At 41.3% G+C, this 108,572-nt stretch overlaps 7 protein-coding genes and 1 long non-coding RNA gene across 14 annotated transcripts in view; 3 read left to right on the top strand and 5 right to left on the bottom strand.

Moving 5' to 3' along the window:
- Positions 1–2,043, bottom strand: part of LOC106591747 (uncharacterized) — a 3,075-nt gene extending 1,032 nt beyond the window's left edge. Inside the window, exons 1-2 of the long non-coding RNA XR_001325481.2 lie at positions 1,647–2,043; positions 1,035–1,133 (exon numbers count right to left, since the gene is read on the bottom strand). This is a non-coding gene — a long non-coding RNA (uncharacterized lncRNA). The remainder of the gene's footprint in view (positions 1–1,034; positions 1,134–1,646) is intronic.
- Positions 2,044–36,599: 34,556 nt separating this feature from the next.
- LOC106591729 (phosphatidylinositol 4-kinase type 2-alpha) lies at positions 36,600–45,629 on the bottom strand. Its single transcript, XM_014182943.2, has 9 exons — positions 45,109–45,629; positions 40,055–40,255; positions 39,706–39,837; positions 39,145–39,298; positions 38,950–39,008; positions 38,625–38,724; positions 38,308–38,441; positions 38,157–38,216; positions 36,600–37,648 (listed from the first exon to the last, which is right to left on the bottom strand). The coding sequence occupies exons 1-9, from the start codon at positions 45,445–45,447 to the stop codon at positions 37,487–37,489; spliced, it is 1,341 nt and encodes a 446-aa protein (XP_014038418.1). The 5' UTR covers positions 45,448–45,629; the 3' UTR covers positions 36,600–37,486.
- A 2,361-nt stretch (positions 45,630–47,990) lies between these two features.
- On the top strand, positions 47,991–55,340 carry LOC123723933 (M-phase inducer phosphatase 1). 3 transcript variants are annotated; one of them, XM_045709375.1, is made up of 12 exons: positions 47,991–48,451; positions 48,668–48,844; positions 49,057–49,178; positions 49,564–49,603; positions 49,889–49,922; positions 50,063–50,221; positions 50,407–50,514; positions 50,683–50,745; positions 51,065–51,163; positions 53,716–54,008; positions 54,246–54,363; positions 55,023–55,340. In XM_045709375.1, the coding sequence occupies exons 2-12, from the start codon at positions 48,678–48,680 to the stop codon at positions 55,146–55,148; spliced, it is 1,329 nt and encodes a 442-aa protein (XP_045565331.1). In that variant the 5' UTR covers positions 47,991–48,451; positions 48,668–48,677; the 3' UTR covers positions 55,149–55,340. The 3 variants fall into 3 exon arrangements, with proteins under 3 accessions (XP_045565331.1, XP_045565325.1, XP_045565326.1); XM_045709369.1 differs by having other exon boundaries at positions 48,663–48,844; positions 55,023–55,339; XM_045709370.1 differs by having other exon boundaries at positions 48,663–48,844; positions 50,428–50,514; positions 55,023–55,338.
- A 196-nt stretch (positions 55,341–55,536) lies between these two features.
- Positions 55,537–58,485, top strand: LOC123723769 (phosphoglycerate mutase 1). Of its 3 annotated transcripts, XM_045709403.1 has the most exons (5): positions 55,537–55,707; positions 55,816–55,985; positions 56,587–56,861; positions 57,089–57,269; positions 57,529–58,485. In XM_045709403.1, the coding sequence occupies exons 2-5, from the start codon at positions 55,847–55,849 to the stop codon at positions 57,696–57,698; spliced, it is 765 nt and encodes a 254-aa protein (XP_045565359.1). In that variant the 5' UTR covers positions 55,537–55,707; positions 55,816–55,846; the 3' UTR covers positions 57,699–58,485. The 3 variants fall into 3 exon arrangements, with proteins under 3 accessions (XP_045565359.1, XP_045565369.1, XP_045565348.1); XM_045709413.1 differs by lacking the exon at positions 57,529–58,485 and adding an exon at positions 57,429–57,490 and having other exon boundaries at positions 55,644–55,985; XM_045709392.1 differs by having other exon boundaries at positions 55,645–55,985.
- A 1,143-nt stretch (positions 58,486–59,628) lies between these two features.
- exosc1 (exosome component 1) lies at positions 59,629–68,350 on the top strand. 3 transcript variants are annotated; one of them, XM_045709424.1, is made up of 8 exons: positions 59,630–59,759; positions 60,792–60,907; positions 62,091–62,165; positions 62,397–62,485; positions 62,992–63,025; positions 64,281–64,331; positions 64,616–64,700; positions 67,159–68,350. In XM_045709424.1, the coding sequence occupies exons 1-8, from the start codon at positions 59,732–59,734 to the stop codon at positions 67,263–67,265; spliced, it is 585 nt and encodes a 194-aa protein (XP_045565380.1). In that variant the 5' UTR covers positions 59,630–59,731; the 3' UTR covers positions 67,266–68,350. The 3 variants fall into 3 exon arrangements, with proteins under 3 accessions (XP_045565381.1, XP_045565380.1, XP_045565385.1); XM_045709429.1 differs by lacking the exon at positions 59,630–59,759 and adding an exon at positions 60,176–60,287; XM_045709425.1 differs by lacking the exon at positions 62,091–62,165 and having other exon boundaries at positions 59,629–59,759.
- A 1,210-nt stretch (positions 68,351–69,560) lies between these two features.
- On the bottom strand, positions 69,561–77,357 carry LOC106595916 (lysine-rich nucleolar protein 1). Its single transcript, XM_014182942.2, has 6 exons — positions 77,263–77,357; positions 76,948–77,016; positions 75,480–76,679; positions 74,942–75,010; positions 70,268–70,339; positions 69,561–70,152 (listed from the first exon to the last, which is right to left on the bottom strand). The coding sequence occupies exons 3-6, from the start codon at positions 76,677–76,679 to the stop codon at positions 69,838–69,840; spliced, it is 1,656 nt and encodes a 551-aa protein (XP_014038417.2). The 5' UTR covers positions 76,948–77,016; positions 77,263–77,357; the 3' UTR covers positions 69,561–69,837.
- A 4,239-nt stretch (positions 77,358–81,596) lies between these two features.
- Positions 81,597–86,967, bottom strand: LOC106595904 (G-protein coupled receptor family C group 5 member B). Its single transcript, XM_045709422.1, has 4 exons — positions 85,619–86,967; positions 83,771–84,884; positions 83,475–83,587; positions 81,597–82,728 (listed from the first exon to the last, which is right to left on the bottom strand). Exons 2-4 carry the CDS (start codon positions 84,882–84,884, stop codon positions 82,684–82,686), a joined length of 1,272 nt encoding a protein of 423 aa, XP_045565378.1. The 5' UTR covers positions 85,619–86,967; the 3' UTR covers positions 81,597–82,683.
- A 4,845-nt stretch (positions 86,968–91,812) lies between these two features.
- On the bottom strand, positions 91,813–103,872 carry LOC106591717 (lipopolysaccharide-induced tumor necrosis factor-alpha factor homolog). Its single transcript, XM_014182937.2, has 5 exons — positions 103,732–103,872; positions 98,423–98,682; positions 97,823–97,897; positions 92,846–92,993; positions 91,813–92,706 (listed from the first exon to the last, which is right to left on the bottom strand). Exons 2-5 carry the CDS (start codon positions 98,655–98,657, stop codon positions 92,601–92,603), a joined length of 564 nt encoding a protein of 187 aa, XP_014038412.2. The 5' UTR covers positions 98,658–98,682; positions 103,732–103,872; the 3' UTR covers positions 91,813–92,600.
- Between the last annotated feature and the right edge of the window lie 4,700 nt (positions 103,873–108,572).

Below are 108,572 nucleotides of genomic sequence, written 5' to 3' on the forward strand. Positions count from 1 at the left end.
TTAGGCAAAATTGTGAGTGAACCCACTCCCTTGGCTGAGAATCAACCCCACACATGAATGGTCTCAGGATGCTTTACTGTTGGCATGACACAGGACTGATGGTAGCGCTCACCTTGTCTTGTCCGGACAAGATTTTTTCCGGATGCCCCAAACAATCGGAAAGGGGATTCATCTGAAAAAATGACTTTACTCCAGTCCTCAGCAGTTCAATCCCTGCACCTTTTGCAGAATATCAGTCTGTCCCTGATGTTTTTCCTGAAGAGAAGTGGCTTCTTTGCTGCCCTTCTTGACACCAGGCCATCCTCCAAAAGTCTTCGCCTCACTGTGCGTGTAGATGCACTCACACCTGCCTAATGCCCTTCCTGAGCAAGCTCTGTACTGGTGGTGCCCCGATCCCGCAGCTGAATCAACTTTAGGAGACGGTCCTGGCGCTTGCTGGACTTTCTTGGGCGCCCTGAAGCCTTCTTCACAACAATTGAACCGCTCTCCTTGAAGTTCTTGATGATCCAATAAATGGTTGATTTAGGTGCAATCTTACTGGCAGCAATATCCTTGCCTGTGAAGCCCTTTTTGTGCAAAGCAATGATGACGGCACTTGTTTCCTTGCAGTTAATCATGATTGATAAAAGAAGAACAATGATTCCAAGCACCACCCTCCTTTTGAAGCTTCCAGTCTGTTATTCAAACTCAATCAGCATGACAGAGTGGTCTCCAGCCTTGTCCTCATCAACACTCACACCTGTGTTAACGATAGAATCACTGACATGATGTCAGCTGGTCCTTTTGTGGCAGGGCTGAAATGCAGTGGAAATGTTTTTTTGGGGATTCAGTTCATTTGCATGGCAAAGAGGGACTTTGCAATTAATTGCAATTCATCTGATCACACTCTTCATAACATTCTGGAGTATATGCAAATTGCCATCATACAAACTGAGGCAGCAGACTTTGTAAAAATTTATATTTGTGTCATTCTCAAAATGACACAAATATCATATCATAGCATACATGTTTAGGTTTGTGCTCTTAAGTTGTACCTGAAGGACCCTGCTCTTAGTCTGACTCTGTACTGACCACCATCTCCAGTTCTGCAGGAGCACCTGAAGCTCTAGTGCTGCTGCTGCTTTCTTCTCCACCTTTACAAAGAAAATACTCTATTATCATACTATCATTAGTGTATCAGTAGGCTACATTAATACAGCTCTGGAAATAATTAAGAGTGGTCTCTTAATTTTTCACAGAGCTGTATATTATTGTAGTAACTTGTAATGATGGTACTAATGGCGCTAATGATCTTTGTCATTGCCTGTGCTGTGTCACACAGGCTACTGTGTTACGTTCATGGTTACGTTACTGTAGCTTGTTTCGCTGTACAGTGTATGTGCACTTTCCCTAGCTTTTGTGGCATGAGTCATGATCCAATGCTGGCAAGTCCATAGTCCGGGTTTAACATTTTTTACTAGTTGAAACATATTGCCTTCAATGTCATATTATGATCGCTATGTTGCACTCATTGCTATGATATAACTCCTCCACGAAGACGTGCAAACTGTTTAGCCTACCGGCCGTTGTGTCACTATTATTAGCTAGGCTACTTAGCTAACTATGCTGGGTGTGTGTGTGTGTTTTAGCTAGTGTTTTTGACTGACCTGGTCCCTTACAGGCGAACATGTTGCTTATTTTGCAGCGTCTGTGGCATGGGCCTTTCTCTTTTTTATTCTCTCCCTCTCTGCTCCACCTTTCCTTTTCTGACCGTCCATTTCGCCGTGCGACTTGTCTAAAATGTTTTTGGTAGAGAAGCAGGTAGACCGTTGCTATGTGCGTCGCGGAGAGACCTGATGTCATTTTTGGCGCGCGCATCCTCGCGCGGGGACACTGCAGAGAGAGAGTCTCGATGAGTGGATTCTCTGTCAACTCATTCCTGCTTGCTGTATTATGGCTGGTCAAGTTGACTATTCACGGCAGGCCAAAACGACCCTCAGGCCACCGGGAAATTTCCCGGTGCTCCCGACGGCGTAAACCTACTTTTAGCCGTTCTTATATGATTTCAGGCGCTGTTTCCTGAGTGATTCAAAGCTGTTTCCTGAGTGATTCAAAGCAGATGGTTTTAACTAACTATTAGCCGTTCTTATATGATATCAGGCGTAGTTTCCTGGGTGAATTATCACATGACAGTGATGATGGTCTATTCTGAAATGAAGTATGCCTAACTTGGTGTTTGAGGGTTACATAAAAATATCACATGTCCTTGAGACAATATGTTGTGGGCATCGGCAGACGTTGCAATGCCATCTGTAGGTAAAAACTTTCATTGAGAAATTAGGATGTAATTTTAAAAAGTATATTTTGCGCTCCCTCACCTAAAAACATAGCACTACACCACTGTAATTGAAGGAAAGGTAGCAGGTGCACAGTGCACTGTTCGGATGGTGGGATTATATTGCACTTGAACGTGTGAATGTAACCTACTTTTTTAAGTGATTTGTTTGACAATCAGATTGTGTTCGTGCCACATTAAAAGGGAATACATTTTTACAGTTAAATTACACTCAAGAGTTCACATATAGGAGGTCCTGTGGAACCAAGTTTCCCCCAATGGAAATCAAATGCCCATCCAACTGATTAGTTCTGGCCCTGTATGATTAGACAGAGATCATATCACAGGAGTCCAGGAAGTGTCCATAGGAGACAGGTGTTCCAATCATTTGATTCAGTTCCATTGTGATCAAGTTCCAATCATTTGATTCAGTTCCATTGTGACCCATTTCCAATCATTTGATTCAGTTTCATTGTGATCAAGTTCCAATCATTTGATTCAGTTCCATTGTGTGTTCCTGTGTACCTCCAGGTTTGAGGAGCAGTTATAGCTGCAGTGTGTGTGATGTCACTCTGAATTCAATACAACAGTACTATGCACATCTCCAGGGCTCCAGACACCAAAACAAGTGAGTGAGTCTGTCTATCTGTCAGTCAGTTGGTCGGTCTATACCTCTATCTTTACCTGTAATCCTGACATCTAACCCCCACCCCCTAATCTAATCAACCTCAGCCAATTCCTCTCTCCTTTCTCTTTGTAACCACACTGGTATTGTGCCCTAAATGGCATGGCACCCTATTCCCTATATAGTGCACTACATTAGACCAAAGCCCTATAAGCCCTGGTCAAAAGAAGTGCACTATATAGGGAATAGTGTGCCATTTAGGGTGCATTTTGTCCCGATTCCTCAGTCAATCTCTCTCTCTGTAATGACACAGGGCCTAATGAATTATAGGCGTTGGGTCTGTATGTTTTATTAATATAAATATTATGTGATTAAGGCCACTGTTCTGTTTACCTCTCTTCATCTCCTCCTCTTCGACCTCCTCCTCCTCCGTCTTTATGTTGGTATTGATATCTTGTATTATGTCTTCTTGTTGTTGCATTGTCCAGAAGTAACCTGCCAGTAAGCATTTAGTTGGACGGTGTATACCATGTGCATCCTGTACATACGACTAATAAAACTTGAAATTTGAAACACTGCTGCCTCCTCAATACACAAAGCGCTAATGGAACTCTCCCCCTCCTCTCCTCCTCCAATCTTCCTCAATACACACAGTGTTTATGAACTCTCCTCCTCCTCTCCTCTCCTCCTTTCCTCCACATCCTCTCCTCCTCAATAAACACAGTGCTAATGGAACTCTCCTCTCCTTCTCTCTCTGCTCTGCTCTCCTCTCCTTCTCCCCTCCTACTCCTCCTCTCCTTCTCCCCTACTCCTCCTCCTCTCCTCAATAATCACAGCACTATTGGAATTGAGTCCTAGAAACTAACTGTGTGTGTGCGTGTGTGCATGCGTGTGGGACTATTTCTCTTTCCATCAGAGTTTGGTTGGTAACAACAGTCCATGACAACACATGCAGTAACACTAATCAAATATAATTACAGAAATGTAAAGAAAAGTAGTGCACTATATAGGAAATAGGGTGCCATTGGGGGAATAGGGTGCCATTGGGGATGCTAACCAAGTTGAGAGCAAATTGTAGTTGTTATTGTTATTAATCTTATGAATCGTGAAAAATGTAATAAGTAAATGTTATTGATCCAATTAGAAGGCTTGGTTAACGAGCTGCTTATTTCTCAATTTCTGACTTTAATCAGATCATTAATTCTTTTTTAAAGCAGAACATTGTTAGTTTCTCTCCCTCTTCTCTCTCTCCTCTCTCTCATGTCTCTCTCTCTTTTGTCTCTCCAAGTCATACTTACATGTATCTCTCTCTGGGGGTGTAATTGAAGGATTCTTAGTGTAATAGAATGATTCTTAGTGTAATAGAATGATTCTTAGTGTAATAGAATGATTCTTAGTGTAATAGAATAATTCTTAGTGTAATATAATGATTCTTAGTGTAATATAATGATTATTAGTGTAATTGCATAGTTCTTAATGTAATAGAATGGTTCTTAGTGTAATATAATGATTCTTAGTGTAATAGTGTTATAGAATGGTTCTTAGTGTAATATAATGATTCTTAGTGTAATAGAATGATTCTTAGTGTAATAGAATGATTCTTAGTGTAATAGAATGATTCTTAGTGTTATATAATGATTCTTAGTGCAATATAATGGTTCTTAGTGTAATATAATGGTTCTTAGTGTAATATAATAATTATTGGTGTAATAGAATGATTCTTAGTGTAATAGTGTAATATAATGATTCTTAGTGTAATAGAATGATTCTTAGTGTAATTGAATGGTTGTTAGTGTAATTGAATGGTTCTTAGTGTAATTGAATGGTTCTTAGTGTAATAGAATGATTCTTAGTGTAATAGAATGATTCTTAGTGTAATAGAATGATTCTTAGTGTAATAGAATGATTCTTAGTGTAATGTAATGATTCTTAGTGTAATATAATAATTATTGGTGTAATAGAATGATTCTTAGTGTAATAATGTAATAGAATAATTATTTGTGTAATGTAATGATTCTTAGTGTAATAGAATAATTATTGGTGTAATAGAATGGTTCTTAGTGTAATAGAATGATTCTTAGTGTAATAGAATGATTCTTAGTGCAATATAATGGTTCTTAGTGTAATATAATGGTTCTTAGTGTAATAGAATAATTATTGGTGTAATATAATGATTCTTAGTGTAATAGTGTAATAGAATGGTTCTTAGTGTAATAGAATGATTCTTAGTGTAATAGAATGATTCTTAGTGTAATAGAATAATTATTGGTGTAATAGAATGATTCTTAGTGTAATAGTGTAATATAACGATTCTTAGTGTAATAGAATAATTATTGGTGTAATAGAATGATTCTTAGTGTAATAGTGTAATATAATGATTCTTAGTGTAATAGAATAATTATTGGTGTAATAGAATGATTCTTAGTGTAATAGTGTAATATAATGATTCTTAGTGTAATAGAATGATTCTTAGTGTAATAGTGTAATATAATGATTCTTAGTGCAATATAATGATTCTTAGTGTAATATAATGGTTGTTAGTGTAATAGAATAATTATTGGTGTAATAGAATGATTCTTAGTGTAATAGTGTAATAGAATGATTCTTAGTGTAATAGAATGATTCTTACTGTAATAGAATGATTCTTAGTGTAATAGAATGGTTCTTAGTGTAATAGAATGGTTCTTAGTGTAAAGAGAATGATTCTTCATGTAATAGTGTAATATAATGATTCTTAGTGTAATAGAATGGTTCTTAGTGTAATAGAATGATTCTTAGGGTTATTGAATGATTCATCGTATAATATAATGATTCTTAGTGTTATATAATGATTCTTAGTGTTATATAATGATTCTTAGTGTTATAGGGTGGTTCTTAGTGTTATAGGATGGTTCTTAGTGTTATAGGATGGTTCTTAGTGTAATTAAATGGTTATTAGTGTAATAGAATGGTGATTAGTGTAATAGAATGGGTATTAGTGTAATAGAATGGTTATTAGTGTAATAGGATGATTCTTAGTGTTATAGGATGATTCTTAGTGTTATAGAATGATTCTTAGTGTTATAGAATGGTTCTTAGTGTAACAGAATGATTCTTAGTGTAATATAATAATTCTTAGTGTAATAGAATGATTCTTAGTGTAATAGAATAATTATTGTTAGTGTAATAGAATGATTCTTACTGTAATTGAATTGTTCTTAGTGTAATTGAATGGTTCTTAGTGTAATAGAATGTATCTTAGTGTAATAGAATGATTCTTAGTGTAATAGAATGATTCTTGGTGTAATACAATGATTCTTAGTGTAATTTAATGGTTCTTAGTTGAATGATTCTTAGTGTAATAGAATGATTCTTAGTGTAATAGAATGATTCTTAGTGTTATAGAATGATTCTTAGTGTTATAGAATGGTTCTTAGTGTAACAGAATGATTCTTAGTGTAACAGAATGATTCTTAGTGTAATAGAATGATTCTTAGTGTAATAGAATGATTCTTAGTGTAATAGAATAATTATTGGTGTAATAGAATGATTCTTAGTGTAATAGTGTAATATAATGGTTCTTAGTGTAACAGAATGATTCTTAGTTTAATAGAATGATTCTTAGTGTAATAGAATGATTCTTAGTGTAATAGAATAATTATTGGTGTAATAGAATGATTCTTAGTGTAATAGTGTAATATAATGATTCTTAGTGTAATATAATGATTCTTAGTGTTATAGAATGATTCTTAGTGTTATAGAATGGTTCTTAGTGTAACAGAATGATTCTTAGTTTAATAGAATGATTCTTAGTGTAATAGAATGATTCTTAGTGTAATAGAATAATTATTGGTGTAATAGAATGATTCTTAGTGTAATAGTGTAATATAATGATTCTTAGTGTAATAGAATAATTATTGGTGTAATAGAATGATTCTTAGTGTAATAGTGTAATATAATGATTCTTAGTGTAATAGAATGATTCTTAGTGTAATAGTGTAATATAATGATTCTTAGTGCAATATAATGATTCTTAGTGTAATATAATGGTTCTTAGTGTAATAGAATAATTATTGGTGTAATAGAATGATTCTTAGTGTAATAGTGTAATAGAATGATTCTTAGTGTAATAGAATGATTCTTACTGTAATAGAATGATTCTTAGTGTAATAGAATGGTTCTTAGTGTCATAGAATGATTCTTAGTGTAATAGAATGATTCTTAGGGTTATTGAATGATTCATCGTATAATATAATGATTCTTAGTGTTATATAATGATTTTTAGTGTTATATAATGATTCTTAGTGTTATAGGATGGTTCTTAGTGTTATAGGATGGTTCTTAGTGTTATAGGATGGTTCTTAGTGTTATAGGATGGTTCTTAGTGTAATTAAATGGTTATTAGTGTAATAGAATGGTTATTAGTGTAATAGAATGGTTATTAGTGTAATAGGATGATTCTTAGTGTAATAGAATGATTCTTAGTGTAATAGAATGATTCTTAGTGTTATAGAATGATTCTTAGTGTAATAGAATGATTCTTAGTGTAATTGAATTGTTCTTAGTGTAATTGAATGGTTCTTAGTGTAATAGAATGTATCTTAGTGTAATAGAATGATTCTTAGTGTAATAGAATGATTCTTGTTGTAATTGAATGATTCTTAGTGTAATTGAATGGTTCTTAGTGTAATAGAATGTATCTTAGTGTAATAGAATGGTTCTTAGTGTAATTAAATGGTTATTAGTGTAATAGAATGGTTATTAGTGTAATAGAATGGTTATTAGTGTAATAGGATGATTCTTAGTGTAATAGAATGATTCTTAGTGTAATAGAATGATTCTTAGTGTTATAGAATGATTCTTAGTGTAATAGAATGATTCTTAGTGTAATTGAATTGTTCTTAGTGTAATTGAATGGTTCTTAGTGTAATAGAATGTATCTTAGTGTAATAGAATGATTCTTAGTGTAATAGAATGATTCTTGGTGTAATAGAATGATTCTTAGTGTAATAGAATGGTTCTTAGTGTAATAGAATGATTCTTAGTGTTATAGAATGATTCTTAGTGTAATAGAATGATTCTTAGTGTAATAGAATAATTCTTAGTGTTATAGAATGATTCTTAGTGTAATAATAAATGATTCTTAGTGTAATAGAATGATTCTTACTGTAATTGAATGGTTCTTAGTGTAATTGAATGGTTCTTAGTGTAATAGAATGATTCTTAGTGTAATAGAATGATTCTTAGTGTAATAGAATGATTCTTAGTGTAATATAATGATTCTTAGTGTAATACAATGATTCTTAGTGTAATATAATGGTTCTTAGTGTAATGTAATGATTCTTAGTGTAATATAATAATTATTGGTGTAATAGAATGATTCTTAGTGTAATAGAATAATTCTTAGTGTAATAGAATGGTTCTTAGTGTAATAGAATGGTTCTTAGTGTAACAGAATGATTCTTAGTGTAACAGAATGATTCTTAGTGTAATAGAATGATTCTTAGTGTAATAGAATGATTCTTAGTGTAATAGAATAATTATTGGTGTAATAGAATGATTCTTAGTGTAATAGTGTAATATAATGATTCTTAGTGTAATATAATGATTCTTAGTGTTATAGAATGATTCTTAGTGTTATAGAATGGTTCTTAGTGTAACAGAATGATTCTTAGTTTAATAGAATGATTCTTAGTGTAATATAATGATTCTTAGTGTAATAGAATAACTATTGGTGTAATAGAATGATTCTTAGTGTAATAGTGTAATATAATGATTCTTAGTGTAATAGAATAATTATTGGTGTAATAGAATGATTCTTAGTGTAATAGTGTAATATAATGATTCTTAGTGTAATAGAATGATTCTTAGTGTAATAGTGTAATATAATGATTCTTAGTGTAATAGAATAATTATTGGTGTAATAGAATGATTCTTAGTGTAATAGTGTAATAGAATGATTCTTAGTGTAATAGAATGATTCTTACTGTAATAGAATGATTCTTAGTGTAATAGAATGATTCTTAGTGTAATATAATGGTTCTTAGTGTAATAGAATGGTTCTTAGTGTAATAGAATGGTTCTTAGTGTAAAGAGAATGATTCTTCATGTAATAGTGTAATATAATGATTCTTAGTGTAATAGAATGGTTCTTAGTGTAATAGAATGATTCTTAGTGTAATAGAATGATTCTTAGGGTTATTGAATGATTCATCGTATAATATAATGATTCTTAGTGTTATATAATGATTCTTAGTGTTATATAATGATTCTTAGTGTTATAGGATGGTTCTTAGTGTTATAGGATGGTTCTTAGTGTTATAGGATGGTTCTTAGTGTTATAGGATGGTTCTTAGTGTAATTAAATGGTTATTAGTGTAATAGGATGATTCTTAGTGTAATAGAATGATTCTTAGTGTAATAGAATGATTCTTAGTGTTATAGAATGATTCTTAGTGTAATAGAATGATTCTTAGTGTAATTGAATTGTTCTTAGTGTAATTGAATGGTTCTTAGTGTAATAGAATGTATCTTAGTGTAATAGAATGATTCTTAGTGTAATAGAATGATTCTTGGTGTAATTGAATGATTCTTAGTGTAATTGAATGGTTCTTAGTGTAATAGAATGTATCTTAGTGTAATAGAATGATTCTTAGTGTTATAGAATGATTCTTAGTGTTATAGAATGGTTGTTAGTGTAACAGAATGATTCTTAGTGTAATAGAATGATTCTTAGTGTAATAGAATAATTATTGGTGTAATAGAATGATTCTTAGTGTAATAGTGTAATATAATGATTCTTAGTGTAATAGAATGATTCTTACTGTAATTGAATGGTTCTTAGTGTAATTGAATGGTTCTTAGTCTAATAGAATGATTCTTAGTGTAATAGAATGATTCTTAGTGTAATAGAATGATTCTTAGTGTAATATAATGATTCTTAGTGTAATACAATGATTCTTAGTGTAATATAATGGTTCTTAGTGTAATGTAATGATTCTTAGTGTAATATAATAATTATTGGTGTAATAGAATGATTCTTAGTGTAATAGAATAATTCTTAGTGTAATAGAATGGTTCTTAGTGTAATAGAATGGTTCTTAGTGTAACAGAATGATTCTTAGTGTAACAGAATGATTCTTAGTGTAATAGAATGATTCTTAGTGTAATAGAATGATTCTTAGTGTAATAGAATAATTATTGGTGTAATAGAATGATTCTTAGTGTAATAGTGTAATATAATGGTTCTTAGTGTAACAGAATGATTCTTAGTTTAATAGAATGATTCTTAGTGTAATAGAATGATTCTTAGTGTTATAGAATGATTATTGGTGTAATAGAATGGTTCTTAGTGTAATAGTGTAATATAATGATTCTTAGTGTAATATAATGATTCTTAGTGTTATAGAATGATTCTTAGTGTTATAGAATGGTTCTTAGTGTAACAGAATGATTCTTAGTTTAATAGAATGATTCTTAGTGTAATAGAATGATTCTTAGTGTAATAGAATAATTATTGGTGTAATAGAATGATTCTTAGTGTAATAGTGTAATATAATGATTCTTAGTGTAATAGAATAATTCTTGGTGTAATAGAATGATTCTTAGTGTAATAGTGTAATATAATGATTCTTAGTGTAATAGAATGATTCTTAGTGTAATAGTAATATAATGATTCTTAGTGCAATATAATGATTCTTAGTGTAATATAATGATTCTTAGTGTAATAGAATAATTATTGGTGTAATAGAATGATTCTTAGTGTAATAGTGTAATAGAATGATTCTTAGTGTAATAGAATGATTCTTAGTGTAATAGTGTAAATAATGATTCTTAGTGCAATAGAATGATTCTTAGTGTAATATAATGGTTCTTAGTGTAATAGAATAATTCTTGGTGTAATAGAATGATTCTTAGTGTAATAGGTAGAATGATTCTTCGTGTAATAGCTGTAATATAATGATTCTTAGTGTAATAGAATGGTTCTTAGTGTAATAGAATGATTCTTAGTGTAATAGAATGATTCTTAGGGTTATTGAATGATTCATCGTATAATATAATGATTCTTAGTGTTATATAATGATTCTTAGTGTTATATAATGATTCTTAGTGTTATAGGATGGTTCTTAGTGTTATAGGATGGTTCTTAGTGTTATAGGATGGTTCTTAGTGTTATAGGATGGTTCTTAGTGTAATTAAATGGTTATTAGTGTAATAGAATGGTTATTAGTGTAATAGAATGGTTATTAGTGTAATAGGATGATTCTTAGTGTAATAGAATGATTCTTAGTGTAATAGAATGATTCTTAGTGTTATAGAATGATTCTTAGTGTAATAGAATGATTCTTAGTGTAATTGAATTGTTCTTAGTGTAATTGAATGGTTCTTAGTGTAATAGAATGTATCTTAGTGTAATAGAATGATTCTTAGTGTAATAGAATGATTCTTGTTGTAATTGAATGATTCTTAGTGTAATTGAATGGTTCTTAGTGTAATAGAATGTATCTTAGTGTAATAGAATGATTCTTAGTGTTATTAAATGGTTCTTAGTGTTATAGAATGGTTATTAGTGTAACAGAATGGTTCTTAGTGTAATAGGATGATTCTTAGTGTAATAGAATGATTCTTGGTGTAATAGAATGATTCTTAGTGTTATAGTGTAATGATTCTTAGTGTAATAGAATGATTCTTACTGTAATTGAATGGTTCTTAGTGTAATTGAATGGTTCTTAGTGTAATAGAATGAATCTTAGTGTAATAGAATGATTCTTAGTGTAATAGAATGATTCTTGGTGTAATTGAATGATTCTTAGTGTAATTCAATGGTTCTTAGTGTAATATAATGGTTCTTAGTGTAATGTAATGATTCTTAGTGTAATATAATAATTATTGGTGTAATAGAATGATTCTTAGTGTAATAGAATAATTCTTAGTGTAATAGAATGATTCTTAGTGTAATAGAATGGTTCTTAGTGTAACAGAATGATTCTTAGTGTAACAGAATGATTCTTAGTGTAATAGAATGATTCTTAGTGTAATAGAATGATTCTTAGTGTAATAGAATAATTATTGGTGTAATAGAATGATTCTTAGTGTAATTGAATAAATGGTTCTTAGTGTAATAGAATGATTCTTAGTGTAATAGAATGATTCTTAGTGTAATAGAATGATTCTTAGTGTAATAGAATGATTCTTAGTGTAATAGAATGATTCTTGGTGTAATAGAATGATTCTTAGTGTAATAGGTATATAATGATTCTTAGTGTAATATAATGATTCTTAGTGTAATAGAATGATTATTAGTGTAATAGAATGATTCTTAGTGTAATAGAATGATTCTTAGTGTAATAGAATGATTCTTAGTGTAATAGAATGATTCTTAGTGTAACAGAATGATTCTTAGTGTAATAGAATGATTCTTAGTGTAATAGAATGATTCTTAGTGTAATAGAATGATTCTTAGTGTAATAGAATAATTATTGGTGTAATAGAATGATTCTTAGTGTAATAGAAATGATTCTTAGTGTAATAGAATGATTCTTAGTTTAATAGAATGATTCTTAGTGTAATAGAATGATTCTTAGTGTAATAGAATGATTCTTAGTGTAATAGAATGATCTTAGTGTAATATAATGATTCTTAGTGTAATATAATGATTCTTAGTGTTATAGAATGATTCTTAGTGTTATAGAATGGTTCTTAGTGTAACAGAATGATTCTTAGTTTAATAGAATGATTCTTAGTGTAATATAATGATTCTTAGTGTAATAGAATAATTATTGGTGTAATAGAATGATTCTTAGTGTAATATATAATGATTCTTAGTGTAATAGAATAATTATTGGTGTAATAGAATGATTCTTAGTGTAATAGTGTAATATAATGATTCTTAGTGTAATAGAATGATTCTTAGTGTAATAGTGTAATATAATGATTCTTAGTGCAATATAATGATTCTTAGTGTAATATAATGGTTCTTAGTGTAATAGAATAATTATTGGTGTAATAGAATGATTCTTAGTGTAATAGTGTAATAGAATGATTCTTAGTGTAATAGAATGATTCTTACTGTAATAGAATGATTCTTAGTGTAATAGAATGATTCTTAGTGTAATATAATGGTTCTTAGTGTAATAGAATGGTTCTTAGTGTAATAGAATGGTTCTTAGTGTAAAGAGAATGATTCTTCATGTAATAGTGTAATATAATGATTCTTAGTGTAATAGAATGGTTCTTAGTGTAATAGAATGATTCTTAGTGTAATAGAATGATTGTTAGGGTTATTGAATGATTCATCGTATAATATAATGATTCTTAGTGTTATATAATGATTCTTAGTGTTATATAATGATTCTTAGTGTTATAGGATGGTTCTTAGTGTTATAGGATGGTTCTTAGTGTTATAGGATGGTTCTTAGTGTTATAGGATGGTTCTTAGTGTAATTAAATGGTTATTAGTGTAATAGGATGATTCTTAGTGTAATAGAATGATTCTTAGTGTAATAGAATGATTCTTAGTGTTATAGAATGATTCTTAGTGTAATAGAACGATTCTTAGTGTAATTGAATTGTTCTTAGTGTAATTGAATGGTTCTTAGTGTAATAGAATGTATCTTAGTGTAATAGAATGATTCTTAGTGTAATAGAATGATTCTTGGTGTAATTGAATGATTCTTAGTGTAATTGAATGGTTCTTAGTGTAATAGAATGTATCTTAGTGTAATAGAATGATTCTTAGTGTTATAGAATGATTCTTAGTGTTATAGAATGGTTGTTAGTGTAACAGAATGATTCTTAGTGTAATAGAATGATTCTTAGTGTAATAGAATAATTATTGGTGTAATAGAATGATTCTTAGTGTAATAGTGTAATATAATGATTCTTAGTGTAATAGAATGATTCTTACTGTAATTGAATGGTTCTTAGTGTAATTGAATGGTTCTTAGTCTAATAGAATGATTCTTAGTGTAATAGAATGATTCTTAGTGTAATAGAATGATTCTTAGTGTAATATAATGATTCTTAGTGTAATACAATGATTCTTAGTGTAATATAATGGTTCTTAGTGTAATGTAATGATTCTTAGTGTAATATAATAATTATTGGTGTAATAGAATGATTCTTAGTGTAATAGAATAATTCTTAGTGTAATAGAATGGTTCTTAGTGTAATAGAATGGTTCTTAGTGTAACAGAATGATTCTTAGTGTAACAGAATGATTCTTAGTGTAATAGAATGATTCTTAGTGTAATAGAATGATTCTTAGTGTAATAGAATAATTATTGGTGTAATAGAATGATTCTTAGTGTAATAGTGTAATATAATGGTTCTTAGTGTAACAGAATGATTCTTAGTTTAATAGAATGATTCTTAGTGTAATAGAATGATTCTTAGTGTTATAGGATGGTTCTTAGTGTTATAGGATGGTTCTTAGTGTTATAGGATGGTTCTTAGTGTTATAGGATGGTTCTTAGTGTAATTAAATGGTTATTAGTGTAATAGAATGGTTATTAGTGTAATAGAATGGTTATTAGTGTAATAGGATGATTCTTAGTGTAATAGAATGATTCTTAGTGTAATAGAATGATTCTTAGTGTTATATAATGATTCTTAGTGTTATAGGATGGTTCTTAGTGTTATAGGATGGTTCTTAGTGTTATAGGATGGTTCTTAGTGTTATAGGATGGTTCTTAGTGTAATTAAATGGTTATTAGTGTAATAGAATGGTTATTAGTGTAATAGAATGGTTATTAGTGTAATAGGATGATTCTTAGTGTAATAGAATGATTCTTAGTGTAATAGAATGATTCTTAGTGTTATAGAATGATTCTTAGTGTAATAGAATGATTCTTAGTGTAATTGAATTGTTCTTAGTGTAATTGAATGGTTCTTAGTGTAATAGAATGTATCTTAGTGTAATAGAATGATTCTTAGTGTAATAGAATGATTCTTGGTGTAATTGAATGATTCTTAGTGTAATTGAATGGTTCTTAGTGTAATAGAATGTATCTTAGTGTAATAGAATGATTCTTAGTGTTATAGAATGATTCTTAGTGTTATAGAATGGTTGTTAGTGTAACAGAATGATTCTTAGTGTAATAGAATGATTCTTAGTGTAATAGAATAATTATTGGTGTAATAGAATGATTCTTAGTGTAATAGTGTAATATAATGATTCTTAGTGTAATAGAATGATTCTTACTGTAATTGAATGGTTCTTAGTGTAATTGAATGGTTCTTAGTGTAATAGAATGATTCTTAGTGTAATAGAATGATTCTTAGTGTAATAGAATGATTCTTAGTGTAATATAATGATTCTTAGTGTAATACAATGATTCTTAGTGTAATATAATGGTTCTTAGTGTAATGTAATGATTCTTAGTGTAATATAATAATTATTGGTGTAATAGAATGATTCTTAGTGTAATAGAATAATTCTTAGTGTAATAGAATGGTTCTTAGTGTAATAGAATGGTTCTTAGTGTAACAGAATGATTCTTAGTGTAACAGAATGATTCTTAGTGTAATAGAATGATTCTTAGTGTAATAGAATGATTCTTAGTGTAATAGAATAATTATTGGTGTAATAGAATGATTCTTAGTGTAATAGTGTAATATAATGGTTCTTAGTGTAACAGAATGATTCTTAGTGTAACAGAATGATTCTTAGTGTAATAGAATGATTCTTAGTGTAATAGAATAATTATTGGTGTAATAGAATGATTCTTAGTGTAATAGTGTAATATAATGATTCTTAGTGTAATATAATGATTCTTAGTGTTATAGAATGATTCTTAGTGTTATAGAATGGTTCTTAGTGTAACAGAATGATTCTTAGTTTAATAGAATGATTCTTAGTGTAATATAATGATTCTTAGTGTAATAGAATAATTATTGGTGTAATAGAATGATTCTTAGTGTAATAGTGTAATATAATGATTCTTAGTGTAATAGAATAATTATTGGTGTAATAGAATGATTCTTAGTGTAATAGTGTAATATAATGATTCTTAGTGTAATAGAATGATTCTTAGTGTAATAGTGTAATATAATGATTCTTAGTGCAATATAATGATTCTTAGTGTAATATAATGGTTCTTAGTGTAATAGAATAATTATTGGTGTAATAGAATGATTCTTAGTGTAATAGTGTAATAGAATGATTCTTAGTGTAACAGAATGATTCTTACTGTAATAGAATGATTCTTAGTGTAATAGAATGATTCTTAGTGTAATAGAATGGTTCTTAGTGTAATAGAATGGTTCTTAGTGTAATAGAATGGTTCTTAGTGTAAAGAGAATGATTCTTCTGTAATAGTGTAATATAATGATTCTTAGTGTAATAGAATGGTTCTTAGTGTAATAGAATGATTCTTAGTGTAATAGAATGATTGTTAGGGTTATTGAATGATTCATCGTATAATATAATGATTCTTAGTGTTATATAATGATTCTTAGTGTTATATAATGATTCTTAGTGTTATAGGATGGTTCTTAGTGTTATAGGATGGTTCTTAGTGTTATAGGATGGTTCTTAGTGTTATAGGATGGTTCTTAGTGTAATTAAATGGTTATTAGTGTAATAGGATGATTCTTAGTGTAATAGAATGATTCTTAGTGTAATAGAATGATTCTTAGTGTTATAGAATGATTCTTAGTGTAATAGAATGATTCTTAGTGTAATTGAATTGTTCTTAGTGTAATTGAATGGTTCTTAGTGTAATAGAATGTATCTTAGTGTAATAGAATGATTCTTAGTGTAATAGAATGATTCTTGGTGTAATTGAATGATTCTTAGTGTAATTGAATGGTTCTTAGTGTAATAGAATGTATCTTAGTGTAATAGAATGATTCTTAGTGTTATAGAATGATTCTTAGTGTTATAGAATGGTTGTTAGTGTAACAGAATGATTCTTAGTGTAATAGAATGATTCTTAGTGTAATAGAATAATTATTGGTGTAATAGAATGATTCTTAGTGTAATAGTGTAATATAATGATTCTTAGTGTAATAGAATGATTCTTACTGTAATTGAATGGTTCTTAGTGTAATTGAATGGTTCTTAGTCTAATAGAATGATTCTTAGTGTAATAGAATGATTCTTAGTGTAATAGAATGATTCTTAGTGTAATATAATGATTCTTAGTGTAATACAATGATTCTTAGTGTAATATAATGGTTCTTAGTGTAATGTAATGATTCTTAGTGTAATATAATAATTATTGGTGTAATAGAATGATTCTTAGTGTAATAGAATAATTCTTAGTGTAATAGAATGGTTCTTAGTGTAATAGAATGGTTCTTAGTGTAACAGAATGATTCTTAGTGTAACAGAATGATTCTTAGTGTAATAGAATGATTCTTAGTGTAATAGAATGATTCTTAGTGTAATAGAATAATTATTGGTGTAATAGAATGATTCTTAGTGTAATAGTGTAATATAATGGTTCTTAGTGTAACAGAATGATTCTTAGTTTAATAGAATGATTCTTAGTGTAATAGAATGATTCTTAGTGTAATAGAATAATTATTGGTGTAATAGAATGATTCTTAGTGTAATAGTGTAATATAATGATTCTTAGTGTAATATAATGATTCTTAGTGTTATAGAATGATTCTTAGTGTTATAGAATGGTTCTTAGTGTAACAGAATGATTCTTAGTTTAATAGAATGATTCTTAGTGTAATATAATGATTCTTAGTGTAATAGAATAATTATTGGTGTAATAGAATGATTCTTAGTGTAATAGTGTAATATAATGATTCTTAGTGTAATAGAATAATTATTGGTGTAATAGAATGATTCTTAGTGTAATAGTGTAATATAATGATTCTTAGTGTAATAGAATGATTCTTAGTGTAATAGTGTAATATAATGATTCTTAGTGCAATATAATGATTCTTAGTGTAATATAATGGTTCTTAGTGTAATAGAATAATTATTGGTGTAATAGAATGATTCTTAGTGTAATAGTGTAATAGAATGATTCTTAGTGTAATAGAATGATTCTTACTGTAATAGAATGATTCTTAGTGTAATAGAATGATTCTTAGTGTAATATAATGGTTCTTAGTGTAATAGAATGGTTCTTAGTGTAATAGAATGGTTCTTAGTGTAAAGAGAATGATTCTTCATGTAATAGTGTAATATAATGATTCTTAGTGTAATAGAATGATTCTTAGTGTAATAGAATGATTGTTAGGGTTATTGAATGATTCATCGTATAATATAATGATTCTTAGTGTTATATAATGATTCTTAGTGTTATATAATGATTCTTAGTGTTATAGGATGGTTCTTAGTGTTATAGGATGGTTCTTAGTGTTATAGGATGGTTCTTAGTGTTATAGGATGGTTCTTAGTGTAATTAAATGGTTATTAGTGTAATAGAATGGTTATTAGTGTAATAGAATGGTTATTAGTGTAATAGGATGATTCTTAGTGTAATAGAATGATTCTTAGTGTAATAGAATGATTCTTAGTGTTATAGAATGATTATTAGTGTTATAGAATGGTTCTTAGTGTTATAGAATGATTCTTAGTGTTATTGAGTGATTCATCGTGTAATAGAATGATTCTTAGTGTTATATAATGATTCTTAGTGTTATATAATGATTCTTAGTGTTATAGGATGGTTCTTAGTGTTATAGGATGGTTCTTAGTGTTATAGGATGGTTCTTAGTGTAATAGAATGGTTATTAGTGTAATAGAATGGTTATTAGTGTAATAGGATGATTCTTAGTGTTATAGGATGATTCTTAGTGTAATAGAATGATTCTTAGTGTTATAGAATGATTCTTAGTGTTATAGAATGGTTCTTAGTGTAACAGAATGATTCTTAGTGTAATATAATGATTCTTAGTGTAATAGAATGATTCTTAGTGTAATAGAATAATTACTGGTGTAATAGAATGATTCTTAGTGTAATTGAATTGTTCTTAGTGTAATTGAATGGTTCTTAGTATAATAGAATGTATCTTAGTGTAATAGAATGATTCTTAGTGTAATAGAATGATTCTTAGTGTAATAGAATGATTCTTGGTGTAATTGAATGATTCTTAGTGTAATTGAATGGTTCTTAGTGTAATAGAATGTATCTTAGTGTAATAGAATGATTCTTAGTGTTATAGAATGATTCTTAGTGTTATAGAATGGTTCTTAGTGTAACAGAATGATTCTTAGTGTAATAGAATGATTCTTAGTGTAATAGAATAATTATTGGTGTAATAGAATGATTCTTAGTGTAATAGTGTAATATAATGATTCTTAGTGTAATAGAATGATTCTTAGTGTAATTGAATGGTTCTTAGTGTAATTGAATGGTTCTTAGTGTAATAGAATGATTCTTAGTGTAATAGAATGATTCTTAGTGTAATAGAATGATTCTTAGTGTAATAGAATGATTCTTAGTGTAATATAATGATTCTTAGTGTAATACAATGATTCTTAGTGTAATAGAATGGTTCTTAGTGTAATGTAATGATTCTTAGTGTAATATAATAATTATTGGTGTAATAGAATGATTCTTAGTGTAATAGAATGGTTCTTAGTGTAACAGAATGATTCTTAGTGTAACAGAATGATTCTTAGTGTAATAGAATGATTCTTAGTGTAATAGAATGATTCTTAGTGTAATAGAATGGTTATTAGTGTAATAGTGTAATGATTCTTTGAGTAATGTAATGATTCTTAGTGTAATAGAATAATTATTGGTGTAATAGAATGATTCTTAGTGTAATAGTGTAATAGAATGATTCTTAGTGTAATAGAATGATTCTTAGTGTAATAGAATGGTTCTTAGTGTAATAGAATGGTTCTTAGTGTAACAGAATGATTCTTAGTGTAACAGAATGATTCTTAGTGTAATAGAATGGTTATTAGTGTAATAGAATGGTTATTAGTGTAATAGAATGATTCTTAGTGTTATAGAATGGTTCTTAGTGTAACAGAATGATTCTTAGTGTAATAGAATGATTCTTAGTGTAATAGAATGGTTCTTAGTGTAATAGAATGGTTCTTAGTGTAATAGAATGGTTCTTAGTGTAATAGAATGATTCTTAGTGTAATAGAATAATTATTGGTGTAATAGAATGATTCTTAGTGTAATAGTGTAATATAATGATTCTTAGTGTAATAGACTGATTCTTAGTGTAATAGAATAATTATTGGTGTAATAGAATGATTCTTAGTGTAATAGTGTAATATAATGATTCTTAGTGTAATAGAATGATTCTTAGTGTAATAGAATGATTCTTAGTGTAATAGTGTAATATAATGATTCTTAGTGCAATATAATGATTCTTAGTGTAATATAATGGTTCTTAGTGTAATAGAATGATTCTTCGTGTCATAAAATGATTCTTCGTGTCATAAAATGATTCTTTGCTGCCAGCTCTGTCCTCATGAGTCAGTGGAATGTTGCCGGTATGTCATCACCCCACTCTTGCCCTACTCTCCTTCTCTTCCTCCTCCTCATCCTCCTATCTTTTTCTCTCTCCCTCATCTCTCTCTTTCTCTCTCTCATTTATTCTGTCTGTTGTTTACACCTGTCTCTCGTCTGTTTCAGTTTGAAGCAGCACCAGAGATGTGTTGAGCCGGCCGGTCTGTGACTTCTTCCCCCCACTGGATAGATGACCAGAGAGAAGAAGCAGCCAGAGAGAGACAGACTGGAATTGTGAAGTCATCGTGTGCCGTTTGTGACGTCACACTGCAGAGAAGGAGATGTGACTGGTTGGACTAAAACAGAAACAGAAAGAAAAGAAAGAAAGATAAAGGTCAGACACAGCGATGATGTCACATGCACAAACTTTTTCTGCAAAGAGAGTTCAATGATGTCAGTCACCCACAGAAATTGACAAGAACACTTCTCACACTGTCATCTGACACACACACACACACCACACACACACACACACACACACACACACACACACACACACACACACACACACACACACACACACACACACACACACACACACTGGTGCCAGATAGCTCTGTGGAAGCCAAGGAACCGTTACTATGGTAATCCTGCCCGTATCAAAATAGATGTTTTCAAATCCTAAAAACATTCATTCAGGAAATGGGGGTCTTGTCAGAAAGTGCTTCAGCTTTGAGTTGATTCATGTCATTAAAGCACTTTGAAACATATTTCTTTGTTGCGATTAGATGCATGTTGGATCCTTACCAGACACATGGGCATCCATCCATGTGTGTGAGAAAGAGAGAGAGAGAGACAGCAAGAGAACGAGAGAGACAGCAAGAGAAAGAGAGAGAGAGACAGCAAGAGAGTTTATTATCTACTTCACTTGCTTTGGCAAGGTTAACATATGTTTCCCATGCCAATAAAGCCCTTAAATTTAATTGCGAGAGCGAGGGGGAGAGAGCGAGGGGGAGAGAGAGAGAGATGTATTATTTTGGAACTTCTGTGAGTGTAATGTTTACTGTTAATCAGGGACGTCGCTAGGCCTATTTTTAGGGGGACTATACCCCCCCTAAAATATTCATTAGCACCCCCTAAATATATGTGGTATTGTTTTTTCGTTACGTGTGTGACGCTTCAGGCTGGTTTTGCGCCGGGTATTGTTATAACCCGTGGGTTAACGTTTGACATGCTTCTAAGTACGGTAATGGAACATTTTGACTTTTCGTCTCTGGTACCGCGCTCGCGCGTTATGCCTTTGGATAGTGCTCTGAACGCACGAACAAAATGGAGGTATTTGGACATAAATATGTATTAGTTCGAACAAAAACAACATTTCTTGTGGAAGTAGCAGTCCTGGGAGTGCATTCTGACGAAGATCAGCAAAGGTAAGAGAATATTTCTAATACTAATTCTGAGTTTAGGTTGCCCCGAACTTGGCGGGTGTCTGAATAGCTCGCTGTGATGGCTGAGCTATGTACTCAGAATATTGAAAAATGTGCTTTCTCCGTAAAGCTATTTTAAAATCTGACAAAGCGGCATCCAGGAGTAGTCTATCTATAATTCTTTAAATAATTGTTATATATTTTGTCAACGTTTATGATGAGTATTTTTGTAAACTGATGCACATTTTGTGAACTGTGCACATTCACCAGGAGTTTTGGTGGGAATACATTTTCTGAACATCACGCGCCCATGTAAAATGCTGTTTTTGGATATAAATATGAACTTTATCGAGCAAAACATACATGTATTGTGTAACATAATGTCCTAGGAGTGTCATCTGATGAAGATTGTTAGTGCTTCATTTAGCTGTGTTTTGGGTTTTATTGACACATGTCCTTGCTTGGAAAATGGCTGTGTGATTATTTTTGTCTATGTACTCTTCTAACATAATCTAATGTTTTTCTTTCGCTGTAAAGCCTTTTTGAAATCGGACAATGTGGTTACATCAAGGAGAAGTGTATCTTTAAAATGGTGTAAAATAGTTGTATGTTTGAGAAAGTTGAATTATGACATTTTGTTGTTTTTGAATGTGCCGCCCTGATATTTCACTGGCTGTGTCCCGCAGGTGGGACGCTAGCATCCCACGTAGCCCATTGAAGTTAAATGAGTATAAATAAATAACTATTTCACCGTTTGTTGCAGAAACATCAAACTTGGTATGATTTATTATATAAATGTCTAGCATACTTTTACAACCTTCGATTTGAATACAAATTTGAGCTTTGATTTTATAGAAATACATCAAATCTTTAAAATGCCAATTTAAATTGTATAAATCATTAATTAATTTACCGTTTGTCACAGAATCATCAAACTAGGTATGAGTTATTCTATAAATGTCTAGTATACTTTTACAACCTTTGTTTTCAGTAAAAATTCAAGTTTTGATTTGATTGAAATACAAAAAAATCTATAAGATGCCCTTTAAAGCGGTATAAATCAATAACTAATTCACCGTTTGTCACAGCAACATGAAACAAGGTATAAATAAATAACTATTTCACCGTTTGTTGCAGAAACATCAAACTTGGTATGATTTATTATATAAATGTCTAGCATACTTTTACAAACTTTTGTTTTGAGTAAACATTACAGTTTTGATTTGATAGAAATACATAAAATCTATAAGACGCACATTAAAGCGGTATAAATCAATAACTAATTTATCGCTTGTCACAGAAACATCAAACTAGGTATGATTTTTTCTATAAATGTCTAGCATACTTTTACAACCTTCTGTTTTAAGTATAAATTCTAGTTTTGATTTAATAGAAATACATAAAATCTATAAAATAATTAAAAGTGGTATAAATCAATAACTATTTCACTGTTTGTCACAGAAACATCAAACTACATATGAGTAATTCTATATATGAGTAGTATACTTTTACAACCTTTGTTTTTAGTAAAAATTCCAGTTTTGATTTGATAGAAATACATAAAATCTATGACGCCCTTTAAAGCGGTATAAATCAATAACTAATTAACCGCTTGTCACAGAAACATCAAACTAGGTATGATTTATTCTATAAATGTCTAGCATACTTTTACAACCTTCTGTTTTGAGTAGAAATTCTAGTTTTGTATTGCTAGAAATACATAAAATCCATAAAATGCCATTAAAAGTGTGTATAAATCAATAACTAATTCACCGTTTGTCACAGAAACATCAAACTATGTATGAATTATTCTATAAATGTCTAGCATACTTTTACAACCTTCTGTTTTTGCAGAAATTCTAGTTTTGATTTGATAGAAATACATAAAATCTATAACATACCCTTTAAAGCGGTATAAATCAATAACTAATTCACCGTTAGTCACAGAATCATCAAACTAGCTATGAGTTATTCTATAAATGTCTAGTATAGTTTCACAACCTTTGTTTTCAGTAAAAACTCCAGTTTTGATTTGATAGAAATACATAAAACCTATAAGATGCCCTTAAAAGCGGTATAAATCAATAACTAATTAACCGTTTGTTCCAGAGTCATCAAACTACATATTAGTAATTCTATATATGTCTAGTATGCTTTTACAACCTTTGTTTTGAGTAAAAAATCCCGTTTTGATTTGATAGAAATACATATAATCTGTAAGATGCCCTTTAAAGCTGTATAAATCAATAACTAATTCACCATTTGTCATAGAAACATGAAACTAGGTATGATTTATTCTATAAATGTCTAGAATACTTTTTCAACCTTTGTTTTGAGTAGAATATCTAGTTTTGATTTGATAGAAATACATAAAATCTATAAAATGCAGTTAAAAATTGTATAAATCAATATCTATTTCACCGTTTGTCACAGAAACATCAAACTATGTATGACGTATTCTATAAATGTCAAGCATACTTTTACATCCTTTTGTTTTGAGTAAAAATTTCAGTTTTGATTTAATAGATATACATAAAATCTATAAGATGCCCTTTAAAGCGGTATAAATCAATAACTAATTCACCGTATGTCCCAGAGTCATCAAACTACATATGAGTAATTCTAAATATGTCTAGTATACTTTTACAACCTTTGTTTTGAGTAAACATTCTAGTTTTGATATGATAGATATACATAAAATGTATAAGAAGCCCTTTAAAGTGGAATAAATCAATAACTAATTCACCATTTGTCACAGAATCATCAAACTAGGTTTTAGTTATTCTATAAATATCTAGCCTACTTTTACAACCTTTTGTTTTGAGTAAACATTCCAGTTTTGATTTGATAGAAATACATAAAATCTCAAATATTGCATTTAAAGATGAAGAAATCATTAACTAATTCAGTGTATTGTCGCAGAATTTTTTTTAATATGCATTTATTTGCAATAACTTTAAGAAATGTTCATTTCAAGTGCAATTTGTTCTATGTGAAGTTGGACAATGTTTGCAATCTTAAATTGTTTGCCAAATCAATCAGTTCCAAATCAGTCCCACATTTTAAAGTAGTTAGAAGACACAACTATCATTTACGTCTCTAATTTAACAGAAAAGAGGACCCTTCAAATAATTTTCTATTTTTGGCTTTGTTGAAGTCCTTCTTTGTCATCCACAGACAATGAATGGGAGTAGTGCACAGCGTTGTACGAGATCTTCAGTTTCTTGACAATTTCACGTGTTCATCCTCTTGATCCATCCACCTGTCTTCTTTGTTAGTCAGGTCTGACCCCTTTATCCCTTAGTTTTTACCTGTAGTCTAATTTAATATACCAGGCCCTTTCTAATAGTGTATAACAGACTCGTTAGAACTTTGACCACACGCCCTCTAGACGGACTACATGCCCTCTATCAAATCAAAACTGGAATTTTTCCTCAAAACAAAAATTGTAAAAGTATGCTAGACATTTATAGAATAAATCATACCTAGTTTGATATTTCTGTGACAAACGGTGAATTAGTTATTGGTTTATAGTTCTTTAAATTGCATGTTATAGATTTCTATCAAATCAAAACTGGAATGTTTACTCAAAACAAAAGGTTGTTAAAGTATACTAGACATTTATAGAATAAATCACATACCTAGTTAGATTTTTCTGTCATAATCTGTGAAAACGTTATTGATTTATGTGGCTTTAAATCATAACGATGTGCGCTGAGAGTCGGGAAGCAAGTTCAGGGAGTGAGTGTTTTAATAAAATAAATGGAACATAATGCAAAACAAGAACCTCGAACAACGCACTGAGACGAAACAGAAACAATGACGCCTGGGGAAGGATCCAAAGGGAGTGACATATATAGGGCAGGTAATCAAGGAAGTGATGGAGTCCAGGTGAGTCTGACAACATGCAGGTGCGCGTAACGATGGTGACAGGTGTGCGCCATAACGAGCAGCCTGGTGATCTAGAGGCCGGAGAGGGAGCACACGTGACAGAAATTGAATTTTAGAGATGTTATGTATTTCTATCAAGTCAGACCTTGAATGTTTACTCAAAGCAAAGCTTGTAAAAGTATACTAGACATTTTTAGAATAAATCATACCTATTTTGATGATTCTGCAACAAACTGTGAATTAGTTATTGATTTATACCGCTTTAAAATGCTTTTGGCAAATGTCTGTTGAATGTTTGATGAATGTCTGTTGAATATCTGAATGTGTGAATATAAAACCAACTTTACCTCGGTTTCCTTGTTTGGGTGTGTCTTCACTTTCTTGTTTGGCCGTAGATGGCTATTTGAAGAGATCCAGAAAGGCTTCTCAATAAATGTATTTTGAGTCCATGCGAGCATACTAGTTCGGTTCGCCTAACTGACATCGGCTAGACGCCAGCCGAACTGAAGCATGCGGACGCATTTACCCTGTCTTACACAATTTATTACACACCGTTATGATGATTGTAGATAAGTCTGTGGAGGAGGAACGGCACATGGATTAATTACACTCCTGATGGTTTCTTCCCCTCTGCTTTGAGCAGGGTTGCCAGGTTCAGATGAAATGACAATGACCTCTCAAAACCCTCCCACAGGGTCTGAAAACTAGGTCAACATTTCTGTTGCAGCAAGAGATGATTTGCCACATTTCTACAATAAACCCTTTCCCATAACGTTACCTAGCGAATTAAGAAGGAATATCGACGTAATTTGTAACGACAGAAGAAAAGTTTTCCATTAAAATGATTATTATTGCGACCTTAATAATATGTCCCAAGGTAAAATATGATTTGCCCTTATTAAACTCTCCACAACAATGGATGTCTGACTTGTTTGACTACAATGATTAAGCAATAAGGCCCGAGGAGGCTTGGTAGGTTAAATGGCCAATATACCAAGGCTAAGGGCTGTTCTTATTAAGGCACTTGACAGCCCGCTTGGAGTTTGCCAAAAGGCACCTAAAGGACTTTCAGACCATGAAAAACAAGATTCTCTGGTGTGATGAAACCAAGATTGAAGTTTTTGGCCTGAATGCCAAGTGTCACATCTGGAGGACCTGGCACCAAAACCTGCTCTAGCCTGTTGGGGATCTTATCCTGGTATTGTCTTTGTCATAGCTTGATAATTGTGTAGTTTAGTAATTACCGAGGTTAGCCAGCCATCGAGGTAAGCTAGCCAGCTATTTCCGTCCCCCGCAACACCATTTTTCCTAACCCAGCAAAATATTACCGACGAGTAGCATTGTAGAAACTAAATACATTACTAGGAACGTCTTGATTAGTGTTATGTTAGCTAGCTAGCTACAAAGTTGCTTTATATCATGACAAGGTGTAGTACTGAAACTATCGAGGTTACCTAGCCAGCTACACGTTCAAAGTCTACAACGCAGCCACTGCTAGCTAGCCTACTCCACCAGCCAGCAGTACTGTATCATTTTCGTCATTTTAGTCAATAAGATTTTTGCAACGTAAGCTTAACTTTCTGAACATTCGAGACGTGTAGTCCACTTGTCATTCCAATCTCCTCTGCATTAGCGTAGCCTCTTCTGTAGCTTGTCTACTATGTGTCTGTCTATCCCTGTTCTCTCCTCTCTGCACAGGCCATACAAACGCTCCACACCGCATTGCCGCTGCCACTCTAACCTGGTGGTCCCAGCGCGCACGACCCACGTGGAGTTCCAGGTCTCCGGCAGCCTCTGGAACTGCCGGTCTGCGGCCAACAAGGCTGAGTTCATCTCAGCCTATGCTACCCTCCAGTCCCTAGACTTCCTGGCGCTGACGGAAACATGGATTACCACAGATAACACTGCTACTCCTACTGCTCTCTCCTCGTCTGCCTACGTGTTCTCGTATACCCCTAGAGCATCGAGCCAGCGGGGTGGTGGCACTGGAATCCGCATCTCTCCCAAGTGGACATTCTCTCTTTCTCCCCTGACCCATCTGTCTATCTCCTCATTTGAATTCCATGCTGTCACAGTTACCAGCCCTTTCAAGCTTAACATCCTTATCATTTATCGCCCTCCAGGTTCCCTTGGAGAGTTCATCAATGAGCTTGACGCCTTGATAAGTTCCTTTCCTGAGGATGGCTCACCTCTCACAGTTCTGGGTGACTTTAACCTCCCCACGTCTACCTTTGACTCATTCCTCTCTGCCTCCTTCTTTCCACTCCTCTCCTCTTTTGACCTCACCCTCTCAGCCTCCCCCCCTACTCACAAGGCAGGCAATACGCTTGACCTCATCTTTACTAGATGCTGTTCTTCCACTAATCTCATTGCAACTCCCCTCCAAGTCTCCGACCACTACCTTGTATCCTTTTCCCTCTCGCTCTCATCCAACACTTCTCACTCTGCCCCTACTCGGATGGTATTGCGCCGTCCCAACCTTCGCTCTCTCTCTCCCGCTACTCTCTCCTCTTCCATCCTATCATCTCTTCCCTCTGCTCGAACCTTCTCCAACCTATCTCCTGATTCTGCCTCCTCAACCCTCCTCTCTTCCCTCTCTGCATCCTTTGATTTCCTCTGTCCCCTATCCTCCAGGCCGGCTCGGTCCTCCCCTCCTGCTCCGTGGCTCGACGACTCACTGCGAGCTCACAGAACAGGGCTCCGGGCAGCCGAGCGGAAATGGAGGAAAACTCGCCTCCCCTGCGGACCTGGCATCCTTTCACTCCCTCCTCTCTACATTTTCCTCTTCTGTCTCTGCTGCTAAAGCCACTTTCTACCACTCTAAACTCCAAGCATCTGCCTCTAACCCTAGGAAGCTCTTTGCTACCTTCTCCTCCCTCCTGAATACTCCTCCCCCCCTCCCTCTCTGCGGATGACTTCGTCAACCATTTTGAAAAGAAGGTTGACGACATCCGATCCTCGTTGCTAAGTCAAACGACACCGCTGGTCCTGCTCACACTGCCCTACCCTGTGCTTTGACCTCTTTCTCCCCTCTCTCTCCAGATGAAATCTCGCGTCTTGTGACGGCCGGCCGCCCAACAACCTGCCCACTTGACCTTATCCCCTCCTCTCTTCTCCAGACCATTTCCGGAGACCTTCTCCCCTACCTCACCTCGCTCATCAACTCATCCTTGACCGCTGGCTACGTCCCTTCCGTCTTCAAGAGAGCGAGAGTTGCACCCCTTCTGAAAAAACCTACACTCGATCCCTCCGATGTCAACAACTACAGACCAGTATCCCTTCTTTCTTTCCTCTCCAAAACTCTTCAGCGTGCCGTCCTTGGCCAGCTCTCTTGCTATCTCTCTCAGAATGACCTTCTTGATCCTAATCAGTCAGGTTTCAAGACTGGGCATTCAACTGAGACTGCTCTTCTCTGTGTCACGGAGGCTCTCCGCACTGCTAAAGCTAACTCTCTCTCCTCTGCTCTCATCCTTCTAGACCTATCTGCTGCCTTTGATACTGTGAACCATCAGATCCTCCTCTCCACCCTCTCCGAGCTGGGCATCTCCGGCGCGGCCCACGCCTGGATTGCGTCCTACCTGACAGGTCGCTCCTACCAGGTGGCATGGCGAGAATCTGTCTCCGCACCATGTGCTCTCACCACTGGTGTCCCCCAGGGCTCTGTTCTAGGCCCTCTCCTATTCTCGCTATACACCAAGTCACTTGGCTCTGTCATATCCTCACATGGTCTCTCATATCATTGCTATGCAGATGACACACAATTAATCTTCTCCTTTCCCCCTTCTGACAACCAGGTGGCGAATCGCATCTCTGCATGTCTGGCAGACATATCAGTGTGGATGACGGATCACCACCTCAAGCTGAACCTCGGCAAGACGGAGCTGCTCTTCCTCCCGGGGAAGGACTGCCCGTTCCATGATCTCGCCATCACGGTTGACAACTCCCTTGTGTCCTCCTCCCAGAGTGCTAAGAGCCTCGGCGTGACCCTGGACAACACCCTGTCGTTCTCCACTAACATCATGGCGGTGACCCGATCCTGTAGGTTCATGCTCTACAACATTCGCAGAGTACGACCCTGCCTCACACAGGAAGCGGCGCAGGTCCTAATCCAGGCACTTGTCATCTCCCGTCTGGATTACTGCAACTCGTTGTTGGCTGGGCTCCCTGCCTGTGCCATTAAACCCCTACAACTCATCCAGAACGCCGCAGCCCGTCTGGTGTTCAACCTTCCCAAGTTCTCTCACGTCACCCCGCTCCTCCGCTCTCTCCACTGGCTTCCAGTCGAAGCTCGCATCCGCTACAAGACCATGGTGCTTGCCTACGGAGCTGTGAGGGGAACGGCACCTCCATACCTTCAGGCTCTGATCAGGCCCTACACCCAAACAAGGGCACTGCGTTCATCCACCTCTGGCCTGCTCGCCTCCCTACCTCTGAGGAAGCACAGTTCCCGCTCAGCCCAGTCAAAACTGTTCACCGCTCTGGCACCCCAATGGTGGAACAAGCTCCCTCACGACGCCAGGACAGCGGAGTCAATCACCACCTTCCGGAGACACCTGAAACCCCACCTCTTTAAGGAATACCTGGGATAGGATAAAGTAATCCTTCTAACCCCCCCTTAAAATATTTAGATGCACTATTGTAAGTGGTTGTTCCACTGGATATTATAAGGTGAATGCACCAATTTGTAAGTCGCTCTGGATAAGAGCGTCTGCTAAATGACTTAAATGTAAATGTAAATGTATTGTCAAGAGACCATGGCAGGAAATTCAAAACTGCAAGAATCTAATCATTTCAATTTCTCAAACAATCAACTATTTTTCACCATTTGAAAGATAAACATCTCCTAAATCCAACCACATTGTCCGATTTCAAAGAGGCTTTACGGCGAAAGCATAAAGTTAGGTTATGTTAGGAGAGTACATTGAAAATAGCTGTGTGTAATGTTTTGTCAATTCAAAGACAGGCGTCACCAAAAGCAGATAACCAGCTAAAATTATGCACTAACCTTTGACAATCTTCCTCAGATGACACTCCTAGGACATTGTGTTATACAATACATGCATTTTTTGTTCCATCAAGTTCATATTTATATCCAAAAACAGCATTTTACAGTAGCGGTGAAATTCAGAATTATTTTCCCCTCAAATGCTTCCGGTGAATCAACGTTACAATTTACAAAATTACTATTCGAAAACATTGGTAAATTATAATATTGTCATTCAAAGAATTATAGGTTAACATTTCGTAAATGCTACTGCATTGCCAGATTTCAAAATAACTTTACTGGAAAATCACACTTTGCAATAAACGGGGTGCTGTGCTAAGAACAATAGGCTAGGATATACATGTTAGCACCATCTTGTAACCATCTAATATCAATAATACTATTGTCAATAATCCCTTACCTTTGATTATCTTCATCCATTGGCACTTCCAGGAATCCCAGGTCCACAACAAATGTGGTTTCTTTCGACAAAGTTCATAATTTATGTCCAAATAACTCCAAGTTGTTCCATGTTGTTAGCGCTTTGGTAGGCTACTCAAAAGTAGGGCAGGGGGGGGGTCACGACGAAAAGTAAAAAAAAGAATCTATTTACGTTCGTTCAAACATGTCAAACGTTGTTTAGCATCAATCTTTAGTGCCGTTTTTAACGTGAAACATCTGTAATGTTTCAACCCGACCTCTCCTGTGTCTTGAAAAACGTTTTTGAAAAATGTCTCGCCTCACATGAACTCACATGAATGCGCAGGTGCGTGCAATAATGAAGTGAAGACATCCCAGGGACGTCAACTTCTCTTCCTTGTCATCCGGTCTCTGTTCATCATAGATGCTTCAAACAACTTTATAAAGATCGTTGACATCTAGTGGAAGCCGTAGGAAGTGCGAAATGAATCCTTTGTCACTGTGTGATCTCTTAGCAATGACTCGAAAATAGTACAGCCACAGAATTCTCATTTCCTGGTTGTATTTTTCTCAGGTTTTTGCCTGCCATATGAGTTTTGTTATACTTAAAGACACCATTCAAACAGTTTTAGAAAATTCAGAGTGTTTTCTATCCAAATCTGTTAATAATATGCATATCCTAGCTTCTGAGTTGGTGTAGGAGGCAGTTAAAAATGGGCAAATATTTTTTTCAAAATTCTCAATACTGCCCCCTAGCCCCAACAGGCTAGAGTGCACAGGACCTCAGACTGGGGTGAAGGTTCACCTTCCAACAGGACAGCGCCCTAACCACACAGCCAAGACAACACAGGAGTGGCTTTGGGACAAGTCTCTGAATGTCCTTGAGTGGTCCAGCCAGAACCAGATCAAACAACCTGACAGAGCTTGAGAGGATCTGCAAAGAAGAATGGGAGAAACTCCCCAAATACAGGTGTGTGAAGCTTGTAATATCATACCCATGAAGACTCCAGGCTGTAATCGCTGCTTCAGTAAAGTACTGAATACTTCTGTAAATGTGATATTTCCGGAGGGTTTTTAATACATTTGCAAAAATTTCAATACGTGTTTTTGCTTTGTCATTGTGTGTAGACTGATTTAATATAATTAATTTTAGAATACCGCTGTAGTATAACAAAATGTGGAAAAAGTCAAGGGGTCTGAATACTTTTTGAATGCACTGTAGATGTCTCCATAATGACAATCTAAATAGCCTACCTACAACATGTAAAAAGTTGTCAAGGAGTGTGCTGCTCTGTCTCCATAAATCAACTGCAGCGCTCTCTCAACACACACACACACACACACACACACACACACACACACACACACACACACACACACACACACACACACACACACACACCCCTCTTCCGGCCCCAATTCCCTCCCCACCACTCTGTCACTCACTCACTTCAATTCAAGGGGTTTTATTAGCATGGGAAACAAATGTTTACATTGCCAAAGCAAGTGAAATAGATAATAAACAAAAGTGAAATAAACAATCAAAAATGAACACACTCAGTAACAGCCTGCTCACTGCCTGATAGTCAGCAGCAGGTCCCAGTGAAATATATATAAAACAATATCATACAAAATAAAGAGTAATGCCATGGCGGCCGCCGTACAATTTAGAGGTAGCCCAGAAACTTGTCTGCGACCAATATAGTTTCCCCGCGGACATGGCAACCCTGGCTTTGAGGTAAGCACACGCGCCGATGACGTCAATGTCAGATCACACCTTGTACACTGTGTGATCTGAACAGTTGCTGACGCGTCTCTCTCAAAGCCTGTGATTGGTCAGAAAAGGGTAGCCCTGGTCGAATGGGAGGGGAGTGGTGAGTGTCCCAAGTGCTGCTATTGGTTGTCGAGAGAGAGAGCGAGACAGAGAATGAGATGGTGAGAGCGAGATTTCATTGTGAGGGCTCAAGCGCACACTACACAGAAAAACTTTGTTTGCTTCTCGTCTTTGACAGCAGAAGAAGGCTACTATAAAGTAGCGGAGAATCTCAATTTCCATATGGAATTTCACGTCTTCGCAGTAGGCTACATCTCCTCAAAGCCTGAGCAGGTGTCATATTTTACTGCGTTCACTTGCTGAAGGGGTAAGAGTTTTTAATCTCTATGATGCTGTCACGCAGCAAATCCGCTTGACTAATAGCTCATTGATTTTGTTGTGCAGGTAACGTTATATGTTGATTTACAACACGTCATGCTATTTTATAAGCATTATTTGTACGTTATTGGTAGGCATACTATAAGCAAATATGTTCGATCATGAAACATCTGGCGTCCCGCAGCAAACTGTTCGCCAAAATGCGCGCCTATGGAGCAGATTGCGTTTCGCTGCGGGGTGGGTAGGTCGATTATAATTCCAGACAACATTCCCGCATGTCAGTGGCTCCCCCTGTGACTGTCAAGCATAATAATGATTGTTGGTCCTTGATGTTATTATCTATGATATTCATCAAGTTACTCATTATGTAAACAATTGGTCATTTGATATACTACTTATAATTACATGATTTACACTAGGTTTACTAATCTTAGCGCATCAGACAGTGTCATGCTTCATTGTATCTGTGGCCAGCCCTGTGTATATGAACGTTAAGCCATGACCTAGCCCTAATAGACACCAGCCTCTCCTCATTAAACTCTTTATGCTCTTTCAGTGAGAGGACGTTGCTTTGTTTAACCTTTGCTTTCACTTTATTTCTGTCAACATCAGTATTTCAGACAGTGCCAGTTTTATACTAATACAACTGCCTATCTTATAGTTCAACTATATTACAAATGTCTCACTGTTGCTTAGTAACAACACAAAGGGCCTCAGTCCAACATCCACTCTTTATCCATTGTTGGAGTCAACAACCAGCTTTTAAATGTTCTGTTCTCCCCTTCTCTCTCTCCTTCCTCTTCCCCTCGCTCTACTCTCATCTTCCCCCGTCTCTCTCCTTCCTCTCCTCTCTCCCCTCTAATCAGGCTTACACTGCATGTGTGCGTGTGTTTCCTTGACAACCTACAGAGTGTCTTTGGCTTACATCCCAAATGGCACCCAATTCTCATGTAGTGCACTACTTCTGACCAGGACCCAGAGTGCACTATATAGGGAATAGGGTGCCATTTTGGGATGCAGACATTGTGTGGTCTGAGGCCCAAGGATAATGCTGTCATCCCACAAACAGAGTATCTAGGTTGCTGGGCAGGGGCTAGCGACGTTTAGCTAATGATTGATGTCTGTTTGTTTGCAGGTGCTGACGGAGTTGTCTTGGAATCCCTCTATTCTTTCAATCCATCTCTCATCAACCTGATCTCCCTCCTACTACCTCATCCCTCCCTCTCTCCTCCTCACCCCTCCATCTCCCCTCTCTGAGGGTTATGGAGGACCCGGAACCCCCCTCTGTGGTGGATGGTCCGTCCCTGCTCTGGCAGCCTGAAAAGAGGCGAAGCAGGAAGTCGGGATGTTCCAACATCTTCGCGGGGGTAAACCTGCGTCAGCTAAGACGGCTGTTCCACGTGGCCGGGGACCGGGACGCAGAGCAGCGGGCAAGACTGGTGTGGGGCAGAGAAGAGCGAGACAGAGGGAGAGAGGGAGGAGAGGAAGAGGAGAGGGATGAGGGAGAGATGGATGCAGGGCTGGCCCAGGCGTTGGTGGGGTTCAGGGTGAGAGCCAGAAGCAGGAGTGGTATCAGGACGGAGGGAAACAGAGAACCCAAGTTGCTGAAAGCATTTGGACACCTCAGGTAAGAGAGAGGAGAAAGAGGGGGACAGATGGGAGAGAAAGGAGTGAGAGACAGATGGAGAGAGAGAGCACAACGAGAAAAGGAAAGAGGAGACAAAGAGAGACAGATAATTAAAGAGTGTAAACCAGGTCAAGGGTATTTGGTCTGGCATCAACAGACAGATCAGCTCAAATCCTTTAACTACATCCTCCACCTGACTAGACAGACTCTCCACGTTTAACTGACAGATCAATTAAATTAGTGGTAGTCAGGCTTCTAATGATCTCTATGGTCTCTTCTTCTATCCCATGTCAGTGTTTGCACATCTGAGGCCCTATGTATCAAGCATCTCATAGGAGTGCTGATCTTGGATCAGATCCCCCATGTCCATCTAATCTTTTTCTTTGTGATCCAAAAGGCAAAACCTGATCCTAAATCAGCACTACTACTTTGAAAGGCTTGATACATACCGGCCCTGAAGCAACCGCATAGGTAGAAGCAGGGTTGGGCCTGAAATACCACTTCCAGTTGTTTCCACTGTGACTTTGTTTTAAATAGACTTCCCTCTCTGTCACTTTCCCTCACTATCTCCTTCCTTCCCTCCCATTCATGCTCTTCCTCCCCTATTCGCACTCTACCTCCTCCTCTCCTTCCAGGATTAAGGAGGGCTTGGACCACCATGAGGAGGACAATGAAGAGGAGGACCCCAGTGATATTGGAGAGCTGGACCCCCTCCCCGGGGGGTCGACAAGTGCAGAAGGGGGCGCCCCGTTGACGGATGCACAGAGGCCCTCAGAGAGACCCCATCTGGAGAGGCTGGGGGCCGCAACGCGGCAGGGGGGAACCAAGGACCCAGAACGCTACCTCCATCGCATTCTACACTGAGCCAATGGAGAGAAACGAGCGCTGACCTGCTGAACTTTAAACGTGTCGTAAAGCTGCTCTGTGATTGGTCCTTTTTCCATTCTCACCAATCAGAGCGAGGTGTCGTTCAATACAGAGTTGCTATGTGTGGAGTTAAATGAAGTACGTTTTCGACCACACTGTCAACCTAACCTTACTTGTCGAGACGTTGTCACTTAAACCAAAGGAAGGGAGAGAACTGGCAACATCACAATGACTGTTTGAGAACATTATCAATCCTGCTCAGTCACTGTTCACTGACTGATCAGAGCAGACAGACCGATCTACAACACTATCGGCAGGTGACTATGGCTGTGTTCGAGAGCATCAAAACAACTGCAGGTGACTGTCGAATCTACAAATCACCTTGCATCAAATAACTTATTATTTATAGGTCAGTTACAATTTACCCATGATACATTGCGGTTTTGACCCTCTCGAACACGGCCTGTGTGTGGCCCAAAAATCCCAAAAGGCATGGACTTCGTAGAAAAGCCAGTAACACTAGAAAATTGTCCTTTATAACAAAGCTATACCTGGTAGATAGCCTACAACTAAACCTGAAAGGACTTGGATAGGTGTAAACAACATGGTATGACATTTACAGAGCATTAACTGTCATGTGTTTTGCATCATGACGTAAAACACGAGTTATCACTCCATACTGAAAGTGGTCCAACAGTGGACTAATGAATAAAACTAAGATTTAGTTTGAGTGAACTATCTGTTTAAGGGTTATGGTTGACACTTAACATGCAAATCTGTCAAAGTAAACTTGCATATATGTATTTGTGTGCATAGGTTTGTCTGACAAATAGATGAATGTCCTCACCAAATAAAGTGGGGGGGAAAATAAGAATAAAGACTTCTCTCTAAATAAAACACATTTATCAAAACAAATGACAAGATGCATGATATTAATGTAATAGTTTTGTTATAATCTTTCATTAAATATATTACATACAAATTATACAGTGCATTGTCACAATACATTTCAGGTCAGTTAGAATCTGTGGCAACAGCAGGAAGTCCTGATAGTGTGTTTTCCCCCCAAAAAACGTGTCCATCTTTCTCCCACAAGTCAGAAATGTAAAAAAAAAAATAACAGAAATCAAAGTAATGGCAGAGAGAAATCGGATCTACTTTTTCCCCGTTATTTTCAGACAGGAAAAGATGCATGTCTTTCTGAATAAAGGAGAAAAAAGTAGTCGTTTCTCCAAATGTGGCTCCCTAAAACTTCAACGCGCTGCAGTACCTTGCAGTTCCTCATCCGAAGACAAAGGGGGCAGTAGAGAGCCGTGAGAGCAATGAGTCCACATGGCTGCTGCTGTCCACAGCGTGGCCGTCATAAGGAATGCAACACCACCTCTCACCCAAACGGGGGAGAAAGAGAGAGAGAGGCTTTAAAACTGCAGTGGCTGAGCTAAGCGTCTGCTTCCCAAATGGAACCCTATGGGCCCTGGTCAAAACTAGTGCACTAGGGAATAGGGCTCCTTGTGGGACGTAGACTGTGTGCAACTCCATAGAAAGGGAGTTTACTAAGCCCATCATATAGACTCCATTCCTTATAGGAAGATATATCATCATCGTCGTCTTTGACATCCACACAAGGCACAGAGACAAACGGACGGAGGGATATGCGTTCTCTTCCTTTGTCCTCAGTCCTCCTCAGTCATTCTCAATACCGTCTGTGTCCGTTGGGGGTAGGAGAGAGGGTGGGGGGGGGGGAGACTCCTCACTCGTTTGCCCTTTACACACACACATTTGACGTACACACTTGCTCACTCCTCCTCCTCCTCCTCCTCTACCACCGGGTGAAGAAGGGTCTCCTGCTCTGGAAGCTCTGTGTGTAAGACTCACTGTTGGCCCTCTGTGGTGCTCTGGCTGTTTCTACTATAACAGGAGGCATCTGGACAAGCTGGAGGGGGGTCTTACTGTCCTTCAGAGCCTGGCTGAGGTTCAGGATCTAGGCCACCAGAGGGGGGAGGAATGAGAGAGAGACCGACAGGTTAGTTAGTTATTTCCAAGTTAACTTCAATTAATAGTCCAACATTTATTTGCTTCAATCACTAAACACGACCGGCGCTTATTAGAGACAGGCTTCTATTTCCTCAATGCGCACAGATTTTGCCCAATAAAAATGTGGATGAGACTACCACGCAGTTTACTGTGACCAGTATAAACAGAGTAACACATCCATCGCAGGTTTGGCTTGCAGAGACTGCCTAGTACCCCCAGAGTTCATGTTTCAGCGCCAAACCACACTGCTGTCTCATCCAATGACGTTTCTCTGCTTTACGTTACTCACGGACTTTCACTTGTAAACAATTCATCTAGACTCGGCTTTTATTTGCTGAAATGTGTGCCGATTCCCAGGCTATTAAAAATGGACAGGCGGCGTTTTGAAACTGCGTTTAATTGAAGTTCTCCGGGATATATTATTTAAAAAGAGGCATGGCATATTTAAAACATACCTGTCCTCTCATAACAGCTATCTGCCTGTGGAACTGCCCTCTGTCGAAGCCTGGGTCTTTCTGCAACACACAGGTCAAGGGTCAAAAATACTCAAATAGAATCACTGAATAATCAGTTCAGTTTGAAGTTTGCTCCCTTCCTCCTCCTCACCTTAAACAGTTCGTACAGGTCTTCCTCCAGATCTTTGATAAAGTTGGGATCGGCCAGTTTGGGCAGAACCAGCTCTCTTATCTCCTGGGAGAACGGAACCTTGGCTTGGGACAGCCACGCCCAGTAGAACGGGTCTACGATTGGTCAAACAAATGAATGAACTTTAGTAAGAAATGCAATGATTGGTCACAGAGAAGGTGCATCTCTATAGGGTGCTCTGTGATTGGTCAGTGGGAAAGTGCGTCTCTACAAACCGCTCTGTGATTGGTCAGAGCATCTCTACAAGCTGTTCAGTGATTGGTTGAGGCGGCGCTTACAGGCTCTCCAGGAGTCGGGGTGTTTGAGAGGGAAGGCCAGTCCGTTGTCTATAGCAGCTAGTTGGATGATAGGATCCTTCACTACTACCCAGTCTGTGTCCTGGACAGAGAGAGTGGAGGGGAGAGACAGAGGAGAGAGAGAGGGGAAGGGAGAGAGAAGAGGGGTGATAGACAGGGGGACGGATGGGGGGGTAGACGGAGAGGTGGAAAGAGAGCACTCTGAGTCAGACATAAGTGCATAAGAGTACACCCCCTCCAGAACAGACACCGAAAAAGGAACAGACACACACACAAGGTTTCGGTGCCTATTCTGGTGTGTACTTACCCTGCTTCCCTGGTCCATGGGACAGTCATATTTTAGAAGCCAGTTATCGTTTCCCCGATCTGTGGAGACAGAGGTGTTAGAGTTTAATGTACCTTCCACATCACTATTTCTTAAAGGGATTGACATGTCACATATTCACACAGGTGTCAGCCGGCCTGCTTGTCCTTCTTCACCGCCATTGCCTTGGTTACGTACCTGTGTTCCTGATGATGTAATCGAGGACCACCAGCCTCTCAAACTGTAGTTGCATCTGTCTGTTGGTGTTCTCTGGCAAGGGGTCTGCCTCAAACCTCCGCAGCCAGAAGTCTGCATCCTTAAAGCCCTCAACGAAGATCTGGAATGAACCCAACTGGAGGACAGGAGGGAGAGAGAGACAGAGAGAGAGAGAGGGTGGGGGAGGGAGAGAGAGGGTGGGAGAGAGAGAGAGAGGGTGGGGGAGGGAGAGAGAGGGTGGGGAGAGAGAGAGACGGTGGAAGGCGTGAAAGAGAGTGAGGGTGAGAGAGTGAGGGAGGGAGAATCATCATAAATCTAGAGGAAATCACAGATCCTAATGGAGAAGTTTTAGAGTAAAGTCTCAACTTTAAAACTTTAATTAGCTAAATATCTTTACTTCAATTAAGGATTCACTTTAAAAACCCTTCATCCTGCATTTCCCTCTGGGCGGCCTGTAGGTCTAGTACAGTACGTAACCTAAGTAGTGCCCTATAAAGGGAATAGGGTACCCTTTGGAACACAACCAGGAAGCAGCAGACGTACCTTGGGAGGCAGGCCGATCCTGTGGAAGTGTTGTCCCACTTTGGGTACCTTCTCCAGAGCCAGCCTCTTACCCCTGGACTTGACCCGGTCTATAGCGTTATAGTTAAACGTCTCACTGGCCAGGTACACCACCTAGTAGATAGAGAGAGAGAGAGTGAAGGAAATCAAGAGAGAACCCTGATGCAGGACCTCCCAGTACCTGTGTGTGTACCTGCGTGTCTAAGTGTGTGTCTAACCACTACCTTGGCCCCGGGGACTATATTTAGTTTCTGATTGCACAGGCTTCAGACAGACAACCCTGGTTCAGTGTGTGTGTGTGTGTGTGTGTGTGTGTCTAGCCCCTCCCTACCTTGGTCCTGGGTACTATGTTAAGCTCTAGTTTCTGGTCCACCAGACTGGCCCCAGCCTCAGACAGATAACCCTGGTTCAGGACCAGACAGTCCCGTCCAAAACAGCAGGGACAACACAGCTTCTGGAGCCACTTGGTCCACTTTGGGTTCAGCTGACCGTAAGGCTCCTCGTTCTTAGGCTTGAACACACCGATGATCTTCTACACAGAGAGACAGACAGACAGATTTAGGTGGACATTTTCTAATTGCAAACTCACCTGTGCTGTGAGCAAATGTAACATTGGTAAAAGATGGGACCAATGAAGTTACAATATGCAGAGGAGACAGAGAGAAATTTCTCCACAGGTGCTGCATGTTATCTACTACCATGCTTTATACTGTACCAACACTGTTCTGTTAACTACTACCATGCTTCATACTGTACCAACACTGTTCTGTTAACTACTACCATGCTTCATACTGTACCAACACTGTTCTGTTAACTACTACCATGCTTTATACTGTACCAACACTGTTCTGTTAACTACTACCATGCTTTATACTGTACCAACACTGTTCTGTTAACTACTACCATGCTTCATACTGTACCAACACTGTTCTGTTAACTACTACCATGCTTCATACTGTACCAACACTGTTCTGTTAACTACTACCATGCTTTATACTGTACCAACACTGTTCTGTTAACTACTACCATGCTTCATACTGTACCAACACTGTTCTGTTAACTACTACCATGCTTCATACTGTACCAACACTGTTCTGTTAACTACTACCATGCTTCATACTGTACCAACACTGTTCTGTTAACTACTACCATGCTTTATACTGTACCAACACTGTTCTGTTAACTACTACCATGCTTCATACTGTACCAACACTGTTCTGTTAACTACTACCATGCTTCATACTGTACCAACACTGTTCTGTTAACTACTACCATGCTTTATACTGTACCAACACTGTTCTGTTTTGTTAAGCACCAAAGTAAATGCAAAAAGGTTAGTAGTATTTCTGGTTGTCACAATGTCCTTGTAAACCACTAGAAGTGGGTGGTTGACATTCCCCAAAATCATTTCACGCTTTCACTTCCACAGGCAGTGTTTCAGTTGTGACAGGCAGGAGAGGACCCAGACGTTATCACTGTTTCAGTTGTGACAGGCAGGAGAGGACCCAGACGTTATCACTGTTTCAGTTGTGACAGGCAGGAGAGGACCCAGACGTTATCACGGTTTCAGTTGTGACAGGCAGGAGAGGACCCAGACGTTATCACTGTTTCAGTTGTGACAGGCAGGAGAGGACCCAGACGTTATCACGGTTTCAGTTGTGACAGGCAGGAGAGGACCCAGACGTTATCACGGTTTCAGTTGTGACAGGCAGGAGAGGACCCAGACGTTATCACGGTTTCAGTTGTGACAGGCAGGAGAGGACCCAGACATTATCACGGTTTCAGTTGTGACAGGCAGGAGAGGACCCAGACGTTATCACGGTTTCAGTTGTGACAGGCAGGAGAGGACCCAGACGTTATCACGGTTTCAGTTGTGACAGGCAGGAGAGGACCCAGACGTTATCACGGTTTCAGTTGTGACAGGCAGGAGAGGACCCAGACATTATCACGGTTTCAGTTGTGACAGGCAGGAGAGGACCCAGACGTTATCACGGTTTCAGTTGTGACAGGCAGGAGAGGACCCAGACGTTATCACGGTTTCAGTTGTGACAGGCAGGAGAGGACCCAGACGTTATCACGGTTTCAGTTGTGACAGGCAGGAGAGGACCCAGACGTTATCACGGTTTCAGTTGTGACAGGCAGGAGAGGACCCAGACGTTATCACGGTTTCAGTTGTGACAGGCAGGAGAGGACCCAGACGTTATCACTGTTTCAGTTGTGACAGGCAAGAGAGGACCCAGACGTTATCACTGTTTCAGTTGTGACAGGCAGGAGAGGACCCAGACGTTATCACGGTTTCAGTTGTGACAGGCAGGAGAGGACCCAAACGTTATCACGGTTTCAGTTGTGACAGGCAGGAGAGGACCCAGACGTTATCTCACTTTATCAAGGCATGACTCATGGTTCATCTGAGGTACTGTAGGTGAACAGGCATGCTCCATTTCATTTTAGTCATGGTAGCATAGCCTATGTAGCATGCGTAAGCCTATGGCATGTGGACGTACGTACGTATACCACAGGAGGCTGCTGAGGGGAGGACGGCTCATGATAATGGCTGGAATGGAGTGAATGGAATGGTATCAAACACATGGAAACCATGGAAACCACGCATTAGACGTGTTTGATACCATTACATATATTTCGCTCCAGCCATTCCTTTGAGCCAGTCCTCCCCAATTAAAGGTGCCACCGGCCGCCTGTGACGTACACACACACACACACATTATAAACCTAACCCTGCTTGTGGCGCGGATTAGCCTAACAGAGAGTTACCACCACTGTACTGATGACTGTTATATAAGTAGAGGGGCTGAAGGGAAAAGGATGGGTTAGACTAGAGAAGGGGTTAGACTAGAGGAGGGGTTAGACTAGAGGGAGAGGAGGAGTTAGACTAGAGGGAGAGGAGGGGTTAGACTAGAGGAAGAGGAGGAGTTAGACGAGAGGAGAGGCGAGGGGTTAGACTAGAGGAGAGGAGTTAGACGAGAGGAGAGGCGAGGGGTTAGACGAGAGGAGAGGAGAGGGGTTAGACTAGAGGAGAGGGGTTAGACTAGAGGAGAGGAGAGGGGTTAGACGAGAGGAGAGGGGTTAGACTAGAGGAGAGGAGAGGGGTTAGACTAGAGGAGAGGAGAGGGGTTAGACTAGAGGAGAGGAGAGGGGTTAGACTAGAGGAGAGGAGAGGGCTTAGACTAGAGGAGAGGAGAGGGGTTAGACTAGAGGGAGAGGGGTTAGACTAGAGGAGAGGGGTTAGACTAGAGGAGAGGGGAGGGGTTAGACTAGAGGAGAGGAGAGGGGAGGGGTTAGACTAGAGGAGAGGAGAGGGGAGGGGTTAGACTAGAGGAGAGGAGAGGGGAGGGGAGGGGTTAGAGGAGAGGAGAGGAGAGGGGTTAGAGGAGAGGAGAGGGGAGGGGTTAGAGGAGAGGAGAGGGGAGGGGTTAGAGGAGAGGAGAGGGGTTAGACTAGAGGAGAGGGGGTGAGAGTAAAGGGGGCAATGAAGGGGGGATTGAGAGGTAGACAGAGTGACCCAGAGTTCAGGGATAAAATACTCTCACTTCTGTGTTAAATCCTGTGACTGTAGGCCTCGTCTCACAGACGCCTAACACACGTTACTGTAGGCCTCGTCTCACAGACGCCTAACACACGTTACTGTAGGCCTCGTCTCACAGACGCCTAACACACGTTACTGTAGGCCTCGGCTCACAGACGCCTAACACACGTTACTGTAGGCCTCGTCTCACAGACGCCTAACACACGTTACTGTAGGCCTCGGCTCACAGACGCCTAACACACGTTACTGTAGGCCTCGTCTCACAGACGCCTAACACACGTTACTGTAGGCCTCGTCTCACAGACGCCTAACACACGTTACTGTAGGCCTCGGCTCACAGACGCCTAACACACGTTACTGTAGGCCTCGTCTCACAGACGCCTAACACACGTTACTGTAGGCCTCGTCTCACAGACGCCTAACACACGTTACTGTAGGCCTCGTCTCACAGACGCCTAACACACGTTACTGTAGGCCTCGTCTCACAGATGCCTAAAACACGTTACTGTAGGCCTCGGCTCACAGATGCCTAACTCCCATTACCTTAGGACTAGAAAGTCCTGGCCTCGGCTCACAGCCCTCACGTTTCTGCAACTGAGGCTAATAACGTCCTGCTGTTGACACTGTGGCGACCCTGTGTTTATATGTGCGGATATCGACTGCCACAGGAGCATGTTTCATGGCAGAGCAGATATCTGCGCTTATAAACACAGGGTCGCTACAATACTATAGACAGACCTGGCTGAATACTGGTAGACAATGGGCTGGTTTGGAATTACACATACAGGAAGTGAAATCTGGTGGATTCCCCCACACGTCAGGACTTCCAAAGTCCCCAGAGCCACTTCCATTTTTAACCAACAAATGTGACCGCATCGTGGAGTTTCAGATGATGATAAATGTTGGGTAAGTTGCTACTAGTACTAGGTCTATGTCTGTGCACCAAGTCACCATAGTTTGCTTCTCCCTCATGTTTCTATCCAAAGATTAGATTTTGGTTAGAATTCTCTAGACTGGAGCTCAATCAAATAGAAAGAGCAGTATTTTCCATCACAACAAAACCTTGTGACAATTCACCATTATTACCAAGAGTGTGTGGGTGATTACAACCCCATGAGTTCAGCGCAACAATGACTGATTGCCGATGCAGACGGATAGACTGTGTTGCGTGGAGCTGTGTACGTGTGTGTTCGGGCTCTGGTCAAAAGTAGTGCACTATCTAGGGAATACAGTGCCATTTGTGAGTCATTTGTCCCTGCGTTACACACACACAAAGTCTATCCGTGAGTCGAGGCCAACACATGAGAGTGAGTAGAGGGCACTAGGCTCCTCAGCTGGTGTTGCCACAGTGACACAGCTGTTCCAGATAAGAGATTGGCTGAACTGTAACTGGGTCAACTCTACTGTATGGAAGTAGTCAATACACAACACCAAAACTAGGCCATATTGGAGAGAACAAACAGTACAATGGAGGTTGAAGTTAGAAACCTGTTTCCCCAGGCGGTTTCTCCGGCGGGAGGATATATTTACAAGTCATACTGAAGGAAATAAACCAGAGGCCTTGTCCACTTTTAGAGTACATAGTGAGATGGGAGGAATTTACCTGCAATAGTGTAGCCTTCTGGACAATAAAAAGACGCACACAACATCATTACTCAAGGATGATAACTAACGGACTTGTCAATCTCATTGTTGTCATTCATTAACAATAAAAAAGTGTTGTACTTATCTTTGATATATGCTAGCTAAATATGACGACATGCAAATCCATAGTTGCTTAGGTGAGCTAGCTAAATCGATCGATTGTGATCTCCTTTTCGATGCTTTTCGCTCTTTCTTACCCCTTGTGAATCTTTGACAAAGTAGCTGCCGCTGGATCCCTGGTAGATTCTCTCCGGATAGATCCCTTCGTCGATGGCGCGTTCCGCCTTGCGGATAATCTCTCGAAACTCGGGATCCTCCGGGAAGTCGTTTCTATGCGGATCCCGCGGTGACCCTCCTCGGTCCCGGTCCAACAACGGCTGTCTCTCCCGGCTGCGCTCCGGACTCCCGGCCGGGATGCGAACCACCGAGCCCGGCGTGCCTCCAAATCCGCCTCGGGGACTGGTGGGCTCGGTGGGGCTGAAGCCGAAGTCGTTATAGTCCCGTAGCGGGGAAACCAACGGACTAGTTTCGTCCATACCGGGGGACGCGGAGGAAAGATAGGTAGAGAGAAAAGGGGGAAAGACGAAGGGATGCGCTTTTGTGTTCAGGATATTTACCGATAATGTAACGTCACCGTTGTCAATAAAAACAAATCAGCTGACAGTCAGCTTCCGGGAAGAGGCGGGCCCAGTTGGTGATTGCTGGAGTGTTTGGCCAATCAGAGCTATCATCCGGCCGTCAAGGATCTTTGTGCACGCAACTATTGGCTGGAATCATAACGCCCCCTTGAAGCAGGTGACAAAAAAGTGCCACACAATTTAAATAAAGGACAACGAATCAAAACTCTTTCTAAATCAGTGGTATTCAAACTTTTTCATCTGGGACTGCCTTTTTTCACAAATAAATTCTTCGAACGCCATATTTACATAAACAAATAACCTTAAATTCATTGCATTTTACCTTAAATGCAACAAATCCTACCCATGCCAGATTACGGAGACATAAATTATATATCGGAAGGTAAGGGTGCTCTCAAGCGGCTAGATGTTCTTTACCATTCGGCATCAGATTTGCCACCAATGCTCCTTATAGGACACATCACTGCACTCTATACTCCTCTGTAAACTGGCCGTATCTGTATACCCATCGCAAGACCCACTGGTTGATGCTTATTTATAAAACCCTCTTAGGCCTCACTCCCCCCATCTGAGATATCTACTGCATCCCTCATCCTCCCCATACAACACCCGTTCTGCCAGTCACATTCTGTTAAAGGTCTCCAAAGCACACACATCCCTAGTTCGCTGCAGCTAGCGACTGGAACGAGCTGCAACAAACACTCAAACTGGACAGTTTTATCTCAATCTCTTCATTCAAAGACTCAATCATGATTACTTCCGGCGCCGACAGAGATGGCCGCCTCGCTTCGCGTTCCTAGGAAACTATGCAGTATTTTGGGCCATCACTAACATTGAGTGGCTGCTGCCAACATACTGACTCAACTCCAGCCACTTTAATAATGGAAAAATTGATGTAATAAATGTATCACTAGCCACTTTAAACAATGCCACTTTATATAATGTTTACATACCCTACATTACTCATCTCATATGTATATACTGTACTCTATACCATCTACTGCATCTTGCCTAAGCCGTTCGGCCATCACTCACTCATTCATATATTTATATGTACATATTCTTATTCATTCCTTTACACTTGTGTGTATAAGGTAGTTGTTGTGAAATTGTTAGGTTAGATTACTTGTTAGATATTTCTGCATGGTTGGAACTAGAAGCACAAGCATTTCACTACACTTGCATTAACATCTGCTAACCATGTGTATGTGACAAATAGAATTTGATTTGATTTGATTTGATGGACACTTACTGACAGTTGTGGCTGCTATGCGTGATGTATTGTTGTCTCTACCTTCTTGCTCTTTGTGCTGTTGTCTGTGCCCAATAATGTTTGTACCATGTTTTGTGCTGCTACCATGTTGTTGTCATGTTGTGTTGCTATGTTGTTGTCGTATGTCTCACTTTATGTAGTGTGGTGTTGTCTCTCTTGTCGTGATGTGTGTTTTGTCCTATATTTTTATGTTATTTATTTATGTTTTAATCCCAGCCCCCCTCCCCGCAGGAGGTATTTTGCCTTTTGGTAGGCCATCATTGTAAATAAGACTTTGTTCTTAACTGACTTGCCTATTTTTATTTTTTTTTCAAATTATCTTTCTCAAAAACGTTTGGATATTGTCCCATACAATTATCTGTATTCTTAATTGTTTGTAACGTGTTCTTTTTCAATATTTTCATTTACATTTTGACGACCACACTGCAGTTCACCCGGAACACCACTAGGAGTAGCGACCTCGACTTTGAATTGAATTTAATTGAACCTTTATTTAACTAGGCAAGTCAGCACTGAAAATAAGTATTGTATTAATAACATAGCTTACTATCAATAGCCTACTATCAGTCATGGAAGAAGACTGCTATAAGGTTCACTTAATGCAAAATGCGTATAGCCCTATAATAAGGCAAATATAGGAAGTCATTTTGTAGAGGTGAGATGTTTACATTGTGTGCAAGTAGTATATAGCCTAGCCATAGTATAGGGCCCTAGGCTAATAGATTTTGTAGAATGGCTGCAGATCAATGGAATAGTGGTAAATGATGACCAACTGAATGAATTTCCAGAGGGAGAACAATTAGAATGTAATTTCTTATTTAACCAGGAAATTGAGAGATAATAAAACAGTGTCTCCTTAGTCTCAGATAGGCCTTGTGTCAGAAATGATAACATGAAATGCCTGATATTGCATTATATCTTCATACATCCAAACACCTTTATATGACCAACTTTAGCCTACTATTATTCAGTGAAGAACATAGGCCACCTTTTGGAAGTGACCTCAGCTATGTATTGTCAATATTTATTTTTCGTACTTAGGCTATTGTGTAACTTTTTATTATTATTTTTTTATTGTGTAACTTGATATGGCCCCATGAGGTGAAGGAGGTCCTCATAATGACAAATGCCGCATCATCCCGCGGATGCGTTACCAGGGGAACGAACCACCACCAACACAGTCACCGTGGGTGGCCGCCTGGCCGGCCAGTGTTTTGAGTTGGTGACTAGGCTATGTGTGCGTCCCATCTCCTTTCTACTGAAGTCTGCACTCGTTCACAACTTCCCACAAATCTAAAAGCACTGGATTGGTGGAGGATGGGATAGAGGGAGAGTTTCTGTAAGTATTCATTAAAGGACTGTATGGGTATAGGCTAAATATAACCAACAGTATATTTCTTAGTAATATCCTTTCAAATCAGTGAAAGGAAGTGAACAAGTGCACACTTTGGGAGAAAGGAGAGATAAACAGGGCCGCTTTGTTGGTGAGGGTGGCGGGGACGTGCCCAATGCATGCCCGGTCTAGCTGGCTTGTTGTAGCAACCACGGTTGCCACGGGGAAGGGGCTGAATGAAACATCCCTGCTGTGATGGGAGGATGGAGACCCATAACATAATCATCATCACACAGGTGAGACCTGGGAGCACTTTTGGAAAAGCTTTACGCAAATAGTGTATCTTGATAGTATGCATATTGTGTAGACTTAGGTATGTTCGCTGGTTATAATTTTACGCATGATTGTAGTTTTACGCATGCATTTTACGCATGTCGTTTAACAGAATTGAGGCACATCTTGATTACTTCTAAATAAGCATAATTCGTTGCTCTTGTTTTATGATAGAATAGGCGACGAGGAATGGAGACATTCAATGTACTTGGGAATGAAATCTCTCCGGGAGACGCACTACCGGGGCCGTCACACAACGAGCCCGTTTGGAGCTTGTCACCTCCACCGGGCACCGGACCCTCACCTGTATCCGAGCTCTCCTTCAGCCTAAAGAGCCTCCGATGCCATGACGGCGCGTGAGTAAACACACAGTTATCACGGTTACTTAAAAGCTAAAGAAAGCTATGCGAACGCTAGGAGATGTGGAATAATGTAAGTAATACAATGTGGGCACTTTGGGACGTTGTGCGCAACAGAGCGACTGGAGACTATCAAGTCCAGTTGTTATATAGTTGAAAATCTTTTGATCTTTGTTAGTTAAAAAAAACTTCAATTTCATACTCCACAGCGACACGCCGCGCAGAAAGCTGCGACTGACGCCGGAGCTAGTGACTCCCAGTCCCCCTGGGCCCACGCCGGGTTCGACGTGCGGCAGAGGGCTTGTCCCCCGAGGAGAGGAGACGCCGACAGGTCTGGGCAAGCTCTGGATGACTGATGGGGAAATACCCTAATGAATGATTAGCGGTTCCTCATGGCTTGATGACGCTGGGTAGAGTTAGAATGCATCAGAGGCTGAACTATTGGTTCAATCCCAAATGGGACACTGTTCCCGAAATAGTGTACTACTTCTGACTAGTCAAAGGTAGTGCACTATATAGAGAATAGGGTGCAATTTGGGACAAAAACATTGAGATTTAAATCCAGTTTGTCCAGAATTTGAATCTCTGTATATCTTATGTTGAGCATACATTTTCAGTTTGTGAATCATTTACATGTGTAGCTTCCCTTTTGATAAATAAATTATTCTCAAAGATTTTAAGTCAGATTTTTTTCTCACAATATGCTCTCTATGTAGGTAACATCCTGACAGACTCCGGGAACAGAAGGGGAGAGAGGTGAGGACACATGGATTCTATAAGCAAAAATTGCAAAGGGATTATTAGGTGCCTACAAATAACAGGCGTCTGGTGACCCCTTAATTGGGGAGGATGGCTCATAGTAATGGCTGGAACGGAATAAATGGAATGCTATGGAACACATCAAACACATATTTTCCATGTGTTTGATATCATTCCATTCACGCCATTCCAGCCATTATTAGGAGCCGTCCTTCCCTCAGCAGCCTCCTGTCTGCTGTCTGAATTACATTTTCAATCATTGTTGTACCATTTACTTTCTAGGTTTCTCTCCCCTGCATGTTCTGCTCCTAAAATGGTGAGTATTTACAAAGAAACGGAGGGAATAATAATCAATAAGGTACTGGAATTGGAACAGAGTGACCTGACTGGAAAAACTCTGGGCTCTAACTGTATTCAGGAACATCATCATGTGATGTTCTGGTTCTGGTTGTCCAGAAGCGTCTGCGTGTGAAGCTGTCGACCCGGTTCTGCAGCGTTGCAGTTCAGAGGTCAGACCCAGGGGTCCGGGGTCTCAGATGTCAAGGTCAAAGTTCCCCGCCAGGAGGCGGAGCCTTGCGTGTCCGTCAGGGTGACGTGGAGCTGCCAGATGTTGAGGTGAGATCCATTTGCAGTGTTCCGATGTTCTACCCTGCTCCCTGAAGTTTACACCACTACATACAAGGTCATACTTCGGGGAGGAGGGTAGAGAATGATAAACATAGGATCCCCCTATAAACCTGGGGCCCATTTGTGTCATATTAGTTTTATGAAATCTGGTTAAAAACAATGTATCTCATCAGGCATTGCTCTCTGTACGGCAGGTCAAGTCCAGGAGGCTGCCTTTCCCTCCCAGTAGCCTCCTGGGTTCTACCATGGAGGACCACACCCTGACAGGAGATTACAGCAAGGTGTGCAACCTCACATCAACATTTTCACAATGTTGTAAAAAATGCATTTTTTTCCCAGCTGGGTGATAGTAGGCTAGGACAAGCCCTTGATTGGTTGAATCAGGTGTGTTAGTGCTGTGCTAGAACAATGTGTTTAATGTGTGTGTGTGTGTGTGTGTGTGTCCACAGCCATTACTGTTACCAGTAGAGAGAGTGGAACTCCAGGGTCTTCACTGCATCTCAGCCCAAACAGTATGTAATCTCCTTTCCTCCATCTCTCCTTCCTTCCTTCCCTCCTTTCCTTGTTCCTCCACTCCCACTCTCTATATTCTCTCTATATTCTCCTTCATCCTCTTTATCATAATCATAAAGGATATCCACAGGACTACAACACTGCTTATTGGACTTCAACATTCCTGTTAGGGATGGTATCTAGAGGGTAGTCTCCTGCTAGTACTGTTGCCAGGTTGTTACTGTTGCCAGGTTGTTACTGTTGCCAGGTTGTTACTGTTGCCAGGTTGTTACGGTTGCTGTGGTAAACTGGAGGTGCATTTCTCCTGATGGCCTGCAGGTGGCGTCTCTGCTAAGAGGACAGTACAGCGGAACAGTGGGAGACTTCCTCATCATAGACTGTCGCTACCCTTATGAGTACCACGGTGGACACATCAAGGTGATGTTTTTTGAGTAAACCACATAGAGAAATAAACCAAAACCTTGACCATAATAGTGATAAGATGTATTTTATTATACATAATAAGTTAACAACTGACCGGTCTGATAACTTATGACCTATTGTATGGGCCTGCTCATCTGAGTTCTCTCTCTCTCTCTCTCTCTTTTTCTTTCTCTCTCTCTCTCTCTCTCTCTCTCTCTCTCTCTCTCTCTATATATATGTATAATAAAATACATTTCATCAATATTATGGTCAAGGTTTTGGTTTAATGTATATATATATATATATATATATATAGTACCAGTCAAACGTTTGGAAACACCTACTCGTTCAAGGGTTTTACTTTATTTTGACTATTTTCTACATTGTAGAATAATAGCGAAGACATCAAAACTATGAAATAACACATATGGAATCATGTAGTAACCAAAAAGTGTTCAACAAATCAAAATATATGTTGTATTTGAGATTCTTCAAAGTAGCCACCTTTTGCCTTGATGACAGCTTTGCACACTCTTGGCATTCTCTCAACCAGCTTCATAAGGTAGTCACCTGGAATGTATTTCATTTCAATTCACCGGTGTGCCTTGTTCAATGTTAATTTGTGGAATTTCTTTCCTTAATGCGTTTGAGCCAATCAGTTGTGTTGTGTTGTGACAATGTATACAGAAGATATCCCTATTTGGTAAAAGACCAAGTCCATATTATGGCAAGAACAGCTCAAATAAGCAAAGATAAATGACAGTCCATCATTACTTTAATACATGAAGGTCAGTCAATCCGTGAAATTTCAAGAACTTTGAAAGTTTCTTCATGTGCAGTCGCACATGAGGTAACTCTGCAGCAGAGGATAAGTTCATTAGAGTTACCAGCCTCAGAAATTGCAGCCCAAATAAATGCTTCACAGAGTTCAAGTAACAGACACATCTCAACATTAACTGTTCAGAGGAGACTGCGTGAATCAGTCCTTCATGGTCGAATTGCTGCAAAGAAACCACTACTAAAGGACACCAATAATAAGAAGAGACATGCTTGGCCCAAGAAACACGAGCAATGGACATTAGACCAGTGGAAATCTGTCCTTTGATCTGATGAGTCCAAATTTGAGATTTTTGGTTCCAACCGCCGTGTCTTTGTAAGACGCAGAGTAGGTGAACGGATGATCTCCACATGTTGTTCTCACCGTGAAGCATGGAGGAGGAGGTGGGATGGTGTGGGGGTGCTTTGCTGGTGACACAGTCTGTGATTTATTTAGAATTCAAGGCACACTTACTTAACCAGTATGGCTACCACAGCATTCTGCAGTGATACGCCATCCCATCTGGTTTGCGCTTAGTCAAATTTCAAATCAAATCAAATCAAATTTATTTTTATATAGCCCTTCGTACATCAGCTGATATTCTCAAAGTGCTGTACAGAAACCCAGCCTAAAACCCCAAACAGCAAGCAAAGCATGTGAAAGAAGCACGGTGGCTAGGAAAAACTCCCTAGGAAAAACTCCCTAGAAAGGCCAAAAACCTAGGAAGAAACCTAGAGAGGAACCAGGCTATGAGGGGTGGCCAGTCCTCTTCTGGCTGTGCAGGGTGGATATTATAACAGAACATGGTCAAAATGTTAAAATGTTAAAATGTTCATAAATGACCAGCATGGTCAAATAATAATAATCATAGTAGTTGTCGAAGGTGCAACAAGCACGTCCGGTGAACAGGTCAGGGTTCCATAGCCGCAGGCAGAACAGTTGAAACTGGAGCAGCAGCACGGCCAGGTGGACTGGGGACAGCAAGGAGTCATCATACCAGGTAGTCCTGAGGCATGGTCCTAGGGCTCAGGTCCTCCGAGAGAAAGACAGAAAGAGAGAAAGAGAGAATTAGAGAGAGCATATTTAAATACACACAGGACACCGGATAAGACAAGAGAAATACTCCAGATGTAACAGACTGACCCTAGCCCCCCGACACATAAACTACTGCAGCATAAATACTGGAGGCTGAGACAGGAGGGATCAGAATCATAGTGCTTAGTGACTCTATCATTTGTTTTTCAACAGGACAATGACCCAACACATCTCCAGGCTGTGTACGGTCTATTTGACCAAAAAGGAGCGTAATGGAGTGCTGCATCAGATGACCTGGCCTCCACAATCACCTGATCTCAACCCAATTGAGATGCTTTGGTATGAGTTAAACCTCAGAGTGAAGAAAAAGCAGCCAACAAGTGCTCAGCATATGTGGGAACTCCTTCAAGACTGTTGGAAAAACATTCCAGGTGAAGCTGGTTGAGAGAATGCCAAGAGTGTGCAAAGCTGTCAAGGCAAAGGGTGGCTACTTTGAAGAATCTAAATATATTTTGATTTATTTAATACTTTGTTGGTTACTACATGATTCCATATGTGTTATTTCATAGTTTTTATGTCTTCACTATTATTCTGCAATGTAGAAAATATTTCAAAAATAAAGAAAAACTCTTGAATGAGTGTAGGTGTGTCCAAACTTTTGACTGGTACTGTATAAACATTTATATATTTATGTTGTTCTCCATGTGTCCCATAGGGGGCAGACAACCTCCACACCGAGGCTCAGATCCAAGGGGTTTTACTCCAGCTCCCTGCCCTCTACCAGCTCTCCTCCTGGGGCAGAGCTCCCACCAGCCCCCCTGGACAGGCTCCAGATCCAGGCGTCAGTGGTATTTCCATTGGTGGAGTGTTACAGAGGTCCAGCTCACAGTCACATTCACCCGGAAGTGGTACCACTCCACCAGGACAGGGGTCACCCATGGAGGGGTCGTCGCCACGGAAACTGATTGTGTTCCACTGCGAGTTCTCGTCAGAGAGGGGCCCACGGCTGTAAGAGAACAACACACACACTCATCTGCACATAGGCTGCACACACACACACACACACACACACACACACACACACACACACACACACACACACACACACACACACACACACACACACACACACAAACAGAGAAACACACACACATTCCCACCCACACGCTGCATGCACCTCCTCATCCCACGAACATACACAACTTCCTGATCCTGATACTGGCTGTTCCCACCTTTCCCCTGTAGATGTCATTACCTGAGAGAGCTGGACAGAGTGCTCCATGCCTCCCTCTACCCTCTGCTCTTCTACCCTGAGCTCTACCTGCTGGAGGGGGGCTACAGACACTTCTACTCCTGCTACCCGGTACGGCTCCTAAGTACATCATTGTAGTGAATTCAGGGGTAGCTCCGATCGCTGTCACTACAACAACTTAACCAGCGTTACGCCAAGAGGGTTGTCCAGTCGCTACATTATGAAGCATGTCTTAAACTGAGATGTAATAGGACAGTTTCTTCATAATCAATGTATACTTCTTACTTATAATAGTGCAGCAAATTTTAGGAGGAAGGGATAGTTACGACTGACACTTGAACCTGGATCCATGCCAGTCCAACAGCTTCACCTGTTGACAAGGTTGCTAGAGGTGTTGTACTAAAATCACTAGAATATGAACGAAAACAGTGTCTTCTTCATATTCCATGTCTCAGAGCAGTGAATCACAAACTGTCTTTTAAGCGTTTCTCATTTTCCCTTGACTCTCTGAATAAACAAGAGCATTGTTTCTAGTTACAACGCAGAGTGTTGTTGACACAACCCTGAAGGTCTCAGCCATGACCCCCACCCCCATGATTTAGACATTTAGGGGGGGGGTTAGGGTATTCATTTCCAAATGGTCTTCTATTCAGCCTATTCATAAAAGCTTTCAATGTTTTTTCCCTCTGTTCCCCTGCCTGCCTGCCTGCCTTTCAATCTGTCTGCCTGTTTGTCTGTCTGTCTGCCTGTCTATCAATCTGCCTTTCTAGGAGCTGTGTGAGCCGCGTGGCTATGTTCCCATGCTCCACGGGGAGTACAGAGAGCAGCTGGGACGATTCAGACGGAAGACCAAGTCACGACTCCACAAGAGACTGCCGCTCTACAAGACTCACTGATTGGACACTTGCTTGCATACCAAGCTTCTACGGTTCCCTTTACCCAATGGTGACTGACACCCTTACAGTCTGCTGTCAGATTGGATAGATTGGCATCAGGGGGTCGTCTAACAATAACCACCTGATGCAGATCTCTTTTGAAATGAGTTATCAATAAAGTTGTTTCAATACAAAAAGAATGTGTCATTGTCATGGCTTTATATTGTGACATAATAAACTTCCTTTTTTCATGCAAGGGGCAGAAAGAGGACGATATGGCAGCATATGAGTAGCCTATAATACATGTAAAAACAAGCAATACAATAATAGGCTACCCATAAAGTATCTCAATACTACGCATACACCCAACATAGGCCTAAAATTTCATCACTGTGATATAATGGTCGCCTAGGCTACTGTGCTTTCTGTTCACTGAACATCACTGGCTGACGTGCTCCTCTGCGCGTTCGCTTTCTCTGCACCGCACACGAGAGGGTTTCTGATTGGTCTAGCGCGGCAGGAAGTCAGTCGGCATTATTTAGAAGGAGCTTTCAAGTTCACAACAGAACAGCCAGCCTAGGTAACCTCTCGAACCGAATCCTCATTTCATATCAGCCACGACACTACTGCGGGGATTTTCTCCGCATTTTACAACAATATTTTTGCTCTTAAATTCCCGAAAATACAGCGGAGGTCGATTCAAACGTCACGGATTCGAGATGGCTGCGTACAAATTGGTTCTGATCCGTCATGGAGAGAGCTGCTGGAACCAGGAGAACCGCTTCTGCGGATGGTTCGACGCGGAACTCAGTGAAACCGGGGAGCAGGAGGCGAAGAGAGGAGGACAGGCGCTAAAAGGTGTCCCGGTCTATAATGTATCTCTCTTTCGTTCTCTCATAGGATTAAGACGGGGCATGGAGGGCCATGGAGAGTTTTGCTGAGAGATAGTAGGGTAGGCTATTCCCGTTACGCAAGGCGCGGCTTGAGGAAACAGGTAGTTGTGTTACTGCGGCATTATCTAAACCATCACATGAAGGACTTGCCCGGTGGCATAATGTGAACTGTTATCAGCCCCTACAACCTGAAAGCATGTCTGTTCTCTCTGTAGTGTAGCTGGTCAAATTGAGGTTGTGTTAGGCTTATAGCCTAGCATTATCGCCTAGCCTGGATAGCCGAAAGCAGCTCGCCCCTGAAAAGAGGAAATAAGGGTGCATCTCAATAGTCTGAAGTGGACTCTTCCTCTCCTTGTCTCCTTTCCTTCACCTGCATAAGTAATATGGTGGTGATGGATGCCTACCAGCTATTTACTGTAACCTGTCATTCTTTCACCTCGGTACAGATGAAGGAAAGGAGATGAGGAAACCACTCGAGACTTAAGATGTTCCCACAAGTAAAGAACCATATGTGTACATCACTCCATGACGCACTCATGCCCCCCCCCCCGCACTCTCCTCCTCAGATGCTGGCTATGAGTTTGACGTGTGCTACACCTCAGTCCTGAAGAGAGCCATCCGGACTCTGTGGTTGGTCCTGGATGGGATCGACCAGATGTGGCTTCCTGTCCACCGCACCTGGCGCCTCAACGAGCGCCACTACGGAGGCCTGACGGGGCTCAACAAGGCGGAGACAGCGGAGAAGCACGGCGAGGCCCAGGTTAAGATCTGGAGGAGGAGCTATGACACCCCGCCTCCTCCCATGGAGGAGGAGCACAACTTCTACAACAACATCAGCCAGGTGAGCGGGATACATACACACACATACACACACACACGGGATGTGGATACAGAGGGGCACGCACGTACGCACACAGAGGTACACACACAGAAGCATGCACATAGAGGCATACACACATCTACAACATCACTGAACTCATATTCTGTGATTAGACACCATGGTGTCAGCCATACAGACCTGGGCTAACAGGCTTTGACTTTGCAGCACTAACCATCTCTTTCCTGCAGGACCGTCGCTATGGCGACCTGACGGAGGACCAGCTGCCGTCCTGTGAGAGCCTGAAGGACACTATTGCCCGAGCACTGCCCTTCTGGAACGACGAAATCGTGCCCCAAATCAAGGACGGGAAGAGGGTTCTCATCGCCGCCCACGGCAACAGTCTCAGAGGCATCGTCAAGCACCTGGAGGGTAGGTCATTAGTGGATGGATGGATGGATGGATAGAGAGAGAGAGAGAGAGCCCCCTCCTACATCTCAACGCTTACTCATGTTCCAGTGATTGTCATGCCAGATTAGTGGTGTTTTTCTGATTATTGTTGACTTGTTGTTCATTGTTATTTACCTCCAGGTATGTCAGAGGAGGCCATCGTGGAGTTGAACCTTCCTAGTGTTTAGTTGTATATGTTACTGATTATTCACTGATTGTTGTTATTGTTGGTGACTTCCAGGTATGTCAGAGGAGGCCATCATGGAGCTTAACCTGCCTACAGGGATCCCCATCCTGTATGAACTGGACAAGAACCTGAAGCCTGTAGGGCCCATGCAGTTCCTGGGAGACGAGGAGACGGTGAAGAAGGCCATGGAGGCTGTGGCTGCTCAGGGCAAGGCCAAGAAATAGACCCCCCCCCCCCCCCCGTGGTCAGAAGGCGTCGATGCGGCTAGAACATGTTATAATAATAATCACTCACACAGCGTGACATTACATTATCACGTCTACACGCAGACATACATACATACATACATAGGACACACACACACATTTCAAATACACACTCACACACATCACATTACACTATAGGTGGATTTGATAGGTCTTTGCTTTCCTGCACATATATTTTTCCTGCACATTGAGACATCAGTATTACACAGCCAATAGGAATCAGTAATACTGGATTGTACGGATCATCATAATATGAGTTCATCAAGCTCGTTTGAGTTGATCAAAGACACACAAGATAGGGACCAGCTAATAGGGTATTTACAGTATCCAAAAACACACAGGATAGGGACCAGCTAATAGGGTATTTACAGCATCCAACAACAGAATCAGGACCAGCGTGTAGAGTATTTATCTAAATGGGGAAAATGATAGTGTGCTTTCTACTGCCATGTAGTTTTGCACTGAGTAAACATTGACAGGCACTTTTGAAAAAGGAAACATTGAATCTCATTATTGTTGTAGCTCTACGGCAACAGTATGTTATGGTGGTTATTGTTTAAAGGGGCAGGCGGACCTGTTCTGTACTGTACTGCTGACCATAGAATTAGAACTGGTAGAACGGGCGTCCGCATTCAGGAGAGGTTCTATACCCCCTCCACTCATTCTAATTCCATGCTGCTGACCTGTGCTTAGTGTTCTGTGTGGAATAAATAAAGATTCATCTTATTATTTATGAGCTGTCAAATGACTGTGACCCTTGTCTGTTTCACAAGCTGCATATTTCTTGACTTGGCAGAGTTGAGCTGATTACATGTATGCTGGACTATTGAGCAATTTAGTGCTGGACTTGGACTGATATAGGTGCCAGTACTCATTTTGAGTGCCAGTACTGTTTATATATAGTTGCAGGAGCTCCACAATTATTTCCCCCCCCACCTTTATTTAACCAGGTATGCTAGTTGAGAACAAGTTCTCATTTGCAACTGCGACCTGGCCAAGATAAAGCAAAGCAGTTCGACACATACAACAACACAGAGTTACACATGGAATAAACAAACATACAATCAATAATACAGTAGAAAAATCTATATGCAGCATGTGCAAATGAGGTAGGATAAGAGACGTAAGGCAATAAATAGGCCATGGTGGCAAAGTAATTACAATATAGCAATTAAACACTGGAATGGTAGGATGTGCAGGAGATTCATGTGCAAGTTGAGATACTGGGATGCAAAGGAGCAAAATAAATAAATACAGTATGGGGATGAGGTAGATTGGATGGGCTATGTACAGGTGCAGTGATCTGTGAGCTGCTCTGACAGCTGGTGCTTAAAGCTAGTGAGGGAGGTAAGAGTCTCCAGCTTCAGGGGTTTTTGCAGTTCTAGTCATTGGCAGCAGAGAACTGGAAGGAGAGGCGGCCAAAGGAAGAATTGGCTTTGGGATGACCAGTGAGATATACCTGCTGGAGCGCATGCTACAGGTGGGTGCTGCTATGGTGACCAGTGAGCTGAGATAAGGCAGGGCTTTACCTAGCAGATACTTTTGTGCTAATATTCTGTAAGAGGTTCAGGAGCTCGGGCGGTAGAAAAATGTAGGTGCCGATACTCAGCTCCTGCCCAAGTCAAGCTCTGGAGCAATTACAACAAATGTGAGCCCTACAGCTGTTCTCTCCTCTTGCCTGTTAGTTTCTGTCTTACATGTCCGGCTGCACTATTTTCTAATTTGCTCTAAAACAAATACATTTCTATTGATGATACTGGATACACCTCTTGTTCTTTATTCCCCGTCTGCACTCATCTTAAATGAGAGTTCTGATGAGTTTAGCCAGAGTGTTGGTGAAGGAACGGAGAGAAGGTCACTTTAGACTTGATGCACTCAGAACCAGGACACGGATTTCATCCGGAAAGCCACAACAAAGATGGCGGACCAACCTTTCCGTCAAAGACTTGAGCTCAGGTCACATCCAATCGGCTTGCGTTCTTCTCGAAAACATGTCGCCCATGAAGCTGTGTGTTCCAGGTGAGTCTGAGATTACAAACGTTTCAACTGAGTTGATAACGGCATTCTTTAAACATTTGAGACCATTAGACAAATATGTTAGGCAATATGTTTTTGAAGGTTATATTGCTATTTATAGCACGGGAAAATGTGTGCTGTACCACCACCATGCTCGTTCACGTTCTAGCCTAGCTAGGTAGCTAACTAGCTCACATAGTCTATTTTACTGTTTTCTAGCTAACTAGTGAACTAACGTGACCTAATCTAGTGTATTTATTCCACAGTATCTGAAATACAAACGCAATGCATAGTCACTTGGTACAACGCATGACATCGTTTGCTAAATTACGAGTTTGTGAGGTCTAGTTAGCGATGTTGACTTTTAGGTACTTTTCAAGCCCATCACATTTTTTAAGTGCCCTGCCCACCGCCTCGGGGAGGAGCGAACGGGGAGCCCACTAATTCCAAGCGTTCCATCTCTTGTTGTGATCGACTCTACGTGCAAATGGCGAATTAACCCCGAGGACTTGGACTAAATGTCAACGAAATGTAAACTATAAGGGCAGGGATTTTATTTTGATTGTCGTTTGATATGCACATCTGTTTGACAGGAACTGGGACGAGACACTCTTGAGTGATTTAGCGATTCTGATTGTTTTTGTCAGACTGATTATATTCTACTATTGGAAATGTGACAGATCAGCTGGACTCTGTTTACACTAACCATGTCTCTCTCTACCTGTCTCTCTCTACCCATCTCTCTCTCCCTGTCTCTCTCTCCCTCTATGCGTGTGTCTCTCTCTCTCTTGCGTGTGCCTCTCTATGCATATGTGTGTTCTCTCTCTCTCTCTCTCTCTCTCTCTCTCTCTCTCTCTCTCTCTCTCTCTCTCTCTCTCTCTCTATGCCTGTGTGTGTGTGTTCAATCTCCCTGTGTGTGTTTACTTGTAATGACAGTTGTTGTCTTTCCTACCTTAGTTGAAAGCACCTACTGTAAGTCTCTCTGGATATCTGGAAAAAGTAAAAATGTTTCTCTCTCTGCATGTGTGTGTGCAGGTGATAGGCTATGCAGCACAGATGACTGTATGCCCGGTACTGGGGTGTACCTACGACACGGCTACATCTACTCCTCGCTAGCAGGCTACGTACTCAGGAAGAACGAAGGAGAGGAGGTGAGACCGGACGGGAGTACTAGGGTGTATTCATTAGTTGCAGAAATATCAACTTTAACCATTTGCAACAAAAACAAGTTTCTATTGGACAAATTCAGGTAGTTCAGTTCCGTTTGTTTCCTAGAGTAAACACTAAACAGCCAAACATTTTGCTACAGTCTGCCACTAATGAACACACCCCTGCTGCGCTGGTCTTTTAAGCATTAACATCCCTTGTCTTTTCTGACTAGCACGGATTATAGATGCAAGGATTTTAGGGTTTTGAGGGTTTTACTTCCTGTGACTGTGATATGTGGCTGTCTTACATTTTTTTACATTTGTTTTTACATTGTACTCATTTAGCAGACACTCTTATCCAGAGACACTTACAGTAGTGAGTGCATACATTTTCATACTGGTCCCTCGTGGGGATCAAACCTACAACCCTGGTGTTGCAAGCACCATGCTCTACCACCTGAGCTGCACGGGAACACCTACCTTAGTTGAAGAAAAACAACTGGAAATTGCACTGGAGAAGAGTGTCTGCTTTGGAATGACCCAAATGACCTTTAAACAATGCCACTTTATATAATGTTTACATACCCTACATTACTCATCTCATATGTATATACTGTACTCTATACCATCTACTGCATCTTGCTTATGCCGTTCGGCCATCACTCATTCATATATTTTTATGTACATATTCTTATTCATTCCTTTACACTTGTGTGTATAAGGTAGTTGTTGTGGAATTGTTATATTACTTGTTAGATATTACTGCACGGTCGGAACTAGAAGCACAAGCATTTCGCTACACTTGCATTAACACCTGCTAGCCATGTGTATGTGACAAATAACATTTGATTTGATGTAAATGTGATTTATGTGGTGTGATCAGAAGTGTGACGGGGAGGGACGATGAGAGGAGGTGAAAGGAGGGGATAAGAGGGGAGTGGCTGGTTTATTGGCATGGGGGGAAAGCAGTTGGGGCTGGGTTTGGGTGTGGGACTCATGTCAATGGTTATTTATTGTGTAACATTCCTGGAAGTAGAGAAACCACTCCAGGTTTGTTCACTTGGAACCCCTGAGGAATTATGCGGTGTTGTGGGAATGAAATGTAACATGTTCACACCTTAATCATTCCTTGTCTTTACATTGACACTTCAGTCGTGTGTGTGTGTGTGTGTGTGTGTGTGTGCAGCTACCAGTCATCTCGGTGGTGAGAGAAACCGAGGCTCAGCTACTACCAGATGTAGGAGCCATAGTCACCTGTAAGGTGAGGTTTGGAGAGCTCTTGACGTGCGTGTCAACTTTTTCTACACCCTGGTAGTTATTGTAGACCTACGTAGTGCTAAAAAGCTGTGCATATCACCTGGATTAAACCGGACAGAATAATTTTGAGGCTTGATAGATGAGGTGCTCTTGTCACTGATCCAAGCTCTCAACAATAGGTGTGTGTGTTTAACCTCACTTATAACAGCCCTGATCGGTCTCCCTTCCTGTCCAGGTGACCAGTATCAACCCCAGGTTTGCCAAGGTCCACATCCTCTACGTTGGTTCCACACCACTGAAGGACCGTTTTAGAGGAACCATCAGGTAACAGGGATTGTCTTATTACTGTTATTCTCATGGAGTGTCCCAAATGCCACTCTAGTCCCTATTTAGTGCACTACTTTTGACTGGGGTCCAAATGGCAACTTATGGGCTCTGGTCACAAGTAGTACACTACATAGGATGCCATTTGGGACTATATAGGGAACAGGATGCCATTTTGGGACTATATAGGGAACAGGATGCCATTTTGGGACTATATTGGGAACAGGATGCCATTTGGGACTATATAGGGAACAGGATGCCATTTGGGACTATATAGGGAACAGGATGCCATTTGGGACTATATAGGGAACAGGATGCCATTTGGGACTATATAGGGAACAGGATGCCATTTGGGACTATATAGGGAACAGGATGCCATTTGGGACTATATAGGGTGCCATTTGGGACTATATAGGGTGCCATTTGGGACTATATAGGGAATAGGGTGCCATAACCGTCAAAACTGTTGAAAACTAATCTACTGTTTACTTCACTAATATACACAGGAAAGAAGATGTACGAGCAACAGAAAAAGACAGGGTATGTTTTTGAATCAATCTATTGTGAAAATATCATGTTTGGTATCATATAGACCCATCTGTTACTGTTTGTCATGACGTCATACCATCTGTTACTGTTTGTCATGACGTCATACCATCTGTTACTGTTTGTCATGACGTCATACCATCTGTTACTGTTTGTCATGACGTCATACCATCTGTTACTGTTTGTCATGACGTCATACCATCTGTTACTGTTTGTCATGACGTCATACCATCTGTTACTGTTTGTCATGACGTCATACCATCTGTTACTGTTTGTCATGACGTCATACCATCTGTTACTGTTTGTCATGACGTCATACCATCTGTTACTGTTTGTCATGAAATATCATACCGTCTGTTGCTGTTTGTCGTGGCGTCATACCGTCTGTTGCTGTTTGTCGTGGCGTCATACCGTCTGTTGCTGTTTGTCGTGGCGTCATACCGTCTGTTGCTGTTTGTCGTGGCGTCATACCGTCTGTTGCTGTTTGTCGTGGCGTCATACCGTCTGTTGCTGTTTGTCGTGGCGTCATACCGTCTGTTGCTGTTTGTCATGGCGTCATACCGTCTGTTGCTGTTTGTCATGGCGTCATACCGTCTGTTGCTGTTTCTCATGGCATCATACCGTCTTGCTGTTTGTCATGGCGTCATACCGTCTGTTGCTGTTTGTCGTGGCGTCATACCGTCTGTTGCTGTTTGTCGTGGCGTCATACCGTCTGTTGCTGTTTGTCGTGGCGTCATACCGTCTGTTGCTGTTTGTCGTGGCGTCATACCGTCTGTTGCCGTTTCTCGTGGCGTCATACCGTCTGTTGCCGTTTCTCGTGGCGTCATACCGTCTGTTGCCGTTTCTCGTGGCGTCATACCGTCTGTTGCCGTTTCTCGTGGCGTCATACCGTCTGTTGCCGTTTCTCGTGGCGTCATACCGTCTGTTGCCGTTTCCCGTGGCGTCATACCGTCTGTTGCCGTTTGTCATGGCGTCATACCGTCTGTTGCTGTTTGTCATGGCGTCATACCGTCTGTTGCTGTTTGTCATGGCGTCATACCGTCTGTTGCTGTTTCTCATGGCGTCATACCGTCTGTTGCTGTTTCTCATGGCGTCATACCGTCTTGCTGTTTGTCATGGCGTCATACCGTCTGCTGTTTGTCATGGCGTCATACCGTCTGTTGCTGTTTGTCATGGCGTCATACCGTCTTAGCTCATTCTTGAATTGTAATAGACTGGGAACCACTATAACCTTTGACCTCTGTTGCAGGTGGAGACGTATAAAAGCTTCCGTCCTGGAGACATCGTCCTGGCTAAAGTCGTATCCTTCCATTTGACAGTCTTTCCAGTTCATTAACTAGGTAGTAACACAGGGACAGTCAACCAGTGACTGATATTGGGCTGGTTCTATTCCCTTAGTGCAGTGTAGCTTTCACCATATTCACAATTTGACATTTTTAAGCAATGTTAGAGATCAGCCAAACAGAACACACAAAACCACTGATCTACGAATCACCTTGCATCCCAAATAACTACTCATTATGTGATCAAGATGACTGATTCTGTGCCTTTCCAAGTGTTGTTCTTTAACCGCCTGACCCCCAGATCTCCCTGGGAGACGTCCAGTCCAACTACCTGTTGACCACAGCAGAGAACGAGCTGGGGGTGGTGGTAGCCCACAGTGAAGCAGGTAAGACTGGTCACATGACAACAACACTGCTGTTCTTAGCCCAGGGCTGTCCTTAACCCTAGGCTACCCTCCTTAACTTCTATGGGCTAGACGTCCCACCCTAGTCAACAGCCAGTGGAATCGCGTGGCACGAAATACAAATACCTGAAAAATGCTATAACTTCAATTTCTCAAACATATGACTATTTTACACAATTTTAAAGACAAGACTCTCGTTAATCTAACCACATTGTCCGATTTCAAAAAGGCTTTACAGCGAAAGCAAAACATTAGATTATGTCAAGAGAGTACCCTGCCAAAAATAATCACACAGCCATTTTCAAAGCAAGCATATATGTCACCAAAACCACAGCTAAATACAGCACTAACCTTTGATCTTCATCAGATGACACTCCTAGGACATTATGTTATACAATACATGCATGTTTTGTTCAATCAAGTTCATATTTATATCAAAAAACAGCTTTTTACATTAGCATGTGATGTTCAGAACTAGCATACCCACCGAAAGCTTCCGGTGAATTTACAAAATTACTCTAAGTACATAACAATTATTTTAAGAATTATAGATACAGAACTCCTTTATGCAAACGCTGTCAGATTTTAAAATAGCTTTTCGGCGAAAGCACATTTTGCAATATTCTGAGTACATAGCTCGCCCATCACAGGCTAGCTAATTTGACACCCACCAAGTTTGGGGCTCACTAAACTCAGAATTACTATTACAAAAATTGGATTACCTTTGCTGTTCTTCGTCAGAATGCACTCCCAGGACTTCTACTTCAACAACAAATGTTGTTTTGGTTCCAAATAATCCATAGTTATATCCAAATACCTCCGTTTTGTTCGTGCGTTCAGGTCACTATCCGAAGGATAACGCGCGAGCGCATTTCGTGACAAAAAATTTCAACATATTCCATTACCGTACTTAGAAGCATGTCAAACGCTGTTTAAAATCAATTTTTATGCTATTTTTCTCGTAAAATAGCGATAATATTCCAACCGGGCAACGTTGTATTCATTCAAACGCTGAAAGAATTTTTTTTTAGAAGTCTCGTGAACGCGCATCTCAGTCTCACTGTCCCCAGACTGACCACTCGCAAACAGAGCTACTGTACTTTGGCCAGAGACAGCAGACACCCCATTCCACTTTCTGGCGGCTTTAGAGAGCCAATTGAAGCCTTAAAATGTCACGTTACAGCACAGATGCAACAGAAGGAGAACACATTGTCAGACAGGGCACTTCCTGTATGGAATCTTCTCAGGGTTTTGACTGCCATATGAGTTCTGTTATACTCACAGACACCATTCAAACAGTTTTAAAAACGTTTGCGTGTTTTCTATCCAAATCTACTAATTATATGCATATTCTAGTTTCTGGGCAAGAGTAGTAACCAGTTTAAATCGGGTACGTTTTTTATCCGGCCGTGAAAATACTGCCCCCTAGCCCCAACAGGTTATTAACCTGTCTGGGAACCCCACCCTAGTCAACAGCCAGTGTGATCGCGTCGCGCGAAATACAAATACCTCATAAATGCTACAACTTCAATTTCTCAAACATATGACTATTTTACACCATTTTATAGATACACCTCTCCTGAATCGAACCACGTTGTCCGATTTCCAAAAGGCTTTACAGCAAAAGCAAAACATTAGATTATGTCAGGAGAGTACCCAGCCAAAAAAAAAAATCACACTGCCATTTTCAAAGCAACTAGCATGCATCACAAATACCCAAAACACAGCTAAATGCAGCACTAACCTTTGACAATCTTCATCAGATGACACTCCTAGGACATCATGTTACACAATACATGCATTTTTTGTTCGATAAAGTTCATATTTATATATAAAAACAGCATTTTACATCGGCGCGTGATGTTCAGAAAATATTTTCCCTCAAATGCTTCCGGTGAATGAGCGCTACAATTTACAAAATTACTATTCGAAAACATTGTTAAAATTTAATATTGTCATTCATAGAATTATAGATTAACATCTCGTGAATGCAACTGCATTGCCAGATTTAAAAAGAACTTTACTGGGAAATCACACTTTGCAATAAACGAGGTGTTATGCTCAGAAAAATAGGCTAGGCGATACAGATTAGTGAAAATACTGCCCCCTAGCCCCAACAGGTTAACACAACCCTTGGTTAACTGAAACCAACTGACACTTTTGTCAAGTAGTACATTTCTGTTTCCCTCCTCTCAGGAGCCCAGGTGGTGTCTGTCAGTAGTATATTTCTGTTTCTCCTCTCAGGAGCCCAGGTGGTGTCTATCAGTAGTATATTTCTGTTTCCCTCCTCTCAGGAGCCCAGGTGGTGTCTATCAGTAGTATATTTCTGTTTCCCTCCTCTCAGGAGCCCAGGTGGTGTCTATCAGTAGTATATTTCTGTTTCTCCTATCAGGAGCCCAGGTGGTGTCTATCAGTAGTATATTTCTGTTTCTCCTCTCAGGAGCCCAGATGGTACCTATCAGCTGGTGTGAGATGCAGTGCCCGCGGACGCACGCCAAAGAGTTCCGCAAGGTGGCCAGGGTGCAACCTGAGTACCTGCAGGCCTGAGCAGGGACCAGCGGGCGGCGTGCACCCCTCACCTCTCCAGCCCCCCCGGCAGGGACCCCTTTCCCTTCCTCAAGGAACACACAGCTTCCCTATCTCTGAGACAAACACAATCACTCACACTTAGATTGTAAACAATGCATTGTGAGTACAAAGGACCAAAATATTGTAGAGGTCATGTACAGATGCTTGGACATGAGTCATTGATTTGACACACACCCACACAGAGCCTTATGTTCAGGGGGGGATACCTCAACACACACACAGAGCCTTATGTTCAGGGGGGGATACCTCGACACACACACACACACACAGAGCCTTATGTTAAGGGGGATACCTCAACAGTAGATTCCTCCCTCTACAACCTACAGCAAGGCAGCATTTTTTCCCCTCCTGGTTCTACAAGGCTACAGTAGAGGTGCAGGATTTTGTTCCAACCCAGCACTAGGACACCTGATTCAACTGATCACTGGGGCCTTGATTGGCTGAATTAGTCTCGTTAGTGATTGGCTGGAACAAAAGCCTGCACCCCATGTAGCCCTTTAGAAGCAGGAATAAATAGCACTGATCCGGGGTTACCTTCTGATCCGGGGTAACCTTCTGATCCCATACCCTTCTCCCTGAAGTGTGCTCTCATGTATCCCCCATGGATTTACTAGCATATGTCTTCCACCAGACCTTTCCTTTTAAATCCATGAGAGGTAGTGAATGAGTGCACACACCTGGGGAGACAGTCACCAGTATAGACAGGCCCAATTCCAAATCGACCCTTAAACCCTACACGCTAGTGAGTAGGGCTTGATTTGGGATTGGGCCTCAGACGGCTTACACTTGGGATGTTGAAGTAAAGCGCTGGAATTGAAACTGTCATTTTGTGGTGGCACCGTTTTTAAGACTCATACGACCACGTGGTCCTTTCTGCACCAAGTCAGAGAAATGGAGATGGCTTGTTGGTTTCTCTAAGAGTTGTTTCTTCTGTCGTTTCAAAACAATACTTGTTTCTTTGTCTCATTTCTTCCTGTACTTGTCAGCAGAGGCACATGTGTTTTTAAGAGTCAAATAAAGTGCATCATGTATGAACTACTCAACCTGTTCCAATGTTAGTTATTTACCAGGTTCATTTTAAAGATTTTTTTAAAATCCTTTATATAATAGAGCCCCAACTGACCATCATTCATAGATGTCCATTTGTTGACTGTGTGTAAACAATTCTATGCTGTTTAAATGTCTAATTGACAGCTTATCAACTGCCAGTGTTTATCATGTTATGTTCAGTTAAGGCATTAGTTGACTGTAATAGACTATTACCTATATAGTGCACTACAGGGCCCATAGGCTGCTGGTCAAAAGTAGTGCACTATGTAGGGTGCCATTCAGGATGCCAACAACCTCATATCATACAGCCAGGAAGCATCACATCATACTGGACCAGTCAGAAGGCAGAAACACACACAGCTCTGCTCTCATTGATACCACAGGTGGATAGGTGCAGCCTTATGTCACACAGTACTCATATACACTGAACAAAAATATAAATGTGTTGGTCCCATGTTTCATGAGCTTAAATAAAAGATCCCAGAAATGTTCCATACACACACAAATGTTATTTCTCTAATTGTGTACACTCTAAAATGTGTAGTTTTGTCACAGATATCTCAGTTTTGAGGGCGTGTGCAATTGGCATGCTGACTACAGGAATGTCCACTAGAGCTGTTGCCAAAGATTTGAATGTTCATTTTTCTACCATAAGCTGCCTCCAATGTCATTTTTGAGAATTTGGCAGTACATCCAACCAACCACAGACCTCGTGTAACCAAGCCAGCCCAGGACCTCGACGTTCAGTCTTCTTCACCTGCGGGATCGTCTGAGACCCTCCACCCAGACAGCAGATAAAACTGAGTATTTCTGTCTGTAATAAAGCCTTTTTGTGGGGAAATGCCCTTTCTGATTGGGTGGGCCTATGCCCATCCATGGCTGCACCCCTGCCCAGTCATGTGAAATCTATAGATTAGGGCCTAATGAATTTATTTGATTTCTTTATAACTGTAACTCATTAAAATCATTAATTGTTGCATTTATATTTTTGTTACCAGTCAAAAGTTTGCACACACCTCATTTCAGGATTTTTCTTTACCTTTTTCTACATTGTAGAATAATAGTGAAGAGATCAAAACGATGAAATAACACATATGGAATAATGTAGTAACCAAAAAAAGTGTTCAACAAATCAAAATATATTTGCCAAGAGTGTGCAAAGCTGTCATCAAGGCAAAGGGTGGCTACTTTGAAGAATTTCAAATATAAAATATATTTTGATTTGGTTAACACTTTTTTGGTTACTACATGATTCCATGTGTTATTTGATAGTTTTATTCTACAATGTAGAAAATAGTAAAAAATAAAGAAAAACCCTGTAATGAGTAGCTGTGTCCAAACTTTTGACTGGTACTGTATATACATTCATACACACCACATTCACAGACAGACACTCCCAAGACCCTGCAAGAGAAAAGGTACACACACTCATCCAAATCGGTTTTGGATGCTAGACACACACTCAAGGGTCCGTCCAGACTCAGTCATCGAAGCGCACCGATCGGGTTGTGTTGATGTCAATCGAGAACTTCTTATTGGACGGCGCTGAGAACCCAAGTCCCGCCCCCTTTCCCGTGAAGTCCATGCGGCGCGACTGAGCGCGCTCAAACTCCCCCAGTAGGCCTTGCTGCAAGCTCTGCTGTCCGTCTTTAGTCAGCGCCATGTTGGCCCGCCCTCCCGTCGCACCGCTCGCTGCCATTGGCTGCCCGCCCTTCTTGAAGCCGCCCATCAACCGCAGGAACTTATTGTGTTGGTCGGAACTGTCAAACTGGGCAGTGCCCCACTGGCCCAAACCCTGGAAGGGAAGAACGTCATATTTATATTCCACATAATGATTTGTAACAGAGAAGAGTTGGTATGTGACCCCAAATTTCAGATACACCTTGGTGTCCTGACATAAGAGTACTGACCGATGGTACCGGTTTGAGTAGGACTGGATTGGACTTCTGGTCGATCTCATTCTGCAGGGCCAGGCGTCTCCCCTATGGAATATAATAGGACCATCGTTTTATATGAAGGCCATGTTATATAGTACACAACATATACTCTATAGTCCATGTTATATAGTACACAACATATACTCTATAGTCCATGTTATAAAGTACACAACATATACTCTATAGGCCATGTTATATAGTACACAACATATACTCTCTTATATAGTACACAACATATACTCTATAGGCCATGTTATATAGTACACAACATATACTCTATAGGCCATGTTATATAGTACACAACATATACTCTCTTATATAGTACACAACATATACTCTATAGGCCATGTTATATAGTACACAACATATACTCTGTTATATAGTACACACATATACTCTATAGTCCATGTTATATAGTACACAACATATACTCTATAGTCCATGTTATAAAGTACACAACATATACTCTATAGTCCATGTTATAAAGTACACAACATATACTCTATAGGCCATGTTATATAGTACACAACATATACTCTCTTATATAGTACACAACATATACTCTATAGGCCATGTTATATAGTACACAACATATACTCTCTTATATAGTACACAACATATACTCTATAGGCCATGTTATATAGTACACAACATATACTCTGTTATATAGTACACACATATACTCTATAGTCCATGTTATATAGTACACAACATATACTCTATAGTCCATGTTATAGTCTATAACATGTGGTTGGTGATTATATTTACTGTACTCCTAGTCTAAAAAATAAAAATACTCAGTTATTGGCAAAAGATCTGATTATTGGCAAAACAGCAGAATCACTTTGCAGGCTTTGCAATCACTTGGGAGTATCCCTGACACAGACCAGGGTATTACTTAATCAGTATAGAGCATTTATATTGGTTGGTGTGTGTCCAATATGTTTGACTGCAGCATTGTGTTAATCAATGACAACAGCATTCACTAATAAGCATTTGTATAATATAATGCATTCATATTTTATTCATATATAGTTACAAAAAACTCACTGCCACAGTCATACTCTGGACCTAGTTTTGTCCCGTGGAATAAATGTTGTGGATCTTAATGTTTTTCCCCATAATCCTGGACTATCGGACCACCATTTTATTACGTTTGCAATCGCAACAAATAATCTGCTCAGACCCCAACCAAGGAGCATCAAAAGTCGTGCTATAAATTCTCAGACAACCCAAAGATTCCTTGATGCCCTTCCAGACTCCCTCTGCCTACCCAAGGACGTCAGAGGACAAAAATCAGTTAACCACCTAACTGAGGAACTCAATTTAACCTTGCGCAATACCCTAGATGCAGTTGCACCCCTGAAAACTAAAAACATTTGTCATAAGAAACTAGCTCCCTGGTATAAAGAAAATACACGAGCTCTGAAGCAAGCTTCCAGAAAATTGGAACGGAAATGGCGCCACACCAAACTGGAAGTCTTCCGACTAGCTTGGAAAGACAGTACCGTGCAGTATCGAAGAGCACTCACTGCTGCTCAATCATCCTATTTTTCCAACTTAATTGAGGAAAATAAGAGCAATCTGAAATGTATTTTTGATACTGTCGCAAAGTTAACTAAAAAGCAGCATTCCCCAAGAGAGGATGGCTTTCACTTCAGCAGTAATGAATTCATGAACTTCTTTGAGGAAAAGATCATGATCATTAGAAAGCAAATTACGGAGTCCTCTTTAAATCTGTGTATTCCTCCAAAGCTCCGTTGTCCTGAGTCTGCACAACTCTGCCAGGACCTAGGATCAAGGGAGATACTAAAGTGTTTTAGTACTATATCTCTTGACACAATGATTAAAATAATCATGGCCTCTAAACCTTCAAGCTGCATACTGGACCCTATTTCAACTAAACTACTGAAAGAGCTGCTTCCTGTGCTTGGCCCTCCTATGTTGAACATAATAAACGGCTCTCTATCCACCGGATGTGTACCAAGCTCACTAAAAGTGGCAGTAATAAAGCCTCTCTTGAAAAAGCCGAATCTTGATCCAGAAATTATAAAAAACTATCGGCCTATATCGAATCTTCCATTCCTCTCAAAAATTTTAGAAAAAGCTGTTGCGCAGCAACTCACTGCCTTCCTAAAGACAAACAATGTATACGAAACGCTTCAGTCTGGTTTTAGACACCATCATAGCACTGAGACTGCACTTGTGAAGGTGGTAAATTACCTTTTAATGGCATCAGACCGAGGCTCTGCATCTGTCCTCGTGCTCCTAGATCTTAGTGCTGCTTTTGATACCATCAATCACCACATTCTTTTGGAGAGATTGGAAACCCAAATTGGTCTACACGGACAAGTTCTGGCCTGGTTTAGATCTTATCTGTCAGAAAGATATCAGTTTGTCTCTATGAATGGTTTGTCCTCTGACAAATCAACTGTACATTTCGGTGTGCCTCAAGGTTCCATTTTAGGACCACTATTGTTTTCACTATATATTTTACCTCTTGGGGATGTCATTCGAAAACATAATGTTAAATTTCACTGCTATGCGGATGACACACAGCTGTACATTTCAATGAAACATGGTGAAGCCCCAAAATTGCCCTCGCTAAAAGCCTGTGTTTCAGACATAAGGAAGTGGATGGCTGCAAACATTCTACTTTTAAAATCGGACAAAACAGAGATGCTTGTTCTAGGTCCCAAGAAACAAAGAGATCTTCTGTTGAATCTGACAATTAATCTTGATGGTTGTACAGTCGTCTCAAATAAAACTGTGAAGGACCTCGGCGTTACTCTGGACCCTGATCACTCTTTTGAAGAACATATCAAGACTGTTTCAAGGACAGCTTTTTTCCATCTACGTAACATTGCAAAAATCAGAAACTTTCTGTCCAAAAATGATGCAGAAAAATTAATCCATGCTTTTGTTACTTCTAGGTTGGACTACTGCAATGCTCTACTTTCCGGCTACCCGGATAAAGCACTAAATAAACTTCAGTTAGTGCTAAATACGGCTGCTAGAACCCTGACTAGAACCAAAAAATGTGATCATATTACTCCAGTGCTAGCCTCCCTACACTGGCTTCCTGTTAAGGCAAGGGCTGATTTCAAGGTTTTACTGCTAACCTACAAAGCATTACATGGGCTTGCGCCTACCTATCTTTCCGATTTGGTCCTGCCATACATACCTACACGTACGCTACGGTCACAAGACGCAGGCCTCCTTATTGTCCCTAGAATTTCTAAGCGAACAGCTGGAGGCAGGGCCTTCTCCTATAGAGCTCCATTTTTATGGAATGGTCTGCCTACCCATGTGAGAGACGCAGACTCGGTCTCAACCTTTAAGTCTTTACTGAAGACTCATCTCTTCAGTGGGTCCTATGATTGAGTGTAGTCTGGCCCAGGAGTGTGAAGGTGAACGGAAAGGCTCTGGAGCAACGAACCGCCCTTGTTGTCTCTGCCTGGCCGGTTTCCCTCTCTCCACTGGGATTCTCTGCCTCTAACCCTATTACAGGGGCTGAGTCACTGGCTTACTGGTGTTCTTCCATGCCGTCCCTAGGAGGGGTGCGTCACTTGAGTGGGTTGAGTCACTGACGTGGTCTTCCTGTCTGGGTTGGCGCCCCCCCTTGGGTTGTGCCGTGGCGGAGATCTTTGTGGGCTATACTCGGCCTTGTCTCAGGATGGTAAGTTGGTGTTTGAAGATATCCCTCTAGTGGTGTGGGGGCTGTGCTTTGGCAAAGTGGGTGGGGTTATATCCTGCCTGTTTGGCCCTGTCCGGGGGTATCATTGGATGGGGCCACAGTGTCTCCTGACCCCTCCTGTCTCAGCCTCCAGTATTTATGCTGCAGCTAGGGTCAGTCTGTTATATCTGGAGTATTTCTCCTGTCTTATCCGGTGTCCTGTGTGAATTTAGGTATGCTCTCTCTAATTCCCTCTTTCGGAGGACCTGAGCCCTAGGACCATGCCTCAGGACTACCTGGCATGATGACTCCTTGCTGACCCCAGTTCACCTGGCCATGCTGCTGCTCCAGTTTCAACTGTTCTGCCTGCAGCTATGGAACCCTGACCTGTTCACCGGACGTGCTACCTGTCCCAGACCTGCTGTTTTCAACTCTCTAGAGACAGCAGGAGCGGTAGAGATACTCTCAATAATCGGCTATGAAAAGCCAACTGACATTTACTCTTGAGGTGCTGACTTGTTGCACCCTCGACAACTACTGTGATTATTATTATTTGACCATGCTGGTCATTTATGAACATCTTGGCCATGTGCTGTTATAATCTCCACCCGGCACAGCCAGAAGAGGACTGGCCACCCCTCATAGCCTGGTTCCTCTCTAGGTTTCTTCCTAGGTTTTGGCCTTTCTAGGGAGTTTTTCATAGCCACCGTGCTTCTACACCTGCATTACTTGCTGTTTGGGGTTTTAGGCTGGGTTTCTGTACAGCACTTTGAGATATCAGCTGATGTAAGAAGGGCTATATAAATACATTTGATTTGAAAATCAATATACAAATGTTTAATTCAGACCAGGAAGAAATTACATTTCTCTTTCTCACAGTGACAGAGAGATGGAACGGAGACTTGGATTGGTGGACTGGCAAGTGGGATTCACAGGATCCAAATAGATCTAATTGGTCGTTAGCGATCTACCTGATCAATATTGATCTCGAAGGCGTTTCCCCTGGTCTCTGACAGGAAAACCACGTCCGTCTGGTCCCTCTGGGGGTTGGAGCAAAACAACATATCAGACAACTACAGACCTTCATACTGATACTGTCAGCGTTTTAATACCTTTAAGTAGAAACAATTAAGTAAGAAAGTCAACACTGTTTTACCCATTCAATTGTTGTGAGCATATATTAATTTAACAGTTAACTATTCTGTTAGTCAGCACCTCCAGCATTTTGGGTGTGTGTCAGCGCATGCTTTTTACAATACTTTCAACAAGGACCCCCCTTTCAAATGGCTCTAGAATCAGGGCCACCTTCCATAGGCAAACATTGTGGACCGTTTCAGACAGAAATGTCAGGAATAGAGCCGACATGATTCCTCATTCTACATGTCAGAGAGACATGTTTGTTCTACATCATATATGTCTATCTGAACGTTCCACAATGTTGTACCTTGCTGAAGGAGACCCATGATTTGATAACCTCTTCACCTCTGACCCTTAACCCCTTTAACTCACCTCCTGGTCTTCAGGGGTGCAGCTCTCCACCTTTATCTTCTTTTTCCCCTTCGTCATAATCTTCTTCCCTTTCTTGTGAGGGGTGCTGTCCTCCATTTCTGTCTCTACCTCAGAGGAGCTCTTCTTCACCTTCTTTTTCCTTCCCTCGCTCTCTCCGTCCTCCGACTGTTCCACTACTCCTTTCGTATCCACCCTTTTCATATGTTTGTGCTTTTGCTTGTCCACCACCATCACATCCTCCTTCTCTGTTAGTGCAGAGGCCTTTCTCTTCTCTTTCTTCATCTTGCCCTCCTTTCCTTCCGTCTCCATGGTGGTGTCTGCAGCGCTGCTGGAGAATTTGGGTTTCTTCTTTTTGGTGTTATTCTGTTCCTCCTCCTGTACTGCTACTGTGGCCTCAGCTCCTTTCTTCTTCTTTACTACCATTTCTTTCTCTGCCTCTCCGCTCTCTCTCTCTTTCGTCTCTCCTTTCTTCTTCTTTACTACCATTTCTTTCACTGCCTCTCCGCTCTCTCTCTCTTTCGTCTCTCCTTTCTTCTTCTTTACTACCATTTCTTTCTCTGCCTCTCCTTTCTCAGCGACTGCTCTCTTCTTACCCTTCTTCTTCGTCTCCCCCTCCTGACTCTCCTCAGTTGGTTCAGCAGCTTTAGGGATCTTTTTCACTTTCTTTTCTTCCTCTGTTTTTCCCTTCTTTTTCTTGCCTTTCTTTATTTCTATCATCTCTCCTTCCTCTACCTTGACAACGCTGATCTCTGTCTCTTCTGCCTGAGAGAGCTTCTTTTTTTTCTGCTTTGGCCCATTTTCCACTACTCCTTTCTCGTCCTTTAATTCACTCTGTTCTGTCTCTACCTCCGTTTTGACAGTGTTAACACCTTTCTGCTTTTTCTTCTTCTGGCCGCACCCTCCGTCATTTCCATTAGTCATGGCTTCCTCAGCGTTGGTCCCAGACGACAACTTCTTCTTCTTCCCTTTCTTTTTCTCCTGCTCTCCTTCCGTATTCCCCCCTTCCCCATTGGATGACACCTGCTCTTCTTCTACCAGAGTCTCTCCTTTCGTCTTCTTTTTCTTCTTCACTCCTTCGTTATTCCCCTGGTTTATGGAAGTGTTTTCTGAGATCTCTTCCTCAGCGTGGGTGTCCTTCCCACTCTTCTTGTTCGTCTTCTTCATGGTAACCATCCTGTTGCCTGTGTCGGCTTGGACCATCTGAGAAAAATAAACATCCCACAATATGTATCTGTTTGAAAGAAGCAGTCACTTCAAAGGACATAGTAGAGAATGATTTTAGGTTTAAAATGGACACAATATTGATTTTGACAGCGTGTGTCCTAAATGGAACCCTATTTTCTATATAGTGCACTTCTTCTGACCCAATGTGTCCTGGTTCAAAGGTGGTGCACTAAATAGGGGATATGGTGGCATTTGGGATGCAGGCAGTGTCATTTTGGAGAGCAACACAGAACCAGATACTAACCAGTGATCTGACTGAAACCGTGGACTGGGACTCCTTGTCTATCTCCCTCTGTAGGGCCAGACGTTGAGCCTACAGGGGATAACGCCTGGATTAAAAACTAACAGTACACTTTTACAGTAGATGTTGGCTAAAGTACTATGTTTCATAGGTTGTCTATCCAAATTGGCAGCCAATCCCAGCACATGTGGAGGAAGGTGTTTTATAATCAGTGATTCACATACACTGACTGGTGATCAATTGATGATTGTTGTTGATGCGATTTGATCAATTGATAATGTGATTTATTTTATGGTGATCTCATCTAACGTTAGCTACCTGATCAATAAAGACCTTTGCCACGGTGTTGCATCTTCCTGTCTTCTCGGACACGAAAACCACTTCGTCATGAAAAGCCGTCTGCAGATTCAAACACTGCCAGTTCAGTTAACGCAGGTAAGTTATACAAAACAATAACATTTACCAGTCTATTTGCCTATGTTATAATGTACTTTGCAAAACAGCTTGATCAGTGTAAGTCAAGTTATGCTAGCAAGCAGCATCGATTGAATGTGTGCATGGGGTGTTAGGGTTAGCTAGCTTGCCATGTTAGCTGGCCAAATAATCCGTCACCGGTGATAAAACACGTTGCAACGGGTGAACACAGCAATTCGCTACTTGGAAGACTACTTGAACGTTTCATCATTCAATATTTAGAAATAACGGCATTAAAGTTGACTTACTTTGAAGACTCACGTAGAAACGTGTGTACACCAGTGCTGTACTGCTCCTTGACCCGGAAATACTGTCAGATAATCTTCTAGTAATCGTCCTCGTGTGTCTATAGCAACAAAGCTCAACGGCACGCTCCTCCTGTCGCTCTGTCCTATCTCCTGATTCTCTCCCTTCTTTACACCTCGTATTTTCTTTATCTTTCTCTCTCTCATATGCTGTGTGTGTGTGTGTGAGAGAGAGTCAAATGGTTCTCTCTCTCAAAAACGTGCAGAATAACAAAACATATTCAATCAAGTTGCAGAGCTCTTGGAAAGCCCATGTGCTTATTACTCCACTACTTTTGACCCATTTGGGATGCAACCATGCAGTGTGGGCAAACACTCACTCCATAATTTGCTCACACACATACATTTATACTGACTCTACACACTGCTGCTGTTCTGCTGTTCTGTTTATCATATATCCTGATACCTAGTCACATTACCCCTATACATATCTACCTCTATAGATCCAGTATCCCTGTACATTATAATATGGTACTGACCCTGTATATAGTATGTTTACCACTATACATATCTACCTCTATAGATCCAGTATCCCTGTACATTATAATATGATACTGGAACTGACCCTGTATATAGTATGTTTACCACTATACATATCTACCTCTATAGATCCAGTATCCCTGTACATTATAATATGGTACTGACCCTGTATATAGTATGTTTACCACTATACATATCTACCTCTATAGATCCAGTATCCCTGTACATTATAATATGATACTGGAACTGACCCTGTATATAGTATGTTTACCACTATACATATCTACCTCTATAGATCCAGTATCCCTGTACATTATAATATGGTACTGACCCTGTATATAGTATGTTTACCACTATACATATCTACCTCTATAGATCCAGTATCCCTGTACATTATAATATGATACTGGAACTGACCCTGTATATAGTATGTTTACCACTATACATATCTACCTCTATAGATCCAGTATCCCTGTACATTATAATATGGAACTCACCCTGTATATAGTATGTTTACCACTATACATATCTACCTATATAGATCCAGTATCCCTGTACATTATAATATGGTACTGACCCTGTATATAGTATGTTTACCCCTATACATATCTACCTCTATAGATCCAGTATCCCTGTACATTATAATATGGAACTCACCCTGTATATAGTATGTTTACCACTATACATATCTACCTTTATAGATCCAGTATCCCTGTACATTATAATATGGTACTGACCCTGTATATAGTATGTTTACCACTCTACATATCTACCTCTATAGATCCAGTATCCCTGTACATTATAATATGGTACTGACCCTGTATATAGTATGTTTACCACTCTACATATCTACCTCTATAGATCCAGTATCCCTGTACATTATAATATGATACTGGAACTGACCCTGTATATAGTATGTTTACCACTATACATATCTACCTCTATAGATCCAGTATCCCTGCACATTATAATATGGTACTGGAACTGACCCTGTATATAGTATGTTTACCACTATACATATCTACCTCTATAGATCCAGTATCCCTGCACATTATAATATGGTACTGGAACTGACCCTGTATATAGTATGTTTACCACTATACATATCTACCTCTATAGATCCAGTATCCCTGTACATTATAATATGGTACTGGAACTGACCCTGTATATAGTATGTTTACCACTATACATATCTACCTCTATAGATCCAGTATCCCTGTACATTATAATATGGTACTGGAACTGACCCTGTATATAGTATGTTTACCACTATACATATCTACCTCTATAGATCCAGTATCCCTGTACATTATAATATGGTACTGACCCTGTATATAGTATGTTTACCACTATACATATCTACCTCTATAGATCCAGTATCCGTGTACATTATAATATGGTACTGGACGACCCTGTATATAGTATGTTTACCACTATACATATCTACCTCTATAGATCCAGTATCCCTGCACATTATAATATGGTACTGAGACCCTGTATATAGTATGTTTACCCCTATACATATCTACCTCTATAGATCCAGTATCCCTGTACATTATAATATGGTACTGCACCCTGTATATAGTATGTTTACCACTATACATATCTACCTCTATAGATCCAGTATCCCTGCACATTATAATATGGTACTGGAACTGACCCTGTATATAGTATGTTTACCCCTATACATATCTACCTCTATAGATCCAGTATCCCTGTACATTATAATATGGTACTGACCCTGTATATAGTATGTTTACCACTATACATATCTACCTCTATAGATCCAGTATCCCTGCACATTAAAATATGGTACTGGAACTGACCCTGTATATAGTATGCTTACCACTATACATATCTACCTCTATAGATCCAGTATCCCTGTACATTATAATATGGTACTGACCCTGTATATAGTATGTTTACCACTATACATATCTACCTCTATAGATCCAGTATCCCTGCACATTATAATATGGTACTGGAACTGACCCTGTATATAGTATGCTTACCACTATACATATCTACCTCTATAGATCCAGTATCCCTGTACATTATAATATGGTACTGACCCTGTATATAGTATGTTTACCACTATACATATCTACCTCTATAGATCCAGTATCCCTGCACATTATAATATGGTACTGGAACTGACCCTGTATATAGTATGCTTACTTACTTTATTATGTTCTTCTTATTTCTTATTTTTTATTTACTGTGTGTTTTTGTTCTACCCTGTTATTCTCAGTATTACATTGTTATTGATTACTGCATTGTTGGGCTTTGAGCTGGGCAATAAATGTATTTTACTGTCCTTGTGCACGTGACATTAAAAACCTCTAGCTTTATGGAACCCAAATAGACTCTGTTACCAACAGCAGAGGGCGTTAGGCTGCTGTAGCCTAGCTGTTACGTGTGTCCAGTATGGCATCCTATTCCCTATATAGTGGACTACGTTTGACCAGGATGCCATTCAGGATGCTGCTGTAGCCTAGCTGTTACACGTGTGTCCAGTATGGCATCCTATTCCCTATATAGTGGACTACGTTTGACCAGGATGCCATTCAGGATGCTCACTAGCAAAGCCTGTAGCTTATTAAAACGGTCAGCTCATGACAGTCACTTACCATGCCAGTGGCTTTTACCAGAGATAGATACAAGCCCTAAGCCTACAAGGTTTGGAACCTTTTCTGTTTTAAGCTTTCCATGCTACATACTATTATTACCAAGACAGCACGGCTGCTGCAAGGTATATCATGTTAAAACGCAAACAATCTGTCATTTTAGATAGAAGCAAAATAAACCTTCCAAACAGTTTAATATAGAAATGTTTCTGCCTTCAAATTTGCATGCTACAAAGCCTTCTACAGACACCTCAATAATGTGTCGATCCAAACAGTTTAATCTATAATCTATATTTTATTTAATTGAGTTTGTGTGAGAATTGTGTTTAAGAGACATGCAACCAAGCCCTCCTCTCTATCAGGACATAGGATGATAATATAATAGCCTTATACAGGAGTACACGACTGGTCAGAGTAAAGCCACTAATACCAATCCCCCCTATCAGTTTCCCTAAATGGGTTATTCCAAGGTTAGAGCACCATAGGGATTAAGAGGCAGCAGATTAGTCCAATCAAGGACAATAGGTTGCCTCACTGTTCAGGTGTTGGGAGATAAAACACGCAAAGAGCAAAGAAGAAGTCTCTGAAATGTATAACGTTAGTATGAGGTGCAGATCCTACCATTAATTCATATACTGTATATTCTGCCAAATAATCATACTGATATTGCACTCCCTGTTAAAAACTCTCAAAATGTATTACAACAACCCCATAACAAAACTACTGATTACATAGAACCACACCAAAAAAATACAGTACTCGTTTGTGACACCAATAATAAATTCAATTTCACTATCATTACATTCACCATAGAAATATGCCATACGAACGTTATATCCCAAATAGTGACAGCAGAGATTAACTTAATAAAGTGCTTGATCACAACAACTCCGGTGCACCAAACACAAAGCCGAGAGTCTTAGAAAAAACACTTGTTTACGTGTCCCAACACATCTAATAGAGTCATAATCATCATCAATAGGAGCAACTCTCGTGTTCCGCATCCCAAATGGCACCCCATTCTCTACATAGTGCACTACTTTAGAACCCTCTGGATCCTGGTCAAGGAAATAGAATGCCATTTGAGACGCGTCACACAGAGTCTGTAGAGAACATGAGTGGGCAGGCGAGGTTAGTGAGCACGGTGGATGGATGGAATTGACATAAATACTGAATGCCTCCAGAATGGAACCCTATTCCTTATAATGCAGTGCTTCAACCAGAACCAGAACCACACGGCTCTGGCCAACAGTAGTGCACTTTATAGGCAATAGAGTTCTATTTGGGACTGACCACTGTTCTGGTGTGTCATATAGGCTTTCCCCCCCCCTTTTTAAAACAACAAAACAGAAAAGATAAAAATATTTTTAAAAACAGAAGTCTGCATTACTGTATCCCAAATGGAACTCTATTCCTATGTAGTGCACTACTTTTGACCTGAGCCGGTGCCATTTGGGACGCAGCCGATAACTGTTCACTGAGCGAGCTTGACGTTCATCATCATCATTGGGGATACATTCCAGTCTGCATGGGTTAAGAAGGGGCAGGCAATGTCTTTGTTACCCATCTCTGAATCTCGTGCAGTCAATCCTGGAATGACATTTCTTTTGAGCACTGATCTCAAATCAGTTTTTCCCTTTTCCTCTCAATGACCAAAGTGTATAAAAAGTTAGTGTGAGCTGATCCTAGATCTGTGGCTAGGGGTAAATTCCTTGTTGCAGTGCTTTGTACAGTCAGTGGTGAGGTGAGGTAGAGGCATTGATGGGGTTATGAATGACATTGGAAACATTCCGGAGCATTCCGGCACCATAATATGCTGTGTTGCCATGGAGACCGGTTTCAAGGTTCCCCTCTCACCACAGCTGTCTCCCTGTGTAGTTCACCGGAGCGGTAGGCATCTGTTACAGACAGACAAGTGGTTAGGGGGTGTGTGTGTGTGTGTGTGTGTGTGTGTGTGTGTGTGTGTGTGTGTGTGTGTGTGTGTGTGTGTGTGTGTGTGTGTGTGTGTGTGTGTGTGTGTGTGTGTGTGTGCATATGTGTTAAATCAAATCAAATGTTATTTGTCACATGCGCCGAATACAACAAGTGTAGACTTTACCATGAAATGTTTACTTATGAACCCTTTCCCAACAATGCAGTTAAAAAGTAAGAACATTTGCAAATAGATACAAATAAAATATTAAGACAATAAAATAACAGTAACGATGTTATATACAGGCTATATAGAATGAGTACCGGTACCGAGTCAGTGTACTGGGGTAAGAGGTAGTTGAGTTAATATGTAATAATATAATATTATAAACTGGGTGGTTTGAGCCCTGAATGCTGATTGGCTGACAGCCAGGGTATATTAGACCGTATACCACGGGTATGACAAAACCGTATACCACGGGTATTTTCACTGCTCTAATTACGTTGGTAACCAGTTTATAATAACAATAAGGCACCTTGGGGGTTTGTGGTATATGGCCAATATTCCACGGCTAAGGTCTGTATCCAGGCACTCCGCGTTGCGTCGCTACTAAGAACAGCCCTTAGCCGTGGTATATTGGCCATATACCACACCCCCTCGGGTCTTATTGCTTAAATATAATATGAACATGGGTGTTGTGCGTTTTGTGTGTGTGAGATAAGACACACTAACCGTTCCTCCGTTCATCACCAGGGCCATCTCAGTGGGCTGGTACATGTGGCCTCTGAAGGGGATCCCAGGACGCATCCCCCCATGTCCGTTATGGTACGACCCACCTCTCAGTGCTGAGACTCGACCCAGGGAGAGAGCAAACACAAATCAAGTGGATGCTACTAATTAATCGTTAGTTTTTTTTTTTCTGTAGACAATCATTCTATTTAGACTTAAATCTTTTGCAAATACACAAACATTTGCATAAACCCACACATAGCCTTTCACACACACACACACACACACACACAGTGTACCTGCGCTGTGTTCCTCGATAGAGTAGGTCTGGTTATCTGCGTAGGGCCTGTGTGTGAGGGTGTGTGTAGGTAATGGCACCTCTTGTTGGAAGCAGGGCTGCAGGGGCTGGCTGGTGTCAAAGTAGTCCTGCTGACTGGGGACCGGCGGGTCCCTCAGACACAGGTGGGCTTCTGGGATAGCGTGAAATAACAGGATGATCCAACCTTGCGCCACCAAGGCAACTGCCAATGCCGGCTCATCCCAGTCCGGTCGCCGCCCTTCTCCACCACCCGACCACGCCCCCCTCAACGCCGCGTCGCCATAGAGATAGAGCACAAGCCAGGAGACCCATAGCAACAGGGACGCCAGGCAGGACAGGAAGAGCCATACGGCATTGCACTTCCAACGCCGCTCGCACCCTCCGTCACTACCCTCCTCTGCCTCGTCCTCTCCCCCTTCCCCTCCACACAACACCACAGCCAGGGAGAGGCCAAGCGCCGTCAGGAGCAGCCCCAGGGCGTAGCTGCAAACCAGGGCAAAGTCTAACGGTGGGTAGTCGCAGGCCCCGTGGCCCTCCCTCACCACTGTCAGCAGCAGCCACTCTCCAGAGATGATCCCCTGGACCAGGGCCAGGGCCATGCCAAGCCCAGCCAGGGAGCTCCCTTTGGGGCTAGACTTTCCAGACACCAGCCTCTTCAACCGCACCGCCTGGGCCAGGAGGCAGGAGAAGCACAGGGCGAACAGGGGGCCCCAGAGGACCCGGCGGACCACACACAGGGCCTCGTTACGCCCCACCAGGAAGACCAGGGACAGGGAGAAGAGAACCAAGAGGGAGGCCAGCAGGAGGAGAAGAGGACCCAGGCCGGAGCGCCGATCTGGGTCAAGGATGGAGTGGCGCTTGGCTAGGAGAACCACGGAGAGAACCAGGGAGGTGATGGCTCCACCACAGGCCACGGCCTCCAACACCACCCCCCACACAGACTCCAGGTCACACAACGTCCGGTAGAGGGGGTCCACGTTTACACCGCAACCCAGAGGAGGGGGAGGGGCCCGGCCGGGGTCGATGATGTCATCCTGGGAGTGCCCGCAGCCAATCAGAGAGAGGAGAAAGAGAAGGACGGGACTGAGGGCCATCTGAGATAGCGAGAGAGAAATTAAGAAGAAGAAGAAGAAGAGGGACGGAGAGAGAAGCAAAACGTTGTTACTGAATCATGTCAACAACACAGCACCAAAATGGCCTGTCTCTTGCTGTCACTTGTTTAGTCAGTGTATCATTCAGTGCTGGACCACAAGAGACTGTGGAATGAGTTTCTGCTAGAGGGAACTAACTGTTCCTGGTACATCTTTCATTTCACAAATATATCATTATTATGTAATGTCCTTTCTCTATCTCTAACTGCTTGGAAGCTCACACACACACACACACACACACACACACACACACACACACACACACACACACACACACACACACACACACATACAAACACTGAAATGCACACACACACACACACACAGCATGGCCCTCAGCAGCCCACTCAGCCTGTGCCAGCCAGGGCCATGGTTCCCATAGTAACGAGCAGCCAAGTGGGTTGGCCTACATAGCGGTGGGTTTTCACAACACAGGCTGAGTGACAAGTACACGCACACACACAAACACACAGACACACACAGTTCAACATTGTAAGAAAACACTTTTTTTTAAAGTGTCATGGCCTGGGGCGGGGCTACGATAGGGGCTATCAAAAAGTTGTAATTAAGCAATCAGTCTTTACATCTGACACCAAAAACAACAATAATCCATAAACTTACTCTGCATATTAATCCTTGAAATATTCATTTGTTCAATTATTGTGAACTGAACTCACCTTGAGAGATTAGTTGAATGTTCCGTTAGGTTACTTAATAACTTTCATGACTTGGTAAAAATAAAGAGGTCACATCTCTAGTCCCACATAGTCGATATCCAAAACTCATAATTCATCTTGTTAGTTCAACGACGTTTGTTCAGCAGACTCATTTAAGATCTTCTTCATTTACAGGCGACTACAAGGTGACCGTTAACTGACGTGTTGGCGAGCTGTGCGCACAGCAGATCGCACGCTCACCATAAATAACGGACTGTATAAAAGGTGAGTCACTCGTTGACTATTCAGTTTGTATTCCATCCGGTCCCCGGTGGCGCGAGCTGTGACGGTTATTAGGTCCGTTAAATTCACTCCTGTCTGTAGCATCTCTGGTGCGTTTCCATTATTTTCCCATGGTATCACGTTATATCACATCATTGTTTTGGCAATGCTACAGCGCGCTATGAGCACTCCAAAAAAGTGTCAGGTGCACGCTTGACTTCACTCCCCCACATAGCCAAATATAACAAACCTGACTAAAAGTTCTCTCTCTCTCTCTCTCTCTCTCTCTCTAAATCTGCGGGGGATGTAAACAGCAACTTGGTTGCAACTGTCGGCTTGAGGCTCACAGGGATGCTGCAATGCTACTTCCAAGCACTGCTCTCCTCTGCTCACCCACTGTCAGAAGTGCATTTACACTGGTCTTCCTCCATGCAGAGGTCAACAGTTCAGTATCCAGAGATTCCTCAACTACTCTATCACTTTCACAATGCAATAATAAAGTATATAATCAGACCGGCCTTTAATGTTGGTTCCTTACAAATGTAGCAGCTTTCAACTTTAAATGGTTTACATTTGACATGTTAGTCATTTAGCAGATGCTCTTATCCAGAGCGACATACAGGATCAATTAGGGTTACGTGACTTGCTCAAGGGCACATCGGCAGATTTGTCACCTAGTCATCTCAGGGATTCTAACTAACAACCTTTTGGTTACTGGTCCAATGCTCTTAACCGCTAGGCCACCTGCCACCCCCAAATACATTCATTCAATCAATCAACCGTTACAATCCCATATTAATAGTGGAATAATCCATCCCCACTTTCTTGTCCTCTTCCGTCCGACTGTCTCCTCCTGGAGGAAGGTTTCAAGGACAGCAAAAGTAGTGCACGATATAGGGAATAGGGTGCATGGTAAAGCCTCTTAGCAGAGACCTATAACAGAGACCTATATTCAATACAAGGTGAAACATCTTCAGAAGATTCAAATCAAAGGGGGAAACCAGAAGGCAGCTAGAGCAGGTATGCTGAGAGGAGAAGAGGAGAAGAGGAAGAGAGGAGGAGAGAAGGAGAAGAGTCCTGAACACAGGTGAGTGTCAGGTCCACATAACCACTGTCTCCTTAGTTTAGTGAGTGTCTTGGTCCAAAATGTCACCCTATTCCCTGTGTAGTGCACTACTTTAAACCAGAGTCCTATGGGCCCTAGTGCACTACATAGGGAATAGGGTGCCATTTGGGGACTGAGACAGGATGTCACGTAACAGAGAAAATCCATGAGTCAGCCGCATGCTGCTTTCTCCTTATACTGACATGGGGGTAATCCCCACTGTGTGTGTGTGTGTGTGTGTGTGTGTGTGTGTGTGTGTGTGTGTGTGTGTGTGTGTGTGTGTGTGTGTGTTTGCGTGCGTGTACGTACGTGCGTGTGTGTGTGAATAACATTACATGGACATGGGGGACCTGATCCTAGATCAGGACTCCTACCCTGAGACTGTTTATTAGTACAGACCCTGCACAGTACTGAGAGAGTAGTTACCTGGTCCTAGATCAGGACTCCTACCCTGAGACTGTTTATTAGTACAGACCCTGCACAGTACTGAGAGAGTAGTTACCTGGTCCTAGATCAGGACTCCTACCCTGAGAATGTTTATTAGTACAGCCCCTGTACTGTACTGAGAGAGTCAATACCTGGTCCTAGATCAGCACTCTTACCCTGAGACTGTTTATTAGTACAGCCCCTGTACTGTACTGAGAGAGTAGTTACCTGGTCCTAGATCAGGACTCCTACCCTGAGACTGTTTATTAGTACAGACCCTGCACAGTACTGAGAGAGTAGTTACCTGGTCCTAGATCAGGACTCCTACCCTTAGAATGTTTATTAGTACAGCCCCTGTACTGTACTGAGAGAGTCAATACCTGGTCCTAGATCAGCACTCTTACCCTGAGACTGTTTATTAGTACAGCCCCTGTACTGTACTGAGAGAGTCGTTACCTGGTCCTAGATCAGGACTCTTACCCTGAGACTGTTTATTAGTACAGCCCCTGTACTGTACTGAGAGAGTCGTTACCTGGTCCTAGATCAGCACTCCTACCCTGAGACTGTTTATTAGTACAGACCCTGTACTGTACTGAGAGAGTCGTTACCTGGTCCTAGATCAGGACTCTTACCCTGAGACTGTTTATTAGTACAGCCCCTGTACTGTACTGAGAGAGTCAATACCTGGTCCTAGATCAGCACTCTTACCCTGAGACTGTTTATTAGTACAGCCCCTGTACTGTACTGAGAGAGTAGTTACCTGGTCCTAGATCAGCACTCCTACCCTGAGACTGTTTATTAGTACAGCCCCTGTACTGTACTGAGAGAGTCGTTACCTGGTCCTAGATCAGCACTCTTACCCTGAGACTGTTTATTAGTACAGCCCCTGTACTGTACTGTACTGAGAGAGTCGTTACCTGGTCCTAGATCAGCACTCCTACCCTGAGACTGTTTATTAGTACAGCCCCTGTACTGTACTGAGAGAGTCGTTACCTGGTCCTAGATCAGCACTCTTACCCTGAGACTGTTTATTAGTACAGCCCCTGTACTGTACTGAGAGAGTCGTTACCTGGTCCTAGATCAGGACTCTTACCCTGAGACTCTTTATTTACTTATCGGCTTCCTATTTCGCACAAAGCCTCCTTCACTTATGCTGCTAAACATACCCTTGTAAAACTGACTATCCTACCGATCCTTGACTTCGGCGATGTCATTTACAAAATAGCCTCCAACACTCTACTCAGCAAATTGGATGCAGTCTATCACAGTGCCATCCGTCACCAAAGCACCATATACTACCCACCACTGCGACCTGTATGCTCTCGTTGGCTGGCCCTCGCTTCATATTCGTCGCCAAGCCCACTGGCTCCAGGTCATCTATAAGTCTTTGCTAGGTAAAGCCACGCCTTATCTCAGCTCACCCATCCGTAGCACGCACTCAAGCAGGTATATCTCACTGGTCATCCCCAAAGCCAACTGCTGCTTTGGCCGCATTTCCTTCCAGTTCTCTGCTGCCAGTGACTGGAACAAATTGCAAAAATCACTGAAGCTGGAGACTCATATCTCCCTCACTAACTATAAGCATCAGCTGTCAGAGCAGCTTACTGTTCATTGCACCTGTACATAGCCCATCTGTAAATAGCCCACCCAACTACCTCATCCCCATATTATATCTTTTTTTTTGTTCCTTTGCACCCCAGTATCTCTACTTGCACATCATCTTCTGCACATCTATCACTCCAGTGTTAATGCTAAATTGTAATTATTTTGCCACTATGGCCTATTTATTGCCTTACCTCCCCAATCTTACTACATTTGCACACACTGTATATAGATTTTTCTATTGTGTTATTGACTGTATGTTTGTTTTATTCCATGTGTAACTCTGTGTTGTTTGTGTCGCACTGCTTTGCTTTATCTTGGCCAGGTCGCAGTTGTAAATGGCCTGCCTGGTTAAATAAATGTGAAATAAAAAATAAATAAAAAATTAGTACAGACCCTGTACTGTACTGAGAGAGTCGTTACCTGGTCCTAGATCAGCACTCCTACCCTGAGACTGTTTATTAGTACAGCCCCTGTACTGTACTGAGAGAGTCAATACCTGGTCCTAGATCAGCACTCTTACCCTGAGACTGTTTATTAGTACAGCCCCTGTACTGTACTGAGAGAGTCGTTACCTGGTCCTAGATCAGCACTCCTACCCTGAGACTGTTTATTAGTACAGCCCCTGTACTGTACTGAGAGAGTCGATACCTGGTCCTAGATCAGCACTCTTACCCTGAGACTGTTTATTAGTACAGCCCCTGTACTGTACTGAGAGAGTAGTTAGGAGCAGTGATCTTAATGAATAGACAATAGAGTTCTTAATAGATGCCAGTAATAGAGGCTAAACATAGAAGGTTCCTGTCATCATCTCCAGTAGCTCTCACACACACACACACACACACACACACACACACACACACACGTCAGTAGTGCAGATTAGTGTGTCTAATAATGTCTCAACTAGCCTAGTAACAACATGATGACCTGAATGAATGGGGCCAGTGACGGACCACAAATTGTCCCAGGTATTTCGGACCATTTTGTTCCTCTGGGCCCCCACACTGGCCCATTTTGTTCCTCTGGGCCCCCGAGACCGGGCCTTTTTTTCCCTTGAAGCCCCCATTATAAGCCAAATAATGGTCATTCTGCAGAAGAAGAAAAAACTATCCAGACCGGCCCACTAGGCTACAGATGGACCTGCCCACCTGGCATTTGCCAGAATTGCCCTGTGGCCAATCCGTCCCTGAGTAGGTCTGAGAAGGAGAGCTCTGGGTGAATGGACTGATATGGCTTTATACAGTGTTGTGTCTTTCTCAAACTCAAAGCACTTTGCGTTTGTGTAACTCAACTCCAATGTGTAGCGATGTGTAAAGGTGTAGTGAACCGAAAATCAATCAGTCAATTTCAATGACTATGTGTGTCAGTTAACAACACTTAAAACAGTTCAACAAATTGCAAATCGGGATATAAGCACCATGCAACAGGTGTGAACGATGACGACCTCTGAGCAAAGGGGAGAGAGGGAGAGAGAGAGAGGGGGAGAGAGGGTGAGAGAGAGCGAGGGGGAGAGAGGGAGAGGGAGAGAGAGTGGGAGAGAGGGGGGAGAGAGAGGGCGGGGGAGAGAGACAGAGAGAGGGAGCGAGCGGGAGAGAGAGTGAGAGGGAGATTGGGAGAGCGAGAGCGAGATGGGGGAGAGAGAGAGAGGGAGATGGGGAGAGAGAGAGAGATTCTGAGACAGAGTGAGAGAGGATAATGATTATGAAGGAGTAGAGTGCTGGCTTGGTGATTACCTCGTCATTACCCTGCGGTTGTAAAGTATGGGACATCCCATAATCCTCCCTTCCCCCTCACTCCCCTTCTTCTCTCCCTCCATTCATCCACTCTTTCTCCTGTCTATTTTTTGTAAAGCTGGGAGGTTGACGTTTTGATCGAGCTCCCCATACGCACACGCCAGTACACACACACACACACACACACACACACACACACAGTATAGTAGGTGTGCGCGTGTAGAGGGGCTAAATAGCTTGGACATTACACTAGGTCAAAGGTCATTGTGGGTCATTCTGAGGTCATCCTCTCCTGTCTGACCTCTCCTCAACCACTTACTTACTAGTGATTGGCTGTTTTGAGATGTTAAAGTAACTTGTAAACAGTTAGTACAGGAAGTGAATCATTTGTCCATATACATTACTCTCTCCCTCTTTCTCTCTCTATATATATTTATCTCTTTCTTTCTCTCCATCCCTCTCTCTCTCCGCTCTCTTGCTGTGCCTTCCTTCTCTCTCTCTCTCTCTCTCTCTCTGCTCCTCCCTTCTCTCTCTTTCTCTATCTCTCCAGCCAGAGAACCTTTCAGCACCATATAGATAAGGGCCAGTATTCATAAAGCACTGATGATCTAGGATCAGTTTGTACTTTAAGATCATCATGAATAACATTACATGGACTCTGAGACTCTTAGTGAATGCAGGCCCAGATCAGTCCAGTCCAGCTCTTCTACTCTTCTACTCTTAGTGAATACAGGCCCAGATCAGTCCAGTCCAGCTCTTCTACTCTGAGACTCTTAGTGAATACAGGCCCAGATCAGTCCAGTCCAGCTCTTCTACTCTTCTACTCTTAGTGAATACAGGCCCAGATCAGTCCAGTCCAGCTCTTCTACTCTGAGACTCTTAGTGAATACAGACCCAGATCAGTCCAGTCCAATCCAGCTACATCATTAACACCACTACAGGTGGTTTGGAGGTGGTGTGGTTCATGTGGAATAGCACCACCATGTGGAATGTGTGTGTGTGGTGTGTGGAATGTGTGAGTGTGTTTCTGAAGAATACAATAACCATGATCATCTCAAAAGTCTAAGTCATTATTGAGATGATTCAAATCCTTGTTATTCATCAATCATTTAAAGCAAACAACCAATCAATAAACTTACATTTAAGTCATTTAGCAGACGCTCTTATCCAGAGCGACTTACAGTAGAGTGCATACATTTTTATTACATTTTTACATACTGGCCCCCCGTGGGAATCGAACCCACAACCCTGGCGTTGCAAGCGCCATGCTCTACCAACTGAGCTACAGTGGGACTAACTTGACCGTTATTCATTGCAAAGAACAATACGTTCTGTTTTAATTGAAAACTTCATTACAATTAGTATAAAAACCTATTAAACGTGGTCTTTGCACGTACATTTGTATGGCTGTCTACTCTTTAACCTGTTCCCCCTAATTAGGGGCAGGTTGGCATTTATTGTCATGAATCTTGCCCTGGAGGCAGCTCTGTAGAGTTGGCACAGCTACAAAGTCATCAAATATAACCACACTGCTGACCATAATACCTAACCTTAACCTGAAATTAAGACCAAGAAGCACATTTTGTTTTCATGAATTTTTACGATATAGTAAATTATGACTATAATAATACCCTGTCACACATTCCCAGTAGATGAAAAGCTGGTACTGCAGTAGTGATTTGTCTTTCCAATCCTGGTGCATTAAACTGGGTTTGCAGTTTCCCTAAGAGGATCAACACTACTGGAATAGATGAATATAGGTAAGAATCACTTTGTGGCAGAAGTGTCTGTGGGCCGGGGTTGGGCTAGTTGTGCATGTGGATCACTTTGTGGCAGGTGGCAGGTCTAGGTCTGTTCACATGCGTTTGTGGATGTAGATCACTGTCTTGCAGTTGGGGCAGCGGTGTTCTACGTCCTTACAGGAGTCAACACAGAACGGAATGCAAGAGAATATCATGCACCTAGAGAGAGGGGGGGGGACGACAAAGAGAGAGAGGGAGAGGATATTCAGTGTGTGTGAGAGAAAAAAAGCTACAAATACTATGTGTGTGTATTCCTGTATGTACATGTGTGTGTCGGCCCATGTGTGTGTCAACTCACAGGAAGCAGAAGAGGACTCCACAGATGAGCCAGGCGAGACACCCGGCGACGTGTGTGGTCTCTGTCAGAACCTGGACCTGACAGTGGGGACACGTCATCTGGCCGGGTACGTCTCTTAGCAGCGGCTGCTGCATCACCACCTGGGTTACTGCAGAGGGAGGAGAATACTGGTTAGAACCAGATGTAACTGGTCAGAACCGGATAGAATAGGACAGAACCACCACCTGGGTTACTGCAGAGGGAAGGAGGGAGGGAATACTAGCCAGAACCAGATAGAATCAGATATAACTGGATAGGACTGGAGAGGACCATATAGAACCCCTTAGGATGGAGTACTACTGTTGTAATACTGGACAGGACTGGAAGGGAACATATATAACCCCTTAGGATAGAGTAATACTATAGTAATACTTGATAGAACTGGACAGGACTGGACCATATAGAACCCCTTAGGATGGAGTAATAATATAGTAATACTTGATAGAAATGGATAGGACTGGATATAACTGGACAGGACCATATAGAACCCCTTAGGATGGAGTACTACTTGATAGAACTGGACAGGACAGGACCATATAGAACCCCTTAGGATGAAGCAATATTATAGTAATACTTGACAGAACTGGATAGTATTGGACAGGACCATATAGAACCCCTTAGGATGGAGTACTACTATAGTAATACTTGATATAACTGCTACTACAACGACCCCAACATTTTTTTACCGTTTATTTTTTACTCTACACCTCCACATATGTCGATGATTAGAAACTAGCACCACGACTACCTTATGTCCTGTCAGAGGGGTTGCTAAGGCCAGGTGTTGGTAAAGTCAGGAGATCTAGCCAACACCCTGTGTGCACAGCTGTTCACTTTCTCTCCACCTGGGGAACTGGGAACAACTAATTAAGGAACCCATTTAAGTTAGTTTTCTTTAGTGTGTGTGTGTGTGTGTGTGTGTGTGTGTGTGTGTGTGTGTGTGTGTGTGTGTGTGTGTGTGTGTGTGTGTGTGTGTGTGTGTGTGTGTGTGTGTGTGTGTGTGTGTGTGTGTGTGTGTGTGTGTGTGTGTGTGTGATGTGCGGTGAGGTCAGTGGTTGAGCACTGGCTATTACCAAAGATAATACTAAAAAATAAACATTGATGAAGCCTACTATAAACTTGACCAGACTCAATGCTAGGCTCATTGACTCCCTCTCAAGGTAAATCTGAACTGCTTTATTTCCTGTTTTACAGCGTTGAGTCCCTTACGGCCACATTGGCAACTCCCTATAGAACTAACCCATAACTCAGGTGACCACATCCCTCCGCCCATAGTCCCAACATACTTAACCAAGGGAACGGAAACCAGGGGGGATATATTTTGAATCAGAGTCAAAATCGGGAACTAACCAGTTCTGGTAGGAATGGCCCAGAAGTGTACTACCCAGTAACTAACTATAAGTTCAATCTTTCTGGGGGTTTGCGGGCTCTGTCTGAGCGTTGGACAAGGGCTGCCTCTGCTTACCTCACAGCAGGCACTTGAACTGCCTGTGGGATGGGTATCTGGGGCTGGGACGGGTATCTGGGGCTGGGACGGGTATCTGGGGTATCTGGGGCTAGGACAGGTATCTGGGGTTGCTCCACAGCGGCCATCATCGTCCCAGATGGGAGGACGATCTGAGGCTGCCTGGGCACCTTCCCCCCTCGCCAGCAGATGAACCATGTGGCGCCACCTCACCACCTTCTCAGCAACATCCACTCTGTATAAGAGAGGAGCTGTAGTGGTGACCACCACTCCTGGTGTTCATTTGTCATTCCTTGAGAAGTCCCTGACGCGGACGGGCGATCCGGCCTCCAGCGACCTGGTGGATTTGGTGTTTTTTCCTGTTGGTAGCCATCCGTTCTGACTGCGGAGAACTCTTGTGCTGACACCTGGTCCGAACAGGGTGGCCAAACATAATCTTAGCTGGAGACATCCCGGTTGTGGTGTACAGCGGTAGGCTGCCAGGGATGGGGGAAACTCTGGTTTTCAGTGTGCCTCCTGCTGCTTTTTCCAAGGCTCTTTTCATTGTCTGGATTGCCCTCTCCACTAAGCCATTCATGGAAGGGTGCTAGGGGTGGAGGTAATGTGGCGAATACCATTGGTTGCCACTCATAAAGATGGCTGCATTGTCTGATGTGACAGTGTGAGAAAGACCATGAGTACTGAATACTTCCCTGAGATGCTCAGTTGTTGTTGCTGAATTTGCAGTGTGGACTGGGAAATCTTCAAGCCATTTTGAGTGAGCATCCACAGCCAACAAGAACATCTCCCCAAGGAAAGGCCCTGCATAGTCAATGTGAATGCAAGTCAAGGGTTTTCCAGGCCACTCCCAAGGGCTTATGGGACCCTTGTGCTGGAGCATTTCATACCTGCTGGCAAGTAGCACAAGACTGCACCTGCTCTTCCACCACTTTGTCCAATCAGGACAGTGGACACGCCATTGCTCCTGGACTAAGCGGCTGACGTTGGAGAGAAGAGGGTCTCTTACAGTCCATTTCTTCAGTTGGCGATGGTCTATTGGAGCTGTTTGGAGCTGTTTCAGCAAGTACACCAATTCAGGGGGACATTTGAGGTCTTTGGGCATGTCTGGAAGTGGCAGCTTGCTGAGACCATCAGTATTGGCGATGGAGGGGCCTGGTCTGTACAGCAACTCATATTGGTATTGAGCTAACATGAGGGTCTTTGGAGTCGTCCGGAGGCGGGTGGGTGTATGTTCTTCAGCTCACCAAGGAGCCCTAACATGGGCTTATGGTCCGTTTGGATGTTGATGTGGCGTCCGTGCGCATACTTGTAAGATTTCTTGCAGTGGGGTTAGGACAGAGGCCAGGTTAGGAAGAAAGTGGCCATAGTAGTTTAACTTCGCAAGGCAGGCCCATAGCTCACTCACATCCTTGGGTTCTGGGGCCTCTGATTGTCCAGAGTTTGAAACCCTTTGGCAGGGACTTTGTGCCCCAAGTACTCCACTTCAGGGGCCAGGAAAACACACTTTGATTTCTTCAGGAGAAGCCCTGCGCTCTCCAGTCTTGACACTAATCTTTCAAGTTTGTTTTTGTTGGTGGTCTTCCTCCATGACACCGGTGATAAGGATATCCTCCATATATACAGTAGTGTAACAGATTCTCCATTGTGCTTTGACAGATCACTCAGGCAGAGGAGACACTAAACAGAGGGCATGTGTACTGAAACAGCCCCTTGTCGGTGTTAATTCTAGCCACTTTGCAGGATTCTTCAGCCAGCACCAACTGCTGGTATGAGTGAGACATTGGCAGCTTGGAAAAGCATGTCCCACCAAATAGCTTTGTGAATAGCTCTCCTCTATCGTTGGCAGTGGGTACTGGTCCAGCCTGGAAGCTACATTGGCGGTTAGCTTGTAATCTCCACAAATCCTGATATTTCCATCAGGCTTCATTACTGGGACAATGGGGGCAGCCCACTCAAAGTAAGAGATTGGTTAGAGTATTCCAGTGGTCTGGAGCCTGTCAAGCTCTGCCTCGACCGTCTGTTGTAGTGCGAATGGCACTTGGTGGGCTTTTGCAGAAGTGCAGTCAAACTGATTGGTCCACCTGAATTTGCACTTCAGTCTCTTTAATTTTCCAAGTTCGTTAATTGTTCCCTCTATCCTTACCAGTCTCCCAGTCCCTGCCACTGAAAAGCATCCCCATGGTATTATGCTGCCACCACCATGCTTCACGGTAGGGATGGTGTTAGATGGGTGATGAGCTGTGCTTGGTTTTTCTACAGACACAGCACTTTGCATTCAGGACAAAGAGTTTCATTTTTGTCTCATTAGACCACAGAATCTTTTACCTTATGTTCTCAGTCTTTTGCGTGCCTTTTTGCAAACTCCAGACGTGCTATCATGTGCCTTTTCTCAGGAGTGGCTTCCGTCTGGCCACTCTCCCATAAAGCCCAGATTGGTGAAGTGTTGTAGAGACTGTTGTCCTTCTGGCAGGTTCTCCCATCTCAGCCAAAGAACTCTATAGTTCTGTCAGAGTGGTCATTGGGTTTTTGGTCACCTCCATGACCAAGGTCCTTCTTGCCTGCTCAGTTTTGTCGGATAGTCAGCTCTAGGCAGAGTCTGGGTATTTCCATATTTTTCTATTTGTCAATGATGGAGACCACTGTGCTCTTGGAAACTTTCAACATTCTAGAAATTATTTTATACCCTTTCCCAGATATATGCCTCATCACAATTCTATCTCGGAGATCTAGAGACTGTTCCTTGGACTTCATGGTACAGTTTCTGTCAACAGGTGTGTTTCTTTCTAAATCATGTCCAAACAATCGAATTGGGCACTGGTGGACTCCAATCAAGTTGTATTGACATCCCAAGGATGATCAAATGAAATTGGATATACCTGAGCTCAATTTGGAGTATCATAGCAAAGCGGTGTGAATACTTACAGTATGTAAATAAGTTATTTCTGTATATTTTTTTTATTTTTTTAAAGAATAATGGACAAATATTGTACAATCCAGGTGAGCAAAGCTCTTAGAGACTTACCCAGAAAGACTCACAGCTGTAATTGCTGCCAAAGGTGATTCTAACATGTATTGATTCAGGGGTGTGAATACTTATGTAAATGTGGCATTTCTGTATTTCATTTTCAATAAATTTGCAAAAATGTCTGCACTACTCAACACTTGTGTGCATCTGGGACAGTTAACCTGGCTTTGTTTACTCCACTCACAAACTCGCTAGCAAGCCGTCGAAACCGTGACTCTGTCTTCACAACGTTGTGTCTACAGTCTGCTGGTCGGAAGGAGCTGTAACCCCGAATCATCAGACAAATTACTTTTGTTATTGTGAGAATTTAGAAAAATTATTGAAAATATAATTTCATTTTTAATTTGGCTTTTCACAACAGCTATTTTGATTAAATAATCACGTCACTCTGTGTGTGTGTGTGTGTGTGTGTGTGTGTGTGTGTGTGTGTGTGTGTGGTGAGACTCACCCCCAGGGGGATTTGTAGGTTGTGCCATGCCCATGTCGTATTGGGGAGGTGGTGGGTACATGCCTGCTTGGGGACCTGATAAATAAGGGATAGATAAATACATCAATAAATTAATTCAACAGAAACCATCTTGCATAATGTACCACCACACAGGGATACAGAGTGGTTGGCCAGCATTATGGGACCACAAACCCAGGGATACTGAGTGGTTGGCCAGCGTAATGTACCACAACCCAGGGATACAGAGTGGTTGGCCAGCATTATGGGAACACAAACCCAGGGATACAGAGTGGTTGGCCAGCATTATGGGGACACAAACCCAGAGATACAGAGTGGTTGGCCAGCCCTTAACAATGATGCTCATGACATCTATGGCTATCGTGACACACTTCCAAAACACTTAATGAAAACACTATTGAAGGGAGTTGCTGTCCAGTAACATTTTAATTTACATAAAGAGTAAGGGCTGGTTTCCTGGACACAGAACAAACCTAGTCCTGGTCTGAAAAGCATGCTCAATGGAGAATCTCTATTGAAATAGCTCTTTAGTCTAGGGCTAAAACTGTCCCTAAGAGTATCAGTGTAGATCTGGTCTCTCACCTCCCTGGAAGCCAGGCTGAGGGGGGTAGGCTCCACCTTTGTCACCTCTCTGGAAGCCAGGCTGAGGGGGGTAGGCTCCACCCTTGTCACCTCTCTGGAAGCCAGGCTGAGGGGGGTAGGCTCCACCCCTGTCACCTCCCTGTACGCCGTAGGCCGCTGGGGGGATGGGGTAGGAGGGAGCTGGGATGTGCTGGGGGGATCCATACTGACTTCTATACTGCTGACCATTCTCCATACTGTCGGGGTAGGGGAGTGTCGCCCTAGGATGAAGACATCCAGGTTAAGACAACTTAATCATTTCATGCGGAAGCGTTTGAGAGAGAGAGGAGGGGGAGAGATATATTGGGGAGGGGGCAGAGTTGAGAGAGGAGGGGGAGAGATATATTGGGGGGGCAGAGTTGAGAGAGGAGGGGGAGAGATATATTGGGGGGGGGGGCAGAGTTGAGAGAGGAGGGGGTGAGGGAGTGAGAAAGAGAGGGGGAGAGAGAGAGAGGTGGGGGAAGAGAGAGAGGTAGGGGGAAAAGATAAGACAGGTGGAAGAGAGAGAGAGAGAGAGAGATGGGGAGAGAGGAGGGGGAGAGGTGAGGGAGTGAGAAAGAGAGGGGAAGAGGGAGAGAGAGGAGGGGTCAACCAGTGAAGAACAAACACCATTGTAAATACAACCCATGTTTATGTACTTTCCCTTTTGTACTTTAACCATTTGCACATTTATTTCTCTTTTGTTAATTATCTACTGCACTTGCATTGACAATGTTAACATATGTTTCCATGCCAATAAAGCCCATTGAATTGAATTGAGAGAGAGGGGTAGGGGAATAAGAGAAGACAGGTGGGAGAGAGAGAGAGATAAAGGGAGCAGAGAGAGAGAGAAGAGAGAGGGAGATAGCGAACACAGTGTCAGAATCTCAATGGGGTCCTCTCTACTCTCTCCTCTCTCTGCTCTCTCTCTCCTCTCCTCATTCTCCTCCAATGGGTTTTGAGAAGGAGGCGAGGAGAGATGACGCGAGGAGCATGCAATTGAGATTCTCCCAGTGAGCGTCATTTATGACAGCACTATAACTAATAAACCTTCAGCAAACATCACATAATGTACCCAGCTCATAATCAGAACCATATAAGGGCGCTCTGTCCTTAAAGGGGACATAGTTACATCACCAGAATGTAACACTTGTCTTGCAGAAAAAATATAAACTTGGCCCATGTTCAAAATCAGTTAATTTGCAATGTACTATTCAATTATCAACAGTTAAAGTTAGTTAGAAAACATTTAAGCGTCACTCCACAATGACACATCAGCTGACAATACTAAATACAGTTTCAAATGCCATATTATGGACCAATCAGATGGAGTTTCGAGAAACTGTAGTCAGTCATAGGCAACCACAGTACAGTATGTCATCTGGAATCAGCTGTATTACACAGTACAGTATGTCATCTGGAATCAGCTGTATTACACAGTGCAGTATGTCATCTGGAATCAGCTGTATTACACAGTGCAGTATGTCATCTGGAATCAGCTATAATACACCGTACAGTATGTCATCTGGAATCAGCTGTATTACACAGTGCAGTATGTCATCTGGAATCAGCTGTATTACACCGTACAGTATGTCATCTGGAATCAGCTATAATACACAGTGCAGTATGTCATCTGGAATCAACTGTATTACACAGTACAGTATGTCATCTGGAAACAGCTGTATTACACAGTGCAGTATGTCATCTGGAATCAGTTGTATTACACAGTGCAGTATGTCATCTGGAATCAGCTGTATTACACAGTGCAGTATGTCATCTGGAATCAGTTGTATTACACAGTGCAGTATGTCATCTGGAATCATCTGTATTACACAGTGCAGTATGTCATCTGGAATCAGTTGTATTACACAGTGCAGTATGTCATCTGGAATCATCTGTATTACACAGTACAGTATGTCATCTGGAATCAGCTGTATTACACAGTACAGTATGTCATCTGGAATCAGCTATAATACACAGTACAGTATGTCATCTGGAATCAGCTGTATTACACAGTGCAGTATGTCATCTGGAATCAGCTGTATTACACAGTACAGTATGTCATCTGGAATCAGCTGTATTACACAGTACAGTATGTCATCTGGAATCAGCTATAATACACCGTACAGTATGTCATCTGGAATCAGCTGTATTACACAGTGCAGTATGTCATCTGGAATCAGCTATAATACACAGTACAGTATGTCATCTGGAATCAGCTGTATTACACAGTACAGTATGTCATCTGGAATCAGCTATAATACACTGTACAGTATGTCATCTGGAATCAGCTGTATTACACAGTGCAGTATGTCATCTGGAATCAGCTGTATTACACAGTGCAGTATGTCATCTGGAATCAGCTGTATTACACAGTACAGTATGTCATCTGGAATCAGCTGTATTACACAGTACAGTATGTCATCTGGAATCAGCTATAATACACCGTACAGTATGTCATCTGGAATCAGCTGTATTACACAGTGCAGTATGTCATCTGGAATCAGCTGTATTACACAGTACAGTATGTCATCTGGAATCAGCTGTATTACACAGTACAGTATGTCATCTGGAATCAGCTATAATACACCGTACAGTATGTCATCTGGAATCAGCTGTATTACACAGTGCAGTATGTCATCTGGAATCAGCTATAATACACAGTACAGTATGTCATCTGGAATCAGCTGTATTACACAGTACAGTATGTCATCTGGAATCAGCTATAATACACCGTACAGTATGTCATCTGGAATCAGCTGTATTACACAGTGCAGTATGTCATCTGGAATCAGCTGTATTACACAGTACAGTATGTCATCTGGAATCAGCTGTATTACACAGTACAGTATGTCATCTGGAATCAGCTGTATTACACAGTGCAGTATGTCATCTGGAATCAGCTGTATTACACAGTGCAGTATGTCATCTGGAATCAGCTGTATTACACAGTACAGTATGTCATCTGGAATCAGCTATAATACACCGTACAGTATGTCATCTGGAATCAGCTGTATTACACAGTGCAGTATGTCATCTGGAATCAGCTGTATTACACAGTACAGTATGTCATCTGGAATCAGCTGTATTACACAGTACAGTATGTCATCTGGAATCAGCTGTATTACACAGTACAGTATGTCATCTGGAATCAGCTGTATTACACAGTGCAGTATGTCATCTGGAATCAGCTGTATTACACAGTGCAGTATGTCATCTGGAATCAGCTGTATTACACAGTACAGTATGTCATCTGGAATCAGCTGTATTACACAGTGCAGTATGTCATCTGGAAACAGCTGTATTACACAGTGCAGTATGTCATCTGGAATCAGCTGTATTACACAGTGCAGTATGTCATCTGGAATCAGCTGTATTACACAGTACAGTATGTCATCTGGAATCAGCTGTATTACACAGTACAGTATGTCATCTGGAATCAGCTGTATTACACAGTACAGTATGTCATCTGGAATCAGCTGTATTACACAGTGCAGTATGTCATCTGGAATCAGCTGTATTACACAGTGCAGTATGTCATCTGGAATCTGCTGTATTACACAGTGCAGTATGTCATCTGGAATCAGCTGTATTACACAGTGCAGTATGTCATCTGGAATCAGCTGTATTACACAGTGCAGTATGTCATCTGGAATCAGCTGTATTACACAGTGCAGTATGTCATCTGGAATCAGCTGTATTACACAGTGCAGTATGTCATCTGGAATCAGCTGTATTACACAGTACAGTATGTCATCTGGAAACAGCTGTATTACACAGTGCAGTATGTCATCTGGAAACAGCTGTATTACACAGTGCAGTATGTTATCTGGAATCAGCTGTATTACACAGTGCAGTATGTCATCTGGAATCAGCTGTATTACACAGTGCAGTATGTCATCTGGAATCAGCAATAATACATCACATCATCTAAGCATCACTGATCTATGTTTTTAATGAGCTGCCCTTCTTAGCCAGGTCACCCTTGGGAAAGAGGTCTACTAACCTCAATGGGACTTCCTGGTTCAATAAAAGTTTAACTAATTAATACAAATTCTAACTTTATGATTCATACTAACCTTGTATTATAAAACAATCTGTTTAATCTTTACTAACAGTAACCAGGTCAGTCTTGAGAACATATTTTATAACAATCTGAACGTAATAAGGAAATGCAGAGGTTATATAACTCCTCTCTATCTATGGGTGTGTCCAAAATGGCCCCCTATTCCCTAGGTTCTGTTGTTACATACACTGGATAGGTGCAGTAATGTGTTGTTTTACAGGGTCAGCCGTGGCAGTACGGTGCCTCAGTACTGATCTAGCATCAGTTTTGCCATTCATATCATAGAAAATCTGATTACATGGGCAGAAGGGACTTGGGCCCATATCCACAAAGCCTCTCACAGTAGGAGTCCTGTTCTAGGATCTGTCCATGCAATGAATAAGTCTTATTCATTGCATGGACAGAGTGGCACAGAGGTCTAAGGCACTGCATCGTAGTGCTAGAGGTATTACTACAGACCCTGGTTCGGTCCCGGGCTGTATCACAACCGGCCGTGATCAGGAGTACCATAGGGCAGCGCACAATTGGCCTAGCTTCGTCCGGGTTTGGCCGTGGTAGGCCGCCATTGTAAATAAGAATTAGTTCTTAACTAACTTGCCTACCGTTCTCTTTACTTTCAGACAAACACAAATGCAGAATACACACACACACACACACAAGCTGAAGAAAAACTGCCCACCTTACGCCAGCTCAGAACACCCTATCCCAGCCCACATTACCCCAGCTCAGAACACCCTATCCCAGCCCACCTTACCCGAGCTCAGAACACCCTATCCCAGCCCACCTTACCCCAGCTCAGAACACCCTATCCCAGCCCACCTTACCCGAGCTCAGAACACCCTATCCCAGCCCACCTTACCCCAGCTCAGAACACCCTATCCCAGCCCACCTTACCCCAGCTCAGAACACCCTATCCCAGCCCACCTTACCCCAGCTCAGAACACCCTATCCCAGCCCACCTTACACCAGCTCAGAACACCCTATCCCAGCCCACCTTACACCAGCTCAGAACACCCTATCCCAGCCCACCTTACCCCAGCTCAGAACACCCTATCCCAGCCCACCTTACCCCAGCTCAGAACACCCTATCCCAGCCCACCTTACCCCAGCTCAGAACACCCTATCCCAGCCCACCTTACACCAGCTCAGAACACCCTATCCCAGCCCACCTTACACCAGCTCAGAACACCCTATCCCAGCCAGGAGCAGAGCGACCGTCCCTTACCTGTCTGGAGCCCTGGAGGAGACAAGGTACTGTGGAGCTAAAGATAAGAGCTGCTACTTCCTCAAGGGACAAAGAAACTGAAGAGAGAGAGAGAGAGAGAGAGAGAGAGAGAGAGAGAGAGAGAGAGAGAGAGAAACTGAAGCACTGAGGAAGAGAGAGAGTGAGAGAGAGGAAGAGAGAGAGAGAGTGTGATAGAGAGAGGAAGACACACACACACACACACAAACACAGACTTTAACTATTTGCACATAATATGACATTTGAAATGTCTTTATTATTTTGGAACTTTTGTGAGTGTAATGTTTACTGTTAATTTGTATTGTTTATTTCACTTTTGTTTATTATCTACTTCACTTGCTTTGGCAATGTTAACATATGTTTCCCATGCCAATAAAGAATTGAACTGAGCAATAGAGAGAGGGGGGCAGGCTAAGCTGCTAGGGAGGTGTCAGGCAGATAAGGTAATAACTTCATCTGAAGTGACTGAATAGTGATGATGAGCTACACAAGCCTGATGGAAAAAACGTCTGTAGGTAACCGGCCCGCCCCTGTCCCTCCCCTTCCCTGTCCCGCCCCCGTCCAGCCCTCCTGGAAGCCTCTTCCCAACAGCTGAAGGTCCTAATCACGTTCTGTGTCTCTTTACCTCTACTTTACACACACATTGTTGTGGTCACCCTCCCTTCACATTTCTCACTGTCAATGGTGAATGATAATTCCTCATGTTTTACCAGTGAAATGTCCATGCAGCACCTGCATACCAACCATTTGTTCTCCATCAGTTTAACAGGGATCTGTATTTAGATCTTGTTGAGTTGTACAGTGTTGTTTTGATTTATGTACAGTGAGCACATTTTAAAGAAGATGGTTTTAACAAACTGTAGCATACCTGTGTTTAGTGTCAATTAAAGCACATATTTTTCCGAGTGGCGTGCGCTGTTGAGTTCTGGCCGCATGAGAGAACTGCGAGCAATATCACCCTAAAATCTCATAGGAAATGAGGTGGTATTTTCTGTCTTACAGCAACTTTATACTAGGTTATTATATTGGGTTGTGTTATGTAGAATGCTGACACGATTTAATCTTGAAGACATTCAGCTTTGATCTCAACAAGATCTCACAGTTTTACCAATTGGACTTCAGCCTCTGACGTTTATCCACGTTTCTCCAAACGTCAAATTTCTAAGTTGCTCCAAACGAGCCACGGCCTGTACACCCCTCTACCATCTTGAAGACGGAGACAGTACAGGTGTATCGAAGCTGGGACTGAGAAACTTTATAAAAAGCTTCTATCTCAAGGCCATCAGACTGATTAACAGTCACCACTGCGCCCAGTTACCTGCCCTGCCCTGAACCTTAGAGACTGCAGCACTATGTACATAGACTCATTGAACACTGGTCACTTTTACATGTTTACATACTGTTTAGCCCATACTAAGTGTACAAAACATTAAGAACACCTGCTCTTTCCATGACCTAGACTGACCAGGTGAATCCAGGTGAAAGCTATGATCCCTTATTGATGTCACCTGTTGAATCCAATTTAATCAGTGTAGACGAAGGTGTTGGTTTTGGGGTTAAACTTGGAACATTGTTATACTCAGAAATATAGGAACATTAGTTAGAAAAGAGACATGAGGGATGCCATAATGAAGCTTGGGAGGGGCTGAGTGCAGGGAACACGATGGCATGTGGCAGTACTGATAATGGGAGGAACAGTTGAAGGCCCAGATCACTCAGCTCCCTGACTAGAAATAACGATGCACTGTTTAGAGATGAGGAGAAGACTCCACCCAAAGGGGGGTATGAATACTACCATGGGGGAAACCATGTCTTTGTCTGAATGCAGCTGTATCGACCCTCTGGGTAATAAACTTGGTTAAGCTTTCATAAATGTCCGTTGAGTTTTATACTCTGAGAATGAGAACCTAACAAAGTGGAGGAGACGGGTTAAAAAAAAGATTTTTAAACCTTGAGACAATTGAGACATGGATTGTGTATGTGTGCCCTTCAGAGGGTGGATGGGCGAGACAAAACATGTAAGTGCCTTTGAGCATGGTATGGTAGTAGTTGCCAGGCGCACCGGTTTGAGTGTGTCAAGAACTGCAACACTGCTGGGTTTTTCACGCTCAACAGTTTCTTGTGTGTATCAATAACGATAATTAAATCCATTTTAATCCCACTTTGAAACACAACAAAATGTGGAAAAAGTCAAGGGGTGTGAATACTTTCTGAAGGCACTGCATATCCTGGACTTTGACGTTGCTCATTCTGATATTTCTTCATTTCTTTCAACTTTGTGGTTTTTGTGTGTATTGTTTTGTATTGCTAGATATTACTGCACTGTTGGAGCTAGAAACACAAGGATTTCGCTGCACCTGTGGTAATATCAAATCTATATTGATTTGACTGTGAGACAACGCCCAGTATGCCACGGAACAGGAAACTGACCTCAGACCAGAGACCTCTGACTCACTAAGCTTTAGTGACTAAAGGGTTAGAGTGCAGACAGATTAGTGAAGAGCGGGTGGTGTGTGCGTGTGTGTGTTCGTGTGTGTGTGTGTGCGTGTGTGTGGTGTGTGGAATGTGTGAGTGTGTTTCTGAAGAATACAATAACCATGATCATCTCAAAAGTCTAAGTCATTATTGAGATGATTCAAATCCTTGTTATTCATCAATCATTTAAAGCAAACAACCAATCAATAAACTTGACCGTTATTCATTGCAAAGAACAATACGTTCTGTTTTAATTGAAAACTTCATTACAATTAGAATAAAACCTATTAAACGTGGTCTTTGCACGTACATTTGTATGGCTGTCTACTCTTTAACCTGTTCCCCCTAATTAGGGGCAGGTTGGCATTTATTGTCATGAATCTTGCCCTGGAGGCAGCTCTGTAGAGTTGGCACAGCTACAAAGTCATCAAATATAACCACACTGCTGACCATAATACCTAACCTTAACCTGAAATTAAGACCAAGAAGCACATTTTGTTTTCATGAATTTTTACGATATAGTAAATTATGACTATAATAATACCCTGTCACACATTCCCAGTAGATGAAAAGCTGGTACTGCAGTAGTGATTTGTCTTTCCAATCCTGGTGCATTAAACTGGGTTTGCAGTTTCCCTAAGAGGATCAACACTACTGGAATAGATGAATATAGGTAAGAATCACTTTGTGGCAGAAGTGTCTGTGGGCCGGGGTTGGGCTAGTTGTGCATGTGGATCACTTTGTGGCAGGTGTCAGGTCTAGGTCTGTTCACATGCGTTTGTGGATGTAGATCACTGTCTTGCAGTTGGGGCAGCGGTGTTCTGCGTCCTTACAGGAGTCAACACAGAACGGAATCAAACCGCATGGCCAGCACCTAGAGAGAGAGAGAGAGACAGATAGAGAGAGAGATGGAGATTCAGTGTGTGTGTATTCCTGTAACCTGTGTGTGTGTATTCCTGTAACCTGTGTGTGTGTGTTCCTGTAACCTGTGTGTGTGTATTCCTGTAACCTGTGTGTGTGTATTCCTGTAACCTGTGTGTGTGTGTTCCTGTAACCTGTGTGTGTGTGTGTTCCTGTAACCTGTGTGTGTGTATTCCTGTAACCTGTGTGTGTGTGTTCCTGTAACCTGTGTGTGTGTATTCCTGTAACCTGTGTGTGTGTATTCCTGTAAACTGTGTGTGTGTATTCCTGTGCGCCTGGCACACACGTGTTTTTTTGGCGCCGACCGAGATGGACGCCTCGCTTTGTGATCTTAGGAAACTATGCAGTATTTTGTTTTTTTACGTATTATTTCTTACACTGTTACTCCAGGAAATCTTAAGTCTTATTACATACAGCCAGGAGGAACTATTGGATATAAGAGCAACGTCAACTCACCAACATTACGACCAGGAATAAGACTTTCCCAAAGCGGATCCTCTGTTTGGACCACCACCCAGGACAATGGATCGGATCCCAGTAGGCGACCCAAAACAACGGCGCCGTAGAAGGGGCAGACGGAGCGGTCTTCTGGTCAGGCTCCGTAGACGGGCACATCGCTCCCGAGTATACTACTCGCCAATGTCCAGTCTCTTGACGAGGTAGACGAAATTTGTGCAAAGGGTTGCTTCCAGAGAGACATCAGAGATTGTAACATTCTTTGTTTCACGGAAACATGGCTCACTCGGGATACGTTATCAAAGTCGGTACAGCCACCTGGTTTCTTCACGCATCGCGCCGACAGAAACAAACATCTCTCTGGTAAGAAGAAGGGAAGGGGTGTATGCCTTATGATTAACGAGTCGTGGTTTGATCATAACAACATACAGGAACTCAAGTCCTTTTGTTCACCTGACCTAGAATTCCTTACGATCAAATGCCGACCGCATTATCTACCTAGAGAATTCTCTTCGATTATAATCACAGTCGTGTATATCCCCCCAAGCAGACACCTCGACGGCCCTGAAAGAACTTCATTGGACTCTATGTAAATTGGAAACCACATATCCTGAGGCTGCATTTATTGTAGCTGGGGATTTTAACAAGGCTAATCTGAAAACAAAGCTCCCTAAATTTTCTCAGCATATCGAATGCGTTACCCGGGCTGGCAACACTAGATCATTGCTACTCTAATTTCCGCAACGCATACAAAGCCCTCCCTCGCCCTCCTTTTGGCAAATCTGACCATGACTCCATTTTGTTGCTCCCAGCCTATAGACAGAAACTAAAAGAGGAAACACCCGTGCTCAGGTCTGTTCAACGCTGGTCCGACCAATCTGATTCCACGCTTCAAGATTGCTTCGATCACGTGGACTGGGATATGTTCAGGATAGCATCGGACAATGACATTGATGTATACGCTGATTCGG

The sequence above is a fragment of the Salmo salar genome, chromosome ssa02 (assembly GCF_905237065.1).
Source record: "Salmo salar chromosome ssa02, Ssal_v3.1, whole genome shotgun sequence".
Lineage (NCBI taxonomy): Eukaryota > Metazoa > Chordata > Actinopteri > Salmoniformes > Salmonidae > Salmo > Salmo salar.

Bases quoted from the DNA above. Each gene is read 5' to 3' on its own strand.
- exosc1 (XM_045709424.1), top strand. From the start codon at position 59,732: ATGTCGCCCATGAAGCTGTGTGTTCCAG. The intron at 62,166-62,396 runs GTGAGGTTTGGA...CTTCCTGTCCAG, and splicing joins GAGCCATAGTCACCTGTAAG to GTGACCAGTATCAACCCCAG. The intron at 64,701-67,158 runs GTAAGACTGGTC...TTCTCCTCTCAG, and splicing joins GGTAGCCCACAGTGAAGCAG to GAGCCCAGATGGTACCTATC.
- LOC123723933 (XM_045709369.1), top strand. From the start codon at position 48,392: ATGAAACATCCCTGCTGTGATGGGAGGATGGAGACCCATAACATAATC. The intron at 48,845-49,056 runs GTGAGTAAACAC...CATACTCCACAG, and splicing joins CTCCGATGCCATGACGGCGC to CGACACGCCGCGCAGAAAGC. The intron at 51,164-53,715 runs GTGATGTTTTTT...TGTGTCCCATAG, and splicing joins ACCACGGTGGACACATCAAG to GGGGCAGACAACCTCCACAC.
- LOC106595916 (XM_014182942.2), bottom strand. From the start codon at position 76,679: ATGGTCCAAGCCGACACAGGCAACAGGATGGTTACCATGAAGAAGACG. The intron at 75,011-75,479 runs GTGAGTTAAAGG...TCCAACCCCCAG, and splicing joins GCACCCCTGAAGACCAGGAG to AGGGACCAGACGGACGTGGT. The intron at 70,340-74,941 runs GTAGATCGCTAA...TATATTCCATAG, and splicing joins TCGAGATCAATATTGATCAG to GGGAGACGCCTGGCCCTGCA.
- LOC123723769 (XM_045709403.1), top strand. From the start codon at position 55,847: ATGGCTGCGTACAAATTGGTTCTGATCCGTCATGGAGAGAGCTGCTGG. The intron at 55,986-56,586 runs GTGTCCCGGTCT...TCTCCTCCTCAG, and splicing joins AGGAGGACAGGCGCTAAAAG to ATGCTGGCTATGAGTTTGAC. The intron at 57,270-57,528 runs GTAGGTCATTAG...GGTGACTTCCAG, and splicing joins CATCGTCAAGCACCTGGAGG to GTATGTCAGAGGAGGCCATC.
- LOC106591717 (XM_014182937.2), bottom strand. From the start codon at position 98,657: ATGGAGAATGGTCAGCAGTATAGAAGTCAGTATGGATCCCCCCAGCAC. The intron at 97,898-98,422 runs GTGAGAGACCAG...CTTATTTATCAG, and splicing joins TCAGCCTGGCTTCCAGGGAG to GTCCCCAAGCAGGCATGTAC. The intron at 92,707-92,845 runs GTGAGTTGACAC...CCCTCTCTCTAG, and splicing joins GGAGTCCTCTTCTGCTTCCT to GTGCATGATATTCTCTTGCA.
- LOC106595904 (XM_045709422.1), bottom strand. From the start codon at position 84,884: ATGGCCCTCAGTCCCGTCCTTCTCTTTCTCCTCTCTCTGATTGGCTGC. The intron at 83,588-83,770 runs GTACACTGTGTG...GTCGAGTCTCAG, and splicing joins TATCGAGGAACACAGCGCAG to CACTGAGAGGTGGGTCGTAC. The intron at 82,729-83,474 runs GTTAGTGTGTCT...TGTCTGTAACAG, and splicing joins TGGTGATGAACGGAGGAACG to ATGCCTACCGCTCCGGTGAA.
- LOC106591729 (XM_014182943.2), bottom strand. From the start codon at position 45,447: ATGGACGAAACTAGTCCGTTGGTTTCCCCGCTACGGGACTATAACGAC. The intron at 39,299-39,705 runs GTACGTCTGCTG...CCTGTCCTCCAG, and splicing joins GGATCGGCCTGCCTCCCAAG to TTGGGTTCATTCCAGATCTT. The intron at 39,009-39,144 runs GTACGTAACCAA...CTGTCTCCACAG, and splicing joins TTACATCATCAGGAACACAG to ATCGGGGAAACGATAACTGG.